The sequence below is a fragment of the Poecile atricapillus genome, chromosome 1 (genome assembly GCF_030490865.1).
Source record: "Poecile atricapillus isolate bPoeAtr1 chromosome 1, bPoeAtr1.hap1, whole genome shotgun sequence".
Lineage (NCBI taxonomy): Eukaryota > Metazoa > Chordata > Aves > Passeriformes > Paridae > Poecile > Poecile atricapillus.
In genome coordinates, this window is record NC_081249.1 from 36,081,649 (window position 1) to 36,225,827 (window position 144,179).

At 38.8% G+C, this 144,179-nt stretch overlaps 2 protein-coding genes across 2 annotated transcripts; both read left to right on the forward strand.

The window, feature by feature from the left end:
• The first annotated feature begins 9,283 nt into the window (after window positions 1-9,283).
• ARGLU1 (arginine and glutamate rich 1) lies at window positions 9,284-18,646 on the forward strand. The gene is made up of 4 exons (XM_058840714.1): window positions 9,284-9,894; window positions 13,875-14,100; window positions 16,449-16,532; window positions 17,788-18,646. Exons 1-4 carry the CDS (start codon window positions 9,539-9,541, stop codon window positions 17,950-17,952), a joined length of 831 nt encoding a protein of 276 aa, XP_058696697.1. The 5' UTR covers window positions 9,284-9,538; the 3' UTR covers window positions 17,953-18,646.
• Window positions 18,647-25,754: 7,108 nt separating this feature from the next.
• EFNB2 (ephrin B2) lies at window positions 25,755-71,426 on the forward strand. Its single transcript, XM_058862291.1, has 5 exons — window positions 25,755-26,914; window positions 48,220-48,503; window positions 64,992-65,084; window positions 65,840-65,953; window positions 67,553-71,426. The coding sequence occupies exons 1-5, from the start codon at window positions 26,787-26,789 to the stop codon at window positions 67,933-67,935; spliced, it is 1,002 nt and encodes a 333-aa protein (XP_058718274.1). The 5' UTR covers window positions 25,755-26,786; the 3' UTR covers window positions 67,936-71,426.
• The last annotated feature ends 72,753 nt before the right edge of the window (window positions 71,427-144,179 follow it).

Sequence of the window (144,179 nt, forward strand, 5' to 3'; positions counted from 1 at the left end):
GGTATAACAACAGGTAGTGGTGGTTGCAAGCAAGATGCATTTGGCCTGTTGCTTTTAACTGGTGTTGTTTCTGTTGCTAGCTTTGTAGAACACTGTGATCAAATAATTATTGTTTCCTTGGCTGCCAACTATTTTTCTTTTATTAGTAATACCGACCTTTGTTTATTCTTCTTCCTCCCATGGGAAATTTCAACACATCTCCAGAAGGGATGTCGTATGACTCTCATTTATAATGGGATCCCTCCCTTTCTTCCCAGGCAAGGCTCTCTCTTTTCCTTTTTTTTTTTTCCCCTCTATATTTGTAGAGAGGAACACCAAGTCAAATCTCTGCTGTGTTCACATTCATGTGATCCGAACAAGATGAACAGATCAGCAGTTCTCACACATTTGCCTAGGAGATGTACAGCTGAAGAGAATTCATCTCAGACACCATTCCATTTGAACTGTTTAACATTCATTCTGACAGTATTAACAACAGATCATAGAGAAAAGAAGGGTACATAAATGTATATAGTATATATACATTTTTGTGGTTTTTTTTCTTCCCTTAACACAGTATTTTCAGGGATTTTTCTTCCTTCATTTCTTGGCTCTTATGCTCTTAATTTCCTACTTGTTCTCCCACCACACTATTTCCTTTCTCACCAATGCATGCCTTTTATTATTTGTCCACAATATTGCTCATTCACAGCCTGTATCTTGGTGGGATTTTGTCTGCTTTAGTCACCCCTCCAACCCCCACCACACACCTGATCATCCTCTATGTGGTCGATTTTGCCTTCTTATCATGTACTACCCTTTGTCCTAGAAAATCCTTTTCTTTCACTAGGTCATCATGTACCTCTGTCATTCTCATTTGTAGCCCCCAGCTCCACTACTGGCAGCTCCTGCTGATGACAGATGTCTCACAATCAGCTGCAAGCCTGCTCTTGGCTCCAAGCCTGAGGGAAGCTCCAGACTTTTGTTCACATTTTCTCTTTGCAGCAGCACTTTTATACAGATGCAGCAAAGTCACCTTTTCCTGAAGTATAGCTTCTTAGAGAATTCCAGGTCTCTCTGCACCACCAAGACTGAGTACCTGTAGAAACAGCCTGAGAAGAATTGCAGACAATGCTATCCAGCAGGGTGAGTAAGCATGGATGGCATTTTGCCCTGGAAGTCCTGTTTTGAGCAGTCAGAGCATGTCAGTGCATTATTTCATTGCCTAATATACACAGCAGGAGCTCCAGAATTGAGTGTGCAGATGAACCTTCATCATACCAACCCTAGGCTGCATACATCCTCCCCCACCATCTAGTGCAATACTTTCATCTCTTCCCATGACTCCTGTGCCATTCAACCTCAGTATTATCTTCCACTACTAATTTCTTCTACTTAGCTTTGGCAAGCCATAAAGAATACATAATTGTCCAACATGGAGCTAAATGAAGAGAGTCTAGGATGTGCTAAGTCATCAAGCAACTAGCAGGAAAGTCTATACATTCAGATTAACTAGATATTCCAATGCTATACACATTTAGATTGGCCTGGTGCCTATCTGTCAGGTGCTGGCAGCCAAATACCACAGTCTTGTAGCCTGCAAAAGAAGTATCTTAAGGGGCTATGTCTGTACAGATCCAATATATAAAGTAATTGTGTCAACTTTTGGCCTTTTTGGCCCTATGTGCTCCAGAGCACAGAAACCAACACCAAAGGACTTGCTAACTCAGCTCTACGTGATGTTACCGCATTGGCAAGTAGCGCTTTGCAATAAAAAGGTCTGTGAACTAAGACAGTGGCTGCTGAAAACTTGTTGCCCATGTGACCTCCTTTTGGCAAAAGCTTTACTTTACACTAGCTCTAGACCAGTCCTGCAGACTGCAGCCCCAATAGCAGAGAGAGTTCTAGAACACATCATCAGCTATCACAGAAACACAGAACAGTCCAGGCTGAGAGGGACCTTTGGAGGTCAGCTTGTCTAATCTGCCCTGTTCAAGCAGGGCCACCTAGAGGAGGCTGCCTAGGACCCTGCCCAGAATATCTCCAAGTATGAATATCTAAAACCTTCTGGGACAACCTGTGCTGGGTCACCCTCACAGTAAAAGAAGTGTTTATGTTCAAACAGAATGTACCATATCCCACTTTTTATTTTAGACTTAGCCTTATCCAAAAATAACCCAGTTCACCCAGTTTGAGACCACTCCAAATGAAATCAAATTGGTATTGGAGAGATTTGCTTCAACAGCAGAACCAAGATTTTTTTCTAGTTAAAATGTTGTAGATTTGTTCACTGTGTCATCCATACAACCATGTTCTGCCACTCTTATTCACAATCAGCAGTACCTGCCTTTAAAAAGTGGTGTTTAACATAGTATTTCTTCAAATGTTTTAACGTTGTATGGGCAACTTTTTCTTCTTCCCTTAGCTGCTTCTCCATCTCCAAAAACAGGACACAAAGCGAAATACAGAGAACTGTCCAAATGCAAATATGCCAACACACTACACATTGCAATAATTTAAACAATAGAAGCATATGTTTCATGCATTCAAAAGTTGGTAATAATGCAGGTAAGACATAAAGAAGAAATGTGTTTTCTATTCCACATTTACTTTGTTTCCCACATTACCGAGATTATATCCTGAGACTTCTTAAAGCCACAATTAGCATCTGTGATAGAAATGTGAAAACAACTTTTCCAAACCGGTACATCAACACAAAACCCTGTCAAGAAGCCCCATAGACAATGATATTAAGTATACCTCTGGAATAGCACATTTAGGCAGTAGATACTCCACGTATTTAGAAGCTGGTTTTGTTCTAACAGTGTCATCTTAGACCCAAATTAACCAAACCCATTTGTGAAATCAGTGCCCAGCTGGGCTGAAAGCGATTAAAGAGACTGTGCAGACACACTACCGAGTGTGTAGCTGTGTGCAGTGTGGCAGGACACTATGTAAGCAGTGGGTTGGATGCTACACATGCTGAAGGCATCCACTGTTCAGAGCTCTGTGAATCGTCAAGACAGCCCTGTTCCAGTACTGCTGAGGCCACGGTTATGGTTACAGCTCTGTGGCAGGTCATCAGCGGGGACGAGTCAGGCAGATCTCTCATGAAAATACTGTTCAGTTTGACCTGCAGAATTGCTATAATTGCAGTTTAAAAATTATCAAATAATCTGCAGAGAACTACTAGTGATATAATTTAGGAATAAAACATAAGGAACAATACTAGAAGAAAATAACACATGCCACAGTATTTTTGATCTTCCAAAAAGAGTGAAGAGACACTCAAATGAAAACTCCCAGAAGAATAGACTTCAAAATGTCTATTTCCTCCTTAGTATTTTATTACTCCTCAGATCATTAAAAACGATGTCTACAAGTACAGGTTCTCAGCTTTTGTCATTCTAGTGAGTTTCTCTCAAAAAGTTTCAAAAGTAAAATTTCTCTTAAAATGAAAATGTACAATAAAATTGCATCATGCCTCAAAACTTAATTCCTTTAATCTAACAAGTCAGGGAAATTAATTAACAAATCAACTTGCAAAACAAGGCACTACTTTTGTGAATACAGGAGGCAGAAACTGGCACTCAGAAGACTTCCTGCTAAACTGGCTTGCTCCCGTCTTATATTTTTTAAGTAAGCATAACTGCAATTTCTGCCCACTCTAATATGAACAGGTTTTAAAGTTCATTGTTTTGCATGGTGATTAGAAGGAAAAAAAAAAAAAAAACCAAAAACAGAAAAAGGTTTCATCAGACATTTTTTTGATAAAATTTTAACAGAATAACAGTAAACATTAAATAATGCTTCAGGGTCAATTCCCATTAATTGTGGTAGCACTGATTTAATTGTGAAGTGTAGGTAAGATAAGGCACTTCCCATACCTGCAACTCTATTTTTATCATAAACAAGTTGCTTCTTGACTACTTAAAAAAAAAGTAATCACTCAGTCATTTTCATACAAAATAAAAAGTCGTACTATGAGAGATATTATTGTGTTTAAATAAATAAGCAGGGGAAAAAAACCCAAAAAACAGGAAAAATCATGGTTACAGATAAAATATGCAAAACATACTGGATATAAAACTTCCACAGCCAGTATTTAATCCAAATACTTTTTTTCAGAATTAAACATGATTTACGAACTCATCAAATACACATGCTAACTAGGAGTCACCAAGCCAAGAGGAAGTGCTATACAAGGAGGCGTGGCTGTCGCCCCTCTTAAAGCCAAGGCGTCTGAGTCAGCACCATGAAGGTGGCATCTTCTTCTATTCAGGAGCCAAAAACTGGGAGTCCTCTCCTGAGGGCGGTGCCTACAGTAGCCTTTGAAGAACAGAACACGGCTCGCTCCTTTTGAAAGGCAGCTGCCGTGGGAGGGGAAATGTTATACAACACCCAAGCAGTTACAGCACCTGCCAAGTTTTGTGATCCAGCTCTCAGGGTTAGCCCTGTCTCTTTTCTCATGATTATGTAACAAAATTAAAAACTTGTCCGTTGAATAGACTTAAATCCAGACCAACTTTCTCTGCCCCTTCCAGAGTACCACTGACATTAGTTACAATGTGTTGCCTCCTGCCACTGAACATTGATTTTCTATTTTGTGAAATCTGTGAGGACACAGAGGGGAACTTTGTCCCTAACTCCCTTCTCACCTTCCTCCAGCCTAGACATTTGGCCTCGTGATTAACATATGGTCATGGGAAGGAAGAGACATTGATATGAATGAGGACACACCTGAATCCCATTTTCCAGCTTGTCCAACTAGTCTAACCACTATGTTAACCACTGAATCATCAGCAACCTGGTTTTGAATAATAGTATTTGTTGCTACTCTGGTTTGTTTTGTTCATGGTTTTGGGGGTTCTTTTAAAGGCATTATCCCAGTATTCACATTGGATCAGTCCCTCATGAGGCTTAGATGACACCTCAACTCACTGCTGATTGGCTTAAATCCCTAGTCACACATACCAACACTATAATTGCTATGAAACCTTTCAGATAAGTAAGAGCATACCAACAGAGTTAAAGTAGCTCTGTGATTATGCAGCTTCTCTGGAAGGTTGGTTGAACATTTTTTACTGCCAAACTTTGATGGACCAAGACATAGGTCCACATATAAATAATTACATGTGATCTTAAATGTGCATACTTCACGTGGTATCAATGATATTGAAAAAAATACTGAGAAAAAGGTGCATTACTATGAATCACTATGGTTTGCAGATTAGTGCCTCAAGTTGTGATCACAACTTATATTCATCACTTCTAATAGCATTCAAGAGCTTTTGTTTAGGACCTAAATATACTACGCACTGCAAACAAAGCATACAAATGAACATTCCTTTCCCTTCTTCCATGTAGACAGAAGTACAAAAAATAATAAAATGTTCTCTGACACTGATAATTATTGTCTTTTTTTCTAAATTCCCACATTGATCATAGCTTGGCCATTTTATTTCTTTTCTAAAATTAAATCCATACGGAAAAGAAACCAGATATTGTTTTAAATTAATTTGAATCTCATATATATACACACACTAGTCCTGATTACTCAAGCTGTGCCTTTTTGCATATTCAAATTACCAAACACTTTCAACAGCATTCTGGATTGCTTATTTCCAAGGACATGATTATCATCTGAGCATATGGAAAAGAGGAAAATAGTTATTTTACCTAATAACTATACTTATGCATACAATCTACTCAACTTTCCTGTATAGGTACAATGTGAAAACTCTCTCCCATTTACTTAATTTCTTATTTTACAGCATTTCCTCTACATTCTTTCAATTAAAGTGCTTTCCCTTTTTTAACAGTCCTTTGAAGCAGAGCTTTAGTGACATATTCTCTCAAGTTTTAGAAAGGCTATTTCTCTTTCTGACAACTGTTCCATGCTCCTGCCATGCCTTCCTCACAGCTGTTCTGCCAGTCTCCAGTTCTGCCAGGGTGTTTCATCTTCCTACCTCTGCAGCTTAGCAGCTCAGAACTCCACAGAGCTGCTCAAAGAGAAACAAAGCACCTGACAGAAAATGCATAAGCACAACAAGCAACTCCAGCATTACATATAAAAAAAATCATTAAAAATTTACTAAGTGATACAACTACTACTCCTGTACAGCTTCTGTGATCTCTGTGACATGATTCCCAGTGCTGACACATAGAATAAAAAATGAAAATTAAAACCCCCCCACCTGTATTCATAGTTTCTGACCTTGTAATAAACTCTGGCTAAAACAGCTACTTTGAAAGAACCAATACACGTTTAAATCACTTTTTTTTTTCTCCTTAGCTCTTCTGTGCTACTTCTGCCCTCTTACTATTGTGAGGCAGACAATACCAGATGACAGCAAATTACATACCAAACACCTTATCCTATTATGCTCTTGCTTTCTTTCTCTGCTTGCCCTCCAGAGTTCTTCTATTTTAGACTTATTGCAAAGATCTCACATCCAGCTGTGCCACACTAGTACAACCCAAAATAATCCACCTTTAATCCCCGAGATCCCTCTTGACCCAGCTAATGACAGAAGTGGTGGTGCAAGTGAGAGCAGGTAGAATCTGGAGATTATAAGAATACAGTATCTCTGTGGAGCTACCCCTAAATGCCTATGGGTTGAGAGATTCCATGTGATGACAATAACTAAGGTAAAGAAGGGTGAGGTGCTTTAATTATACCACCATTTGGCTGTCAAATAAGGTATTTTCCAACTACAAGGTATCCATTTTAAGAAGCAAATTATGCATTTTAATATACTGAGATATATTAACATGGAAAAAAAATCCAAAAACAAGAGTGCATGAAAATTCAGTATGGTTTGCAAACTGGGAATAAAACATGTACTTACACATGGGATTAAAACTCAAAAACTCTAATATTATTTAATCCACAAAAAATCTGCACTACTTTGATCAAATATTGAAAATTTTGAAAGGAAACTGACAAGGAAAATTACCATCTTTTTAAACTAATTGAAAACAAGAAATTAAATTATGTAATTAAAGTTTTTATATTAAGTATTTACTACAAAGTTTCTTTTGGTATGGTAATAATTGTAATCATATCAGTGTGAAAAAAAAAACAACTTAAATATTACTATTTTACTACTATTAAGCTAGGAAATATAAGGTGATAGAAATAAATAAATAAATAACAAAAAAAAAAAACCCAAGCAACCAAACAGCTACCAAACTTTAAAGTAAAAAGAAATCATAGAAAGAAATGTTCTACTAATTTTTCATCTATTAGGAATATTAGGAACATATTTTTTAAGAAGACAAAGACCTTTTTCCAGAAGTACTAGAATTTAGTCCTCATAAATAACAAAGTAAATCGACTAATGACCTTAAGCTATTACAGGTATTAAAAAACTTGTGTTCATATTAATTTGGAAACTCAAAAAAAAATGAGACAGAACAATTCAATAATGGATTGGAGAAAAATATTACATTCATCTATATAATTCTTTAATTCTACACAATCTATCATAATCAATTGTTCTCATAAAATATTGCATATTACACTTTATAGCTCTGATGAGTGAATATTACTAAACAGGTATAAAATAACGATAAATACAGGCCCATGTTATTGTGACTTACCAAGGAGAAAACTCGGTTTATAATAAATATTTGAAAATCTCATTTATAGTTATAAGTGACTGTAAAATAATTAATTCTGTCCCTTTCTCCCTTCTACATTTCAGGTCAAGTTTGGTACATCCAATATGATATGTAGTACTAAAAAAATTATGATCCATTTTTTAATCCAGAACCTGATGCACTGTGTGAATTTAAAAGCTCCAGTACACACTTGCAGACAAGTTGCTGCAGGAAAGGTGCCAGCTAGAAACTCACCTCCCCGGTCAGGGGCTAAAAGGTCTGATTATCAACTTCCTTAGTTACCTGTTGCATAAGCTTCCCCAAGGCTAGGGACAAACAAGAGTGCCCTGGGCCTTTGGCACTGGAATTCCTGCCGTGCAGGTTTCACCGTGTCCATTACTCTGCTGTTACTTGACCTGTAAGAAAGATGCTTCAATTTTATTTATTTTTGGTACTAAATAGATTGAATTTCAAAATAAGAAAGTCTTCCATCAAGAAAAAAAAGGCAAGTCAATCAAATGAATTAATAGAAAAGACATTTTAGGAGACTGGATTTTGCCCAGTGGCTAAAGGAATGCTTTGCAAGCTTAGTAAAAGTCCTTAAAAAAATGCGGACCTATTAAAAAAAAAAAACAAAAAAACACACACACACACAAGTTGTGAAAGATATCAAGGAGCTAAAATTGCAGGTCAAAGTAAAGAATGAGGTTAACTATCTATAGATTGCACCGGTTTACTGAAAGAAAGAATAATGCCAGTTCCAAATTTTGTTATAGCAGAAACAGCTAACAATTACATGGCAGAACTGGGATAAAAACATCCAACACAGATGCCTGCAGAACCTCTGAGTTCATACTCTCTGCCTGACGTGGATACCACTGAGTTCATACGCTCCTATGCCTACATACCTGTAGCTAACAATGGACAATAACATCTACAGGTAAATACATTTAAATACGACCGAGACAGCACTTCCCTGTGCTGGAGACAAACTTCCAGGAAACAGACCCCTAGGACCCTGGGCATCGGCCAGACCGACACAGCTGGATTGACATCCCCACAGCTGGGTCGACGCAGAAACCAGGACTCATGACCTCTTTTTCTTCTTTCTTTAATTCATCTTTCCCCCTTTAATTCCTCTCTTCCCTTTCGCCTTGCCCCTTTATCCAACACCCACTGCCGTGTGCTTATACAGTAGGTCAGGGACTAACATACTAATCTCTTTACCAAGTGTGTAATTCACTGATAAACTTTCTGGTTGGTTGCGACCCCTCTGAATTTTGTCGTTCCTTTCAAACAATGAGCATTTACGAATCTCAAATGATTCTCTTCCCTTTAAGGGTGGGTCATCACAGTGGTGCAACAGAGGATTAAAAAACCCATTTTCACCATTTAGCGGGGGCTCTAAGTGTTTTTCGCAACTTCCGTGATCTCCAGTGACAATTCTATCTCTTCCCCGCATCAAAACAAAAAGAAAACAATCAATGTTTGAGAGAACTTTCAATTAAAAGAAACACAGCAAATCTCTCTGAGGCGACCCCTCAGCGGGCGCGCTCGCCGCCACCGCGATTGAGGGCCCAGCTCGGCGCGGCGCTCGCCATTGGCTGACGAACACAGCCGAGTGCTCTCGTGCTCCTCCGGCGCGGCGCCGGAGGCGGCGGGGAGGGGAGAGAACGGCTCGCGCACGGCGCGCGCACGGCGCGGTGCATTGTGGGACGGGAGAGGAGAGTCACTGCTCAGCCAGGGCCGCCATCTTGGCTGCGTCCGGACTCGGTCCTGCTCCCGGGGCCTGTTCCTTCTCCTCGCAGCGCAAAGCGGAGGAAAGAGAGAAGACGAAGGGCCAGCCCGGGCGGTGCTGATGCGTGCAGAGCCTCCTCGCACCTCTCCCGGGCGCCGCTAGCAGAGGGGGCGGGGGTGGTCGAGCGGTCGCCGGCGCGGCCTCTCCTCTGTCGGGATGGGTCGGTCCCGCAGCCGGAGCTCGTCCCGCTCCAAGCACACCAAGAGCTCCAAGCACAACAAGAAGAACCGGAGCCGATCGCGGTCCCGCTCCCGAGAAAAGGAGCGGGCAAGGAAGCGCTCTAAGTCCCGGGAAAGCAAGCGGAACCGGCGCCGGGAGTCCCGCTCCCGTTCGCGCTCTAACACGGCCCCCTCCTCCCGGCGCGACAGGGACCGGGACCGCGACCGCGCCTCCTCCCCCCCCGACCGTATCGACATTTTCGGGCGCACGGTGAGCAAGCGCAGCAGCTTGGACGAGAAACAGAAGCGGGAGGAGGAGGAGAAAAAAGCGGAGTTCGAGCGGCAGCGGAAAATGTGAGCCCCGGGCCTGCGTTGGGGGACGAGGGGGTTGGTGAGGGATGGAGGAGGAAGGGAGGTGCTCGGTGCCTTGGTGCCTGTCTCTCCGCGCCTTCTTCCTGTGGGCCAGGACCGCCTGCGGCTGGGTGCGGGCATTGGGGCCCTCGCTGAGGCCTGACCATTGCCTGTTTTCCCGCCATCCGCCCCTTTCTCAAAGCCCGGCTCCCTCAGGTGCGTTAGGAGCCGCCCACTCGGGGTGCGAGCCCCCCGCACGCCTCCTCCCTCTCGGCCGCCTCTGCCCGCTTCCCATCCGCTGTCGCAGGTCTCTCCCTCCTGCGCTGCTCCTAAACTTCCCTGTGCGGCGGAGGCCTCGGCGCCCCTGAGGCTTTGTGCTGCACTGCCACACGCCCGCCCCTCCCCTCCGTGGCGTGGAGCTTGTTACGCGTCGAGCGGAGGCATCTGGAGTTGCTCGAGTGAGGGTTTCAAGAAACACTATGCAGCTGTTATATTAACACTGTGGGATTACTTTCTTGCCAAATGGGACGGTGAGATCCGGTGACTTGTTTCATTTGAAACCTTGCCCTTTTTTCAGTTTTATGTTATGGGGAGTGCGGTTATTTATTAAGTCTGCAGATATAAATACTAGTTTAATAAATGATGGGGGTGCATTAATATGTTTAGCAACGTACAAAGTTATGAAACAGACCTTTATGTAGCAGAGAGAAGAATGGTTTGAACAGTTGTAATCAGATGATTCTTTTTCTTTGAGTACTACCCTTGCTCATTGGACCACCTAATCCAGAAATAATGCACTTGTTTGTAGGTATGAAGCTAAGTGGTGCTGTTAACTCTCAAGCTGTAGCTTTACTTTAGCCGTAAGGGTCTCAGGAAATACTAGTTGTCATTGTTGGGCTTGGTGACCCAAAGCTGTCACTTTCATTTTTGTTTGAAGATAATCACATTTGCTCATTTCAGAGTTTTGACAGTAAAAAACTTACACAAACCTGCAAAAATTGACATATTTTGACATACCGATCCTAGTTTTGTGATTTAGAATTTTATTCAGTACCTAAATTAAAAAAAATATTCTCTGCATATCTACAATAAAAAACTGGAATGTGCTTAACAATTTGAGAATAGAATGAATAGTTTATTCATGTACTTAGGAGCTGATTTAGTTCAAATGTAAGTAAATTTTCTACGTAAGTTAGCTTTGAAATTTTAAAAAGCTCATGAAGCCTGTATAGAAGGAATATGATATTCCAGCAATACTTGCTACAGAACAGTAGACATTTGAGAAAGAATCAATATTAGAAAAGATTGGGTATGGAATTATGATACTTCTGCAATACACTTTAAAAATAAAAAGCAATGAAACTTAGAGTAGAAAATTATGGTATTTTAGTAAGTAGTCTGTAAATTGTGTTGTATATATTAGTATGGATTCATGTTAGATAAGGAAAGAAGTACTTCCTTTCTGACGGAATGAATTAGTGGACAGCTCATGGATTGGAACTGTCTTGGTTCTTCTCATGTCTTGTTCAAATCTCAATACACAGCCTAACTTCAGCCCTTTCCTATAGCGCTCATTTTCTTGCCTTGCAAGTTTGACTTTTTTCCCTCAAAAATATGGTAAAGTGTAAGTGGTGTCTTTGCTGCAGATTTCATACAACAAGTCTTTAAGAAGTAAATGGACCATACAAAAAATAGCTTTTTACATTAGTGACTTATCTGTTGCTTTGGAATCATAATTCAGTAGGCAAGGATGACAAAATTATAAAACTCATGTGATTAAAAAAAAAAAAATAGTTGCTATACTACAGAATGAATCATTGAGATCTATATCTGTGTTTATAATTTTATTTTTCTTAATAAGGTCTAAGCCATTGTAATATCATTGCCTATAAGTCTAAAAATACATTTGATTGGTTTAATTAAATTTGGAGTTTGTTGGAGTGAGAAGGATGAAACACATGCAGACACTGCTTAATTTGAGTGTGTCATCAATTGCTGAGGATATTTGAAAATCTATTTCAGAGATGAGTGTCATGGTATTTTTGTAACTATGCACTATCTTTATTCAATTAGCTAACTTTTTTTCTAGATTTCCTGATGTTAAATGTAAAGCTAAGATAATTTAATAAAATATAAGAATATGAAGTTAATGACAGTTTATTTCTCTAGAACTCAAGCCTCTTACGTGTACTAAGCAGTATTGGCTCAGGATGGTGAGAGTACTCACTGATGAGTAAGAGGGAAGGGAATCCTTTTTAAAAAAAATGATAATTAGTATATAAAGGATGCTTAAACATTTGTCCTCAAAGGGTCATAGCGTGGCGGAGATATACACACAGAGTGTGGTTGATGCATTTTCCTGGGAGTGGTCTAAATTTTTTGTTTGCCTGATGCTTCTTTGGGACTTTTTTTTCTGGAAAGAATCACTTCAAGATATTTTGTGTCCATTTTGGAAAAATGAATGCTGGTCTAATGTGCTCCCAGATAAATTTGCTACCTCATTGAGGATTGTAAGACTAAAATTGGTCTTCTCTGGCCAAATGATTGAGTTGAGGATTCCAAAACTATTTACTGAAGGTGATCCACTTAGTTCAGTACACTTTTGAAAAGATGACATATGGGGAAACTGGGAGCCTTTCACCTTTGTATTTCCTATATTTAATTAGATCAGTCAACCATACTTCATCATCTCCTATTGCATATTTGCAAGTTGTGCCTTGGGTCATCTAAAAGTTCGTAAATTATGTAACTTTTTTTTTTTTAATTAATTGTTTTTCAAATAAGATATATTAGGAAAGATTTTCCAAATGAGATTAGGAAAATGCAAACATTCTGAAAATGACAGGGTATTAAGATATTACAACAGTAGTTGTTCTTCTAAATCCTGGATTTGTATTGCTGACAGGCCAGAAGAAAAGTTTCATAAGATTGTTCTGTACTTCATGGAATATTTGAAACAGAAGTTCAATATCAAGTTTAAAACCAAGAGTTTTCTCCCCAGAGCCCATAATAATTCCAGATAAATAGTACTACATGAAATACAGAGTATCATGGGTGTTCATCCTTGGTTATCTAATTGCCATGTTGTACTTGTGATTACTACCTGGATTTTTTTCTTTATGTAGCAGTTAACCTGCAAATTTACCTAGTATTTTGTATCTCTTTTAATGAAAAATTAAAACAGTGATTAGGCTAAGTGATAATACTACTGCTCAACTAAAATAAAGACAAGACATTTGAAAAATATTTCCAAAATTCAGAACATGGAAAGCTGCAGTTTGCAAGGATTTATTTAGTGCTTGGTATTGATATAATTTATTTTGGATCATTATGGTAGAAACAGAGTCCTGCAAGAAAAAAAGAGCTGAAGTTACTGAAATTTATTGAAATCTGTTAAGGTAAATGACTGGATAACTAGATTACAGGTATAACACCTGGAATTCTAGGTAAAATACTGAAATCACAAATTTTATTGCTTCTGTCTTTTATTTTAAGATACCGGGGATAGTTTGGTGCCTCTAAGGTGGTGGTTTTAAGGCAAGATTTTACAGGATCTTATTGCCATACGTGGCTTAAAATTGAGACCATATATAAACTTCTGAAGAGTGAATGATAGTCAGAGTTGGGTGGGGTTTGGATTATTTTGGAGGAGGGGGGCATGTTGTTGTGATTGTTGGTTTGGGTTGTTTTTTTTTCTCTTTTTTCCCTCCTAATTGTGATCAAGAAGTAGTTGATGATAACTCTTCAATTTAATCTGTTATATAGAAAGATGCTAGATATGGAATGGTCTGAACGGATTCCTTGTGATAGGAACACTGATTGCCTGAATATTCACTTTCTTTAAATGTAGGGCAAAATATTCTTTAAATATATAATCTATGTGTAAAAGTTATTCAGTAGCATAGCTGATAATGCATGTTGAAGGATTTTGTCTCAGTGCAAACATAAATTAAAAATGTAATCCTCATGTTTGCTTTTTGCAGTCGTCAACAAGAAATTGAAGAGAAACTCATAGAAGAAGAAACTGCTCGAAGGGTGGAAGAACTTGTAGCTAAACGTGTAGAAGAAGAGTTGGAGAAAAGAAAGGATGAGATTGAGCGAGAGGTTCTCCGCAGGGTGGAGGAGGCTAAACGCATCATGGAAAAACAGTTGCTCGAAGAACTCGAGCGACAGCGACAAGCTGAACTTGCAGCACAAAAAGCCAGAGAGGTAACGCTCGGTCGTTTGGAAAGTAGAGACAGTCCATGGCAAAACTTTCAGTGTCGGTTTGTGCCTCCTGTTCGGTTCAGAAAGAGATGGAATACAGAAAATCTAATTCCCTTCTCATGTAAACTTGCATTGCTGCGAAACTTAATTTCTAGCCTATTCAGAGGAGCTCACTGATATTTAAACAGTTACTCTCCTAAAACCTGAACAAGGATACTTGATTCTTAATGGAACTGACCTACATATTTCAGAATTGTTTGAAACTTTTGCCATGGCTGCAGGATTTATCAGCAGTCCTTTCATTTTGGGGAAGGGTATTAAAAAGTATGTAATTATGTATCCTTCATTTGTTTCATTATGTTTACCTAGACTGTAAGAGGCTTTTGCCTTCAGCCAGGCAAAAAGCAGGGTCCAGCAGTGAGCTGCAGTACCTGTCTTTAACAAATAGGTTTCTTATTCTTCATTTAAAATGAACATTTTCCTTGAGCATTCATTGGACTAATTCTGGGACTTCGAGCATAAGCCCATCCACGTCTTCACGAAGGATCTCTGTCCAAATCATTATATCCATTTTTAATAACTACTAACAACTCCTTTTTTTCTCCCTAGAAGTTATAAAAGAGCAGGTTGCCCTTGTCTGAAGTCAAGCTGAACGTGTGACTTGGGTTTTTGGGGCCTTTTTTTGTTGTTTTGTTTTGTTTTTTAATCAGCAGCTGGAGCAGAAGCTGAAAATGTCTTTCTGTGAGACAGTAATTTGCTACTAAAGGCTTTGATGCCTGCCTGCACCAATCATTCCAGGATCCAGAAATTTCAAGACAAACTTAAAACTGTAGAGGAAATTTGTGCTAAATAGTCATAAGTGTCAAATGCTTTTTTCACTCTGGACGTCATACACAGTTTATTTTAAATTAATATTTTGATTGGCTTACGAAAGGAGAGACAGTAGCAATGCAGCTTTCCCCTTCATACTAGATGTGACTTGTCAGTCACATAGTATCAAATTAAATGGAAACAAATGGAATGCTGAGTTATGATAAATATTAAAAAGAATAAATAAATAATACTTTTTTTTGCAAATTCAGACTTTAATATCAAAGAGTTTAAGTTGAATTTACATGTTCATAGTCAGCAAATTCTTCATATTTAGAGGTTTTCATTTGATCAGATGGATGACTTGTTTTTTTTAAAAAAAAGTATTTTTGGTATCGTCGTCATGTGGAGAAGTCCCACCAGTTCCTTGTAATGCAGAATGAACCTCCATGCCTGGAGTGAAGTGTGCTAGCTAGTAGCTGGTTACTAGTCATAGTAAGAAGTTTTCATATGCTTGCTTTGTTCGTATTAACTTTTTTTTCTTACACAGACACAAACCTGTGGCTAACTTTAAATCCTCCAAATATAAAAATAATTTGGATATATATATTATGTGAACTGAAACACTTCAAAATTTTTCACGCAGTCTTCATATTTGAGTTGCATAACAGAGTTCCATAAAATTCACCAAGAAAACAACAATTACAAGGCTTTATTTCCTGATCTTGCCTTCCCTGGACTCCTGAATTCCAAGTTCATACTGCAGACAGTTTCAGCTGTCTTAAAATTGTCAAAATACTGAATGTTAAGTCCATTCTCCCCATGAAAGAAGCCCATAGCTCCATGAAGTATGGATTACCATTTGTATTTTTCACTAACAGTAAATGTATTTTTCTTATTAATTGTTTGCCTTAGGAATGATTTACATATTTTTGTTCCTTCTTACCATAAACATCTGCATTCCTCAGCTCAGCCTTCCTTGTATGTTGTTTCTTTATAAATGGTTGAGCTGCTGATGCAGGTATTGCCAAGCTAACAGTACAAATCATTTTAAAGAGGAAGCTGGCGCGTATGGCAGCCGAGGAGCACACTCTGCAGGACACTGGACAAGACAGTAAATATTCAACTTTTAATGCTGATTAAAGGAGTATAGGTAAAGAATACGTAGGTATACTTAATTGGTGAGACAAACTATTCACTTTATTTATATTTTCTATATTACTTTTTAATTTGGTAAATACTATCCAGTTTTTGTAGTTGTCCTTGTTGATTTGTGTGATATTAAAATTCTAGTAATAAATTGTCAGGATTCTATGATTAGGGAGGGTTTAGTTGGTTGCTGTTTGGACTGGGCGGGATGATGTAAATTGAGCGCTAGAAACCAGTTTTAGTGGCTGCACAGTTTACCGTTGTGAGGCAAAATAGGTGGCTGTAAAGCTGCCACTTTAAGTCAGTTCACAAAAGAATTCTGAGAAAGATTAGTGAACATGCGGAAATGAATATTTTACTTTACTAACATCTTGCCCTGTCCTCCCCTTTAGGAAGAAGAGCGTGCAAAGCGTGAGGAACTAGAGCGAATACTAGAAGAGAATAATCGAAAAATTGCAGAAGCACAAGCTAAACTGGTATGTGAAGGTGTAGTTAACTGTTCTGTAGGGAAATACAGATGTCTCTGCCAAATTTGTAACACAATTAAAATAAACAAATCGACCCTTTCTAGAGTTTAACTTGCATATTGCTGATTCCATCAGTAACATTGCTTTCCTTCCCCTGACCATAAAAGATCAGATCCTTAGCAGTAACACTAGGCTGGTAAAATAGTTTGGATGCAGTTGATTTAGAGGGGCGATGGCTGCCTTCAGAATTTAAAATGTACGTTTTGACTATATCTCATGGGAAGGGTTGAAATAAGTTTGAAAACATGTTCAGCTTTGTGTGACTAATTCTGTTTTGTTGAGTGGGACAAGTGCAAACTAGATTTGAGTCTAGTATAGTGTTGATGTAGAAGTGCTGAAAGGGACTTTCAGCATAAGATGTGTAAGCTAGGAAAGTAACTTATGTTGATCTTCAAGCCCTTTTAAATCAGGTGCTTGCCACATGAAAACATTCAATATGATTTAGCTGATTCTAATCAATTGATGATAAGAAAAACTCAGCTGCTTCTAAATCCTGATTGAACTCTGTCAGTTTCAATTACCCAAGTAATTACACCTCTTTATATAAAAATGAGGCTGCTTAAATATTTTTGCTTGAACTACATCTGCTTTAGATTTCTTTCTGTTTTACCCTTTTCTCAACCTCTTATGGTGGAAACAGGACAAAGGGAAAATTTAAGGTATTGACTGATCTAACGAACTAAATAATCACCTTTAGAGTACCACTGGGAGAGCTGTAAGAACTGTAGGTCAATGTAAGGATTGACTAGTTGCAAATCAGGTGAAGATGGTTTTGGATTAGGACAGGTTTTTAGATGGGTTTTGGAGCAGGGAGACCTTGGCCTGAAGGTATGTGGCTTCATTATATGTGTGTGTTACTTCAGCTTACATGTGACAAGTGTTGGAATAATTTCTGTATTTATCTGATGTCTTCTTTAATTAAAATGTAATGTGTTGTTTGAAAAGCAATGCTGAAGAACACAGCATGTAAGCACTCCAGATTTCAATACATTAGCTGTAGAAAGTGCTCAGTGTTTCTTCTAAACTCAATTCAAATAACCATTTTATAAGTAGTTTCACTGAAACCAACTGTGGCACCTAGCTCTGGTGGAACTGCTTACATACTTATGCAGGATTCAACCTGTTTGCAAGTTAATATGGACTTGTAAATTGCTTTTATGACTACAAAATATGCTGGCCTAAATTTTACCATTTTCCTATATAGGCTGAAGAACAATTGAAAATTGTTGAAGAACAAAGAAAGATTCATGAGGAGAGGATGAAACTAGAACAAGAGAGACAGCGTCAGCAAAAGGAAGAGCAAAAAATTATTCTGGGCAAAGGAAAGTCTAGGCCAAAACTGTCCTTCTCCCTAAAAAGCCAGGATTAAATTTCAACTCTGAACTCTTAAAAGAAACAAACAAAAAACAACAAAAAAAGGAAAACAAACAAAAACTTTGTATGGTAGCTTCATGTTGAAGTGTTTTTTGGTTTTTTTTTTTTCTTTCTCTCAAATTTTTTTTGTCTTTTTTGAAGTTGGAAAGTTAGCTTGTTCTAATAGGGGCTGTGCTCTGCAATTCTTATTTTTTTTAAACTTCCATTAAGTTAAACCCTTATCAGATCATCATTGCCTTTTAGAGGGTAATCTGTTTTCATCAATTTTGTTTCTGTATTGGTGGTCTGAAGCAACTCATGTCACTTTATGAACTGTGGATGATCTGATAAGGTTTTACTGACTTACTCATCAGAGTTTAACTCTGATAATTGACAGAACTTTATACTGGGTATTGCTGACTTTTAATGTTTTTATTTTAAAGTCAGTAAATACATGAGTAAATTGCCATAGTATTACTGGACCTCTGTGGTTTATTGTTAAATCAGTGTCCTATGATACTGTCCCGTTGTTGCGCTTGATGTTCCTGATACAGGTAAGGAAATAGTTTGTCATTTCTGCTATGAATACATAGAGAGAGTTCAGTATTGTCTCTGTTAGATTTGTTTTTATTACATTGACAGCATTCAACCAGCGTTCCCCATTGTGTAAATAAACCAATTTGCTGAATAAAGTGAAAGTCTTAAATTCATATGTTTAAGTAAATTTTTTTAGTACACTTCTATCAACAGCTATAATATGACGATTCACATTATTAAATTCAAGACTATAGTGATATTTTTTTAAATTTTGCTTTAAACTATTGTGGCTTCTACTTAAAATGCAAAATCACACACAGTAAAAAATCCCTGCAGTTGTGAATGTTATTGATGGCTGCTGCTGTTTTTATGAATGTTGGTTTTTATTCTGACAGAGACTTATTTCAGCTGTAGTATCATGTTTAAACGGCTGTTTGGCTTACTGCACCCAGACCAGTACTTCTGATACCTAAACCACTTCAGTTCACCTCATAATATAATATATTGTATAAGTTAAAGTCATTACCATATAGTGAATCTGATGGATCCTGAAGGATTTAAAAATAGAAGTTTTTTTCTCCCCAAAGGACTGGACTGGCTAGTATATTTGAACTGAAAAACAGAAAGTGATATTCTGTCTAAACATATTGTTTTAGCCAGAAAGCAACTGTTATACAGACCTTGAATATTATCCATTTATATATACAGGTTTTATTTTGAAAAATGAAACTACAGATTGAAAACTATATATAAAGTCCCCCTTTTTGTATGTAATTCCTCTACCAAAATCTAGATTACTGTAGCTTGTCCAGTTCTAAAACTTTCTTTTTCCTGTCAGTGTGCAACATCTGTAGTAACCATAAAATGAAAGTTACCAGTACTTGCCTGAGCATTTGAATGTCACTGGACAAAGTTGGAAATAATTCTTGATATTCCCAAAGGGTCTGTTTCTGTAGACTGAGCAAATTAAATGTTGGAGCAAGTTGAATGTGCCACTGAAAGCAGTATTCAACGAGCTTGGAATGAACCCGGGGCTTGGGGGCAGACTGATGTGTATTGCTTTGTCCAGTATGTCAAGAAAATGTGAAGATGGTAAAATACCTACTCTATTACTGTACTTAAATTTGTCTATATATTGTATGACAAAAGAAGGTTGAAAGTTGCTTAATGCATACAAACAAGCTGAAGCCAAATAAATCATGTACATGACCTGTTGGCAGGAGCAGGCTGTATTTAAAGATCAACTGATACCTGTATTTCTAAAACAGAAAACATCCCCTGTTCCCTTATGAGAAACAAGCTATTAAAAGTCAATACTCAAAACAGACCTATGCAGTTTTGTTTCCTCTTCTAAAAGCAAGAAGCTAAGTAATCATACATGCAGCTGTGGTATCAAGCATTTTGTTCTGCATCACATAATTTGCTGCTGAATAGCAGCATTTTTTCTCTGCATTTAACATTATGTAGGCCTAGATGTTACCAGGTTATTTTCAGTCCCACCTCTAGGACTATCTTGTGGACAAAAGGCCTATTCCTAATGAGATTGCCCCTTCTGCCATTCCACATTTCTCTATCTGTTTCTCTTTCCCCTGCCCTCAAAACAAAAAAAGGAAAAGCAGATAGATCTTTGCTTTGGTTTGGTTTGATTCCTCTCTTGGGATAGATGCCCAGTTGGTGGAATCTGCTGTCTCTTTGCTGTCCTAAGGCATTCACTATGTCTTAGATCTTTGTAGATCTGGTGTGGCTGAATGTTACATTTGCATTGCTGTAGGATTTTCTTTTTAAATTACTGTAGGACTGCAGAGATACTGTTGATTTCTAGGAAAATAAAGATGCTTATAGTTTGGAAAGGGAGCAAATTGAGCAAGTTGGCATTTGATGGTTAGAACTTGGGATAGTCTTGTTTTCCCATACCCATTTAACGCAAAGTATGCAGGAACACATAGTGTTTAAACCATGAGCCGCCTGCATGTGTCTGCATAGAGAAAATTCTGTTGGTTATTGTGTTCAGTGTTTAATTTTTATTTCATTACAATTTGAAGTTTGAACTTCAAGTTTTGGTTAGACAAGATTTGGGTTGTTCTGGGGTTTTGTGGGTCATTGACCACCCCAGGGAGGCAGGTAGGCATTTTGTTGCCACCTACTTTGAGCAGTATTGATTTCCCTTGTATGTTAACAGAAGAGACCTTTGTTTTCCCAAACTTGTTCATAAATGTTCTAGATAATTATTTTAATATGAAACAGTGCATCTGTCTGGAAAAGGTAGGAGCATGGAAGGCTTTAGAACAGCAAGCTAAACATGTGCTCTTACTTCGGTGATTTGCTAAACTGCCCTTTGAACTTTGCATCTTCATTTATCATCGTTTTTCCAAGCCCAAGTCAAAAGCTGACTCCCAAGAAATGTATTGGAGGGATGGCATCCTTGCAGCTTAGCAAAGCAGAGACAATTATGTTAAATGTCTAAACTGCAAGCAACTGCATGCATATGTATAATCTCACTAAAGTACCAACAGTTCATCCATTCCTATCTTGTCTTGAAAAGGATTTACCTTTGATACCTCCTTTTCTCTTAAACTATGTGCCACTTCATAGACCTCACCCTATCGTCTTTCCTGACCTGAACCTGCTATCCCCCCCTTTGCAATGCTGTTAACATGCTCTCAGGATTGAGTTTCTGCGTTTTTTGTGTGTACTCCAAATATGGAGATGTTGGTTATTACTCACTTTTAACTGTATGCAGTATTTCATTAAACATTCAGAGAATTTGGGGTCTTAGCTCTGTCATTGCAAGGTCTCAACTTTGTGCAAGTGCAGGCAAAATTCAAGTCATTAAACACCTTCCAGGTTGCGTTTCAGAGGGGATTTATTTCAGAAGGAAGCTGTGGAGCTGCCTGTGTGCCTAAGGCTCATTCCAAGGCAGGAGGATATGGTTGAACTGCCCAGGTTGGTATGGTTTCAGAATGACAGGCCAGTCTAGCAGGAGCTGAACCATAACTTTCATGCACCTCTCTTTGTTCCATTCTCATACTGGTACTGCCACGTGTGCATTTCAGGGTCATCCCCTCTTTCCATCCCACAATTTTGGTGCTGAACCACCATTTTGTTGCTGAAGAGTGCTTGACATTTCTGTACTGAACAACTTCATGCTTACAATCAACTTCCATGGACTGACACTTGGGATCAAGGGTAATGCTAGCTCAGCATCAGCTCTGCTCGAAAGGACATAGATCCCCTTTGATAATAACAAGCCAGTTGTGTAGAAGACGCTTGATCCCAGGTCATTTTCCCTACCCCTCATATCACAGACCACAGAATAAGGTAAATATTTTTGTTTTCAAAGAACGGTACAGTGAATCAGCGTAACTCAGGTCAAACAGAGTTAAAATGCATGATTTGGATGTATGAATACCTTCTCTGATTTTTATTACAAGGCTGCTTGAATTCTATGGCCATATCTGGGAGAAACCAAGCTCATTTTCTAAGAAGCTATGGTTGACCAAAACTACAGTTATAAAACAGACCTGGAGAAGGCAAATTAACATCTAGACATGTATTTACTCTATCTACCATAAATGCAGAAAATGCACTGTTGCAGTGTGAATGATGTATTAAGAGCTGTTTCAAATATCTGGCACCCTTGGCCTTTTGTACAAACGATAAGCAATGCATTTAAGTCAATAGCCATCAGTTGTGATCATTTCTCTTTATTGAATTAGCAGTAATTGTATCCATTGAGTTATATCTTTATGACTTTCAAAACTAGTACAGTTTCACATAATAATGAATGATGATGAGCTTTTCCACTTTAAAAATTTTCTGTTTAGGTTGATGTTTAAAGAGAATCAGGGATTGTGGGCCCAATCCTGATTCCATTCAGATTAGCTGCCCTTCGTTATAGATTTTGTAGCACCACAGCCCGCATTTATATAATTATTGCCAACATCACTGTTGGAAAGAAGGTGAAAGAGGTTATTCAGCGATAAACAGGACTTGATTTCATTTATTTATTTATTCATTTATTAAGCCGGTGTGAAGTACAGGAAATAAAGGTTTTAGCGGTACAAACAGCCAAGTCCCAGTTTTTCAGTGAAGGCAGGGTATAGGCAAATCTCACCTGCTCACTGGCAGCGCTCATCCACCCATTTGTCCGTCCATTTGTGTGTCCATCCCTGTCCGGCGAGCCGGGCCGCCAGGGCGCTGGGGGACCGCGGCGCCGCTCCCAAGGCCGCGGCAGGATTTCCCCCAGAAGCCTGTTCCCTGTGTGTTCGTCTGTCGGGGAACCGCGTTCCTTGCGAAACCCGAAATGTCTGCCGGCACCTCCTCCTGAAATACCCCCCATGGAAGCGGCGGCCGAAGCCGATTTATAACTTCTGAACATTCGTCGGCCTTTTTTGCTTTGAAACCCCCACCCGCAGACTCTCGCGTTTCTCCCGTGTCCGAAGCGCTTCTCGGAGGTGAGACGGAAAGCAGGCAGATGCAGCGGGCGCAGGGGTCGGGACCGGGGAAGGATTGCGGTCGCAGCGCGGCTGCCCAGGGGCTCGGCGCCGCCGCAGCCCCTCCGAGCGCCGCCCGCCCCCGCCCGGCCCCGGCCCCCGCCTCCTGGTCCGGCCCGGCCCGGCCCCGCTCTGAGCCGTAAGTAACTCTGCGGCCATGGAAGGGCCCTGCGGCCCGACCCAACCGCAGGGAACGCTTTCTCGGCTAAAAAAGGTGACCTGAGCAGAGTAGCCACCGAGCCCGCGTTTCTTTGACTATCTTAATCTGTGTTGATTAGGTTATCTCAGAAACAAGCGCCCAGTTTTGTCTTGTTTTTTACTGAAAAATCATTTTATTAAGGTGGATTTTTATACACATACAGTGAGCATCGGTAGGATGCTGGACAGTAGAGTAAAACAGCTGTATTTGCGTAAAAATGATTAGGCACTGGACAATAGGAGCCCTATGATATATTTAGCTACAGGAGGATATTTTCAGACAATACCAGGGCTCTTCATTTCCTCTGGTTTACTTAAAGCAAGGATACGAAGAGTTAGAGGTCACAGTTTACTCACCGCTTTTACAAAAACACCGCTTGTAACCTTTTGCTTCTAAACAAACAGAAACAGCAGCATCACAAAATTGAGGTAGACCTATTTTACACGTCTCTGTTGCTGGAAGCATTTATCAGGCTCCGTGTTTACATTGCCTCACGACCGGCTACACACCACACATTTGTTTAAAAGTTTAATAATTAAGTACTTTCCTCCCCTCACTGGTGAAGTTCTCCTTTGATGCCCCTCGGTGTGCATAGATACCTAAGCTCCCACTTGAGTGCTAAGTTTCCGTCCCGGGAATCAGATCCTTTTCCTCCAAATTGCGTCGCCGGATCTGCAATTCCTTCCTCACTGCAAATTAAATTTAATTAAGCAGTTTACTTAAAACGTATTCGATGTTTTGTGTGAAAAGCAAACTGATTTCCTTGTTTTCTTGAGTGGTAGATTTCATTAGAGAACTACAGAACACAATTAACTCAAAATCTATGGGGCTTCGAAGACGCTTCCAATTTCTTTCCTCTCTTTTGCGAGCGGGAGGAGCAGGCTCTGCCAGGCTGAAACGCCCGTTTAGTTGAAAAGGGGTCGAAAGAGAACACTGGATTCCCAAACTGATTCGGGAAATACATCACTGTGCCAGTTGTTTTCCTTATAAGAGCTTCTTGGCGTCCGTCTAAAAGCTGGACAAGTATCACCACAAAGCCGATTTTTAAGCGAATACACATATTTCTTCAGGAATAAAATTATGCGAAATTGGCTCTTTATTAGAGTTTTTGGTAGGATGTTCTTTGCATGCCTCGACTAAAAGGTAGTGAAATGGCAGAAAGGAGCGCGGGAATTTCCTGGGATTTAACTTTTAATCCGTTCTGCAGATACTATTTTGGCAAGAAATCCCTACTGAAAGAAATTCGGTAACCCCCTTACTTCACAGAAGCGACTATGCCATTTACACTACCCGTGTTTAGCCTCGGTACAGCTCTTGTCGCGGACCCCTCCCGTGTGCCGCCTCCGCAGCCCGCTACCACCTCCCGGGGCAGCGCTACCGCCGCCCCGTTTGGCTGCTGCCGGCGACTCTTGCGGTGGAAGCGTGCGGGCGGCGGAGCGGGCAGGACGCGGGGGAGCGGCGGAGGGGGACAGCCGAGGGGGACCGCTCCCCCTGCGGAGGGCAGCTGCTGGCCGCTAGTGGGAGCTGTGGCCCCGTGGAAGTGCCGCGGGAGCCGCGGAGTGTCGGGCTCCGAGCGAGGCGTCGGGAGCACCCGCGACCCCCTGGCGCCCTCCGCAACCCCGGGGGACTTGCGAAGCCGCGGGGAAAGCATCTCCACCGCTGCCCGCAGGTAGCTCCCTCTGAATTAATGATAGAATGAAATAAAAGGACCAGGTGCCGTGCCGTTGGGATACCCGGCGTCTGAAAACGAACTGTGTCCGAACCCCCTCCCCAAGAAAATCTAGAGGGGAAGAGTCTCTGAGCAGTGGCCAGAGAAAGGCGAGGGAATCCGCAGCCGGCCCCGGAGCCCCGCATTGCCCGCCGTCCTGCATCCCTCTGAGGGGCGCCGCATGTCCGACTCTATATAGTGACGGCCCGTGGCTAATTGTCGCGCAACCAGATAAACTTTGAAAACTCACAGAACCCGTGGGAAGGGCCAGTGGGAACCTAGCGCGGAAGCACCCCCAGGCCTGCTTCCTGGCAAGGAACCCGCAGAAAGTTGTGCACGGAGCCCCGCGCCAGTGGGAACACGGCCCGGCCCCTTCCCGCGGCCCGGCGCGGAGGTGGCCGCCGCCGCGCAGCGCCTGCAGCCGGGCTCCCCCGGAGGAGCGGCTGCAGCGGCGGGCAGAGCGCGGGGAGCGCCGGCTCTACCTCTGCTCCCCGCTCTTTGAACGGCAGTGTACTCGGGACACAGTTTTAGCAACAGCGTGTTTTTAATGCTTATTTAATTTCACTTCCACCCCCCCGCCCCCGATTTAGCTCCATCTGGGTCCGCCGTGCCTCCCGCACAGCCCCGGTGTGACTCAGAGCGAGTGGACTCCGCGCACGCCGGGCAGCAGCCGCCCGCGGCGCGGCGGGGCCGGGGGGTGTTACCTGCCGGGCCGCTCGCTGGGCTCGGCGCGGCCCCGCCCGCCGCTCGGCGGTAAGTGACAGGCGCGGCGCCCAACCAGCGCGGCGGCCCGCCGGCGGCCCTATGAGCGGCGGCGGCGGGGCAGCGGGGCCGCGCTTATATGGCTACGGCAGCGCGCTGCCGCCGGCCGCGTTCCTGCGCCGGGGACTCGCAGCGGCGGCATAGGGGGGTTGGAAGCGCCGTGGTGGGAACGACAGTGGCTGGCGCCGCTCCTCTTCCCTCGCTCCTTCTCCTCCGCGGTGGGTTGCGCGTCGGCGCAAGTCCCGCGCCCGGCGTTCCTCCGTCTCAGTCGGCCGCCGCGGCGCGCACTGCAGATCGCGCAACGGGAGAGGGACGATTTGACGCTGCGACCCCCCCGCCCCCCCGTTTTGGTTTATTTGCTTTTTTTATTTTTGTAATCATTGTTGTCCGCCCCTGTTTCTTGCCTTGCTCCGCTCCGTGGTCTTTGCCGGCGACAAGGACAGCAGTGCCCCTCGGGGAAGCCAGAGCCCTGCGGATGCGCCTCCCCGGGACTCGGGGAGCTGACTCGGAGTGGATTTATTGACTCGCGGTTGCTTCCGAGCTGCCCGAAACAGCCCGGGCTGGTGCCCGTGCGGATTGCAAACTGCGGGGAGCAGTGAGAGACATACAGGAGGAGCCGCCCGCCGAAGCTGTGTCGTTTTCCCCCCGACCCTTTTATTTCTCCCGCCACCCTTTATTTTACCTTTTTTAAAATTTATTTTCTGTTTTACTTCTTTTCACGCGGGCCTTAGACACTGTGAACGCGTATGGCGCTCTGGATCCAAATGGGAGTTGGCAGTTTGAGTGGCATCTTCCAAGGCAGCCGGGAGACCCCCACTAAGAGGAAGGACTGAGGCGTTTGCATATTTTTGCTATTGCTGTTACTTCGGAGGTAGCTTGGATCTGACCTCACAGGAGATATTCCTACATGCGAGTGGCATACATGACTCAGTAGATCTGCTTGCAGCTCTCGCCAAGTGCACCGTCGACTCTTACTGTGTGATTTTTAAATTTTTTTTTTTAATTTGTTTTTGTCATTCTTTTTTTCCCTATCAATCATCCCGGCTGTTTGGATACCGGGCACCCACCCTACTGTTGCTGCTCAGGTGCGTGGGAAGGCGCACGGCGGAGTTGGTGAGGCTCCGGGGAGGGACTCGGTGCCGCCTGCGACCATGGCAGCGCGGAGGCGAGATGCCTCCGCCTGGAAGTACTGCTGGGGAGCCGTGATGGTTTTATGCAGAACTGCACTGGCGCGGTCCATCGTTTTAGACCCCATATATTGGAATTCCTCTAACCCCAAGTAAGTTTCCTTCCCGCTGCCGCCCGCCGTCTCTCCGGGGACCGGCGCTGTCCTCCGTGCGCGGGGGAGGGACGGGACGGAGCCGCAGGTCGGCCGCGGCCGCCGGGGGACACGGGGACGGGGCGCAGTGCGCTAGCGGTGAGCGGCGGGAGCTCCGGCCGCGGCTGGCAGCGGGATCCGGCCCTTCCCGGGGCGGGGGTTCCGTGTTACGGCGGAGCTGCCCCGTCGCCCCTTGGCCCTGGCGGGAAGATCTCGGGAGGGAGGAGGGAGGGGAGGCCGGGCCGGGGCGGCGTACCGGGAGCTGGCTGGGGAGTGGTGCGGCGGTAGCAGGATAAAACCTGCGGGCAAAGGTTCGGGCTCGCCCGGGCTGGAGCAGCGGAGGAGCCGGGCTGTGCTGAGTTGCCAGGAAAGGGTGATACTCTCCAACTTCTCCGTCTGCAGATGCAAACTCATCCCATTGATTCCAGCGAAGTTACATCTGCTTATAACAGGGCTAAATTTGGTTGTGGAGTTGATGGTATCAAGGCACATGTCAGTGAGTAATGAACTAAGCATTACCCATCACACAACCATTTAGTGTCATTCTTCATTAACAAATCCAAGCAAAAATGTACATGCGTTCCTAGGACCTCACTTTTAAAATTCACTCTTAAGAGAGATGCGTTATCTTTAAAAAAAAAACAAAAACCAGCAACCTCTTTACTTAAACGTACAAAATTATTGCTGTTAGAAAGAGGAACTTTTTGAAAAGTGCACTGTCCTAGAGAAAAGTCTGAGGCAGTGATGTAAGGGTACTTAACGCTTCTCTTTTGTCTCCTTGGATTTTTTGACATACAAAATGGAAGTTGGCTTTGTTCACTTGTAAGAGCCTCTGAACTTTTGTGATTAGAATCACTAGTTTGGAGAACAAAAAATTAAGAAACAGGAAGTAGACTGTAATGAGTTAAAGAAATTTTAAAGCAGAAATAGGTTAAGTTTTTTTATATGCATGCTGGAACTAAAGTTATATATATTTAAAATTAAATCATATGCAATGTGTTAATTAAATTTAGCGCTTCCCATTAACTCCCGTAAGTACATGTCTTGTTTTCCCGGGGGAAATGTAGAGGAAATGTTAGGTGGTGATGAGACAAGTATGAATGGAGTATTTCCTGGATCAGGGATTAATCCTGCGCAGGTGGTAGGATCTCTAGGAGTTTGGTAAAGATTTCAAAGTTAGAATTAGGAGTAGCAGCTCAAGTTTACCAAGCAGCCTTTCCTTAAAGTCATCATCTACTGTTGCTTTCATTAAAAGAAAAAATCACTATAGATTTCTGCCTGTATTATTTTTTAATCCTTGCTCTGTTTATCTTTACCGAGAAGTTTCCTGATATTAACGAAAAAGAACTAAAAAAAACAATCCTGCAGAATCGCAGAGGACTGCTCAATTCAGAGTCTTTATTTGTAATATTGATTGACAAATGCTTATTTTGTATATGCACCAGGTGGGAAGCCTGTTAAAATTTACCCCCAGTCACTGGCTCAGCAATTCCATGATGCTGCATATCTAAAGCCTTTCTTTGGCTTAAGAAAGGCACGGCAACACATCAGAGGGTGAAGCGGCCTGGCCGGTTGTAAAGCGGGCTTTATAAGGCTGTTTAGAGTCTCGAAAGGCAAAGGCTGGGAGCCGGGGTTGCATTGCAGGAGTGGGCCTGCTGTGCTGGTGGAAAACAGCCTTGAGTCGGCCTAGGAGGAAGGGGAATGCTTTTGCATCCCAGCCCTCGCTGGGTTTATGCCTACAGAGGTCACTATTCCAAAGCAGAAGAGCCGGCTGCTCGGGGCTCTCCTCTGCCAGCCCCAACCTGCTTTCGCTTTTTTTTTTTTTTTTTTTTAACTTACCTTGATCGCTTTTATTAGCCATCAGTGAAACGAAAGCATCCGAGCAGCTGAATTCAGCCCATCTCACAGAGCCTGGGGATATGCTTCCTTTGTCAAACACGATTTGTGTTTCCATTTAGTTAATTCTAAACTGTTTGATTACAAAAAAGGTTTGAATGTTGTTAATGGTAGATCTAATGATAATATCTAATTGCTTTTTCAACTTAAATGCACACTTAAAAATAGGTTGTGTTGCTGATGTAATTGAATTTTCTTGAGTGATTCATTGAGGCTTAATCACCACAGTGAAGAAGTACACTATGAAAATTAGTCTTTTCAATTGCTGGGGCTAGTGATTTATAGGCCTCTTGGAGGCCTGGAGTTTGAGGAGGCTTGCAAATGCATTCCTGATACTGCTGCTGGTGAGGCTCTACTTCTCGGAGCAGCATTTCTCACTAATTCTTCTCACACTTGTTTGCCTGAAGGATCCTGAATAATTTCTACTTAGATAAGATTGTCTTCACTCTGGATTCAAGCTGAATGTTAGCTTGGGAAGTAAAGCTGTTGAATAGATCTTGGCATGGTATAATAATAAAGCTCCTTTCTAGGTTTGAAATAATAACTATCTTTGCTGCTCGTTAATTTATTCGGGGAAGCTGTGCATTTAACTCTATTGAAAGTCTCAAGACATAAATCTGCTGAACAGGTAGGCAATTAAAATGGGAGAAGTTGTTAGGTTAATATAAAGTATGAAATAATAAATTTTAGGTTAAGGTGAATGTATAAACTAAATTGGTTTTGCACTGAAGTCTAGGGGTTATAATTTCTAGCAGGTGGCTGGGATGGAGAGCATGCGGTAGCTATTTGAACACAGAGCACCCCTCCCTGTTCCCCCCTTACTTTTTTAGAGATCTGCTTTATTGCCTTGACCAAATCATGAGATCGAAGTGACCTCCATAAAATAATTATACCTGCGACTTTATTGCTTGGGAGGTTAAACGTTGTTGTAGATGGTCTTGGTAGACTTTATAGACTTACCATCTGAAGAACTTCAGATTACCTGATCTTGAAAACACAGAGGAAAAAATACTCTAGATTTAACTCCTGTTGACACCTTTTAAATGGGAAACTTTCTGCCTGTGTTGTTTCTGCCAATACAAACAATGTATGCAGATAGCATGGATTACCTCAGTTTCACCTCACAAGGGCCCAGCACTGCCTTTGACACCCAGGACCACACGTAATGTTATGGGGGAGCTTTTTAATGAAGCAGTAGAGAAATTTCATTCAAAAAAGCATTGCTTACATCTAAATGTCGCTATTTCCCTGTGTGCTATAGGCTGGAGAGCAAGGCGGTTCTCCTTAGTGACATGTGCAAGGTTATCTTCATAAGTGGTGCCTTTGACACTGATTAAGTTAGATTATATAGCTGTTTTTCTCTCCCTCTGATAACCAGTTATATATGGGATAGTTCACAGCCTGCCTCTGAATGAATGCTAACATGTCAGAAACTGATAAAATAAACTACAATTGATGACACTGTTAAATGTTCTATTCAGTAGCATATAGACTAGTCTGCTTCTCATTGTATCTGAAATTCTTATTTTTGTAGGTAAACAAATGCACATTCACTACCGATTGAATAGCCCCTTGAACTATGCTCTGCAGTTTGCATTTGGGTTAATCTTGTCAGTTTTAATACAGAGGGGAAAAAAAGGAGAAAGCACCAGGGGTGGAATTGTTAGTGCTTTCACATCCACATTCCTCACATTTTGTCAGGATGATAAACTGTAGGTAATGGACAGCCCTTGTTTCGCAGGACAGGCAAGCCAGCCAGAGCACAAAGAGCTTGCTAAAACGCTATCTTACAACATGTTTGGGAGGCTCTCAGCTAGACAAGAATTTATTTGGGAGTCCTGTGCTGTGGGACTACACTTTCTAACCTAAGCAATTACAGCTTCAAGCTGAAGAAACAGGAGTGGAAGGTTAAGATGGTTTAAACACACGCTCCTAAATTGTACCCAAAACATAGCTGTTGACACTTGGCGTGTTAATAGATGGAGCGAGTGGTGGCTTCCAGTCAGTCCATTTGATAGTTCATTTGTAGCCAAGTCTCCAAAGCACAAGTGAATTAGCAAAATGAATTCAGAATAAACTGGAGGCCGATTTCTTGAGCTGGTTACTTTCCCCAGCCTTTTATATGTAGAATATAACTGCTATATTATTTATAGTAATTATCTTAAAGCATGTTATCTGTAAGCTGTGCTACGTTATTTCACTTTGTTTAATGAAGTAATTGCCTTTAGAAAGGCAGTGACTAAAAGTCATGCTAAAATCACTTAAGTTCTCCCTCTTCCCACACATGAGAATGCCTTCCTCTCCATTTTTTTTCTTCCCTTTTTTTTTTTCCTCTTCCCTGTTTTATTGTAAGGAGATCACATTGCTTGAGGTGTGATACTCTGGATCCTCTCAAATTCGGCCAAGGTTCCTGGCATGGGAAATCGGGAGCAGAGGAGCTGAGGTGACTGTTCCGACACGCTGGCAAGGACAGGCCTTTCAGCCCTGCGCAGCAGCCACAGGCAGGCCTCCTTTGGGGACCTTTTTTTCCTCTATGATCTGGTCTTCATGCATCCTGCAAACCTGCACGACTTGAAACTGCTTGTTGCAAATGAGAAGAAAGTGTTCTTCTGAGGAAAAAAAATAGTGATTAAAATGTTATTCATGTGTGCCTAATGTCTGTCTGCCTTGGCTGCTGACATAAAGAAACCTGTTTTTCTGGTCATTTATCATACATCTACATGGATTTGCTTATGAGCTCATTCTTTGTGAGGCGTTGTGGAAACTTACATAGGAATGTTAAACTGCTTGAAATATTTTGATTAAAATACTAAGTGCCACAGTATGTAGACTTTTAACTAGCACAGTGTTGTCTTGAAGGAGGGGAAGTTTTTTTGGGGGGTGGGGAAGGGAGCAGCAAGGGAGAAGAGTTTGTGGGGGAGTTGCATGAAAAAGCAGAGGAAGGGAGGATGGCAAATGGACAGTGTTAGAAGAGCTTGTAAAAAACTCCTGTGGCTTCATTGTCTTCTTAAAGCCAGAGAACACAAAGACAAATGCAGTTCAGCCTTTCTCCCATGATGGAAAATGTAAACCGTTGACACAGCTCCCATGTTTAACTTGTTTAATTCTCATTTTAAATTCAGTACTATACCAGCCGTGTGAACTCTGAAGATTTCTTTAGTAATCCATTTTGTAGTTCCGAATCAAAAACAAAGTGAAAAGGTCTGACACAATTTGCTTTTATTTTTAGGCAAATCAACCCTGGTCATAGTTAATAAGGGGATTACAACCCAGACTAGGTCTTTACAGATGTAATGTAAATCAAGGGCAGAGTATAAAGAAACTGATCCCTTTTGATTGAAGTATGGTAAAAAGGCATAGAGAAACTAGCAGCAGTAATCTGATTGTATGGCAATAAAACCACCATTTTCTGTCTTTCAGATAAAAATAATGTGGTAAATCCATGCAGTTCATAAGATGTAAAGGCAGATAAAGGGTGATGCCATGGCAACATATAGATTAGCTTGATGTTAGAAATGACACGTCTCTGAAAGGGGTGTTATAAACGAAGGGCCTTGCTCCGGGCTGTAAGGTATTATGTGAGAACCGCACAAAACTTGGGGGCCGGGATTAGGAACTATGAAAGGCCTACTTGTGGCTTGGGGTGGTTGGAGCCGTGAAGAAAAGCTGCTCAGTTCTTGCTCATTGGTGGTGTATAATATGGTAAAGATAGATTTCATTTACTGCTTTTTGCCGAGATGGGGGCCGATTAAAACTCGAGATGGCTGCAATTGTGAGGTGTGGAAGATTCTCCTTTTTAACTCCTGCCCTAGCAGCAGCCTTTCTGAAGAATTGGCTGCACTTGGGATTTGTTGCCTTAATCTATTTGGGCTTCGGGCAGGAGCATGCTGGCAAGGCACAGAGAACAGAGGGGAGAGAGGTAGTACTGGAGTTATCTGGAAGGAAAACAGAGAGCTTTTGATTTCAGCTGTGTTTTAGTTTGTGGTCTCCATCTCACACTCCATGGGAGCAGCAAAGATAAACATGCTGCATTGTCTGTGCCTAGACCAGGTGATACTTCAGCATCTCTTGTGTTTCCCATCCTTCAAAAATATAAAAGAAAAAAAAAAAACCAATTAAAAAAACCAAAACCCGAACAACCACAAACAAACCAGCATCTTCTCCTATTTACCAGTCAAGCTGCAGATAACCTAATGTCTCTGGCTCAGTCTCTAGGTGGTGTTTATTTCCGAAAGGCTGGCTGAAATCTAGAAATGAATGAGATAAGCATCTGCCTCCCCCCATTCCCCTCCTCCCCGGCCAATTTACCATCACTGGGATGAGTTTGATGTCAGCCCCTTGAGTTTAGCCGGCAGACAATAGAGCTATTGCTTCATCATTTATTTTAAGTGATCTGCAGCTGTAGAGGTAGTAAAATACCTCTCCTAGTACAGCTACTTGGATGTGTTTTTTCTTGCTTTTTCTCTTAAATAGCCTTTAAATAGTTAATACTCGTTTTTCTACCCAACTGACAACCCTGAACGCCCACAACTTAAAGTCAGCATTACATTGCAAATCAGAGGTACGATTCAAATGAGAAATATCTACTTTATTGCTTGTTCATTTGTCTGCGAAGGGGGGAGAAGAAAGTACTCTGCATTTGTTAATCGCAGTCTAGACACAAGAGGAAAAAACACCGAAGCCTACAATAACAGTTGTGTCTTTCTTGACTGGGAATGAGCCTGGGATGAGCTCGGCAAAATGGAATTCATGCTGTTTGTTTGGCAGTGCCTCGGACACTTTTAAAGTGCATTGGTTTTTGGTTTTTTTTTTTTTCGTTTGATTATTCCAGGTTTTTTTAATATAAAGATGTTAATTACATGCCTGAATTTATCATTCTTACCCTCTCCCATAGTATGCAGGAAATCTTCACAAATCTGACTGAAAAGGGAACTCCAGACCCCAAACTGTCAAGCTGTTGATGCTGATGTGATTTAACAAATGAAAAATAAACAAGTGCATATGGGAGCTGGACGGATTGGCAGAATATACAGGACCTGAAGTGCTCAGACGGGTTTCCTGTCTTGAAACTTAACCTTCACAAATCTATACCAAAAGATCCAATTCATTTGCTGAAATTCTCCAAAGCACAGGGGCAACCTCATCTAATTTACAGGCCGGTCACATTCAAGCACCTTGCATTCTGCATTTGACAATGATTGCTAATGGGCCATTCAACTAAAGTATTTGCTTGTTAACAGGGAACAGAGCATGATAAATGTCCAGCAAGCTTGCAGCCTCCTTCAGCTTTTCAAATGCAGACTGGTGCATATTTATGGCAGGCAAATGACAAAGGGAGAAGCTGAATTACTCTGGCCTTATGCTTTCTGTTCGAACAAGGGTTAAAGTAATTAAAGAAATAATGCAAAAACTGATGTCCTTTGTTTGCCCACCATTATCCAACGTTTAGCTTTCGAACCTGCCTGTCATGTCACATTTCAGAAATGTCCCAGATAAGGCTGGACAGGTTTGGCAGGGCACAGGGAGAAAGGGGGAATCATCTATGGAGAGCATCCTGGACAGTGGACCCCAGCTCTCCCTGCATCCAGAGTCTTTCCCCTCATGGTTCCCCTGACTTTAAGGAGTTTTCACTGATAGAAACTCGTAGGTGTACTTAAAACAGAGATTTTGCAGTTTTCAATCCCGATTCCTAAACGGGGGGAAAAAAAATCCAGGACTGAAGAGTGGACACGCTTTGAGAAAATATGTACATTGAGCTCACTATGTTTTTGGAAGCCATGAAAACAAAATGGCAGAACAAAAAACAGTTTTGCATTGCTCCTCCACTTCCAGATAGGTCTTAAGACCCCAAAAGATAAAACATGCAGACAGAAATTTCCTAAACTTCAAGTGTCTTCAGTGTCATTGTGAATTTTCTGTTTATTATTATTAGTTGGGGTTTTTTGTTGTTACCATATTTTTCCTTGTAAATTCAGGTTTAATCTTAGCCTATCTAGCTCTTGTTCAACTTCATGAAAATACCTCCAGTGATTTCAGTGGGTACTGCCAGTCCTGCAAGCCTGAAAGGACTTCACATTATAATTATTTTTCATTATAGGCAAAATTTAAATTTTCTTGTTATGAAAAGAAAATCTATCGTTTTACTCTAGGAAAGAGAACATATAGATTATTCTGTTGGCTGTGGTGCAGAGAACTTTCCTTTGATGTGATTATATACATTGTCAAAGACAGCAAATAAGGGCAGGACCTCTATCTTTTTTGGCAATCCTGGCCAGCCAACACCCAGTGTTTATTGAGGTATCAGCATGATAATTATAATGCAGCTGATTTAAACTTTGATGTAATAGTCTATGCTTTCTTCTGGTTTTAAACATAAGTTCCAAGCCAAAAAAGATAAAGGTTGGTAGAGGATTGTGTTGCTAGGTGAATCATTCCTTATGTATGACATATATGTAACTATAAGATGGGTTTCCTACCTGTAGTGTTCTTTTAAAATGTTTCATGGGTGGTGGCTAAAATAGGATTTACAAAACTTTATTTGGTAGGATCAGAGCTTAAAGTCAAGTTTTACATGTGTCAACAGAAAGCAAGAAATTATTTGGCTTGTTTTACACAGCAGGATAGGTTAGATGGTGAAATTATGTTAGGCTGAAAAATTTGTGATGCTGCAAATTGCTTCTCACTGTTTTCTTTGCTTTTGTTTGAATAGGACATTTATTTATATACCCAAACCAGAGTGAACAGCAGTGGGGAAGGTGAACATTTCACTGTAAAGACAAATGCATTTTAAAGCTAATAAGAGTGATTTGAAACTTTATTACCATTATTATTATTATTATTGTTAATTAAAGCCCAGTCTCACTTGAATGCTGTTTTATTTTGGATTGGGAGTTCTGCCAGACTCCAGCCTGTCAGAGCTAAGAAGACTCAAATCAAGTCCAGGCCTATTTCTGCAGCAAACGGGAATCCTGGCTCCTTGCCTGCGGATTCATTCAGGAAGACCCATCTGGCTTTTGATGTTCTGCAAGTTTGAAGCAGTTTGTTTAAGGAACCTATGCAGCCAGCACTGGTGGGAGCACACATAACTGCGCTTCTTCTGACTCCTCGTCAGTGGTGCATCGTTTCACAGTTTCATTTTTGCTTGGTGCTTACCATCTGCTTACCTACTGCCTCAGCAGCAGTTGGTTTCTATACCTGACTGGATGAAAGTGTAAATTTGGAGTTGGGAACATCTTGACTCCTTTTAAGGATTTGCAGTCCCACAGCATTCTCTGTCCACACTTCAGTTGCTTTCTTCATGTTTAATTAATTTCAGTTTTGTTCAGAAACAGTCTAGCTTAATCACTGCACAACACTTTACCTTCTTTTTTACCACTTTTTTAATCACTTGCCAACACTTTACCTGGGTTTTTGGTGGGTTTCTGTTTCCAGGGTATTTCTGAGCTATATAGATGAGCTGAATAGGGAAGGTCACATTGGCGGACAGATTACTTCAATGCCTGAAAAAAGTATTTAAAAGGTGGTTTTTGGTGTTAATCATTCTTTGTATCACAGAGTTTTCAGGCACTGTTTGAAGAAAACCAAAAGCCAGATCTTAGATTTATAGTGTATTGTAGTCTTCCGTTCTGTGGATCAGTGTGTGACACTAAGGCAAGCGGGACTGCACTGTGCTCCTACAGCCTGACTTGGGAAACTGTCCTTATTCAGAGAAGCTCATGTTGAGCATGTGCTGAATGCTGAACATTTTTGCTGAAGCAGGACAAATTAAGCATGAGCTGTCTTGAAACAAGGCCAGTGTGAAGAGGTTTTTTGGGGTTGGACAAATACAGATCTCTCCAGAGCTTCGTTGCCTTTTTTTAAAACAGAAAATGATGTCAGAAGCTACATCCCTGTCTGCTTTTGGATAGGGATGTATAGCCTGCCAGTAGTTAGTGTGTCACTTGTGCCACCTGGGAGCTCGAGCGAGTCTATCAGCTGTGCCTCTGGAGTCTGGTTGCACAGGTAGCTCTGCTTCAACTGAGTTTCCTGTGCTTTTTTTTTAGCTCACTGTTTGGTGTAATGCCAGCAGCACATTTCCACTACAACTGATCACTGATCACGCAAGAGCCCAGGTTTCCTCCTGCAAGAGAGGGCCTGGTTTGTGAGGTGTGCCACTGGCTGCCTCCCTGCAGTAGAGGCTGAACCAAATGTCAGTGTCTCAGGAGTGCAGGGCAATGGGTTAAAACTGAGTGGCTGGATCTCTGGTTATCCCTGGCTTTCTGCTGAACCCCTCCAGTGGACTCCTCCATCTGGGGCAGGGATGTCAGTTGTGTCAAGTGCACATTTTGGATGTTTACAGAATTTTTTTAACTACTGTAGTGTCAGTTTAGCTTCATTTCAGAGGCTCAGACATTGTAGTGGGTCAAAATCTGTCTCTTCTTAGGTCAAATATTATTACTGCCTTGAAGTAATGGCTGTGGCCACCTGGTTTTGTTCTTCTCCACATCAGTCAAACCTTGGAAAAGTTGGTACTTCGTGACATGAACATAGGATCTTTGTGCTTGCAAGTGGCTGAATCTTTGGTTTAATGTAAGAAGCAAGTGTAGACTGATTATAGCTCTCCCATTTGGATTTTTGCTCTAGGTAATTTTCTCCTTGGCATAAAAATGATTTTCCAGAATAGGTTTGTTTGTTTATATAATTCTGTTACTGATTTGGCATAACTTTTCCTGAAAGTTGTGAGTTAACAATTTGTTCTACTTCCAGTGTTTACTTATTCAGGCAAATGGTATGCAATAATACATTTTCTAACAACTGCAAAGTAGATGAAATTTTGTCTTTGCATTGGAGATGCAATCACCGATTATTAATGTCTCATCAACTAACAAGACAGTCCCCGCCCTCTTTTATAGACTTTGCTTGGAGCATGTCTTGAAACAAGACTGTACAGGTGTGAGCAAACTGTAGTTAAGAGAAGGAAGACTGCAAATTGGTTGGCATCCTTATATTGTGGCTGACATAAGACATTTGTTTTTCTAACAGGAATGGTAGAGAATAGCGCAGCGATAGAACAATCTGGTTTGCACTTTTCAAAAAGTAGTTCTTTGGCAAATGCCAGCTGCTCTCTGTTAGCTTTCTAAAAGCAAAGGCTTTAGTGACTTGTGTAAGAAACACACATGGTTTGGTTTGACTTTCTGTTCCATGCTAACTACTGCTCTGCATCTTTTCAATAAAGTGCCATCTCTCGGGTTTGGCACACCCTGCCTCTGTGAGCACAAGTCAAGTAGAGCAATGGTTTTGTGTTATGCTGAATTCATGGCACAGATTTTTTTTATTTTACTTTCTTTTTTATTTTTTTCCCAAAATTCAAACCATATAAATACCTGATTATCTTTGCCATGAGAGCAAAGAACTACTTTAATATTCCCAGTAGCATATTTTGAACAACAATTCTTTAATTAAAACAACATTGGTCTCTTCCTGTATTTCATGGCTAGCAAATGAGAGAAAACACCAGTGTTAATATCAAAGGGAGTCAGTTTTCATTACAGTAATGGTTCAATTGTGCAATGCTGTAGGCACTGAAATTTAATATTATTGTGACTTGTATTGTAATTGTAGGATGACAGAGGAAAATGGATTAAGTTTAAATATAAGTGTACACAGCACCACATGGACTTTGTCAAATGGAAGCTGAGGGTTGGTACAGGATGGGTCCCCCTCTGGCTCTGTCATAATGAATTAGTATTTTGTAAATAATTGGCCACTAGACTATAGATTTATTACCTTGTGCAGATCTATGTGAACACACACAGACATACATCGATTCTGCACTGACTGTAATTGTAGTGTGGAGTTGCAGAACAGGTTTATGCCTGTAGGCTTGCAGGGTATTTGAATGTCTAGGCTTCTTGTCTTCACCTTTCATGAAAATATTCTTGCCTGCCAGTTTGTGAAGTTTTGTTCTGAAGGATACACCCATCCTTTTAGGTCAGGCATTGCTAACATATGCATGGCCTCAGACTGGAAAGCCCTTTGTCATCCTGATGAATAAACTGAATTCAAGTTGCAGATGAGCTTTGCTTTAGAAAATTGTGCTAGGGACAACTAGTGTTAATGAGCAATATCCCCCTCTTTCCCTGTTGCCCATAAACATTCAGATTGCAATGGAAGACAGCAATTTAAACCATCCATTGCTGATCTTTTCCGTAGAAGATTAAGGACAATGAAAGCTAGATGTTTCATTTGTTTGCAGTGTGTAGGCAAGTGGAAGATGTCCCTAAAGCACTGCCTGATAGTGTATTAGTGACTAAACACGATGCCCTGTCATTTTACCCCATATCTTCACACTGTTCCTCAGATGTATGTTCACACTGAAACATGTTCTAATGTTAAAGTGCAAAAGGGGGCAGTAAAGTGCTATCCAAAAAAAATGTTTATTTTTATGGGTACTTTTTGTGGCAAAAGTTGCATTTCTCAATAGGCTTATAATCGCCCGTATTAAAGTAATGATCATAAGAATATCTTCTGTTTGAAAGGCTTAAAAATGTTGTCAAAGTGTATCATTAAGTGTTGTGGAAGTAATGTTTGTCCTGTGTATTTCTATGTACTTCTGTCCTTGAATAGAACCCTGAAACATGCTACATATTTGGAAGGAATCAAAGGCAGGAAACTTTCCTCAGATATATTTAGGAAGTAGCTATATGAAGCACTTCTGAAAGAATTCCAACTTTGCTTATCATCTCTGATTCTCATGTTGTGCATTACTTAGCACCACGTTTCTGGAAAAAGCAAAATGAAAAGAATGCTGAGGCTAGGGGTTTCTGCTTGAAGTACTAAAGTGTGTAGTGGTGGCATGGGTCAAGAGTTGGGCTCTCATCCAGACCCGCATGCATCATTTGTCAAGAGGTAACTAGAAAGAGCAACTAATTACAATGCACCTACTGAGTGTTTTTTCCTTCAGGAATTTCTCAGAGTAAGCTATTTATACAGACTGGCTGCTACTTTCCACTGCAGCCACTTGCAGGTTTTAAACTCTACACAGAAAGCACATTTCTGCTGAAATTAAATTAAGTAAAAAGGAGAATGTGCCCTGTGTGTTTCCATGCTTGTGCATGAGAGCAAGTGAGCAATGATTCCATTTGCTGAAGCTGACTAAGTCCAGCACTGTTGTGAGGTTCATATTTCTGTAAATGCTGATGAAATGTTAATATAATACACTTTAAAATAGAACATTGGTCATACTCATCCTTTTTTTTTTTTTTTTTTTTTTCTCCTTACTTAAAAGACTGTCGTGAAGCACATTAGTGGTTCTTTTGTGGTAACAGGAATTGATTTAGTAAATGGATCAGAATTCTCTAGTGCTTTAAGTACTTTAAGCAGAGCAGTAATGGCTTTCTGAATATAATACAAAAAGTTAATTGCTATTAATAGTACCTTATGTGGAGGTCATGTATGAAAACGGAGTATAAAATCTATATATTTTTGAAAAAAATCCTTAGATTTAGTAAAAGATTGGATCTTATGTATTTTCAACATTTCAGGCCTTACCCTTGTGGTAAATGTTCTGAGCCAGGTTTCACGTTCTTGTGCAAAAACCCCATTGCTTAGGAAATGACAGAAAAGTATTTGCTCTCAGAAGTTTTTTAAGGCAGGGAAAAACATGACTGACTTTTGCATGGGGAAAAACAACCATTCATTTTTGCACTCTGGATTTAATGGGGGTGGAGGGGTAAAACACAAGTTGGTTTGAAGGTATTAGTTACATAAGTGGGTTTTTTGCTTTTTTCTGCGAGTGAGAGCCAAAGCAACAAGGGAAAGGGCAACTTTCCAGCAAAACTGAACGAACTCTCGCAGGCAGAGATGACATCCCCTTGAAACAGATACGCGGCCCAAGCAGCAAAACCCTTATGGCAGCTGCACACCAGGCGGCTGAAGGCAGGATGCTGCCTTGGCTGCTCACGGTGGGCTGGGAAAAGAGCTCTCGGTGCCCATGGTTTGTGGTCACTCCAGGATGCTATGATCCCAACCTGAGACGATGTGATTCCCTGGAGAGGGACTGCAAAGTGACCTTCCTCTGTGGAACCCAGGATTGGGGTAGCCTTGAAGGGGAGACTGCGGCATTCTGGCGTACTTTGTGTGAAGAACGAGATCACATCTGTAACCTTGTACATCACAGCTTTTAAGATTTTCTCTTAAAAGAAACAGATTTTCTCTTTGAGTGTCTCCAATAAGACATGCTTGGTGTGTGCTGAGTTGCAGGTGACCTTCTGCAAACGTGAAGGGTGGAAGGAGTATGGTTTTGCCAAATATCACATCTTGGCTGTAGGGTTTGTGCTCTCTCAAGTGCAAGGGACCTTTAGACTTGTGATGATTCTAAGCTGAGTGGAATGAAAAAGTGTCTGTATTTCTGCAACAACACTAGTCGTAAGAGTTATTTGTTGAAGGAAGCTCATGACAGACCTTTCGAGGAGACCAGCTAGGGCATTTTCTGATGTGTTTGGAGACAAATAATGTCTGTGGGTGTCTCTGTACAGTAGAAGCTCTGTGCTTTTAGAACTGTGATGTGATGGTAGAATTTGACTGTCAAATCCAGCAGGTCCATGCAAAATAATATTTCCTTTAGGGAGAAGCATATGCACTCTAAGCCTTGGTTTACACATACTAGAAATCTTTTGATGCGTTTTAAATGCTTTCCTCTAGCTAAAGGTAGTGCAGTGAATGGATGAATGAAATGGCTAAAATTTCATCCGTATTCCTAATTCCCTGTCCACTAAAAATGTTGAGAAAATGTAATAATGCTACAGAATTATTCTTGTGTATGTTATTAAGTTTTCAGTTGCAAACATAGTGCATTGTTTTGCCCTACTGAAGTCAGTGGAAATCTTGAAACCAATGTCAGTAAGAACAGATCCAGGAAAAGGCACCAAGAACAGTTCCATTTGCATGGCTATTTGCAGCACATGAAATGGTGGCATCACTGACATTGTTGTGTCCAGCGTTGTGATTAGAACAACATCAAACTTTTACCATCCCCTTTTTCAGTGCAGTACAAATGTTTGCTCCAGGCAGTCTGACAGAAGATAGGCTCCTTCAGAGTTGAGGAAGAGTGAGGAGAATGAGGTACCCCAAATTCTAGGATGGAGATCAGCTATGGTTTCAGGGGACTGCTTCAAAGCACTTATGAACTTACTGCAGGTTTATTTCAGGGGAGCCTGAACATAGTTTTTTCCCTTACAGTAGAAGTGAGAAATACAGGACTTGCTGCTTTACCAAGTTGTGTTATAATAATTTATAATTTGACTTTGTATACTGTCATACTTGCCATTAAAGATCTTAAGGGATGAGCATGAATATATTTGTTTATTTATTTGTTTGAATTCCATTTAGTTTCTAGCCTGCAAGTCCCATTAATGCTAGTAACCATTCCTTACATAAATTGTTTCATTTATTGTGTGGAAAAATGTTACATATAAATAAAGGTTAGCAGATTAAACTTCTTAAATTTTATTTAAATTCGAAAACATCCCTGTTTAGCATGTTGTGTAAAACTTTCCTGTATTATTAAAATGATTTAATAAGACTGCACTGGTAAAGAAAAGTATCTCCCAAAACTCATTTAAAAGAATTTTAATAGTATGAAATGCTATACTTTTTTTTTCCTCTCTAAGTTTCTTTTGCTAGTCTATGTATAAAGCCAGTCTGTCATCTTGCTGTGTCACACTATGGTATTTTTTCTTGCAAAGATTTTATGTAAGTGTAGTGCCTTTTTTCCTCATAAGATTATGTACCCATTTAGAGACAGACTCCACATTAATCTTTTTTTGATGAAGCTTGTTTTTCTGTCTGTCTACAGCAGTTACTGATCCTGTTCTCATTGAAATGGTGTTCACTTAATCTATTTAAACTGGAGTGAGATGAGTCCTGTAAAATCACTGCTTCTGCACAAAAAGCACTTTTTTGTATACTGGGTGTATACCTTATATACACATGGCATATTTTTGTACATGGTATTGAATATGACAAAAATGAATGTGAAAGTTTTGTGTAGAGCTTTTGCAGAGAGCTCTGGTATGTGTTTTTGGATTTTATGCAGTGCGGTGTTTTTGGGAATCAGGAAACTGATTTTCTGCTACTTCGCTGAAATCACTAGCCTTTTCCTGAAACTTATATTTGCTTTGCATCAAGCTGGTAGGACGTTTGCCTTGCTTAAGTATTTCTCCCGTGGACAAAGTGATACTTGAAATATGAATGTTGTTATTTTCTCAAAATTCAGATGATTAATACATATGTTATTTAATAACCATTCTTTTTAGACAGGACTTGTACATGGAATGTAGTTCTGTATCCTGCTTCAGTTTGCAGTTTTACAAGTAACGGACTAACATACTGTGTTACTAGCATTCATAATATTTCCTTAATAAAACTTTTCAATTAATAACTTTATAGTCAGGCTCCTAGTTAAAACTTCATAAAGTTAAGTGGGTAGGATTCCCCAACAGTAGGTTTCAGGCTGCATTTTAAGAAGCGTCTTGATTGTTCACATTTTTAGGATTATTTTTGTGACATTACTTTAAAGCTAACTGCCTACACCAATTAGTTTGGGTAAGTTATTAAAGCACAGAAAGTTGGCACTGCCTCCCCAGCTAAATATATGAGCCTTGCATCAAGTACTAACATGCTTTCTAAAACAATATTTATTTTATAATTACTAGAATATAGTTAAAGCTAAGTGTGCATATATATATATATTCGTAGTATGTGTACATATATGCATACGTATAGTTTTGCAAGTTGGAAAATCCCTGACAAAACACTTGATTACATCACTCTATACTAATTAACAAAATCTCTAAGAATTTTTTCTGTTGCTAATTTTACAATTTCAGGAATTTCTGTGTACTAAGAAATGGCAGAATATTCTCAGTGAATGAGAGTGTGGGCAGGTTAAGTTCTGCTTTTTTTTTTTTGAAAATTTGCTATTATGAGCTTAGGCAGGTTTGAGTGGTTGTCATTAAGCAAAAGTCCTTTGTCATTTAATATGGTTGAATGTGCTAAGTTTCTTTAAACAATAAGTAGGTTCTTAAGAAATTCATTGGAAGTGAATATACATTTTATGTTTTTATAAAATTTCACAATCAAATTTAACTTCTTGAGGACTTTGACAAGTAAGGTTGCATTAGTGCCAGGAACTGCTGCTGAGGCTTAAAGTAAGTGTGGTAGATAAAATCACTGAAGTGTCGATGTGACTCTGTTCCTAGTTTCTGTTTGTATGTCATGTGACTTTTTGGTCAAGTACAGTAATTATTTTTAAAAGGTTTGGGAACTCTGCAAATTGTTGTTATTTGATGAGCTGCATGACTAGTTGGACATGTGGGAGGGATTCACATCCTTTGGCTTTTGCACAGATGTCAAATGTCGCCCACAATACACCAGTTTTGGGCTGACAGTAAAAATGCCATCTGTATCGAAAAGTGCCAGACAGAAAGTGCATGAATTTCATCGTACAGCTTATATGGTACTTAATATACTTTTCTGTGCTTTCTCACAGCAGGCACCAGGATTATTTATTGTGAGCAGGATTTTTCAAATGCTTTAAGAGACTCTCTGTATCTGACTGCTGACAGAAATGAGTTGGGAATCTTGCTAAGCTTTTCTCTTAAGTTTCTCTTGGGGTACAGGGGCCTGTGTTGGTATTTAAGTTTTGCAGTAAATCATACTTAGAGCTGAAATGCAGAAAGCTAGAAGGCTTTTTATAGAAAGCAGTCACTATCCTGACTACTTTGAGAGCATGTCACTGTCCCAAGCCACCAGTGGATTGGTAACAGCCTCTACAGGATCAGTCAGTGGATTCTGGAAACACCTTGCTTCGTCTTTATTATATCTCTTTTGATGGGGAAAAAGGTTTTTAATTAGTTGAAGGCTCATTTTGATCAGATTTTTAAAGCCATTTTATTAACTTAATTATTATAGCCACCATCCTGCAAACATTTCATCAATCTTGATGCTCCTTTGGAATACTTAAGACAACATCAACACTTGCAGAAATGAAGACTCAGGATCAATCCTGAAGTTTTTCTAACCTCCACCAAGGCTCGTTTTTTGTTTGTTTGTTTTTTCAAGTAGAAGATCTTCAAAAGTAGGATCATAAAACAGTAGTCTTAATCCTCCTGACATTTCATAAATAGCTTCAGAAAATGCTTAGTACCCAGCAAATGATTTATTTAAAGTCTTTATAGAAAGTACAGTAGCAAAAGTATTACACATATGCAGGGATAATAATCATGCCTACTACTAATCAGCCACTGTAAGTTTTGTGGTTGAACTGAAATGCATGAGGTGAAACTTTTTTATTATCTCCATCCGTATTTGGGCTTTGTTGTTGTAAGAAAATAAGGAAAGTAAATTGGAAAAATATCTCTCCTAGCAAAGGTCATGATCAAAACTGCAAAGTGTGGAAAAAATTTCAATACAATCAAGTTTTCAGATTAATCCTTGCATTTTAAGCCTTTTTTCTTCCCTAATCCCATCAGCGTTAGATCCTACAAGTTCACACACACACACAAGTGGAAGGAGATTTACTGAGTTTAGTTCTAAAACTGTACAGGCTTCAGAGTCATAGCAAGAATATTCCCTGCCATAAAGTCTAACAAGTGCATTGGTTTAAAGCTCTTGTAAAATATAGTTTTAAGTGTCTGTCAGGGACAGTTCTGTCATTTTATGGGACAATTCCTGGCTGAAACTAAGGCTCACAAGTGTGCCTTCTCTCCTGCAGTTGTTTCTGAGGATTGCCTGGCATACCATCTCTCAACCCATCCTGTTTATGCTCAGTTTGCATGGAGAACATGTACTGTGGCTGTTTCATGTATATACGCAAAGTCTAAAATTAGAATCAGTGTATTTTGTTTCTCAGGGCAGCTTTTAGGTTATATTATTGATAATGATGGACAGGAACATTTATCTAACCTTACAAATTTCCTATTTGTTATATATGGGAATCTAAATTGATTAATTTACAAGCAAAGATTTAGTCATTTGAATTGTCATGCTTCATATTACACAGTCCTGTTATGTGAAGAAGAATTGCTGGCAAGAAGAAGTATTTGCAGCAGTGGGATCATACAGTGACCAGACTTTGTCCTGGCATGCAGATGGGGGAATATGAGTGATTGTCATCTTCCTAATACAGCAGTGCTGCACAAGAGCAAAGTTAAAATGGGGCTGTGGTCAGACAAGGCAGTAAAGTCAGTCACAGGTGACGCAGGTTGGTTTGGAAACTCTGTCCCTTTGCTTTTGCCTGGTCAGAGTTGATCTCCAAGGAGAGCCAAAATCAGAATACGTGCTGCTCCCTTGGGAATATTTGCTGGATGGGATCCTACTCCCCGCCTTTTCTTCATACCATTGCAGAACTGGCCTCTCCCTCAGTCATAGGATCATGGAATCATTTAGGTTAGAACAGACCTGTAAGATCAAGTCCAGCACTGCTGTGTTCAGCTCTAAACCACATCCCTAGGTGCCATATCTACACACACATCTGGTTGTCCTTCACCAGGCTGGTAACTCTGCAGATGCATTGCCCCCTTTCCATTTCAGCTTTCAGGAGGTGGTAGTCACTGTATTCCTTTGGCATGTCTGAAAACTGGAGGAGGAGGTGCAGCTTTGACCCATCTCCACTTCAATCTCAGTTTGAACAGCCGTGGCCAAGCCCAGTTTCTGCAGTCTGGAAATTACGCTGCACAGCACAAAAGAGCGCAGTGATTTATACATCAACAGTCGCTTTTCTTGCCATAACATTTCATTGTTCTAGTTCCCTAAATCTGTAATTACGTGTCTTTGTCCTTCTACGTGCTGCTTCATAACAAATATAATTCTTACACTGGCTTTGTGAGTGAAAATAATCCTGCTCAATTAGCACAGATCATAAACTTGAATTGTGTGGAGCAAGCAGTTGTAAATGATGGATTTGAAATTTGGGGCGTTGCAACATCCTTTAATTTAGTGGGTTCTCCCCCACCAGTACAAAGGAGCTGGTGGCTCCTTTTGCCAAGCCAGAGGCTGGAGGTCATCGACGCCTACAGCTTTGTTCTGCATGGGCCTTGATACTCTAATTTAAAGTTTCCAGGAAGGCTGCCTGTAAATAAGCTAGATTTACTACGTGTGCTGTGTAAGTATTAGCACTTGGAGAAGGGTGTTCATTAGGCAGGAATTGTTTCACTTGGTTTTTCAGGCTGATTCTCCATTAAAGAAGATCTTTGGAAAATGCTGGCAGGCAGGAAAAAGGGGAAAGAAAGTCAGTCTTTTAGGTCTGTGCATTGAGTACATTGGTTGTGTTTCTGGCTGTTGTTCTAAAACATGCACTTCTTGGCCTTAATTGAAATAAATATGTCTTAATGGAGAGAGAAACAAACAAAGCTGCTGTGGCTTTTGTCCCTGTGAGAGCATGACTCTTCATTTTGTGGATTAATCAATACTATAATTATTTGTATTTTTCTTCCATGAAGAAGTGATCATGTTTGCCTGTTAATTAATATGAGTGGGAAAGACAAAATACTATGTCTCACTGCAAATACTAAAGCTCACTGCCAGTTTAAGAGGTCTTCCCAAAAGCATGTTTTCCCAAAAGAAAAAAAGCATGCATGTATTTAACTACTAGCACAAAGAAAAAAGAGCTAAAATAATGACGGTAATGGTGGAATTTGTGAAGAGAAATCATTCTAGTGGAATGATCGCACTGTTTTGAATTTAAGTGTTTTTCTCAGATGCATGTGTGGTCCATGGATCAGGTAGATCTCTGTCCATTGCAGGTCTGTAGGCATGGTCCTGGTTGAGTGAGTGACCGATGTTCCTTTGTGTTACACCAGTAATATCAATCAGCATGTTTATATATTGTTAAAAGTCTTAAGTTTTTCCTGTCCCACATGGCTATTCAAGGGGGTTGAAAAATTGTTTCTGTCATTCTCCCATGTCCAAAATTAGCAAAATATGTGCAAGAATAGTAGAAATATTGGCAAAACAAGAGAAACAGAATCATAGTTCACCAGGTATTGTATTAGCTGCTCTGCATGGCTAAATGCAGTGCAAGAAAAAGCAGTGCCTGCCAGAGAGAGATATAAAATCTGCTAGAGTGCCCAAAACTGGGATAAGGACTAAAAGACTCAATCCGTCTATAATTTCCAAGATCTAAATAAACAACTTGTTGATAGTGAATCAAGCCCAAACTATTAAGATTTGGTTTGCTCAGTGTGACATTTTGGTTTTGGAAACTGTGTTAATTCCTGTCTGTTCACTGCAGTTGATACTTTTCTGCATGAGATTTTATTAAGTGTCTCAAATTTTACCTTTTCTTCTCTTCCCCCATCTCCCCTATATTTTTTTTTTTCCCTTTGTTTTAGATTCCTTCCCGGACAAGGATTGGTACTATATCCACAGATAGGAGACAAACTGGATATTATATGCCCAAAGGTGGACTCTAAAACTATTGGCCAGTATGAATATTATAAGGTCTACATGGTTGACAAAGACCAAGCAGATAGCTGTGCTATTAAAAAGGACAATACACCTCTACTTAATTGTGCCAAGCCAGATCAAGATGTTAAGTTTACCATCAAGTTTCAAGAGTTCAGTCCTAATCTCTGGGGCCTGGAATTTCAGAAGAACAAAGATTATTACGTCATATGTAAGTTCAAGCTTTCAGTTGTTCATTCTTTTAGTTTAGATATAATTGTTCGTTATTTTGCATGCTGTCTTGTACATTATAAGCAAACTAAGAGGAATATGAATGGGTTTGTATATTTTTATCTGAAAATGATTTCTTGCTGGCATATTTTCAATATTGTTCCTGACTTCCAAAGGGTCTCTGTCTCTTTTTTCCTTGGTTTGTGTAAACTACATTTGATTATACTTCTATGCCTGTAAAAGGCTTTTTTTTTTTTCTTTTTTTTTTTTTTTGTGCACATATTTGTGTCCTGTATTTGCGTTAGAAGTTGTGTGCAGCTAAACTGTGACGTGTTTCCTGCTCACCTGTTCATCAGCCCTGCTGATGTGCCGTGCTGTTGGCCTTGGCCTTGGGTTCTCTTTTTCCAGAAGCAGGAGTACAGTGACCCAGCTGTTCTCAGATGAAGCATCCTGTGTGACATGCCTAGCCATTGCTCCAGGTGGTTGGGGACTCTCACAGGAAGCATCTTTTGGCCACTTTGGTGCCAATTCTGTCAGTGTAGTTTCCTCACAAGGGTTACTGGTAAGGGCCTGTAGTTGGACATGCCTTTCTATATCCATACAGTAACTAGGAGAGTTCTTGGGTAAAACCTAGACTAGTCTGGTCTTAAATTTTATCCTTTTTCATGGTCCTGGCTTGCAAAACAAGTGGCACAGGCCTCTGTGCAGCAGTACAAATTTTGTATGATTTTCTGATCAGGGATTTATGGCCAAAAGCAAGTCTTGAGGTAGCCACTGTGTTCAGTGACTCAAATTACTTATGATGTGTAAAGTTAATGATGTGAATCAGGAGTTAGCATAAGCAGAGACCTCAGCAGTATAACAACAATTTACATTAGTTTAGGTTTTGTCATTGTAATATTATGCCCTGTGGACCTCATTTTGCCCCATGGGCACTTCAGAAGTCTTGAGCAAGTATCCGCAGTTATTAGGTGGTGGAACAAATTCTGCAAATACCTGGCTTTTCTGCAGTTACACGGAAGTTAGATACCTGTGTGTTTTATTTCACAGAATCATAGAAAAATTTGGGTTGGAAGAGAGCTTTAAAGTTCTTCTATTCCAAGACCCGTTCAGTGTGCTGGGACATCTTTAACTAGATCAAGTTGCTCAGAGCTTTGTTCCCAGGTACAGAGCATCTACCACCGAACATCTACCACCCCTCTAGGCATCAGGTTCCAGTGTTCCACTCACTGTAAAACATTCATTCACTATACCTGGTCTAAATCTGTCCTCTTTTAGTTTAAGACCATTAACCCGTGGTCACAACAGGTCCTGCTAAAAGATTAGTCCCTGAACATGTTTCTGCCACCTCTTGAAAACTGGAGGATTTGATAACTGTTTCATGTAATGTCTGCCAGTGTAATTATTTCTTAATTTCTGATTTAAAAATATTGGCAGTTTTAAAAGTGCTCTGATCAAGTACTTTTGAAATGGAAATGGAAATTAATTCAATATAAATTAATGCTCACTTCCCAGTTATATCCGTAATTGTACATGGTAATGTATAAAACGAAGTTGTATGTCACAGAAGCTTAAGTAAGAATTCACTGCATTAATATTAATTACTAATTTTAGAAATTACTAAGTAAGAGTTACAGGAGATACAAACAACCATTTTTTTGGTTTTAAATATTGCTTAATACAGGCACTTGCTCTGTTTAACTGGGGAGTATATAAAAATATGATCCCACTTAAACAATATTAACTCTGACAAACTTTCCACTGAAATCCAGTGAGATATTTACCAGGGTGAAAGCAGCAAAATTACACGTTGAGAGATAGTTATGTGTAACTCCAGTGAAAATGTGTAGCATAAAAATGACCATGCTCAAATATTTGGTTTAAATGAGGAAATGTGCTCATTATTTAGTGCTGCTTTTAAAAACATCCACAGAAGACCAACTGTAGTGGAACAAATGGCACTCTTACAATTATTACCTGAAAATTATGGGCACAAATGGAGCTTTCTGATGCACTGTCAGTTCTGTCATATCTATGTCATGGATTTACCCAGAGAATTATTAAGTACGTCTCATTTTCATTAGTTTTGTATAATTATTTCATTATAGCAATAAGACATAATAGACATTGCATTTCCTGGAAGATTACAGCATAACTTGGTTGAAAGAACTTACTCAGCCTTCAGTCTAATTCCTCAAAAATCACACTGGCCTAGCAGTAATACTGGAGTGCCTCAGGGTATTACTTTTCCTACTCATTGTGGCATAAACAAATGGCTAACCTATCACTCCGTTCCTAGCGTACTGACTGAGCTTCAGCAAGGGTACCCATGTACATTTTAATAGGCTGGACAAAAAAGCACCCCACCCTTGAAAACCCATCCATCCTGAAGCTAAAACCCTCACTTTCCTGTCATTCAAGGAGAAAACAATAAACTCAGTGATGTTGGTCTCAGAAGCGCTAAGAGGCGTAGAAAAGTAGGCCAGTGCTCAGCTAGGACACCATTTTAGGGAGTACTGGGGCTAGACAGGGTTTTAATAGTTTGTATTCAAAAGCTCATGACACAGCCTTGTCAGTGCAAGTTCTGGTAGCTGGGACATTTGCTGTCATTTTTGTAAGCAATAAAATACCTCTTAGTCATGTATGCAAATCAGGCTTTAAATTGTTTGCATACATTCCTATTCACAGACCTGTAATTTTTTCTTTTCCTTCCGTCCATCCATCTGTCCGTCTGTTTTGCCTTGCTTGCTTTGTTGGGTTTTTTGAGGGGTGGAAAAGCTGTGAAATGAAGGCAATGATGCATTTAATGTGCCAGCTTTTGATTTTGAGGTATTTTAGGATCTTGCATTCCCTCAACTAAGTGGCATCAAACAAACCTAATGCAAGAGCTCACTGAGCTCAGCATCTTTGCAGTGCTTGCTGTGGCTGTGCCTACAGCCTAATCTCACGCTGTTTATGCTGGCAGGCTTTTGTCAGCCCTTTAAATGTTTTGTGCATTGTCATATACCTTTATCATCTTGCCATTATTTGAAAACAGAGTTTGTTTTTCTAAGGTAATAGTATGTGGTTTGTGGAACTGTATTAAACAGTAAAATCTCTATTTATATTAGGGGGTTAGTCATTTTGGGATGAGGAATTGCAACACAGGATGAAGCAGCTTCCTGAGCCCTTTAGAGACATGTGATTGCACAGGAATTCTTTAAGCTGTAATTTTTATATCATCCAGATGTATTCATGATAGGTATAGCAGAAGGAGATCTTTTCTATTAAGTGATTCTCTAAGCCTAAGCATATAAAGTCTTCTCATTTCACAATTCCCAATTCTTTAAAAAGTAGAAGTGTGGGTAAGTTTCTCATATCTGTTTTCATGTTTAGTGGCACTTCAGTAAATAAAAAAAAAAAAAAAGCTAATCCATTTCTTGGCAAGTTATTCCTCAGTATGACTATCGGTATCCAAAGAGTTAATTCTATGAACAGCAGTAATTGGAAAGACGATACTGAATGGTATTGTGAAAGTGAATAAATGATGTAACAGAATGTCCTTGCTTTTCTCTTCTTTGCTATCATCAATTTTTCGTTCCTGGGAAATGAATAGATTCATTTTCCTATAGTTAACCTGATTTCTTTTCAGCATAACTGGAGAAGGTCAAATGTACTTGGTATCTCAGAAGTATTAATGTTTGATTATCCTAAAATATGTGACCATTTTGCTAACATATCATAAGTCTGTATGGAAATCCTTAATCAAATGCATAAAGGAAGATACATCATGCCCAACAACATAAATATCTATGTGAAGGGCAAATTTGGGCAGAAGGGTGTGAAGATCTGCAACTCTGGTGTTTGCGTGAAAAGTCTTTTTATGTCTTTGCATGGTTAGGGAATAAAATATAATTTTCTGCTGTTGTGAGTTTCTCAGAGCAAGCAATGAGTATATTCTCAATACTGAGCAGACAGTCAGTGCTTGATCTGCAGGTACTTGGGTCATGGTGTCACTGCTTCAGTACCTCTCTCAGATGCGCATTCTTCTTGTTTGAGAGGGAGATGCATTAGCATAGTTCAAGTGCATTTCATATACGAAAGATGTTTACAGGAATCATCCTGAACCCTTCCCAGTAAACTTGGCCTTCAGTCAGAGGGCCTAGAGAGCCTGATGATGCTGGGTTTGTGCTGAGGGAGCTCCGGGGGAAGCCTGAGGGAAGCTATGCCAGAGGGAAGTGAGCAGTGGCAGAGGGAAAGGAGTAGTGCTGCCTGCCTTCAAGCCACCATCAAGCTCCTTAGGTAGTTTGGACAAGCAAGCGCATATTTCACACCATCTCTTCTTTTGCATAAGAGAAGTTTATGGGCTGACGTCATCAACATTAAAAAATAAGTCACCTGCAATGAAATCTTCACCTGTTCCAAATTTGTAATAGAGTGACTTGGGACTTGGGGAAGGGGCTACAGAATGGTTCTCTGAAAGATTCCTCTATAAGGCTTGCTCTGCCTGGACCTCATTAGCTGAGCTTGCCGAGCTAATGATGCTCATTGGCTTTGACGTTGGCAAAATTGAATATGCAGCTTTCCTTAAATGTTTTTTTGTCAACTTTTTTCAAGTGACCCACTTACATAATTGGCTTCTGGCTTAAATTAAAAAAACATATATTTATATATATTTGATCCCTGGCTGATTTAAAGGTTTATACTGGCTAGTAGCACTATATTTTGGATAACTGCTTTAATAGTACTGTGGCTTTTAAAATCAAAACAGTCATTCTGAAACTTTAACATTAGCTGTGTTTGAAAAAAATCACAAGGCTTTTTATGTTTTCACTTTGTCATTCTGTTACAATTAAAGGGCAATAACTGTCTGAGGAAGAACATATTAAAGGACAATATAGATTGTGCCCTGAAATATGGCCCAGCTGGGAAGAATAAATCTCTTTGCATGGCCAAATAGATTTACATTAAAATGTTATTTTAGTATTCTGACCAGTTTAAGCGCTGGCTAATCTGTCTGGCTGGGCATTCTGAAAACGTTCCGAGGCAGATTTCAGCCTTCAGCCCCCTGTAACCTCTGAATCACCTAGTGAAAGCTGCCCAAAAGGAAGCAGTAAATAGGTTTTCCTTTGTTAATGCCAAACTAGCCAAAATGGGAGCAAATACTGTATCAGAAATTAAATTCCTTTAGTTTTGCAACAAAAACATTTTTCCTGCTTTCTGTTAAAGACTCTGTGGTCCAGAAATCTACTGGTTTGAGTTTTTTTTTTTTGTTTTTTTTTTTTTTGTTGTTGTTGTTGTTGTTGTTGTTGTTGTTTTTTTTTGTGGTGGTGGTGATGGTGTTAATGAAAGCCAGTGCAATAATAGTCACTCTGATTCCATTTGTGCACAGATCACTTTTTTTTTCTTTCCTTTCTCCTCCTCCTCCTTCCTCAGAAAATTAGATAAATAATTTCTCCTCAGTGTAAAATGATATCCAGAGGTCAATCTTTGACTTTGCTGAAGAGTCTTTTAAGGGATGTATCAGCAATACCACTTAGCTCTTGTTGAATGAAATATAAATACAGCTTATACAAATAATATTATTAGAGAGAAAAATCACTGTCTGTGCAGCTTCAGATTTCTAAGAGAGTCTAAGACCTGCAGGATTAATGGAGTCATGGTCCTTTGGGGTTTTGTCCCAGACCACACAGGTCTTGTAAGAGAATAAGGCTATTTTATATTGATGGACTTTTGTTCATATTCTGTGCCATTACCTAGGTAATACCAATCGTTTATCTCCTTTAAAGTAGACAGAGATAGTTCAGCAGGAAATCTGTTATTATGTCTCTATTCCTAAGGGAAGGAAATGAAAGATAGGAATGCTCAGTTTGTTAATTGATGGCATGTTGTGAAAAAAACACAATTATACTCCCCCACACCCCCTCAAGTATTCCAAATAGATACGGAATCACATGAAAATGAAGAATAATTGTTCAGACTGGAAGAAAAAATTATTCAGGAAAAACTCATTAATTGAACAGGTTTTAAAATTTCATAGGAAGCTGCTTAATAGTTTTAGTCACTGGATTTATATCTCACTTTCACAGTTCCTCAGAAAGAGTTTATAAGTATGGGATATATATGGAAAATAAATATGGGAAATATAATACATTCACAGATTGAATGTATTATATGTATGAAGAAGAAAGATACAGTATTCTCCCTTAGAAGTCTTTATGGATGCAGTATTTATAGTGCTTTGCAGAAAAAAGCTTAAACCCTGATCTTCACAAAATGTGTATCTTCTTAGATTTGCATAAACATCTTTAGCAGGACTACATATGGAAGAAGAACGCTCTGAGTATGTTATCCTTTATATTCAGGATATGAGTAACTGTTTAAGTCAAGGGGGTGTGTATTGGAAGGACGTGCCTTTCTATGAGGAAAGCATGAAGAAAGTATCTGTCTAAACTAAAACTTGAGAGTGCACTACCACACTGAAACACATTTAACTTCTATTTTGTACCTAAGTTCGGTGGTGATCATTTAGCTCATCAAGTGGGATGATTAATCTTTATACAGTTGCTTGTATCATAGGTGTTACATATTGCTGTATTTTAAGTCCTGAAATAAAAGATGAAGAGCTGCATAAGGATTTATAAAGACTTTAATGAAACACATTTTAAAGACCTGAAATTGTTTGCCTCATTAAAGTCTTTATGTAGCTGGAATGGAAGGAAATGTACTTTTGTCTGAGAACTGCATTAGCTAAGACAAAAGGCTGGAATGGTTGAAAACCAGGGTTAAATGTCAGTTTGGATTTTCTTTCCTGACTTCAGTCAATCCTGGAAACCTTGGATGAAGAATATGTCAGGATTTATTTCTGATAAATCAGACTACAAAACTAAGCCCTAATGGGCAGTCTTCCAGTTTCTTTTTTTTCAGTCCCAAGGAAACTATGCAAACATTTCTGGAAGTAAAAGCAGGATTAGGCTTAAGGTAGTCTTAGCTGTTCTTGGAGAGGAGTCCATATTAAGCTGATAAGGCTGGTTTTTAAAAGCATGTTCAGATCTTCTTTAGCATGATTTGTCTGTTTTCTGTTTGGTAGATGAAGACAGCAAAAATTACTAAACCACAGCAGCAGAGTAGTCCTTATGTGCTCACTGGGCTGCTGTGAGAGAAGCCGAGTTCTGAATCCAGATCCTGCCAGGACAACTTAAAATTATTTGTTTTTCAAGCACATGAATGTATTAGACCACAGCAGCCCAGCTGATTGTAGAATTCCAGAAGGGATTGGTTTGGATGGCACCTCTGGAGCTCATCTAGTCCCCTGCTCAAACCTTTGCTGAGCCTGAAGCAAGTTGCCCAGACCCATGTCCAGCTGAATTTTGAGTATCCCCAAGGATACAGCCCTGCCTCCTATGCAGGTGCTCCAGTTCCTTCATCATCTCCGTGAGCATTTACTGCACTCGTTCCTGTAAGTCCGTGTCTGTCTTGTGTTGAGGAGCCTGTGACTGCACCCAGCACTGCCAGTGTGGCCTCACCAGTTCAGGGTGGTGTGGAAGGATCACCTCCCCAGATCAGCTGCCACTGCTCTGACAGATCGAGTGCAAGAGCTGTTTGCCTCCTTTGCTGCCTCAGAGTCAGCTTGGTGTCCACCGGGACCATCAGGGCTTTTTTGCAGAGTTGCTTTCCATGTGTTTGGCCCCAGCCTGTGCTAGAAGTTGATTCCACATAGGCCATCCAGAGGCTGCCACAGCAGGTTCGGTAGCAGAATCAAGGCATTAACAAAACAATTTCCATTGCAACAGGGATAAAAAAAAACAAAACAACTAAATAATGTCATATTTTTAAAATCTCAGTGAATTTTTTAAAACTCTATGAACATAAGTATTAAAAGTATCAGTTCACCTGACTAGTTGTGACTTTTCAAAATTTCAAACACTGGCAGAATTAACATAACCCTCTGGAGTTTGTTAAAACAAACCAAGATGTGCCTACGTGATAATTTCTGAAGAAGCTAAACCTCTTAATTTCTTAATGGCTCGTATTTGAACAGGAGGTCCTGTAGAGCCGTGGAAATTCAGATCGCTTTATTTCTGCAATGTTCCCTCATTAAGGTTTACTTTGTGGGTATTTTACAGCTCTAATCACAAACATAAGCATACTGCAGTCAAAACAGTGCTTAACTTCTGATCATCTTTGCCAAGTGTACAGTCATCCAATAGTATCATAATTGATCTCAGCACTAAGGTGCCAAACTCTGTGCTGCTGAAGGATAGTTAGATGATGTAAATAGCTTTTTGTGTTTTGCAATAAAGCACACTTTTGTTGTGCTACATGTAAAAGCAGGAGATGAAGGTATTCTTTTATTGAAGCAAACATGTGGAAAATTGCTCTAGATTGTTATAGTACAGAGCATCTCCCCTGAAAGGAATGAGGTTCATCTACAGGGCAAAGTCTCACTGTGGCACTTTATTGGGGTTACTCCTAGACTCTGTGTGGTCAAAGCAAATAACATCATGTCCATCTAAACTGTTATAACCATGAGACTGGCACATTTTCTCATCTATAGTGTTATATTCTAAACTGTCACTAGGCATTAACTCAGTCACTGGTGAAGTCCTACCACCTAGAGATGAACTCTGCCTCAAAATGATGTTTTCCACTTCAGTGCTACTCGTATAGCAATTACTGGGTCATTAATATCATTGCATGCAATTAGTGACAGTAGAATGAGCAAGAGGTTTGTTATTTATTTAATATGAACTTTCACTATAACCCTTTCTTATCCTAGTGCCACAGACAAAAACCAGAGATTTTCAAGGCAGGTGAACATCCTTGTAGAGTGAAGTTGAATTTGTATTATACAGAAGGATGTTCGTCATTTTATGTTAAAGCTTCTGCTTTTGTTTCTAGCAAGCCCTCTTGTCATTAGCAACAATCAGTGTAACTTGAATGCTAGCTAATTCTATTAGTTCTGTTCAGCTGAACTGTTAAGCAAAGCTTGCTGTGGTAGAGGGAGACACTTCTCCCCATCCATGAGAGGCTTTTGCATGCTGGGAGAGAGGATAAATTTGTGTAAAATACCTGTTTGTGAATGGTGAAGTCAACTAACTAGTAATCTGTTTTAGATGCATACTTTTGGGTATACACTAAATACATCATAATTAGTGGGCTTACATCTGCCACAGTTACTTCAGCACTCACAAATATATAATTTGTTTATGTAAACTAGAAGCAACCATGTGTGCAGTGGATCATTATCTGACAACATTTCTCAGAGTACGTGAAATATAGAACTGAAATTCTTTTAGAAATGCTTAACTGTAATGAAAGACTGGTCGTTCACTGTGATACAGTATTGAGATGCTTTTCTGGTTTGTTTTTATATAATCTCAAAATCACTCCCAGGGAATTTTGTAAAGGGGCACTGCACTTGACAGCAGTGAAGCGAGTAGGATTTTGTTGTGGGTGGGTGGAACCTGTGACCTTCAGTAATGGATAATAATTCAGCAAATAGTTTTCTGTTCAGTACACTTCAGCTGTGGTATTCCTTAACCCAGTGAGAAAGTGGTGGTGTTTTTAAGATGATAGGCAGTGATAACCAGTCAGAATTCACAGCTTTTTTGATACTTTCCAGCTCTCTCTCTGTCTCTTTTTCCTTTCATGGAAGAACTTTGTTGACATAAACAACTCTTTTTTTTTTTTTTTTTCTTTTTTTTCTTTTTTTTTACAACATATATTTTTCTTACTTGGTGCCATGCCTCCCTGGCATTAATAAAATCATTCTGAATGTAGGAAACCTTACAACTCTCTCCCTGTCTTGTGCTGTTGGATGACATGAGATGTGGGAAGGACAGTCTGTAGATTTCCAGAGATGTCCCTGAAATCATACAGCTGGAATATTCCAAAGTATATTAAAGTACAAAACTGATTGGTTCTGTCTTGATTGTGTCTTCCACATTGCACCCTCAAAAAAAACCATTGAAACAGTAATAGAATCTGTCCCTCTCTTAACATATGAATACAAGTGGAGACTTTTATGGGGAATTATATAAATACACCCTTGTATCAAGAGTCCCATCTAAGTACTGCAAGTCAGGCTATTCACAGTTGGACAAGATACATTTTAGAGCAGCGGTTAGAAAAGTGAATTACAAAGTTTCACTGCAGAGACTTTGCTTCTTCCTGGCAAAAAGAGGCCAGTTCTTTATTTTACTTTATTTTGTTCTGGTTTTAGCTTGACTGGAGAGGGCATTGCTGCTTACTTGTTATAGAGAATACAATTTGTGCATCCTGTTTATATATAAATCCTGAGAAATGCAGCATAGGACTTAATTTAAAAAAGAAGAATGCAAAATGAGAAAGAAAAATAGAGAATTCTTGTCCTTTTCCTCTCATTGAAGTTCTGCCTCACATGTGCATAGAGGGGAAAAAAAGGTTGGCACCAGGGGCATTTATAAATACTCCGTGAGTTTTAATTTAAGGAAAAAATCTGAATTTGAAACAATGTGTGGAATAAGGTAGAATGAGAGGTTTTTTTAATGCTGTTTAGATGGAGAAACTGAAAATTCTGCTGCCACCTTGACTTTGCAAGTAGAGCAAATAAAAAAACAGACATTAGAAAAGAGCAAAACTATCGGTAAGCTGCCTTTATACATTTTTCTTATAGATTTGGTATCTTAAATTATATTGAGCAAATTCAGCAGGTTGTTTGTTTGGTTTTTTTTTTTAGGATCATTTCTTTGTCTCTAAAAGATAAGTAGAAAGTTTTGATTTTATTGTCTGTTGATTAAAAACACAGTCAACACATTGGACTCCATTCACCAGTCAACTCCATTCACCTATTCATAATGCATTTACATTTTAGTACTTGCAGTCCAGGTTTGGGACTGCTGACAGTTACATTTCAGAAGACAATTTAATTTTTCTTTAAAAAGGGAAGGTTTCAGTGTCAATCTTATTTTTTGGCACTACAAGAAAAGGGAAACCGTTAGTTGCTAGTATTTGAAATTAGCGTATTTCTCTTCTCTCTAAACATTCTTCAGCTAACCCAGCATAATGTGTGCCAAACTACCTGTTCTTTGGTGAAAAGCCTGAACAATTTTTTGTTGTTGTTGTTGTTTCAGATCTCCATGCAGATCTGGCATTGTTACTGGGGGGCAGAATTTAATTTCATTTAATTAAAACACTCTATTATCTTAGCTATCTTGTTCTTTCATCCACGGCTAGTTTAGAAACAACCTCCCTGTTGTGATCAGTGATTTGTGGTTTTGCAGTGTGTGATTTCTGGTGTTCTTAAACCACTCCCATAAATTATCTATATTTATGAAAAAAGAGAATTATTTATTCAGTGCTTTTCTAAGAGCATCATTAAAAGGACCAAAAGCAGATGAAAGCAGTCAGAACACAATGATGCCTGGCCAAAATAGTGTTCTATTACTTGATAAAATAAAAAACTCTCAAAAACATCACATGTACTTAGTAATCCTGAGAGTGAGTACATGTGAGATCGAGTGCAGCTTTGCTTTAAGAATAACTTCTTACTACTGTTGCATCTAAAGCTTATGTGAATTTTTGCTGCTGTTTTTTTCATTCTGTTTCTAAACACAGCAGGGGAGAAGTGGAAATGGGTAGTGTTATTTGATTTTATTTTATTCTGATTTTGAGAAATCTATTTTCTGATGCAGTATTCAAGCAGTATTTAATGAACAAAAACTATGAAAATCACTACTATTGGATAGTACTGATCTTCCCCTGAAAAACCTGTAATTCTCAATTTGCTATTAACAGATCCACGTCAGCAGGAATTAATTCTTCATGACCTCATCAATGATGTGTCTTCAGTATATTGCAAATTGATTTTTATTGTCCAGCACACTAAGGAGGGACAAAATCAATTTTGCCCTTGCCCATCAGTTGATATCACTCATTCATTCCTGTAATCTGTGGTTTAAGGTCCATTTAGTTTTCACAGGAAAATTAAATACGATGGTCATTGTTTCTCTCATCAGCTATGTAGTCCATTTCGTGTTGAAGCTGTAGAAAGATGTGTTTTAAAGTTGTGTTGGTTCAAAGCATATGCCATTTAATTTGCAAATAGGTAATGTTTTTCATAATCCTAAAACATGAAACTGGGGGTAATTAGTGCAGCAGAATTAAAAGGCTGAGATTTTTGTCTGTTAGTGTTTTAAGTAATTGTGATGGCATTTTTTCATTTGTAACGTGCTTTTAGGAGTGAAGGAAGTTGAATTTTTGTGACTGTGCCTTCATTTCTAATCTCTTTGTGAATGAAAAGCTATATACAGGCACAAATCCAGCAGCTTAATTCTCCGTCTGATTAGAGCAATGTTACCAAGCTGGTAGGCTGAAAACAGCCATGATCCATGCAGTGGCGTAGCCTCCTGGGAGGCAGAGTAATAACAATCAAATGAAGACATATTAAAATGTAATATTACTTCCTCTCCATGGGGACTGTATAAGAATCATAGCCAGGAACTGTTCTTGTCAGCTGACTCTGCTATGCTCACTGACTCCCTGCCTCTGCATTTATGACTAATGCACTTTGTACAATAAACAGCACTTGTGGAGTTTTAAAAGCAAATAAATGTAAAACATTATACATCAATTTACATGAGTTCCAGCCTTTTTTGTTTGTTTGTTTGTTTTGTTGGGAGTTTTGTTTGTTTCTATACAAATCATGTATTTCAAAGAGGGGGAGGCAAATCAGAATTAAGTTCTTCAGTGTGAATAATTTAATTTCTCCCTTGTGTATGGAGGAGGATATGTTAAAGTAGTGTGTTATGAACCTGCAAATGTGTACTAGCTTCTCTAAAGTAAGTATGTATCAGCAAGACTCTTAACCATAATTTCATAACAGATAGGTGTTTTCTGAATGTTGAAAAGCTAGACTTGCATTCCTCATAAAATGGCAGCTGCTGTTGTATTCAAGGAATGCAGACAGTGTCTGATAAACTAATGTAAAAACAGCCTATAAGTTATTACAATTTTGTTAGAAAGTCTTAAAATTAGTGGAGATTTTAGCACAGTCATATGTGTTTATGTGTGGACAAACTGTTGAATAATTTAATGTGGTTTTGACGGTCGTTAATAGTTCTGCAGCTGACACCAGTGGAGCAGGACAGGTCTCAGAAAATCAGAGGTATTTAACCATCAAAAGATTTAAAAATATTTTTCTACCTGTTTGGCAACATCTTACTTACTTCTAGGTTCCTATGTATTGCTTTGTTAATACAAAGTGTGAAGTGTGGGATCCTGAGAATAGTAATACTAATGAGAAACTTCATAATAATCATTAGTTATGTTTATTAATGTTTATACTTAAGTATTTAGTCTTCGTAGCAGTGGGCTTTGTATGGTAGCTCATCTAAGTAATTGACTTTAAAACACATCCATGTTTAGACTTAAATGTAAAAAACCCTGTTCTTTTATATATGTATATATATAAGAATAAATTGGATGGAAGGTTTAAAATCTGATTATATAAACACACTGGAGGATAACATTTCCAAAACTCCTATCAGGGCACTTCTTTTTTTCTTAAATATCTTTTCAGTGTGAGCACAGCTGCAGGTGCTGGGTCACTTTCCCCCAGAGGTGTGAGTGCAGTGGAGGAGCTAAAATGACAGTGGGTGTAATTTTCATTTGGAGATCAATACAGAAAGTCTGCAGCAAGTGTTTGAGGAATATTTTGTACTCTCTCCCTTGTTTGACTCCTGCACACTGCACTGTCAAGGGGCATTAGCAGTATGAAGCTGTGTTTTCTCTGCTGTCCCATATTACTTCTTTTTCTCAGTGCAGCTTTTCAAAGCTTAGAACGATGTGTTTAAAGCTATCCACTTTCTTCCTGGTACACCAGGGATACGCAAGGTTGTATTTCGATAGTCTTAATGAATTTTGAAAAATAATTTCCTCCAGTGGCCTTGGGTAATTGTCAGTTTAATTACAGGGAAGGCTGAGAAGGAAACTTTGCTTTGTCACTGAAATACTTCTCTTTGAAAATTCCTTATTCCTCAGGACGTAGCAGTCTGTACTCTGAGCTACAACGTAGGCTTTCCTCAAATCCCTTGAAGAACTGTGGAAAAAGTGAATACTTCTGCAAATTCATTCATCTGACATCAAAGCTATGAAAGCATTCTTTTAGCAAGCAAGCGAGGCAGATTGTGCTGGCGTAGGCACACAACCAGACTCATTGTACATCTGGGTCTTCCCATTTGGAGACTGTATTTGAAGTAATTTTTGCATTCTTTTTGCCATCTTACTTTCTTATTCTGTACTGAGGTCAGACTACATCCTCTGCATCCTATTGGGGCCTCCTGCTCTGCGGGTTAAGTGGATAGGCCTTTAAAGAATAAAAAAGGCATTGATGTTCAGAAGAAGCAGCATTCTATTCAATTAAAATCAAGTAGAAGGTGTTTAAGGAGATGTGATTCCCTTTGGCTCAATTAAAAAAAAAAGAATCAAATAACAAAACCACAAGACAAAGTCAGTGTTTATTATTTGTACGTTCAATCGGTGCTCAGCTTTGGTATTTCTATTTACTGCATTTTTTCTCTGTGTCCTTGTGCTGGTACATTGGCAAATAGATCATAAAAAACACTTTCAGCAAAGACACATTTGATTTATGTCCAGGATGGGTTCTTGGTATTGATTTTTTTTTTCCCCCTGGAAAAAAAAAAACAAAAGAAAACAAAACTATATGTCTCCATTATTTTCCGAACCTGGCAATGCAGTGGCACATTTCAGATCAGCTTTTATCTTAAATTACTCAACGTGCTCTTTTGTATTTTGAAAAGTCTTTTTTGCCATACGACTATTGTCATGTTTTTACAGGGGGGAGGGAACAAGAGGAGGAACTGGGAGGGACCACGTATGAGGAGAAGGGAATTTTAGGAAAAGAAAGCACAGTTTGGGAAGTTTGTATGGTGGCTGTAATTCGAGTTGGTCACAAAAGAGTCAGAAGTGGAACAAAAACAAGAAGCAGATCAAAGGCTAGGAAGCAGGGTTCAGCAGTATGGGGTTTATATCTTTACGGCTAGAGAGAAGATTAGAGCAAGAAAAATACTGCCATGGGGGTAGGAAGACATTGTGAAGGAAAAAGGAAATATACATAGACTGCATTTGAAAGCAAATCCCCAAGGAAGGTGAAAGAGAAGGAGCGAGAATTAAAAACAAAGACCTGAAGAGTGTAAAGCCCACAAGCTGAAAGGAGAGGGGCAGAGGGAGGCATGTGCTGCTTAAGCAGCTCACCACCGGCACGGCAAGCAGCGAGCTCCTGACATCCCATTTTCCATTTGTTTTCTCCAGTCGGTGGCCCAGTGCTGCTCCCCGTGCACCCTCTCAAAAGTCCATTTTGGGCCTCAGATAAACGGCTCCAAGAAATGACAGTGAAAGTTCCATCCCCAGGGCAGCCAGGGTAGGAAAACCCCCGGTGTGTTCGTTCCCTGCACAGTGAATCCAGAGTCCAGCGTTTGTGGTTGTGCCCTGCTCACGGTGGCCCGCGGCCGGCGCAGTGAGTGCCTGCAGTGCCTGCAGTGCCTGCAGTGCCTGCAGTGCCTGCAGTGCCTGCAGTGCCTGCAGTGCCTGCAGTGCCTGCAGTGCCTGCAGTGCCTGCAGTGCCTGCAGTGCCTGCTGCCCAGGAGCTCCAAGCGTTTTCCAGCAGCTGTTTTGCAACCAACAGCTGGCTGGGGCGGCAGCGGCGCACCCTTGCACCACCGTGGTGATTCAGCGGTGTGGATTCTCCAGGGGAGGGGTGCTTTGCATTCACATCGCACGGCAGTGTCAGCCTGCGCCCGGATCGCGTGGCTCCAGCTGGCACCTAGATAAGCAAGAACAGTGTCAACACAGGGGAAAGCACCCTGTTGTTTGTGTGAGCTAAAAGGTTTCCCTGGGAATAGAGCGCGTTCCCCTTTGCCACCCACCCCCGCAGAGGCTCCTCAATGCTGAGAAAAGTGAGATTGTACTCTAAAATATTAAATGGTTTTCCAATCAGTTCAGAATCTTAGCTTTCACCTGAGTCTTTTGTGTGCGTTCACTTCTTCCAGCAGGAGATTTGTAATAGGGGAAGCAGGTGTAACATGGTGATTATAAAGATATTGTTGGGAGGGGAAAAAAAAAGGGTGATTTTGCAGTGCTTTTCTCCTCTGAGCCTGCCAGAGCTTCCTTTTCAGCTGACTCTGTCACCTTTTTAGCAAGATGGTGTGTTTTTGTCCAAGTCAGTCAGTCAGTCAATTGTCCGTGGGAAAATAAAAGGCTACTGGGTAAATTTGAAACCTTGATAACACATTCCTTCATTTGTATATGTCGTACAGCTTACCAGTGTATTCATTCCTTTGGCTTTCAACATTTCACAACTTTCCATAGGTCAGCCTGAGCAACAAGAACAGGTCCTGGTAGATTGAAAGATCCCTGCTTTCAGACACTCATGTTCACATCACTTTGCCTGTTGATTTCCTGATTTTTATTTATTTTTATTTTTATTTATTTTTCTTTTATTTTTAATCAGCAACATCAAATGGGTCTTTGGAGGGCCTGGATAACCAGGAGGGAGGGGTGTGCCAGACAAAAACCATGAAGATCCTCATGAAAGTTGGACAAGGTAAAGACCATCTGCTGTTTCATGAAATGACTTTGATCGGTCTCAATGTCCTTTTTAGTTTTCAGGCTTCTATTAGCAATGTAGAGCAGAGAGCTAGTTGAGTCTAGTGTGGTCATTCCTCCCTTATAGTCTGAAAGCAAAGCCTATTTTCTCTTCCTCAGCTACTGACAGATTTCTGCAGAAGGAGGGTTAGTGTAACAAGATCTCTTCACTGGAGAGATCCCTAGAAGGAAAGGTCACCTGGGAGTAGTGTGTTTCAGTCATTTTTATTTTTATTTTAAAAACAAAAGCCACAACTCTGCTGCTCAGAATTATTTAAAATACATGAAAAGAGGGAAGCTAATATTTCTATAGTTTGCTTGTTATGAATTCTGATTACAGAGAGGTTTTTGTTCATTGTCTCTTTTCACATATAGATAACCTATTGTGCAGGAAGAAAGAATTATTCTTCTAAGTAGAAGTTGGTTTAGTAGTCAATCAGCTTCCTCAGTTAAACTGAAATGTCATCTGCAAATCTTTTCTTGCCAATTACAGGAGACCCTATAGTTTCTGCAGATGGCCTCACAATTTAAACTTGAAATAACTAATATAACCATTTTGCTTTAAAAGGAAAATTACGTTCTTAAATCTCCCAGTCCTTTGCATAAAGGTTCTTCTGTTAAGCCATTTGTGTCTCACGAGGTACCCAGAGCCAGCTTGTACAGCTCCATACTGTCAAGTGCCAAAGCTGCATGAGTCGTCTTTCTCTCCCCCAGCTCCCAACTCGGCAGGGCAGCCCCGGCACACGGATCCCACCAAGCGCCCCGAGCAGGAAGCTGGCACCAACGGGAAGAGTTCCACCACCAGCCCCTTTGTGAAGGACCACTCAGGTAGGTGTGGTATGACTTTGCCCTGGGACATCTTCTCCTCCTTTGTCCCCAAATGTGTTTTATTTTACCATTAACGTGTCAGGAAGTGTTTTCATCATGAGATTAAGCAAAAAGCCAGTTTTGATTGCTCTGGTGGATAGTGTGTGGGAGCTGCAAGTTTTGGCAACAGCTGCTCTCTCCCCTCTGCCACTCTGCTTAATTACTTCTTGTGACAGTGTCTCTCATTTACAGGAAGATTTTTGGATAGGACGTTTGCTAAGCAGCTTTACAGTGGTCAGTGCTGCCTTACATTTAGTACTCTGGCAGATGAACGAGTCTCTTTCTCTTCCCGCATAATACATTATCAAGTTGTTCTCGACAGCCATTTATAAAGTTTATTTCAAGGCATCTATAATTAATGTTATTATCTTTTAGCTGACCATATAAAGTCTGTAGACATGTATGGCTGGTCTTCTATTAAACGTAAAGTTTTGTGGTTTTTTGTTTGTTTTTTGTTTTTTTAAATAATTAGCTAAACAAAATAAATAGATGATTCCAAACAAATGTCTTCAGGATGCATTTCACTCACAGGGTGAACAAGAGAAAACCTGACTTTTAAGACTCAAGCTGTCCAGAGGAGTATTCAGTAGTTAGTAATGCTACAAAGCAAACCTTTGATGACGGGTGATTTGGGTTTCCCAAAAAAGGCCACAAGTTTTCCTTGCCAGCTCTGCCTTTAGTTACTGGCCTGATGAATCTTTGCTATAATGAGTGTCTTCAGCTGACCCCTGCAGAGGCTTTGGTAGGAAGAGTTAACAATTATGTGAATGTAGTATCTGTACCATTTTTGCATTGTGAGTGAGCATTAAGAGAGGCAAATAGGTTCAAACTTAGAAGTGAAACGTGGTCAAGCAAGCATTCATGTAATTTTTGTGACAAATGATATGATGGTGTGATGGGCAACAAATACTCAACAGGCTGGTCAGCACATGAGCTTCCCCTGACTACCAAATGCGTGGCATTGTTTTCTTTTAAGTAAACGTAAGTTAATACTAACAGCCATGCCATAGCTGTTCTGCCTGTCTCCCATGCTGCCTCAAGCTCCTTAGTTTCATTTCCAAGCAAGAGGAGTCCATGTAAAGAGGCACTAAGGATGGTTTAACTTAAATCAATATGCAAAAGATAAAATAGCAGAGGGAACAGTGTGGCACTGAACAGTACCAGTTGTTCTGAGAATTGTCATTTCCCTGTGTTATTTTCCCTTCCAGTCTGATCCCACCCCTCTCTTGTGCCTGGGGCTGGCCGGCATCTGTTAAAAGATGCCTTATGCATCAAAGGCTGCCTTGTCAGTGACAGTTCTCACCGCTGATGGATGATGATGTATGAAACAGGGTGGTTTGGGAGCAACACAAAAGTGAGACCAACAGGCTCAAAGTCTTGTTTTATATTGATTGCTGACTTCGGCTGTTTGCATTTAGCTATCTAACAGGGTAATTGGTTTGTCAAAGTTTAGCTGTCAGTTAATTCTTCCAGTCTTGCTTACTCTACACATTTTTAAGCAACGTAAATGGGTCACAGGATGGCAATAACTTTTGTCTATTGTATTTCCGTTCTTTCCAGGATCTAGCACAGATGGCAGTAAGGCTGGGCATTCCAGTATACTGGGTTCAGAGGTGGCCTTATTTGCAGGGATTGCATCAGGGTGCATCATTTTCATCGTCATCATCATCACTTTGGTGGTTCTTTTGTTGAAGTACCGGAGAAGACACAGGAAGCATTCCCCGCAGCACACGACAACTCTATCACTTAGTACATTAGCCACCCCAAAACGCAGTGGCAACAACAATGGTTCTGAGCCCAGTGACATTATCATTCCTCTAAGGACTGCAGACAGTGTCTTTTGCCCCCACTATGAAAAAGTCAGCGGCGACTATGGACATCCGGTGTACATAGTTCAAGAGATGCCTCCTCAGAGTCCAGCAAACATTTATTACAAGGTCTGAGAAACACACAACCAGCTCTGTGGTACAGTTGAGTCGTAGAGGAAACTCACTGGTCAAATGCTTTCTGTTGGGGTTTGTGATGACGCCTTGTGCGCTAGCATTGACTTAAGCACAGGGGGGAGAAGGCGACAGCTCTTTCTCCAGGAACCGACGCGAGCTGGACAGCTTACCTAGTCTGTAGAATTCCTATCTCGGTGAATAAATATTCACTAAAAGCTGGAAGACTTTTATGTAGAAGATGCCCATTCTGATTGCTGTACTCTTGTTACATTCATCATCCTCAAAGCCATGTGCTGTGGGCGTTCAGGCATGTACAAAAGCCAAGGGAAGATGGAGCAATCCGTGGATGTTAATAGCTCTAGGCATCCTGGGAAGGTGCTCTAGGATATATCAAGCTTGAAATGCAATCTTCTGACTTTTGTGTCTCTCTCAGTGTGTACTGGATTTGTCACACAGACCTTGGTGTCCAAGTAAGACTTGTTAAAGTTCTCTTGCTTTTAGTCCGTCACTGTTCCATTTGTTTCTGTTATCCAGGGCTCTGCCATCCTTCACATAAGATTTCCTTTCACTCCACCTCCTGAATCACTAATGGAACATTAATGTTTGGAGATCCGCACTCCATCCATCTGCTACAGCAGCCTCACTCGAATGGGTAATGCATTTATAAAAATTGTGTTTGATAGTACGGAGCCTTCCAGCCAAAAAGTTAGGCTGTCAACAAAGTCAAGAGCAGGACTGGGTGGTGGAGGGAAAGGCTGATTGAAGTTGCAATTGAATATTGCTGCCTCAAAAGTAGAAGCTGGGAAGGAAAAAAAAAATGCATTTAGGTAGCACAGCACTTTGGTATGCTAAGTTTTAAGAGGCAAGTAGGAGACACAATAACATGCGCAGTGGATTAAGGCTGCATTTGAAGGAATTCATGGTTATCAAATACCAGCGTGCAGAAAAAAATAGTACCTTCAATACAGTAGAACAAAGGGGTATTGTTAGTAAGTGAACAAGCCTGGAGAATACAAGACAATAGCAGGCCGCTGAGGATATATTAGGGCAGGGCTGTTGTGGTACTGGCAATAAAATACACAGCTTTGAAGCTGTAGCAAAAACATAGTCTGCTTTGGATGACTTTCAAGCAGACTCAGCTGCTATACTATCACATTATACTAAACACAGGGAAAGCATTTAAGAAAACAACAGAGCCAAGTGACCAAGATGATTATAAGCCAATGGGTCTAATGAGCTATAATTCTATCACTGATAAAGTTGTGGGGGAGAAAAAACAACAACAAAACAACAAACCACAAAACCTTGCTCATCTCTAAAAGTAAGGCAGAATTTCTTTGTGACTGACCCTTTTGGCACTTTGGCTTATTGTAGTGCTGTCCCTGCACAGTGAGTGTAGGTACTGACTGACACAGCAGTTCATTGGTGCTCTGTTGCAAAGTTAAAGCACATATGGCAAACCTCTGGCAGTCTGTAGGAGTAAAATAAATTATGACACTGAGATGGAGAAGGAAACTATGTCTTATTTATAATAGGTGTATAGAACACAAGGGATATAAAGTGAGAGTTTTTCTTTTGTTCATTCTTTCTTACTTTTGGTTTGGTTTTTTTTACTAATATATATTTTGAGATTGCACAGAATCTACACCAGAAGATGTGAAATTCATTTGCGGCAATTACATAGTCTTAACTTGTCATCATTTTACATATGTGTGTGTGTGTCTATGTATATACACACATATATAAGTCTATATATGCATACGTATCTATATATATGTATGCATATGTGCACTTTTTTTTTTTTTAAATAAAATACTTCTGGAAAAAAAAATCAGCTATCCAAAACCACCAGTGGGAGCATAGTTAAAAAAAAAAAAATAAGAAAAAATCCAAAGCTTCTTGTAAGAGAAAAGTAGAAAATAGAAGGTCCAAAATATCAGGAATTCAGTGTTACTACATGACATATTTAACAGCAACAAGATACGTGCCGGCATTTATTTTCTGTGTTGTGTTTTCCCTTGCCTTACAGGCTGATGTGTTCTGTAGATTTTGTTGAGGTTTATAGAGGGGGATTTCAAGTTGAAGTTTTCTCTTTAGCATGGCTATTCCCCTAAAGCTCCCACCCTAGGGAGGAAATAAAAAAAACTCTACTTTTATATGTGCTATGCAAATAGACATTTCTAACATAGTCATGTTACTATGGTAACACTTCGCTTTCTGATTTGGAAAGAAAATGTAGCAACAGCATTTTAGGGTTCTCAGACCTCCAGTGAGCACCTGCAAAAAAAAAAAAAAAAAAAGAAAAAAAAAAGGAAAGAAAAAAAAAAAGGAAAGAAAAATATCTGTCGTAGAAATTATCACTCTCTTTGTTTTCTGAACCTGAAAATAATGTTGGGATGTTGGTCCAAAAGGGAGAAACAAAAAACAAAAAAAATTCCAACCCATGGTTCTGTGGAAGGTTACCATGGTGACTAACTACAGTACATATGTAATTCTTTTCAACAACCCTTCTTTTCTATGAATCCATCCATACAAGGTTCTCTTGTAAGTCATTAAGATTTTATTTTGGGGGAGGGGGAGGAAGGGAAAAGATGGGCTTACTGATCCTTATTTTTATTAAATCATATCTATGCTTCATCAGTTGGCTACATTCTAGTTACATACTAAACTGTGAAAAAAAAAATCAGACTAATTGCTCAAGAGCAACCTGCAACCAATTGAAAAAATAATGTACTGTGCGTCTGTTTTGTGTCTGGTGCAGAATTATGACAATCTACCAACTGTTCCTTTCTTTGACGTTGGTCCAGCTTTGAAAAGTTACTGTAAATGCCTTGCTTGTATGATCATCCCTAGTCACCCGAATTGGAATTTGCACCATCATGTCTAAGTGAAGATGCTGTAAATAGGTTCAGATTTACTGTATATGGATTTGGGGTGTTACAGTAGCCTTATTCACATTTTTAAATAATTAAAAAACCCACATGAAAACAAGATAAAAAAGGCTTTTCTTAACCAGATTGTGTATATAGAGCAATGTTGGTTTTTTATAAAGTCTGAGCAAGATGTTTTGTATAAAATTTGAATTTTGCAATGTATTTAGCTACAGCTTGTTTAAAGGCAGTGTCATTCCCCTTTGCACTGTATTGAGGAAAAAATTATATAAAAGGTTGCCAAATTGCCGCATATTTGTGCTGAAATTGTGTACCATGAATATTTATTTAAGAATTTCTTTGTCCAGTTTGTAAGTAACACAGTATTATGCTTGAGTTATAAATAATTTCTTCTTTCTCTTTTTTTTTTTTTTTTTAATTTTATTTGTTTGTTTTGTTTATTTGTTTGTTTCATTCTGTATTAAAACTAGCCGGTCATAAGTTTGAAATCTGCTTTAGTTCCACATTGCAATTAGTTCCCAGAAAATGAAAATTATGAAAATCACATTCCACGTCTGTTTCAAACTGAATTTGTTCTTAAAAAAATAAAATATTTTTTTCCTATGGAAACCTTGCCTTCTAAGTATTTTTTTCTTTAGTTTTACAGTTTTTTTCTTTTTTGAAAGAAATAAGAGAAAATAGAGAAAAAAGAAAAAAATTAAGAAAGTCACCACACTTGCCTGCCTGCCACCTCCCTCCCATCTCTCCCTTCCTTCTCTCCCCCGTCTCCAACCTGATTGCTAGCGGTTTATAGGAAATCTCCTTAGAGTACACTGACTTCTGTTAACCTACTTCTTTCAAATTCTCCCGTAGTTTTTAGAAAACACCTGGGCATCTTATGCCCTTGGCATTCAGTGAACTGCAGTCAGATGCAGGTGCCAGGTTTCTTGGATGATCTTGGAGTTGTGAGAGTGTAACCACACAAATAATTCCCAGACATTATGGGGTGGATGTACTCTGTGGGCAGAATCAGAGGAAAAAAATAAAATGAAAATACCTCAAGCCTTCTGCACTGCACTGTTTCTCCTGAGGAGGGGAAGCGGTGAGCCTGGGGTGACAGGGCCGAGCAAGAAGGGACAGGAGATGGAAGATGCTGGGAGGATGACGAAGGATTGGAAGTGCTGCAAAGTCAAGATATCTCTTCATGGTTCTTCTGCAGCCTGGGGGAGATGGGGGCCAATGTGCAGGTAGCACGAGCCTTAATGTAAGATCTGTGGTTCTGCTGCCCTAATTTTCACAAGGGTAACAAATCCATTTAATAAATTGTACCTTAATATTCTGACAAAGCCCAGTCACCCTGAAAGTGAAGCACATAAATGGTATGATCATCCATGGCGTAACAGGTGGGAAGGTCTACAGAGGGCAAATATGCATTTGTCACTTTAGGAACAGATGCCAATTTGCCATAGAGATTTCACTGAAGAAAGGCAATTAGCTATTTGTAGTCATGCAATTCCCATTTGTCAAAGTATTTATTGTTTTCTGAATAATCAGAGAAAAATGACGGTATGGCGAAGACGGTGACGGTGTTGCAATGGCACAAGTACTCTGAAATGGGATGTACAGAAGCCCCTGGACTGGGAGATGGCTGAACTAGTATGACTTCTTGCAGATGGAGGTCATTTTAGAGATCCAGTTTACAGAATCTGTGCTGGAAGTTGACCTTAAAGGAAAGTTACAGTGACACTTAGGTTCACCTCCTGCCTCTGGTACAGATGAGTTTGGGAGCTTTGGTCCAGCAGAAAGCGTAAGAGTGAAACATGTGAGCATCCCCTAGCATATCAGTAAATCTTGGGCCTGATCCTCTTTTTACATCTGTAAGTTACTTCAAAGGAGATAGCCTTGTGTTCTCTGAGTACACAGATACTCGCCTGGATTATTTTTTCACTCCCTGCTTCATGGTTGCACACAGGCAATTCCATTGCTGATCTCGGTGGGTTATCGTGAGAGCTCCCACGTCGTCATCTGCTGTGAGGTGCTCAGATCTGGTCTGTGCTGAAAGCCTGTCTGGCACAGCCATCTGTTAGAGCTGTGGCTCTAGCTTAGTTAGGGCCAAGCCTATTGTTTTTATTTTAAACCTTGATAAAAACTGGAAGATGTTTATAAACAAATACTTCAATAGTGTCAAGTTTACACGGCATTTTCGTTACTGTGTCTATTTTTTCCCAGTATAATAAATATGTATTATTGTATGTATTTATAACTAGCATGTATACTGGCACCCATGGACACCTATTTTTGCCACTGTCTTAGCAATAAGGGAAAATTTGTGTTGGTATAATCTGTGTCTCCACTGGGAGGGAAAAATCGTTGCCAGTGTAATAACTACCTGTGTATTTATGCCTGGGGCCAAGGGTGCTTGGTTAACAGGAGTGCCTTGCACGCATACCTTCCCAAACCGAGCACAATCTCCACTGAGTTGCTGAGTAAAAGATGCCTTAGTCACTCAGCATAAAGTCATTGTCTTACAACCCATCTTTTATAACTTGCAGAGGAAAAAGAAAAAAAAGTCATTTTTTCCTACTGCTGACACCTCACTATTAATTATCAAACAAGCACAAAATCAGAATTTACTGCCTTTATTACAAAACTGGTTCTCTGGCAAGAGCTGGTCCTAGTCAATAGGCTCCACTAAGTGGAAAATAAAATTATAATTCACAGTAGTTATCCATCTAGAGTGGAATTAGGATCTGTTATATAAAATAGTGCCTCACAAAGTAAGCGTAACAGTGTTACTGCCTTGGTTTAAAACGCTGTACCTCTTGTTCAGCCTGTCTCTTTAGCTTTACTGTGATGCATTGATCAAATGCTCACTCAGTCAGCAGCACACTCGTTTTGATTCTATGGGCACCATAAATTTTCTTTTTGCAGAAAAGCCTAAAATTTTGTAGTGGTTAGCAAAATAAAGGACAATGAAAATTCAGTCTTTCTAACTGCCACTCTCCATCTTCACAGCCACAATACAAATTTTGGTGGGGAAAATGCCCAGGGTTTAAAAGCACCAAACAAACTCCTTATACAATTGGTATGTCATTACATGAAGCATCAGACCAGAAATCAAGTAATATTTGTTTTGGAAAAAGATGAATGTTGGAGCGTATACCACAGAGTATTAATGATTATGCTATTCATAATCCAAATGGTGCTGGATTCAGCTGACTGAGCTATCGTCTATGAAACAAAACAACACCCGTCTTTCACATGATTCATGCAAATACTTTGATGCGTAATTAAGGCATAATGCAATCCGTAGGAAGCCCTCTTGAGAAGGAGGGGCAAGAGCCTGCCCATACACAGTGAGGATGAGGAGGTGGAGCTGCTGGTGGCTGCTTCTGGAAGAAGGCCTATGGAACAGAGGGAGAAGGCAAGGAGGGAAAGTGTGTGAGAGGGCAGTGACTTTCTGAGGAGGAGGCTCAGGGAGATCTGCAAAGACAAAATCCAGGGAGAAATCAGAGCAAGGTGGCAGCTGTGGAGATAGAGAAACAGGGTCTTCACAGCTCTGGGAAAGGCTTTGGTTGACAGATGAAAGGCAAGTGTAGTGTTTGATAAGTACTGGTTGTTGTTTCAGGTAGGTGAGAAGATCAGGCCAGGTTGTTCTGGTAGACACTGAGAAGAGACTGAGATGGGGTGGAGAACCCAGGCCAGAGCTCAGTGCTTCCTGCAGCCTGGGATCCTATGAAAAAGACATCAAGGATCTCCAAGAATTGAATAACTGTAGGACTGTTCAATCTCTAAAAAGCAGAGAACTTTGTGCACAGCTGTCATAGCCCCAGGAACAGGGCCTGTGCTCTCATAAGTGCATGGAAAGACCTTCATGTGCTTGGACTGCTGCAGAAGTGCAGTTATTAATAATATGAGGAATTCATTGAGTGGGGGAGGATAGCTGCTTCTAGATCAGACCTTCAGTGGATATAAATTAGCATAGTTCAGTTTCATATCTGATCCTACTTATCACCATTCAGAATTGCACACGCATAAGCAATACTCACACAGATTTTATTATAGCCCTCAGCTATGAGAAAATGCTTTATAAGAGTGTTGGTCTGAATATTATGAAGATTGTACTCAAAAACATACCAACAGTGACTTGCTTTTATAAAAGACTTCTATCAATGCCATAAAAATTGTATTTTGTATTTTATTGAACGTTGTCAGCAATTTGCTGTATCTGTTCATTAAAAGTAGGTTGGATTACTAGCAAATGTGTAATAAAATTGTTCACGTTTTAATGAGTCTTTTTTGCCTCTCTTTAATATTTGAACTCATTCCTTCCTACTCCTGCATTCAATTCTATTCCTTATGCATAACAGGCAGGTCAGCTATGCAATGTTATTACATTATCTGTTCATGCCCACATGCTATGTTTCTAGTCTTTCTAAATCTCTTAATTTGTTCAACATACCTAATTTCGACTGTCTTTGAACTCAGCTGTTGGAAGTGTATGATCACATGAATAATTTAGTAATTATTCTGAATCAATAGCACTTCAGTTTTCATTGCCATGAGAAATGTGGGAGGATGTGAGGCCAGGAGGCCAAAGAGCCCTTTGTTTGTCATGCTTAAAGACCTCGAGATTTGGGGAAATCCAGATGATGTTGAAAGAGTTAAAAATCATGCATGTGCTGCCTTTGCTTCACACTTTCCCTTCATTATGTGTTATGTTTTCATACATAACCAACAAAGCATATCTGAATTTTCCAGGCCTCAAAACAGTGTCCAAGCGGTAGAGGTTCGTATGGCTGGGTCTCTAGGTCTTTTCTTGAATTCCCACTGTTGAGTAAATGCTGGCTGCTTTCCTTCAGCCTGTTTATTGCACACCCAGATGCCATGCCCTGATCAGCTGCTCATCACACCAGCCCTGCCCATCACACCAGCCTTCACTGGGGCTTCATATATTCCCAAATTTCTGGACAAAGCTTTTGTTACTCACCCTGAAAGATTCTTTTCAAATACTGCCCTAGGCTTTCCTCCCTTTATATGCCTGTCTCTGGATTTCAGCTGGTGACCACATTTCCTGAAGAAAATAAGGTTCTGATGGAACACAGGAACCGTCCCTGTAGCAAGAGTGTGTTTTCTTATAAGCCCCTTATTTTTCAATCAGCTTTAGTTTGAATTTTTATATGACTTTATCTCTTTCTTTTGTATTTATTCAGTTGCATCTGAAAGAAAATAGCATGCAGTAAAATTCCTAAATACAAATTAAATATAGCTCGCTTCAATCCACTTGGTTTTACATTTCCATTCATCAATACATTAAGCTAAAAATATTTCAGATTGCTTTGTCTTACTTCTTGTAATTTAAGAAAAATTATCGAATATGTTACAATTTCTCAGAAAAATGTAAGCAGTGCACTTTGGACAGCATCATTTGAGCAGAATTAAGAAGCAGTTACTGATGTGCAGCACAAAACTGAGTGGGCATATTTGAAAAAAGACAGAATGACTTTTGGCAAAAAACAGTATTTGGTTTTGGTTTGTTTCCTTAAGCCACCTAAAAGCTGGAGAGGAGAAAGTGCTGTTGGTTTTACTGTCAGTGCACCAGTCTGGCAGCAGCCAACTTCTTTAGGTAGCTTTGTCCTTTCAATCTCTTTTGACGAGCAGTGATAAAACTGAATTCTGGATGCTCCGGCCGCCAAAAGGTGTAACCTATGTGATTACACACAATACAAGGGATTTACACTAAGACATTGTTCCTGCAGAAGAGACATAAATCCCTTTCGCCAGCTCCCTTCCACTCCGTTCTAGTGCTGCATTTCAAAACAGCAGACGTTTTTGCTTTAGATTTTTTACTCAGCCTAAATATTTCAAAGATAGCATCAGAACTATATTTATCAAGTTATACAACACTTTTGTCTCCCTGTGTAGATGGCTGCTTGCAATGTTTCCACAGCATCCTCTTTACACAAGACACCATTAATAGACTGGTGCCTACAAACATCCAGATGAGACTTGGGAGACTCATTTTTGAGTTTTTTGGGAGATGTCTTACCCCTGCATTTTAGCTGTGTCACACTACTGGGGGATTGAAAAGCCAACACACTTTTCTCCAGAAAGGCCCCATCACTGCTGATGAAGGTTAGACGGGCTGGTTTTATTTTCTCTTTCAGTCTCCATCAGGGAGGGATTACTGCGGGCTGTTCAGGCTTCTGCCGGGATGAGGAGAGGAGGTGGCCGAGTCTCGCTGCCCAGCACTTCCATAGCTCCTTCTCAAAGGGAAGAAAAGAGCTGCTGCTCCGTGCTGCCCAAGGCAGGAGTTCCACGCACCGAGGGAGCGAAGCTGCGAGTGATGAGGCTCAGTCGCTCAGCTTTGTGTGCTCGGCCCCGAGAGAAACCGCTTGGAATTCAAAAGATTTCTTGGAAGTGGGCTGAGCCTGCAAGGGAGGCACGTGGGGGCTGATCCCGGGCTCTTGGCATGCCTCAGCTCATCTGCTGCACCGCTCTGCCAGACGTGCTTTGCAAGGAACAATCAGGAGGATCCGCCTTAATTAAACCCTTGGAAGCTTCACGGGTGGTGAGAATCAGGGATGCAGGGATAAGCAGCTGTGACTGTCACAGCAGTATCTTCTGCAGACCCGGAGGTCGGCACCCGCGTCTCTGGAGAGGCTGTTTCTGGGTCGCAGACGGAGATCTGTGAAGGTTTACACTTCCTACTTACTATTTGACAGCTCCACTTAACATTACTGCCGGCTCCTGGAACAGCGGCTGACCCAAACATGATTTCTTAAGCATGAAGTTTCTCGTTGATGCAGCTGACTGATTTCAGTGCCCTGAAGAATTTGGCCCCTGATTACCAGCCAACTGACAGACATGAATCAGGTGGCAATTACATCCCTATAAAATGTAAGACCCATTCAGTAACATTTCCAAGTCCCTTAGAAATACTGGCTCTTGGAAATATCCTATCCATTGCCAGCTATTCTGAGATAAACATAATTATTAAGTGTACTAAGTTCTTTTTCTTTAGGGGAAGTGAAAAACCAGAACTCTGAGCGTTCTTGATGGGTGTTGAAATTCTGGGTTTTTTTTAAATGTCTCTGACTTCCAGGCCTGTGTGGCTTTCTGTGGAGGTGAGTTTTACAGTTCAGTCACACATCATATGAGAGAGTGTTTTCTTTGATCAATTTTTAGCTTTCCACTTTTGAATCTCTCTATTCCTTTCTTCTGAGACAGGAAAATCAACTCCTAAGTTCTATCACTTGTTAGCATATTTCTACCTTAAAGAAAAGTTAAAACTCATTCATCTCATTCTCTTTCTTGTGGTACCCATGTTTCCCTGTCTATTTCCATTTAGTGAATTTTCCATGCTCCGAACACTTTTTTTTTTTTTTTTTTTCTAAGGGAGAGTACTTTGAACTCTCCCTGAGTTCTTCTTTGTCCCTTAAAAAGAAAGAGAGAGGGAATATATCATTTACTAGTCAAAATTGCATGGCTCTTTCTTATTGTATAACCTTAGAAAAGCTGAGGAGGTACTGCATGAGAAACAGTTTGAATGCCATCCTGGCCAGTTATTGTGTCCACAGCATTTTAGGAAACCAAATGTAAAACATTCTGGATGGTGATAAAGCACTTTAAGCTTGCATTAATAGTAGTAGGATTTGAAACTGCTCAGCACCTCTTAGCTATCCTATCCAGGAAGAGAGGATTATATTTTTGGCTGCAGTTGCAAAGCTTAAGAGGTTTCTTTATAGCAAAATCAGTATATTTCCTTTACAATACATTAACAGGAAATTTTTCTCTGAATACTTTGTTGTTGTATCTTCCAACCATGCATAAAGCTCCATTCTCAAATAGGCCCCTTAATCCATATTTTTTTCCTCACAAACCATACGAATCACCCATGTAGTAACAATTTGCCTCATTTCTCAATCCATCTTTTTTAGACAGACCACACCCTGAGCTAAGTCTGGGTCTTTTCCCACGTACTAAAAGTCCCTGCTAGCAACCAGACTGTCACCATCTCCATGACCTCTGAAAACACGCAGTTCAGGTCATTCACCAGGGGTGTAGGAGTCCTGGGTTGAAATACACTGCTAGCATGATTCACAACAGGGGCATGGCTACATGATTTCAGGTTACTCAGTTAGCCTTGTCAGGTATTTTCTGTTGGAATTTTATCCCTTTTGGTAGATGAAACAGCTATTGTTCAGAAAAACCTCTAAAATTTGTGAACCAGCAGTCTAGGGAGTGAACACTGCTCACCAGCCATGTGCAGAGGCTTTATCCCTTTGTTGTTCGGTGAGAGAGGTGGATCAAGGTTATCCCTAAACCTGATGTTTAGGGAGCTCCCCTTTAATATAGATGGCATAGCTCATGTCTCAGAAGATACCGTTTGCACAGCTTAAATCTTGTTTGAGGTCTCTGGCCCTCACACTGTCCCAGTTTGCCATGTTCTGAAGTGGGAGATTGGGGTCTTACTAGCAATGCACCCTCCTCTGAGCTTTTGTCTTGGGCTGAGATCCCAAACACTTCCCCACTGGTGGACAGAGGATTCCTTCAGGAGTTTTCTTTTTTCAGAAATCAAGGCGCCCTCTGGGGCCAATGTCAGGGAGAGGTGTCAGCAGCACCAATCAGACAGATTTAGATGAGAAAATGCACAGCAAAGAGCCTGACTGCTTCTGAAGATCCAAAAAAGATGAATCTGTCAATTTTAGCTCTAAATGGGAAGCTGAACTTTAAGTCATGGCTTAACCAAAGGGCAGCATATGGCAACACTACAGCTGTCTGAAATCCACATGCACTTCACACTGGCACTCTGACAAACGCTATTGTGTTACAAATACTGGATGACACAGTAAATCTGGGGCTGCATTCAGCTCTGCCCTACGCAGGCATAATTCCCACTGACTTCGTACACGTCTATACCAAAAAATGTATGGAAGAGCGTAGGACTGAAACAAATACACAGTGCTTGTAAGGAATCCTTCTGGCAGACTGAGCAACATTTGATACGGTTAGACCCCTGTAGCAGGAAGCGTGAATGCTATAATATGGAACTGGAGGAAAAATTAGGGAATCCATGAGGTCTAGAAGATGCCTGGTGATTTTAAAGACAAAACTTGAATTTCTGCACTCAAGCAACAGGCATGCTGGCTGGTCATTATAAGGGGAACAGGGCTGCTCCTGCTGAGATCCATTTACTGTCTTTCATACTCTGCTTTTTGTCTCTCTGCCAGTTTCTACAAGGAAAGAAAGAATTCAGAGGGTTGGCGTTTTTCTTTTTTTTTTTTTTTTTTGTGGAGTGAAAGCCTACAGGAGGCCTAAAAAGAGCACTACACAAATATATCAGAGAAGAGATCATGTTGCAGGGAAGCTGTGGCTGCCAATGATGAGATATTCAGTTTCTTAGCCACTTTAGGTCAGAAACCAGGTGTTACGTTGTTGATCCCATGGCTGCTTGCCATCCCCTGCCTCCTCCTGTAACAAACAGTCTCAGCTGAACAGCTTTCACGGCTCCAGATGTTTAAAAATACACTTTTAGAGTACTTGAACAAGAAAGTACTCTTTGCAAAGTACTGATTTCTATGTTCAGTGGCAGAGCCGGTGCTAACTCCTCTACACTGATTTTTAGATGGCATTTTAAAAGCTTCAACAAGTCTGGACACATATTTCCTTTGCTTAAAACCTGCCTAACTCTTTCAGCACTGTGGTTTTGGATCCCCCTGATGTTCATATAACTACAAAGGGCTTAAAATCCAAACAGTGGGAAAAAAAAATGGGAAACCAATGGCCTTCTTTTTTTTTTCAGAAAGAGTAAAAGCAGAAAAGAAAAGGAACGATGCTGTAAACATTGAAACACCTACGAAATCAACTTGTGCACGTTCTACTAAGAGCCAGAACAAGCTGGCTTATACCAGTCAGGCAGCAGGGACAATTTTTGCAAAGGGTACAATAACTACAGAACATACCATCCCACTGGAGCATTTGGGGCACCTTATAACAGTCACAGCTCCAAATTCATTGAGCCAAATGACATTACAAATCACTAAAAGACAGCAAGAGTTAAAAATCATTTAAGATTTAGGTAAAAATCTATCCTCATGTTAAAGACAAGTACTTTATGCTAAAAGAGGCAGAGCTGGTGCTGGCATCAAAGACAAGGATGTCAGCAGGAAGTGCCAAGGAAACAGCTGAGGCCTTGCACTTCAAAAAGCTTAACTCTGGGTGAGGGATGTTCCCACCAACAGTCAAGATTCACAGATGACATTTTCAGATGTCTTTGGTTTTTTGCATCCAGGCAGTTCACATGATGGATCCTGTGCCATATGTCTTTTCCATGGGCTTCAGTTTCTTAGGTGTCTACAACTACTTTCAGTTCTCCACTATAAGGTGGAGAAGAAAGCCTCTCTGGTTTGTCTTGTTATTTTAGAATCAGTTCAGTGAGATTTGGACGGATTCCTATTTCTCTTCTATTAGCAGAGACCATTTTTAGCTGCTAAATGCAGCGTTAACCAGGTTCTCTGACAAGGACATGGCTGACCCATCAGATCTTTGACAAATAATTGATTTAATCTAGAAATGTCTATTTATAAACTAATGCAAAAAATATTAAAGATGAGTAAACTAATTAATAAGCAGTGTATTCCTGCTGTCAACATGAATAAAATTACTACTGGGTCAACAGAGAATTCAGCATTGCTCCATATGCTTCTTTTAGTGGTGTTCAAATAGCACAGGTGTAAACTTTGGGTGACCTTATTTATTTCATGTTTAAATGGGTCATTAAAGGAAACTGCCACATATTAAAGTAAATGGGTTTTTTTTTTTAATTCTTTCCTTCTACTATGAAGAGGAATAACAAGCTCCTTATTTTGTTGATACATCTAGATTTCTTATCAAACTTATCCTGCTTTTGGAAAACCTCTGTATCCTCAGAAATGAGGCTGAATATCCCCTAAAATGAGGCTGAATTTTCCATAAAATTAGAGGCACAATCTTAAACATTTATAATCTGAGGGGAAGAGACACTGACTTTATGTCTTTAATGCTCTTCATTCATTTATTTGCTAAGGTGGGGCAGGAAACCTCAGTCTGAAGGGGTGGGGGGAGGGCAAGCAGCCTCCAGCAGTGCTGAGTTAGATCTCTGTGCCCCAGATGCAGAAAGACTTGGGGGCATTGCAATGCTCAAACCTAAATTTTAGGTGTCTGACTTCTGTTGTGGAATCTGAGACCCAAATGGTGCATGAATTCTCCATTGGATGTCTGAGGAGAAGAGTTAGGTGAATCACAACCTACCCAGCTAAATTCATCTATTATGTACAGGCTCTGAAGCCAGTAGTGTTAAATTAAAAATTACATGGAGAACACTTGGCCTGTGGTTTACTTGAAAGAAAAACAAACAAACAAAACAAACAAAACAACAGAAAACCAAAACAAGTAGAAGTGTGTATTTCTTTAAATTTTCTGCTGACAGACGAGAGATAATTAGCCTACAGCTGCAGACTGGGGAGAACAGCTCTTTTTTTCTGCCTAGAAGCAGCAGGTGAAAACCCTGAGAGAGAAGCTGGGTGCCACTGACTTAATTTAGTTGCTTAAATTGAAGGCAGCATACAACAACAGAAAGAAACAGGGAGGTGGGAAATCTTCAAGACCAGGATTTCTAAAGATTGGCAGTTAATAAACAGAAGCAGGAGTATGGCTAGAAAGAAGAAAGGATTAAAAATATGTGCTTATGACACCCCTGTAGTATCATAGATGCCTTTGAGATGTATTGGCTAGGCACCAGCCCACACTCAAAGTAGTGTACTCTGATGAGAAATGTGGTATGGCAATGGAGAATTGTAAACAATAGAAGATGGAGGAGCATTACAAAAAAACATCATGAACCTGTATACTGCCAGACACATATCTTTTGCAAAAAAACCTTTCCCAGTTGTCTGATGTGCTCCCACACATCGTTCTGCTCCTTACCAAGGCCTGCTCTTTTGCAGGCACTCCTTGTGACCTCCAGATACTCATTTCTGTTGTGAGCCAACACAATCATGCGTTGCTCACAACGTTTTGTGTATTGTGAGTGCCTTTATTTTAGAAATGTATTAACATGAAGATTGTTTCACTTTTTTGAAGGGGAAATTACTTAACCGTTTCAATAGGCAACAGTTTAGTAATAATAAAAGGCAATAATAAAAATGACAACAAATTAACATAATTATCTGCCCACATAAATTCTTACGATGCCTGTTCTATTGGGCATTTGTTTGAAGAGGTTTTTTTTATCTGCATGAGATGATAAAATACAGATAGATGGTAAAATAGAGTATAGAGATAAAATCGCTCCATTTTTTTTTTTTCCAGGAAAGCTCTTCAAAGTAGCCTGATCATTGTATGCTGACATTTTAATAACATCAATGGGAGGACTTATGGAGTAAGCCTAAGTGTGGCAAAGTAAAGTACAAGATTAAAATGTATTAAAATGAAAGGGTAGAAGTTGTCTTTCCAACACTTTCATTTGAAGGTGAGAAAGAGCAGTGTCAAAGAATACTGTGCTGCTTTGTGAATCAGGAGATAAGGAACACAGCCTACTGACAATCACCAGTCTCTCCTTCTTCCCATGTGCTGTGTACACACACGATCAGGTCTAACACAGTGAGAGAAATCTTTGTTTTGGGATCTTAGTCAGTCAAACATGGCTACAGTCAAACATGACTACAGTCATTGATATAAACCCAGGTATGACTCCACAAAAGAAATATAGCTCTAGCCATAGTTAATAGATTAGGTATGGTGTGACACGAATACTTGGAGTAATTGTCCAGAAACAATAAAGTCACATTTGAACAGCCTTTACCCACGATTAATATTCTGGCTATGAGAGGGCTCTCTAAGTAAGGCACAGATACAGGTGGAAAAAAACCCACAAGTACCCAGTGGCCTAAGTTGTCTCTCTGTGGCCACTCTCTGCTCCACCTGAGCAAACAACCAGAGGAGCAGGTAACCAGGAGCAGGTGCAGAGATAGTACCATGAAGGTCAGATCAGGAAACAAACCTTTATTACTCCTGTTTGTTTTGTTTATTATTTCCCCATTTTAAAATTTCTCATTGTGTCAAGTTATGGAGGATTTGTTTTTTGAGATGCCGTAACGAAGTATGCACAGCATCCATTGCAATGTGTTACAGAATGTTGTGGGTTTTCTTTAAAGCCTACTCTAGCAGCCGTTGTATTTGATATACCATCACATCAGCAAATTTATATGCTTTTGATTAAACTTTTTTGGTTTAGAATGGCACCTCTTACTAACACATAAGAGCAGAGCCAAGTAGAATAGCAAACAGAAGGAGGAAGAATGCTGGAGGAAAAAAACCTGCAGTTCTTGGATAGCTGCTTACAGATTTTGTATAAAAACCTGTGAAGATCTCTTGTCACTGAGCAAAAAAAAAAAATGTTTTAGAGGTTATAGGAAGTGTTAACAACTGCATACTAGGCATTGTTTTCCCCTCATTAAGGAAAATAAATAATGAAAGTACCAAGGCTTTTCAAAGATTCTACCAAGAGGCAAGTGCCAGCTTTTTATTTATTTACATTTATAAATTAGTGATATATTGGACGCAAAATCATTTGGAGGGTTGCGTATTTATCCAGTGTGAATAAATCTCAAGGCCTGTGTTAAATTTATGACAGCACAGTGAAACTCAGCCATGCCCACACACCTGCATGAAGTGGGTGTTTTTGTTCCTTGGGTTATATGGATTATCTCCACAGTAAACTATGCATTAATAAAGAGCAGAGCAGGCACTTACCATATTCCCTTTTGGAATTAAGAAATAAAAGGCAACTTACATACTTGGCTGCCTTTGAGGGGGCTTCTAGAAAAAAACGTTCAGAAGGCAAATGAGAGGAGTATAATAACTAACAAAATAAGGAAAAACACTGTGCCATTTCAAGTGTAAATGTCTTTTGGAAATACCATCCCAAAATGCTACTGGGTAGCTAAGTCTGTGCAAAGTGCCTTTTGCTGGTCATTTGAAAAAATAAACAACACAATCACCAAACCTAAAAATCCTCCTTTGAAGAGACGTCAAATATAAACTAACTTTCTGTTAATCTTAGACCTGACATTTGTATTTGTAGGGAATTAGAAAGGCCATGACAACGAGTTTGATTTTTCCACCCATTCCAGCCTCAGGAAAGGAAACAGAATCCAGAAAACCAGTCCCGCCTGACACCTATCTCATCATCAGTTTTCACAGTGCAGTGTGGTTGCAAAAAACAGTTTCATCAGGAGATCAGGAGTTTGAAGAGCTGCTATTGCAGAGGGCAGGTATGGCAGAAGCAAGATTGGGGTGGATTTCACAAATGGGGGCAAAAATGTACAGATCCAGGAAGAAAAATGCAGAAGGGAATGCTGGTAGGCAGGGAGCAATGCTCTGCAGAAATCCACAGCATCTTCACCAGTTCCCTATTCCCTGTACAGGCAGCTTGAAATCAGCATGGCTGATCACAGAGTGTGGTATAAAGATATTAAAAACTAGTCTCAATGAGAAATATCCTGCAGATTTTAACCACTATGATCCAGGGTGCTGGAAAAATGGAAAGTAGTACTGTTCTCTTGGCTGTTTTTGATTTTTTGTTTATTTTGTAGTAGTATATACCTGATATAGAACAGATCAACTTTCTTGTTATTCTATCAAATTTTTTAATGCACTTTCCATTTTTTTATTTTTTTTTTTAACCAAAAATATCACAGTAGTCTATATTAGTGCCCCCTTGTTTCAAGGAAACGTATTTATGTTGCCACAAGAATAATCACGTGATTCAAAAGTGCTTTGTGGCTGTAGGTTTACATTGCATCTTGCAGGAGGATTGTGGCTGCTGGGGTTTTTTTGTGCAACTTCTCTCAATTTTCTTAAGGCAAAAAAACCCCTCTGTGAATAGGCATGGAATCACTATCTTCCTCTTGTCTCTTCATTTTTTAGGTGTGCTCACAATATAAAATACTGTGTAATTTTAGAAGGATATAAATGAAAGAATTAATAGAAAAACAATTAACTTCATCTATGTCTCATTTTAAACTTAATGCATAGCCAAAAATTAGGCAGTGGAATGCATTTTTTTTTCCCTCTTTAGATTTGTATTTGAACATTTGTTTAAAAAAATCAAATTCAAACTAATCAAGTCTGCACCTTTGTGCATATACCTTTTCCCTGAGGCAGAATTATTAGAGAGATTGTTGTACTACTGATTTGTGGAGGGGGGGGGAGGGAAGCAAGCAACTTTTTTCATTTTATTTTTTTGCAGATTGGTCAGGATAAATACGTGTTTGAGTGCTCAGTCTCATCTCATTTAGCTCAATGAGCTTTCATGCCAATTTACTCATGGGCCAACTTTGCTTGCAAAGTGCTAATTGAGAGAAGGCACCATTGCTCAGGGCTATCTGCTTTCTGGCTAGGACAGCTGATTTTACTGACAACATTATCAGGCAATGTTTCCAACCCAGATGATGAAAATGGGAAGATTTGAACTGGGTCATCATTTTGATACAATTAAAATGAAAATGTTTGTTGCACTGCCAGGGTTTAAATAATCTGCTAGTGGACACTGGAAGTTTTAGCATGGAGCATATCTGTGTCAATTCAGGTAATCGCAGGTCAGTTTAAACACCACAATTTCAATGTTTGTATCTCTTTGTAGTAGAGCTCATTTAGGCACTCATTTAGGCTTCATTGACACTAGGCTCTTGTGCAAGAATTTAGGCAGAAGAGGTTCCTGGAGTACTTCATAACTGTGAAGGCCTTGGTCAGCTTTTAAAAGAACAGTTTACAAAAGCTCCTCCGAGTGAAAGCCTGAAGGTATCCTAACCCCGCACAGTGAGGGTGCCAGTCAGTCATTGGGGTGGGTCACAAAGGTTACTGGAGATAAAGGAATTTTGCAAACCCTGCATAGACACTGCATGATTCAACACACCAAGAGAGCAACGTGCTCACTCCACTGAGCAATTTAATGTCCTGGAGTAATGAAATGATAAGTCTGTTTCACACAATAGGCCTGTCAAAAAACCCCAATAATAATGATAATGGGATTCCTGTAGAAGAAGTCTGGAAAGTTTTACTTGGAAGACAAAAATTTTTTTAGGATGCAAAATTGTAATTAGCTCAAATAAGCTCTCATAGCGCATGGTGAAATAAAGATAATCACTAACATTGAGAAATTCAGCCATTTTCATCCATTACACGAGGCTGACATAGTTAACTCCTGTTGTCTCTGTGAAACATTGTGGATTGCTGAAGAGGAAAACACAGCTTGGTCCAGTAAGTGTGTACTTAATTTTACCCTAACTTATGCTTCATTCATTTATTTGGTTTAGCCTCCAATTAGATGGAAATTAGAACCCTCCAATTAGACCTTATCTTTCACTCGCAGGTGTACTGAGCCTCTCCTAAAAGTAATGTGTAAACATGCATGTGCCACACTATGTGCTTTCATGTCCACACTCCTGTAATCTTCAGATGCTTCTGTTGAATTAATACTTATTAAATTAATACTTGGAAAAAAAAAAATAAGATGGTTCATATGTAACAGCTGCTGTTTTTCAAAATAATAGCCATTTGTTAAAAGGACGCAGAATATTTAAAACTAGTAAACCCAAGTAGCCTATTATATATTCTTTTTATTATGCATTCACACTCTACGTGAAGGTCTGTGTACCTACACTTTGACAGGTTGCAACATTTTTTTCTCTAGTTACAGTTCATTTTTACAAGCTTTGCTCAGGTAGAACAGGATGAAGGATGACTCTGCTTCTGTCTAATGAGCACTGCTACAATTATGCCCTCAAAATATTGCTTTAAATTTAAGTAGTAAGATGGAGCCTCTGCAAATGTGAATAAAGGCATTTTATTATTACTACTGATAGCATTTAAGCTTTAGATAGCTAATTATCTCAGATTTTTTTCTTGCATCACACACCAAGTTTTGCTTTGTTTAACCACAAATTTAGGGTAAGCTTGTCACTAGCACAGCAAATACATTAATAATAGCTATTTCATTTTCAGCAGTAACTGGGCTGTATTATATTCAGTAATATCCCCTACAGAATGACTTGGAATCAAGCCATTTCTAGAATACAGCTTTCAAACTTTTTTCAGAAATCATGCATAATGGGGGAATGAAATATGGTTGCAATGCAGGAGTAATATTTGGACAGTTATATTGCAATTGTATGCTGTATTTCCTGAAGTGAAATCCATACTTGAGTACTTGCAAATGTGAATGTAAGTTCCAAACTTAGCTGATTTTCTACCAAGAATCCTTGTCTGCTTTCTATTGTACTTGGTTCTAGTCTTATGTCAGAATATTTGATGTCATTGTAAAACAAAAGGAAGGTAATTCACAAGCACATATATTATCTTGTTAAGCTGAATTGCATTTCCCACTGGAAGATGAAGTTTTAAAGAAAATGCTCAATATTTCTGAGTTTCATAAAGGATTTTGCTAGCGATGTTACATCTATCCTGTATGGATAAGGACAGACTTAAGACACTTTAAGGATAAAGAGTCTTTATCACCTGACTTAGCAAAAGAATTTGTCAATTACTTGATTGTTTTTCTCTCTATATAAAACCCTTAACCTTTTACTTTGAAATACTCATTTCTAAGTGCAGTGCCAGGCTGTGGAAGGCTTGATAACAACTCATAGGCCCAGATAAATATGATAATTCATTTAACCTTCATTTCAAATCCACTTATTTGTTACAGGCATCAATCACATCTGAAAGCTTGAAGATGAATGTACAAGCTGCACTTGGACGTGTACCTTGTGTGGTCAGGAGCATTAAGACATGAAGCACAGATGTAGTGCAAGCTGAATTTGGCAGCACAGACAAGGTGTGAAATAGCAGCCTTGCAGCTCAAATACCAGGTCAATGAAACATTCTGAAGCTAGTTCAAGGTATCTGCTACTAGATTTTTGCTGTTTGCATTAAATATTTGTTGTTTTGATAGTTATTAGTGTTTAGCTCATACAACTCAATGCTTTTAGTTTTCTTTAGCTGTAGACTTGGGAGGTTTTGTTCTCTATATCACAGAGATTCCATGTCAAACTGTAGTTTTCTAATCCTATTAGAGCTGCATCTGTTATGATATTAATTGGTGGAAAATAGTATTTAATAGTTATCCTATTATACAGTCTTTTCTTTTATCACTGGTTTGTTTCATATCTCTAGAGCTCAGATTTTCTTCTGGCTTTAGTTCAGTATGTTTGAAAAATTGGAGCCCCAACAAAGGCATGAATGGAAGCACAATATCCTCACTCCTTCCTCTTGGCTAACACAAAGAAAGTGTAGTATATCTCTCCTTTGTTTCTAGGTAAGGATTTAGAATGGCTTTTAAAATATCTCAGATTACTTTTGTCACATTGTTTATCCAATATGACCAATCATAGCAGGCTCCCTTCCAATCCTCTTGTTTAACTTATCAGCTTGTTAGTCCTGTGGAATCTTTCTCATACATTTTTTCCCTTCACACAACACTCACCACAGGTGAAATTCATTCCTGGGTCTGTAGCCAATTCAGGAATCACACAATAAGTTATTGCTTAAATTTATAGCAATATTATGAGGGCATAAATTAAATTTTAAGGACCTGGTATGGTCCTCTGAACAGGTGTGAGTTTTAACCATTAAGATAGTGTTCTTTTCAGCTGGAAAACTTGCAACTTTGCTGGAACTTTCAAACCATTTAAACTTTCAGTCTCCTTGACTATAAATGCAGTTTGCAGTGAGTGAAGCCCATGGTAATATGATGCTTAAGCCTCATTTGTATGGAAGGCAAACAATGGCTGTTACAGAGTTTCAGAATGGAGTGGAGGACCAAATTATCCAGTAGCTTCAGAATGAGAAATTCAATGAAAATATTTTAAAATTTCAGAAAAATTAACTGACACCTGCATGCTTGGTATTATTTACAGCTGAATTAACTGGGAGAAGCAGCTGCAAAGAAAGTGATTCTAATAATGATGAGGAAAAGAATTAACTAATTTCAGCGCTTGACTCATTTCTGTAGATCAATAACTGTAGGTGTGGCTTAAGGAAGATCAAGAAAATACTTTTTTTTTTTTACTCTAGAGAGAAAGGAAAAAAAGAAAAACTTACATAAGTCTAACAGGTTTTTTTTTCCTACTTTCAACCAACAAACAACTTTTCTGCTGGAAAACTAAGCATTCTCATAGCACATTTTGTTCTATAACTCAGTCAAAAATTCAAGAAGTTTAATTAATGAACAATATGATAAACCTGCTTTAATTTTAAATACAGAACCATGGTTTCTGATACATTTAATTACAGCCCTCTGAATAATATAAAGTTGGGATCTGTGCTGGAGACCTTAAGCTGGATACAGAACTTTTCTTGTGGACTTGCAATGCAAAGCATAGCACATTTAAAATACCATATTGTGTTTTATTTTTGGAAGTTCACTGAGAGGGTTTATAAAAAAAAAAGAAAAAAACCCTCAGTGCAGCTTTCACGTTTCATGTTTTGAGTAAATTTGCATTTTGCAAATACAAATTGAGTGTATCTTCTCATCAGGCTTCATGTGAAAAGGATTTCCCCTAGAACAGTCACTACCTGGCTGTGGCTTTTTTGGACCAGGCCCTCTTCCAGGATGTGTCTTTTACTTATTCCTCTTGAGTACCTCTCCTTTCACTTTTGGTGACACAAATCTGCCATCAAGGTGTGCCACCTGTCCTGGTATGTAGACTGGCATTGTTTGCCACACAGTGGAGTGTCTACTTGGTTTACCCAGTCTTGTCCTTTGCTGAGGTTGTGCAGTTCTACCCACCAACAGAAGCATAACACCTGAGGGGTAAATTTGGCACTGAGGATGACTGCTGACAGAGGTGGTCTCTATGAAATGCTTCCCAGCAGAAATGTGCCTGTGAAACAAAGGCAGCTATTAGCTAAACACAACTTTCTTCTACTACTACTGCTACTACTACTACTACTATGACTACTACTATTATCCCCCAAATAAAATATAAATAAAATTCAGAAATGAGCAGCAAGTACTGCTGACTGAGACATGAAGAGATGAACTTTAATTGAAGGGAAAAAATCACAACGTTTTTGCTTCAATATTTTTTCTTCTTTGAAAAGTCACTCTCTTTCTCAATGTTCCCTTCTATAATCTCATTTTTCCTCTAGTGAAAAATATTTTAGCCTGCATTACATTCTTTGGTCCGTTCTGTTCTTACTTATTTTTGCTTGTTGTTTTAAAACTTCTGATTCACTATTTATGATATCCAATAGTTGATATATTAGACCCTGTTACTGCATTCACTGTTCTTGCCATGCTTCCTTTCTCTCTTAATATCTGTCTTCACAATTACTCAATCATTATCTTTGTTACTATCCTGTTTCTCTTGTGCCTTATCTCTGTTTCACTCATCTTTTCCATCCCTGCAGCTGGTCTCCCTCTCCTGTCACCTCTTTGGAGTCTAAAGCTAGGCATGTGTCATCAAAGAAATATTTCATATTCATTGATTTTTCCCTAAGTGCATCTGGTTTTCTCTTTAGTTCTACTACTTGATATTTCAGTACCACAAATGATAACATTTTTAAATGTTCAGTTTTGGTTCACCATTTCATTCCTTCACAGGGAAAAAAAAAAAGTTTTATTGCATACCTGAAAAACTGACACCACTTGAAAAATCCCCAGTAGGTTATACAAATGTTCATGATGATTTACTGTGTCCACATTAAAAGCTGACTTCAAGAAGAGGTTGTACACTATGTTTACGGAAACTGGCAATTTTTTATTCTGTGACTATCTCCTCCAAAGTTAGAGCAATTTGCTCTATTGAGGAAAAGAAATTAACTCGGACTACTTCCACTGCAGTGGTAATGATGTCTGAGCTAACTATGTTAAGATAGTCGAGATAGCTCTGTGCTTCAGGGAACTCACTTCTGAGCAGCCATATCCTAGGAATAGTGAGATAATTAGGAAGCAGTTTCAGATAACTGATGGCAGAGCTTCACATTTTAAAGGTGTTGCTATATATATGCTAAAAAAATGAGATTTTTGAATTAGTGGTTTCACCTGCCTCAACTCCATTCTGTAAAAATCAAGCCATTTAAAACCAGGATGGTTACGTGAAGTTGGGGCAACCAAAGTCATACAACACTGTTAAACAGAGTGGTACTATGAATATTCTAAAGGACATGTTTGGAATCACATTACCTCCTGTTTAACAGTGGCTTTTCTGACTTCCTTCGTTCTGAGAATGACAAAAACATTTCTGTCTTGGATGTATGCAAAAAATTGCTTGCATGGCCAAACCTTAGTAGTACCTCCATTTTCAACTTCTGGTTGTGAGATTCTCCTCTATAGGAAGCTTTAAATTTATTTTTTTTTCCATCTCAGAAAGCCTAATGGGGTGTCCAAGAAATCCCTAAAGAAATAAATCTAGACCTTCAGAACCTCTTCATTTTGTCTCTTCCAGACCTCTATTGAATATCTGAAACAATGATCGGTGAATGCTTAAAGTAAATGATTAGTATATCAGTCTCTACCATATTAATCAATGACTTCTCTTTAAATGCTGTTTCACTGCTATTAAACAACCCGTTTCTGGTGAACAAAACAGGATTTTGATAAACAGCATATGGAGCTGACTGTAAACCAGATTTGCTTTTTACTTTTTTCATAAGAAATCAAGCTGACTTTGCCAATATTAGGCAAAGTCAGTTGTCTCCATAAGATCTTTCTGGAATAAACAATAAGATACCTTTATGAATTTTTCCCCCTTTTTTTTTTTTCCCTCATAGCAGTATTTTTCTCCTTAAACACCACATTTATGGTTGTATTTTAGCCTCAATTTAAAATAAACAAAAATAATTTTAAAAAGCTATGAGGAAGATCTACCCAGATTGTTTTGAGAGATTTTTGTGTGTATCCCTCATGTATTTGAGGGTTTTTGTGCATATCTTGCCATTAAACAAGCAGCAGGGAATAAATAAATTATATTGTGTTTTTTCCACCTGAAACCAGCACAGAGTGGACTAAAGGGTACACTGTGTGTGTATATACTGTGAAAAGAAGTGCTTCCTTATTCCTGTTTCAGGGTGCTATACCTAAAGTAAGACCTTAGAAATGCAGAACAAAGAAACCTGGAAGAACAGAAATCCAGTTACCTCGAGTGGGAGCAGTGACTGTCCTCTTCTGCCCCACATGGTCATGAAAACCTCTTGAAGAGGGGTAGAATTCTTGTGGATATAAAGGACCAAGAAAGAGAAAACAAAAGCATAACAGTTTACCTCTTCCCCGACATAGTCTTTATTATTGTTTTCATCTCCTTCTCCTTTTTATGAGAGGGAGGTACTGTACAATTCATTAGATTTTAATGTGAAACATTTGTGCACATATTAAATCTTCTGATTGTTACTTGCCCAACATTATTGAGCAATGATTTGAATGATGGTTATCTGCATATTCTATACCCTAAAATTATAATAAAATCTCTGAATATTGTATTTTGCTGTCATTCTCCCCTGTATCTGAGTAAATATATACTGAAATGAGGTAGAGTTCAAAAACATTACACTGGACTATGATTAAACCAAGATGTAAGGACATCTGTCAGAAACAACTTCATGGCTAATATTTTCACAGTAAAATTTCTCTTTATATATAGAGTGAGAAAATGATTCTCATATATGATTTCCCCTTGTCTCAACTACAGGCTTTTCCTGAGGAAAGGCAGTTGGCTCAGATTTTGACCCTTTGCCCCCTTTCGTTGTTTTCTTTGGCTACTTGTATAGCAAAAATTATTATTTTTTAAATTAGAGCCAATTATGTTCCTGGCTGCACATGTCTGACAGACCATCAAAATTTAATTGCCACAAAAATTGCTTTCAAAAAATCAAAGTTACCTTCATAGAGTCTGCAAGATAAAGACTTACTCTGATTCTGCAAGCCTATTTGATAACAGGTCACAAAATGGGGAAAATCCAAGGAAACTAAAGGTAATAATTACTTATTATTGGTGGACCAACACCAGCATTCTTGTAAATCCTCCCTCAAAGATTAATACAAGAATGTCAGCTCTAAATATTTTACAGTTTAATAGAAATCTGATTTATTTATGATTTGTTCTTCCCAGAACCAATGCTTACATACAAAACTGAGCTATATATAAACCTATGAAAATATAGAGGACGTAAAAAAAGATTAGTATCTTTTTGTGCTAGAGAAGTATGCAATATGGAATATTTTTGTTATGCCACTTTATTGACAAGTGTTTTATACATTTGACAATGTCTTTGAATGAATAGCATTTTAGATAACTCAGTGTAAAGGTTTCTTCCTCTAATCAACATTGTCTGAATTAGAATAGTTCATGGGGACTGGCTAAAAAAAATTATCAACATGAAATTATTTAGACATAAGAATATTTTCAGCTTTTCTGCTGATAAAATTATAGAGCCCAGAAAACAGATAAAACAACCAAATAATATAAGTATTCTCCTCCTACCTCACATATGTGAAGAATTAAAAGCCCATGATTAAAAAGATGTTAAAAAATACGTACAGAAGTATCATTTTAACACAAAGCTGGCAAGAGTCAACTTGTCATTTTAGAGATAAATTGTGTTTGTTGTTATTTCACTCTTGCAAAACAAATATTAGTGCTTGATTGCAATGGAATTCTGACACCTGTGAAGCCCATTTTGTTTTTTAGCTAAAGTAGGTCATAGCTTCAACCTTAAACTTTGCAGGTGGGGATTATGTTCTTTATAGCTATAACCTGCCTTGACTCAACCAGTCTTTGATGTATTGGATGGACATTAATAGAAAGAAGGAGAAATACCATTCAAAACAAGAGGAAACGATGTTACTGCCTTACATGAACCTGTTCAGGTCTGGATCCAGTGTCCTCTGAGCTTAATGACAAAGTTCCTCCTGATGCCAGTGGAGCAGGAAACATAAGGGGAATAGACATAACAATTAGTTTTGCTTACTTTTCACACAGAATAGGACTCATAATGGGGAAGGGGACCTCTGTGAAAATAGAGAAATTTGTATAGACAAAATATCATCTGTAATGTAAACTATAGCCCCTGAAAATAGTTAAACCCTCATGGAACATTTTGTGATTAATTTTATTTAAGGTAAAGAAAATAAAGCTTATGAATTACTGATTGCAGACTATATGAATCAGTAGCAAGAAGCAATAGATCAGACTCTGACCTGCATTGGGAAGGAGCAGAGGTGGGCTGTACTACGTAATTTAGGTGTTCCCACTGCCTCTGAATCTGCAGTATGAGAGTCCGTGTGACCTCCTGCACGAGTGCATGTCTGCCTGTATGTGTGTATGCATCCAGGGATATGAGGAATCAAAATAGATGAGTAATTCCCATCCAGCTGGAAGGAAAACCTGAAGTATGGGGAGATAATTGAAATAAATGGCAGATGGCTTGAGCTTGTAACACGTAAATTCCAGTTTTACGTGCTATGTAGGGAAGTTAAGATTGTCTCTGATAATTTCAGTTTAGAAACAAGAAAGCTAAATGCTTCTTTGAACTGGAAGTCCATACTAAAAATGATCAAGTGAAGTGTTTGTATCTATATTTTAGTTAGAGGTGTTCTTCTCTTTGAATAAAACCAAGACACATGAACAAGGAGGGTGCTGACACGCATGCTAATAGGTCCCTCCTGTTTGGGTGATCAGGGGCCCCTCTTTATGGGGTGTACCATGGGGGGTGACAGTCCTGTGGTCAGGGGTTGATAGCCATCAATTAATTAGTGATTTCTAATTAGTAATTATAAATTAGTGATCACTCTTCCAATCACACCTGCCCCACAGGCCAGAACAGCCCTTATCAACTGCTGGGAACATCAACACTTTCTTCAGTGGACTTCCTTTGCAAATGGGATGCAGGACACACTCACTGGCTTTTCTGCAGCAGAAGGGGATGCTTAAAAATTACTATTAAACACTCCTTCCTCTATATAAGCCTGAAAGAAACCCTGATTTTCCAACACAATTTCAGTTTAATACATTTTTTCACCTGACTAAATTGTGTCCAGACCCTATAGAAATGTGGCATCAAAATGAAGGAAAGTGCTTGCTAAGGGTGATTCTACTTTAACACTGAAACTGACCTCACTAAAAAAGTATTGTTGTAATTACAGCTAACGGATGTGGAAAATACATTTTTGTTTGTTGTTTTTGTTCTGGTTGGTTTTTTCATATTTTGTTTTGTTGTTGTTGTTTAGTTTTCTGTAAGCAGATCTCGCAGAAGATTTTCCTACATTATCAACTAGTGGACATAATTGTATAATTCACTAGGGAACCAAAGCTATGAATATCTTACCTTTCTTTAAAAAATACCCAAAACCAAACATACATACATACATATACAAAAATCTTGCATGTATATATACATATATATATTTAATTGTATGCCTTGGAGTGTGCAGCCAGATTTCACAAGCACTTTAAATCTTGCATCAGCATTAGAATTTCAGCCATAAAATCAAATTATTTTGCTGACCTCTTTCAATTAGCTTACAAAGATAATCTCTATTTCCAATAAAACTTCCATGGCAGACAAGTATAGGAAAGACAGAGCTTGTTGAGAAGTATTGATTTCTTTTTAAATAAAGTACTGTGTTTTTTAGCTTTTAGTTGAAACCCAAAGTAATATATTGTTTTGTTTATAGAAGTCATAAATATGAATGTTAGTCTACAAAAAGCAAAACTTCTAAAGTTCATGATCAATTTTCATGTGTTTAGTGAAAAAGTGAGCAATTTTACAGATCTTTTTTTTTTTGTGGGTAACATAACAGCCTTAAGAAAAGAAGAAAATAGCCATTCATTTGAATGTCTTTCATTTGAAAGACATTCAAAACTAATTTTTTTGTTTCTCAATGTTCTTCTATATGAATATTTAAAGAGCATCTATCAATTCATACCATTTTATCTGATAACAAGACCACTGTTGTTTGAATTTGCAATTTGTATGATCGTCTCTTTGAACTTTATCAGTAAGCCATCTTTAAAGATGCAGATGCTAGCAAGGTTAATATATTTGACCAACATACTTTTACAATCTCCTATAGAGGAAGAATGTCTGCAGCATATTATGTGTAGTAGAGCATCACAGGCGATTAATACACAGGCAGAAATTTCAGAGAAAGGCACTCCTCATGACTAGCTGTACTAACAAAAGAGAATCAAATTACAGGAGCCATCAAACCTTGTGCTAGGGGAAATAGGTAGATCACCATCTGTGCTTCGGCAGGAATTTAGCTTTATCATACAGAATTCTAGGGCTGTATACAGTGTAAGGAGTTTACAGCTTCTTCTGAAATATCCAGCTTTGACTATTGTAAAACATAGGAAAAAACTGTTTGAAATTGATTAGTGTAAGAACTTCTGATCCTTCAAAAAAAAAATTCCTGCCTTGTGCTGTGTAGCTACTGAGCCTATTATAATATGTATAGCACAATCCATCCATTCAGTGAGATGTACTTAAGCTTACTGCAAAGTTATATTAATTAACAAACGTTGTGAGGGCTGAGAGGCAAGAACTTTTTTCCTAGTGAATAGGACTTTTGTTCTCAGATTTTGTTTTGTTGTGTTCTTGATAAAAGTCTTTTTAAAACTGCTGATAATTCAGATTCAGTTATATAGATTCAGATTATATTTTATAACTTTAAAAAATATATCTACGGTTAAAAGTTATAACATGCTATTATGCTTTTGTTCTGAACCATATCGTGGTCAAAAATACTTTTTCTTTGTCAAAAAGTGTAATTTAGTGTTTCCAGCTTGCCTGTTGTATATGCGAGCATTCATGTAAATTACATGCTGGCTAGATGGGTGTACACTATGCCAAGGACAAATCAGCAAAATGGCAAGGCAAAATGAAACTCTGTATACAATATCCTGAATAATTCCATCTCATTCATACAACACTGGTTACAGTTCTATCTTCTTAATTTCATTGAGGAATAACTGTATGGGATTAGATCAAGTGTACCTGATTGCCTTTGAGATACAGATGAGAGGAAAAAAGAGAATAAAATCATTAGCAAAGATGCACATGATTTCACATGATTGTCTTAAGCGCCAAACATTTCACCAGAACACTAAAGCGTCCTGTGAGACCAGTTTGCCTTCTATTGTTCTTTCCATTCATTCCAGTGTACTCCGTTCATTTAGGATTGACCCAATATGATTCCTATGCAGTATATCAATCCTTTAATAAATCTGATTTAGGAAGTTATTTGCAATTTTGCATCTCATAGAAGTATGACATCGGATTTCACGGTCTTATCCTATTTTACGACATGTTCCTGGGTTGCTGTAGCAACGCTGTTGCTATGGATTACACAATGGGAGTCAGTAGGGTCAGCAAAGATCAGAGCCCCGCCATTCTTCATTCAAAGGCAATTGTCCCTGAAAAATGTGACTTACTTCAATATTTAAGGCCTGTGTAGTGATATTAAACCAGAATGATACTTCTGTTAAAAACCCATAATTAACCTTGTCTTCAACTCTAGGTCACACATTAATAGCAATTTCATAAAGTGGACATTCCTCTGTCTTTCATTCTTGAAAGCTGAGACAGGTTTTAAATAATATGTCTCTTGGAAAAATACGTGGGTAATCGTTGCAATTTATTTTATGTCATTATCTAAGCCCTTGAGACCTCACATTCCCAGCTCCTCTCCCTGAGGTAATTGCATACATCTTGGGAATGTGTGAAATGGTGTTAATATTCAGTGCACCATGCCTCTTCAGAGGATCTGCAGCCTACAATGGCACACTGTCTAGATGTTTCTCTGCATAAACTATTTTTGGGCAAGCGTAATACGAAGCAGTTCTTTACAAAATGGAGTCCTGGGATATTTAATGATTCCCTGGATCCCAACAAAGTTCTTAGCAATTTCTGTTGTAAAGGTATCCTCTGCAATTTGGTGGTGCAACTGACACCAACTGATACATTCCATCAATATTTTTTTCTTTCATCAAAGAAGAATCAGCACTACCATTTCTATTTGTAAATTACTCTGTCTAATGCCTGTTTAATAATATTTATGTCCTCTCTGAATATTCTGGGAGAAATAATTGCATATGGAGGGACTTTTTCAGATTCAAAGCTTTAGGATGCAATAACTGAACTCTACACTCTTTGTGTCTTGTACTGTCATTACCTTGGACAAACTGCATGCAAAACAGTACCATCACTCAAGGGCAAGGCAATGAAGAGACAAGTTCCAGGTGCTAAAAACCATTATAATTGACTTTATTTCCTGTGAAAAATAGTATGTGACCTAATTTCTTACTTGCTTCACAGTATCAGTTGTAACTACATAAGATACAACAGCTTCTTGAAAAAGGCAGAACAAATTTTGTCTTCACAGTATTTTTCTTTGTTGTTTCTTGATTAGAGTTTTGATAAAGAATATACTCCCATATCTTAAACACACACCAGTTAATAACATTTATTTCTAAAATAGTTATTTATATTACAAACTCTTAAAGTTAGCCTTGAACAACCCAGCAGAACCTCAAGGTATGCACATTTAGCAGAGAAAGCAGCTGATGTATACCACAGATGAATTTTTTTAAAAAGCATAATTTACTTTTTTAATAGTCAAATACATTGTCTGCACAAGAGAAGCAGTATTTTTCACACATTTATTTGATCAAGTTGAAGCTTTGCCTGTTTTCCCCAAACCCCACCTAACTCAGTTATTAAAAACTAACCCATTCTCTTATTCTCCTTAGATCCTGGGCAACTAACTGAATGTTGGTGACTTGCTGCAGAAGTCCCTCAAAAAAGCTCAGAGCATTCAGATTTCATCTCACCCATCAGCTGTGCAGAAATGAGGAGTCTGGTTTAGGTTTGTTATCTAAAATTTCTGTAGAGTAGTGGAGTGAGGTATGCCATTCATTCTGTTCCAGCAAGGTGTTTAGGATGGATAGATGTTGGAGGGGAACTCACAGCCCTATTGCCCACCTATTCTCAAAAGTGCTGGGTAAATTGCTGAGGAAGTAAATTTTATTCAGCATATGTTCCTTCTGTAATCCAGTCTCCATAGGCTGAAATCCAGCTGTAGGTTTCTGGTTTTGATCGGTGTTCTCCTTTTTCCCTCACATTTACCTTACCTGATTATTTTGGGTATCTTAAATGTTGACCTGTGAGTGCTCCTATTACAGAGATACCTTTTTCTTAAGGCTGAAAAGACAAGGCTTGCTCTCCTCTTAAAAGGGAAGGATTGTATGTTTGTATATTGATTTGTCTGCAAATCTCAATCAGAGGTGTGGCTTCTGTAAGGTCTGGAGGGCTATTCAAACAATATTTGCCTATCACAAATTAAAGAAAGCATAGCACTCTGTTGATATTAGTTATGGAGATGAAACATGAAAAATAATTTGTTTTTTTGGCTACCATTTTTCCTCCAATTCAAAAGGGGTATCAGTGATGTGACATGCTCAGTTCAGAAATCATATGAAGAATGTGACTGATGCTGAAAAATGAACACTTGTTTGGTTATTAGAAACATTGACTTCTAAACAGCCAATTACTTTCTTGGGTAATTCATACTCAGAAACTCAAATGTAATTTTGAAAAATGTAAATTATTCCAACATCACACAGTAAAATGAAAGTTGTTATATCTGAGGGACTTGTTAATGTCATAACATCACACAAACTATTGCACATGGGAAAACAAATTGTTACATATTTTCTTTGGCTCTGAACTTGGATCCAAACTTCAGTCATACGTCAACTCATCTTTTCCAATTAGCAACACTGTTTGGAATGACTTTCCTTTTTTTTATGCAATCATTTTTAATGAATCCTCTGATCAAATGCACCTCGTTATCTTTCATGAAGAACTGAGACAGGCAAGCTGATTATTTAAAACAGTTAAAACTGCTTTACATGCATTTAGCTTTGATGGGGTAAAAAAATGTGAAGGAAAATAGGAATATTTACTTTGTCAAAATCTTAAAGACCTTTACTTCTATGTTCAAATCTCTTGGACCATAGGTAGCAGAATATAAATAATAGTTTTTATCTTCAGTTTGTAGAAGGCGGTACACTTAAATATAATACTTTTTATTGCAATCTATTTTCCCATAATAAAACAGGAAACTATTCAGAAATTTAGAGAGAAAATCAGAAGCCAAAGGCAAAGTGTATCACTATTTGATACACTAGTGTTATCATGGCTAAATTCTCTATTTCTTTTTCAGCGAACACTTCTTTTTCTTTGATCTGGTTGTCTTGGTTTTGTAGCAGTCAGCTAGGGTAATTACTGATCTTTCTATCTGGTGAACATCACCTGTAACTCCAAATTAAAATACACCATTGTAATTAGATTTTAAATACATTTCTGCTAAAAGGGTGAAATGACCAGTTCTTACTAGCTAAATCATCATAGTGCTGTTATAATCAGTTTAACCTTTCCTGCACCTTTGTGGTTTCTGTAGAAGAATATTTTACAAGCAGACCAATTCACTTCAAAATAAGTAGGCATAGCAGAATTTAGCTGTATGAAAAGTGTGTTATAAATAGGATCTAATTTCTCTTCTTTCTCTCCCCCTTTCCCCTCCTCTTCCCATTTTCCCATCTCTTTTGTAATTATCTGAATTTAATTAGAAATAATATAAAATTGAGTCACAGCTTTCCTTTCACCACACAGGTCACTTAATATTGTCCTCCTTTTTTGTGTGTCAGGGGAAGCTGAATGGTATTTCCTGAATGACATTTCAATAGAAACCTACAAATACAGTTTAACAAAGAGATCAAGGGATACTGTAAGGATGAGGCAGAATCTTTTCCTTTTTTGAAGGTTTGAAGAGTCCCACTAGTCACACACCTACATACTTAGGCACAGTCTTTTCCTCACTGTCTGTGCCTTGCTCTTCCATCCTTCCGTCACCTCTGTACCGAGGGGGGTTCACAGCCCACGCAGGCACCAGGAAGGTATGCTGCTTATTCCCCCTGTAAACAAAGCGTGGGGCTCGTCCTCTGCCAGCTCACTGTTGAGTGAGATAAGCAGACCTCCTATTGCTGAATTATGATCTTTCTTTCAGGCATATGCCCCCAGGATCTATAGCAATCCTTCTAACAGCTTGAAAAATGGAAGCGTTTTCAAAGACAAGCTTGCTGGTACTGAGACTGACAGACTATGAAACCTTGTTGTTATTCACACTCTGAGAAAAGACCATTCGTTGGCTTTCAGCTCGTCTTTTCATCCAATTGTTTCCATAGCAGTTATTTAAGTGGTGATAACATTTTTTTAATTGCAGGTTTAATTACAGGAAAAGTCAATTATCTCATAGGTACAGCATTTTACATAACGAAGGAGCCAATTTTAAAATATCAACAACAGTAACTCAGTTATGGTTCTCAAATATTTAGTTCTTGAAATTTAGTAGTGTTATTTTTTTTCAAATTATCTTTGATGTGGACATTAGAAATGGTTTATTGTATTTAAGATGTTCAGGAGTTGATGATAAAAGTAGCAGCAGCAACTTTGCAGAAAAAAATATTTAAATGACTTCTTAATATATTTACTGATTTCTGCTTCTGGATCAAATCTTCCACTGATGTAAACCAAGCCAGCTCCTATGAGGGCTGTGAAGTCACCTTTATTTCAAAGCTGCATTTGGCCAATTTGGTCAGGCATATTTCTCAGGTTGAGTAAAATTTGTGAACAATAGGTGGGAGTAATGAAATATTTGTTAAAACAAAAGTCACATTGACCTCCTCACATAAGAAATACAGTGCTTGAGTGAAGTTTTTCTTAAATATATGTTGAGCCTAAATTGTATGCAATATTGGACCATAAGTATATTTAGTTGCAGCTTTTGATGTTGGTCTCACAGGGAAAATCCCAGTCATTTTTCAAAATTTTTTCCAGATCACTGCTACAATAGCTGTCTGTTTTTCAATACAGTAAATATTTATAAGGAAAACTGCCTGTTCAAAATAATATAGCAGCTGTCTGCTCCAACATCCCCCTAGTGATTCCCTCCATTACTGTACTGCTGTTGCAGTCAATCATCCTGGTCTCTTGAAACAGCAAAGTCCTCAAAGTCTCTCATTCACACAGCCAGATATGGAGAAACCTGTTAACAGAGGATTCACTCCTGAGAGAAAAGAAGGAAAGAATGATCTCCAAAGAAGTTTAATGCTAAAGGAACAGAGAAATGCCTTTAAAAGCATTTTCAGCACAAGTGCTGCGCGAGGCACTGCTGGTGGGAATGCAGGACAGATTGAGCAAATGTGTTCCAGGTGCATCTACCCAAACAGGAGAATGAAGGGGACTCGTTCTCCTGTAAAAACCCAAAAATTCAACAACAGTCTTGGATTTGGTGGTGGCAATCCCTGATAATATATTGTGTGATGGGTCTGATGTTCTGCTGTGACTGCTGCCACTGCCCAGGGCTGATGCAGTGGGTGCCCTTCTCGTTCCTACCATAGCCTGTCATAAACCATGTGCAAAGCTGGGAAAGCCTACACAGAGGACACTGGCCATAGAACATGCCTATGCAGTGATCTCGGTATTTTTGGCTCAGATACCACACCTTTTGCCAGTTCAGCCTCTGGAACAGCCTAAGGCACCACAGAGCAGACTGGAGCCAGCATGCTCAGGCATGACTGGGCATGCTCATGAAAGCCTCTTCCAGCCTGAGTGTAAAGCGGTTGAATATAGATTTTTTTTTGTGAGATCGCTAGTGGAAGGTTGTAGCTTGCCTTTGCATCCCCTCAGGGGGAAACTCGCAGTGCCCTTTCAAAACGAGATGTACAGTGGTGCTTTCTCAGAGTAGGCAAGGTGTAGTTTTTTGTTAAATTAGGGTTCAGAGGTTCAGATTTTATATCAGTCTTTCAGTGCAAGAATTTCCTTCTTTCAAAATGAGCTGTAAGTGCTGTGCTTAACCTAAGGTACTAGAGAAAGGACCCACAGAGTATCTCCCAGTGCTCCCAATTTCTGAGTACTGCTGTTCAGAAGAAGACTGGGTGCATTTCATGGTTTATCACCTGGAATGCAGGTGATGTACTTCACTGCCTATTTAGCTACCTGTTTAACACTAGGCTGTCTTAATAGCCCTTAGGCTTATTATATGGTTTTCCTAGGCAACTCCAAAAAGGAAAGTGAAATGGAGTCTGAAAGGTCTCCTTTATAAAGACTGAAATCATATATGTTTCATTTTTTCACACAGTTCTTTTTACAGGGCAGATACGCTCCTTCCAGCCATGATTAAGCAACACATATAATAACTGTTACTTGTTTTCTTTCTCTCTCTCAGGAATTAATGTAGTCAATGATGTGGGACAAGAATTGTACCTATTATGTGTAATTTTTTGCTGTACAGTGAAAGCTGCAATGTTGGTCACTCTTGATTAAAAAAATTTAAACCACTGATATTTTACCACTGCTTTCCTTTAACTGGCAGTGACCATGAAGATAATGTAGGGCTCTTATCTTAAGCTATGTGGTATTCAGAGAAGTAAGTAAGGTGTAATTATGCCACTGATGTATTGCATGAATCTTAGGTTGATTTTGATACCTGAACAGAGATAACAGTAGTCACATACATTACAGCAGCCACAGAAATGAGACTTCAGAAGATTACTTTTCCAGTTGTCATTTGGTTAACATGTTTAATGGGGCTGCCATTGTTTGAATTTCTAGGTAAGAAAGATGTCATTTTGCCCACTCAAGATTCAGAGCACAATGGATATCTTCTTCTGAAGTTTTTTTAAATTTTCTTCGTTAAATTAGTTTAGAGCTTCTAATAGTCTCTAAGTTATTTCTGTGAAGAAATGAGCCTAAGGAAGAGCTAAAGGAATAGTTCTTTAGCTTATTTATACCCTATGGATTTGGACAAAATGCTTAAAATGCCCTAAAGAATAACATTCTTCCTTCAGAGCATATCTGAAACTCTGCAGCAATATTTTGCTGCCCTGATAGTTCTGCCATAGATGGTGGGAAAACATGGGTAATATAGAAAAATAGAAAGACTATAATTGCAACTGTAACTAAAAATAACTATTTTTTTTTCTAAATGCCATCTCTGAAAACAATTACTATCTATATAATTGTGTCTGTATGTGTGGTGATCCATTACCTGTGGAAATCCACATAAGATTTTGACTCAAACTAATATTCTAATAAATTCTTCACTAAGAAGTATGCATGGTACATAGTATTGTCTTTCCTTGGACTTAAGAAGTCAAGTGTAAAGAATTTTACAAATCTTTCAAAAGCTTCCCCTGATCCATTGAACTTAAAATAGATTAGTCTCAAGGGAAAGGCAACTTTCCAGACACTGCAATTATAGTGAATGATAGCAAGCCAGAGACATCTGTTTAATGGAAACCTACAGACCAGTACAGCTAACTACATAATTCACTTTTCTTCCTCCTTGCAACAGGGATTCTGTCACGTGCTGCTGATCTACTCAATACCGACATCTCTGCCCGGGCCAAAAGAAAAAAAAAATAAAGAAAAAAAAGTAATAAAAGATATATTTGACATGCAGTGGGAAAATGAAAAATTACAGGTGATTGAAATTAGTTCTTCACTCACCAGAGAGACTTGCAACAGAACATTAGGAAGAGACATTTTACTCTGCTTCTGTAGGTACTCACCCAGATATTAATAAAACTGCTATGCAGTGCCTCGAGGACTCAACATCATAACTTTCACCAGGCAACTTGCTGTAGAGAATAATTATATACAAAGCATGTATGCCTCTCTACAGCCTTTTAAGCAGTGGGATTAGCTCTTCTAAGCACGAGAAGGCTCCAAATAGAAGCAATTTCAGGGGATAAACCTAATGTTAAGAATTCCAAACCCCACCTATGCAATGACTAAGGCTCTGCGGCCACACTGTGTTGTGCTGTATTCCTTTGGTTGTCAGAAAAAAAACATGGTTTAGGTCCTACATCTAAAGCAGCATGACTGCTACTTGGAAGAGCTGTTAAAATAGGCCAGAAAACACTTATGGGGTAGGAAGCACCAGTGTAAATTCAGTGAGCCATAGCCTGTGTTAGGGAAATGTCCCCATGCAGGAGCCCCTCTGGCAGTCACACTCAACCACCTGAGCTGGTACCTAGGCCCTTTCACCCACTACACACCCCACACTCGCTCAGTCACACCAGGTTTCCTCACTGGCTCGACCCCAGGCTTCCCTGGGGTATAGTTTGGTCACAGTTGGAACATGTAATTCAGATTGCTGAAGCATGAAGAGAAAGACATCACAGCTGTACATGGCTTAACACTGGGTTTTAGAATGGGCATAGAAAATGGCTTCCCTGAACTGTTTCAAATGTGGCTCATTTTTTGGGCTTTCTGTGTAGTATTATTCTACTGTCATGGTTTTTCCTTTCTTTACCTTCCTGTAGGGAGGGTGCAGAATTTAGCATGACCTGAGGATGGAACAGTAGCAACTGATGGATAACTCTCAAAAAACCCTCATTCTTAGGTTCACTTCATTTATTAGAGGAGTGTATCCTGAAAAGATCTGAAGCAACTGTAAATTTGTAAAGTAACTTATAGAAGAAAGAGGATTCCGGGTAATTTTTTTCAGCTATATATCACAAGAAAAACTGTATAACCAAGAAGCTTCCGATTGGAAAACTCTTGAGCAAGCTTATGATGTAGAACTACTGTTTCTGGAATATAAATTCTCACCTATAGCAGCTGCTAGTACATAAATATTGTTATGTCAGTGGCTGCTCATAAACCCTCATCGTGATTTAGCCTACTCTCGCCTTTATAGAGTAGCCCTTTCCCACTGAATCCTTTTTAAAAATAACGAGATAAGCAATTTGCTGGGAAGTATTAGGATCTCTCCATATTAATATACAGTCCAGAGTACTTCGATCCACAAAAAAAAAAATAGGGAAAAGAACGTGCCAGCATGCCAGTTGTGTGTTGACTTCTCCAGAGACCCATCTCATTTCATGGCCATTTCATGCATAAACTAAAATCATCAGCCATATCAAGGCTCCTCAAGGTGCCCACCTTTCTTTACTCTTTTTCTGGACTATTACTTTTCAAAAGAAGACACTAATCTAAACTCAGGCAGCAAATAAAGGGAATCAGAAGTAATGTTCCTGGGCTTGTCTGCTGATTTTCAGGACTTGTGATTCTACTGTTTTTGAGCTTAATGTGCTGCCTTAATTTTTATGAATTTGAGCAAGACGTTTGTAGTCAGGAAGGAATATAGTCATCATTAATCCTGTGCAGCCCTTAAAAAGTCATGTTGGGATGATTTGGTTGCCCAGAGTCAACGCTGGAGTTTTGGTGTTAACAGGGGAATGTGCTATAGACCCTGTGGTGCCCCCTCAAATCCACCAACGATTTTAGATCTTCAGAAACAGAGCTATTTAACCAGTGTTTAAATTTAGATATTTGTTTGTGTAAGAGGCTGATGTTTGAATTCCTACTGACTTTTTTCTCTTCCTTAAAATAATTTAAAATAGAATCTTTAAATTATCCAATACCACTGTGCCCCTTGAAGTATGCATTTAATGACAGATTTGTAATACCACATAACAATATATTTTATAACTTATATCTAACACATTTTCTTTTCATCAGAGCATCTAAATATGTTTTCTAAATTTTTTGAACCTATTTTCTTCCCTGACCTTTAACTTATCAATCTTTGATCCAAAACAGTTTCTCACACCTGTGTGGCTTCATCAGAATCTTTCTGGATGAGGCTCTTTAATCATTGTATTGAATTAATGCAATTGCATGCCTGATGCATTAGAAATATCACCTCTGTTCTCCATATTTGCAGCTCCTTTTGAGCCCTTTGTAGCCTTTTTTCCCCCCTATTGTGGAGGCAGGATTTCCAGACTCCACAGGCTTATCTGTTAGTGTTACTAAACAGAACAGTACATACAGAGATGTTTGCAGTAGAAAGAAGGAAGAGAAAGAATAAATAACACGCTAGCAAATAAAATAAGTGTTGCTTTATTTTCTTAACTAAATGGAGTCACTATATGTATAATTGAAATGGGTTATGTATTCAAGAAAGAACTTTCACTGTTTCAATACCGTACTCTCAAGGTTTGAGATCCAAGTGCTTAGTTATACATTTAAATTGCATAAAGCAATTGTTCCTTGCAATAATGAACCACTGGGATCCTTGCATTTCAAAGGGAAAAGGCTCCAAGGGAGTTGAAGGTAACTCAGTAAGAAATATTCACAAGAATAAAATTTAATATAAAGCTACAAAGAAATAACTTCCTCTTGTAAGCAAAGTGGATTCTGATAAGGGACAGGTCTGTGTTTTCCAGTGTTCCTTCTGGCTGCAGGATGTGGTACTACTTTTCAGGAAATTCTCAGCAGAGTTGGATCAATACAACCTTAATGGTATCAGTGAAATAACAATCACAATAACAATTTTTGTTATCTTCATATTTACTGCTTAAACTATTCAATTTTGACCTCAGTTTTTGACGGTTGCTATTCCCAAAGAGAATTTCACAATCCGTGATTGCTTTAACCTATTTTAAATCCAAATGCATTAAATCCTGGCAGATATCTCTATAGGAAAAAAAAATTCAACCCTGTCACTCGTAGAGCATTACTGACAAATGGATTGGCAAGGTCTAATTAGAAATGCAACACTGATACAAACCAGATGCAGAATGATATGGGCACTCTATCAATAGGGGTTTAGCTGATGTCCTGTTGTAAAGCTGATTGCCTGCTGATTCACAAACTTCATCAGAAGTACTCATTTCTTCTCAGAGTATAAAAAATTTCTTTATTCTAAATTTAGTTCTGTATAGTTAGGTAAAAGTCAGATTAAAGCTATTGTTCTTGTAATATGTGGTTGTGGTTTAGTATATGTATTTTCAGTTAATGATATCAGTAATAAACTTAACAGTTCAGCTTTGGCTTTTTTCTGTAGGTTTTGGTAAGCATGACCTTTTAGTGTTATAAGGGGATTTAATTAGGAGCATTCAACAAGTAATTTTTAAGTATATGATATTTACAATTGGAGGCTTTCAATTAGAAGCTGTTCCTTTATTTTATTTTTTTTTCCAGCTTTTTGGCGTAAGATGTGAGAGGGAGGATTTAGGAAACCACAGAAATATGTGAGGAAGATGAAAGGACACATGTCTGGTGAACAGTGAAGAGCATTGTGATCAGGATATTGAGAGGATGTAAATGGAGCATGAGGGAACTGAGATCAGTGGAGGATGTAGGAGTAGAAATGTAGGAGCAAATGGGAGACATCCACAGGGTCAGAGAAACAGAAGGTGTGAGTGTGTGCAGTGATTAGGGAGATGAAGAACTGAGGTAACAGGAAGGAAAAAAGAAATGAAAAAAATGTTAATTTTCCTCACATATTCTTACCATATCCTGTAAAGGCTAAACTCCCACACTCAGAAAGCACCTTTTGCATGGTTACCATCCTCAGTACATCCTCTGGTTGGGTCAGGCTTGTATAAAGTATGCTGAGGTTTAACCTTTCTCCAGCAGACTTTATGATTAGCCCAGTTTAAGCTGGTGTTCATTAAAACAAATCATAAGAAGAAACTGCTGCCAATAAGGAGTTAATGTTGAAAGTATGCTTCAGTGGAGTCCAGCCAACAAAATACCCTTTTCCACACGAAAAAATCATCACCTTTTGAAAACCCAAATGTTAAGGAGTCTGGTAATGAATGGTTCAAGAGATGCAGCCAGTTCACAACTGAAATTTAATCCTTCCTTACTCACTGCTACCCTACTCAGCATATGCCCACCCATCCCAACTTAAACGGTCCCAGAGTAAAGCTTGCAAAAAATGTATGCAAAGGTCAGAATAGCAAATTGCTATAAAAGGTCCACTGTGGGAATCAAGTATGACAGGTGATCAGTGTTAAGGAAACAAAGAATGTACTGTAAAGGCATTGCTCTTTCTCCCTGCCCCGAATGGCCTTGAAATGCTCTAGCTCAATAAGAAAATCTAATAATGTTCTGCGTTATTAATAAAGACACCATTTTTATATTGCAATAGATTTCATTAGGACACTAGATTTGGCTTTCCCTATGTTAGTACAGGCTGCATATCAAATTGTTTCATATTTTTTGCCCATCTTGCAATGAAAAAGCAATATTCATTCCAATATAATAAGGGCAGGAGGATGACTAAATTATCTTTTCATGCTACACATGTAGGTAAAAGGACCCTTTCCAAATCTGTTCTCTTTTTAGGGAGGATCTTACAGATCTCCTAAGACTGAACATGTTTTATGTTGTTCTCCTCTGGACAGAAATCAGACAAATCAGAACAGACCTTTTTTTTTTTTATTATTTTTTTTATTTTTTTAAGTAAAAAGCAAATGCCTCTGGCCAGCAGTAATTGCATTTGCAGCTCTGAAGTTGCCTCTGGGTCTGTCATGCATCTAACTAAATATCCTTTTTCTCAGTGAATCACAGGGTTTCTTTGTTTTCAGCTAGTTATAAATGTCTTGTGCAATGCCTGTCCGGCAAAGCTATGAAAAATACTTCATACTTCGTGAATAAAGATGGCAAATTTAAAGCTCATACAGCCAGGTGCAGACTGCCCACTTTATGCACCTCATTTAGGAAATGCAATCCATTTTTCTATTAATTGTTGCCAGGTGACTCTCTGTTTAGTCTGTACAGTCAATGGAGAGAAGGAGACACCTCATTTACACATCTTGACTTGCTCTTAACAGTGGACTCTACTCAAAACAGCTGGTTTTGGAGGCCATACTTAGATTTTGGGTTCTTTTCCTGGTGTCATGAATCTCAATATTACAGAAAGCCCTTCCTATTTTGGTCCCAGTTCTAACTTTAAATACACAAAGAGACAGGATCTTCTAGTGGTCCTGGCTGAGGCTTCCTGGGAGTTTTTCCTACTTTTGTAGTAGAGGTTGCTTTTTCCAAGAGTGCAGAGGGGACCACACAACAGCTGTCTGGCCTCAGCAAAAATCAAGTGATCTCATTGTGCTTGCAATGCTCTGCTGGGATGCTTCAAAAATGAGTGATAGCTGCCCCAAGTTTTGGTTTTGTGGGCCTCTAAATTCCAAAAAGGAGAGGCAGAAATGATTCCACACTTCTGAAAGAAGAATGTTTCCTTAAATGTGTGACTCATGCTCATGGCTGTGGTCATCCCTTTCAAACAAAGCAAAGGAGTAAAGCCACCTCATAGAGCTGAAAAACAACAGTAAACTGCCTTTTAAAAACAAATTAATTTACAAACAATAAATATTTTGAAAACTCTGAGGGTCTGGCCTTCTCAAAATTTTCAGTCTTTTAGGTAGATAAAACCATTCCCTAAAAGCTATCCACACAGTGTCAGCCTGTAGCATGTCATCATCTTTTATGTGAAGAGTGATTTACAGTAATTGCATACAGTTGTCAGGAGAAAGAAAATTTAAGACTGTTGATATGAATTTAACCCATTTTCTCATTTGATAAAAAAGTCATCTCTGTTGAGTAGAATTCAGTCTTCAACACAAACAAACAGTTTTCATTTTGTGTAAAAAATATACTTAACAATATAGCACTGCAGTTCTTAGAATTCAAGATAGAGCATTTGTCAACTGCTTGATATAAATGACAGATGTTTATATGTAATAGAGCAGTGGAACAAATTTTGTTAAGAAGGGTATGAACCAGATGTTCACAATATTGGCTTTTTAAGAGGAAAATGTCTTTTTACATTGTCTATGACTCATGAGCCAAAAGAAAATGTGTTTATCATAGGAACTCACACTTGAGACTTTATCCTTTCAGCAGCAATATAAAAATGATAAAGCATTGGACATTAGAACGTATCTAAACAGCTCCTACATTTTATACATACTTGTAGGACCATAGTATGAAATATTTCACACTTTTTTTAATCTGCATTAATCAGATTTAAATATAAGCATAAAGGGTCTAAAAGCACTACTGCCTATAACATCTGCTCAATTATTTTTAATCAATCATAATAAAATCTGAAAGACTTTGAGGAGTAACTATGATACAGTCCTTTGTTTTTGCTTCAGCTTTATTATTCTGTACAAAGAAATCAAAGCATTTTAAATTGTCTGTCTTCCTCTAAGTAATACCTGCTCACTATGCTGAGAAAGGGTTAAAAGACTTAATTTTCCTTAGTCCTTGTGGTACTTCTGGCAAAGTTTTCCTCCTCTGTTAATCGAAATGTGAATAGTAATCCAGAAACTGCAGATTTTGTCCCAATTAACACTCAGAGTAGCTTGAAAAACAACAACCAAGACCACTTTAATTTCGACTTGCAGAATGTTGGATTTAATCCCCTGTTTTAGAGATTGAATTGGGGCCATAGAATAGGGAGAGGGTCCCTTGTTAAAATAGATTAATTCTTTGAAAGTATGCAAGAGGTGGATGGAATGGAAGAGAGTCCCCTTTGATAAACATTCAGCATTCAGTTCCTCATTAGTCTGCTAAGGTTATGCATTTTGAGAGTCAAATGAATGTTGTTGGGCTAGAGAGACTTATTAACAGATGTCCATGACAACCTCGAGACAGCATATTAGTCCAAGACCAGCAGTGTATCTAAAAACTTTCAGAAAATTGGCCATATTTTGCATTCTTTTCACAAAATTCTTTATATCTTTTCTTACCTCAGTATACACTGTGTTGCTTATGATCACATTCCACACCAAAAATTGGATTTGAAAACCTCTGAGACTACTTCTTTTTGTCAAAAATGGTTATATGAAAGCTGAATTTGTCTTCCAACCTGCTTTACATAAATGGAGAACATTTTTCTTAGGGCAGTTTCACAGGTGCTTAAAGGAATCTTAATTGCAAATAGTGGCAAGATAAATTCATACTTTCTGATTCTTGTGTCCAAGGTTTAATATGATAGATGGAAAAAAAAAAAAAAAAAAGAAAGAGAGAGGAATGTCCTGTTAATTGCAACATTATCTTTTTTATATATAACTAAGTATATCCTTCCTAGGACATATGATTATTTTAGTAATTTGATGCTACCCTCTAATGCTTAAAAAAAAATCAATGATGTAGATGCCAAGACAGAGTGCAGGCTCCTTAGAAGGCTCTTTCCAATCTGCAGGAAACAAAAATGAATTATCAGTGATGGTGATAGCCCATGTGATGAAAACTAATAAAAGAACAAGTTATAGCTCAACACTGTTCATTCAAATATTTAAGGTCCTTATGAAAGTGTAGGAAATGGGAAGAAATATGATTTTCGTAGCTCACTTTCACTGCATGAGGCATTGGCACTGCACTTCACTGGAGTGCAAAAATGCCAGCAAAGCTATAAGTCAGGTATTTGTAGTTTATTTTATTAGTACTACGCTGAACCGCAAAATAGATACAACAGTTTTATGGCTTACATCTGGTTGAATAATAAAACATATGGCTCTGGAGTAAGCATGTGCAGCTGTAATTTACTGTAAATATCCAACTCAAGATAGCTATTGAGATAAAAAACTTATGGCATGCACTCAGGGTTTATCCCACTATCCATCACTACTTGAATATTTATGATACTCCGACATTTGTGGTTTATATGTTAATTAACTACGTTTTAGGAGTTTTCTTTAGGGAATTTTCTTCTATGTACAACAGCTATGAGTTCACAAGCAGTGGACATTTTTTTCTCCCAGTATACCGGTTTAGTAATCCTTCATTACAGAGTGATCATAATAATAGAATTTCTATTGATATTGTAGGACATTTTCCAGTGTAGACTAAAATGTGACATATTTCCACTGCTTTATTTTAAAAATCCTTCCCTAATTGTACTTTCTATGAACATAGACAAAGATTTTCTTCTCTTGTTTTTATTCTTTTGGGTAGTTCTGATAAAAACAAGAGATTAAATTAATCAGGCTTTCCTGCTTTTTAGGAAAATGCAACTGAAAGTGGAATTTTCTTAGTTTTTATTTTTTTAAATTTTGCATTCCCAAATCAAGAATACTGAATGTTTTTGGAACCTTGTATACAGTAGTCTGGCACTGGACTGGTAGGCAGTTTTTTTGTCAAAATTTGGATTTCTTTAATCATTTGATTGATTAGATGAGTTGTTTCTGAATTATTCCATCAGCTTGAGCTCTAGCCAGACTGCAGTTCTGAATTTGGCATCTTAGCTTCAGAATTTATTTCTGTGACTTTTGACAGGGACCTATGTCACAACCTGGGTTAGAGAGGACTTTATTCCTGGTTTGAATCTGGATGTGGACAAAAGGGATTACACACCAGTGATACTACAACCACTGCATTTGTATCGCTGTACAATGTGGCATCAAATTTTGAAATTTATACTAATATTGATCAGCATTGATGCTAAAAGCTAGTCTGAACCCCAGTCAGTGCTGAACCCAGAAGGCAGCTTTGCTATTCCACTATCCCCTCCCAAACGCCTCTGGCAGACCTTTGCTGTGCACCTAACCTCCTTTCCAGTTGCTGAAAGGTCTTAATGGATTCCTCTTAGCATCTGGTATCTCCTGCAGGCATGTATCATACCTTTGGATAAAGGAATGCCATAGACACATAGATGGACCTCTTTTCTTCCTCTTTCCTCTATAGGAAATAGTTTTCCTCATTTTCAATGCCCTTCCAGAAGAGATGCTGGGGCATTGAATATTGACCTGAGTTTGACAGTTTCCACCTTTGCAGACACAGTAGTGAGTGGTGAGATTATCTTCAGGTTTCCTTAGTGCAAAAGATTTTTGTTTTGGAATACAGTTGTGCTAATGGAAACTGAGCTCACTGATCCATTAGTCAGTGTCAGAAGGAATATCTGTGACTGAGGTAGTTAAAATAATTGCAAGAGAAGTCTGGAAGAAGTGAAAGACGAAACCCTGTATTTATTCAAAGAAGATTCCTGTAGTCAACACGAAACAGGGAGGCAACTGTCATCTCTTAGTTTGTCTGGAAAAAGGCTCATGGGTATGTGACTTCTCCTGCAGAGAAAAAAAAAAAAAAAAAAGAAAAAGAGAAATCAGAGGTCTCTATGAGACCCAGAGATACTGTGTCTGTTGTTGTAGCTTATTTTCCTTTCCTTTCTCTTTCCTCCTGCTTGTTCCAAGACCTTACTCCAATCAAAACTCCGTACTTGGGGATAATTAATTATATAGTGCTGTCTTTTGGAGCTGGCTCTGAAACCAGCTGCAGTTTAGAGAGAAAGCAAAATGCAATATGGATCCTTTAGGTCAGGTGAAGGGTAATAAGCAATACATACTTCCATAGGAATTCCATATGTGTAAACAAGGACTTACTGTTTTGTAGGACATTTAATATAACTTTCTATGAAATCTAATCAGTTAGTGTCAATGCTATTTCATGCATCAGTTCTTCTCTTCTGTTACTCTAAGGGATTTGCAACACCCTGAGTTTTAGATGGACTGTGAGCTCACGTGTGGCTCCAGTGAGCTGCAAGTTGTGTAAGAAATGTTTGGTTTAATTTTAGAATCTCCTATGGAGTGATGTATTATTCTGGGTTAGCCATGGGGTTGAAGCTGTTGCTACCCAGGATTTTTTTGTCGTTTCTGCGTGTCTAAGTCTAAGATGCAAATATTTTTTCTCTTTCAAAAGAGATAGGTTTTAATTCAATGAGGTGTCTGGCCAGAGAAGTGCCAGGAGCAATTCAGAGTGGATGCCGTTGAATTACTACTGCAAATTTTCTTCAACAGCTGGGGGGAGCAGGAGAGCCGGTTTCTCTACCTGGCCCCATATTAGAATTCTCACCCCAATCATTTGCTATAAAGGAAAATAGGGAAATCAAGAGGATAAAAATTAATCAAACAAAGAAGAAAGACTTAACCCCTCCGAAACATTGAAAGGCTTATCTTAAAGCAATTTCACAAGAAAATAAGATCAAAACTAAATCAAATTGCATGCAACCTACGATCTCAGAAAATCAAACATTACACAAGAGACTACACAAAGGACTATGCCCTATCATTAACTCTTGGTACTCAGCTACATTCTCAGTCAGTAATTATGACAGTCATGAACAAAAAATAGATTGATCATTGCAGAATCTCTTGGAGGACAAAGGAGAAAAATACCACCACATAAACCCAAAACAAAACAAAACAATAAGAAAATTCTTTATCAATAAAATTTCTGCCAAGCTACAGAAACAAATGAAATGCAAATTTAACAAATTAACTATGTGATTAACACACAGTGGGATCACTTCAGGCATTTTGCTGTGCTTCTTGCCAGAATGTAATCCTACTGAGAGTTATTGCTGCATCAATATTTCTACAGTGGTATCATAAAAAGAATTCAATGACATTATAGAAACTGAAGTCCCCTACTTTCAAAGCTGTACTTTGAAACAAATTTGTGTTTTAAACATTAAGACACTTTAATACTACTTGTTATATACCTTAAAGGACAGAAGAAAAAAAAAAAAACAAAAACAACCCAGCAGTCTTCTGGAGCCAATTGTGGGCTTGAATTTGACATCACTTTCATTCTGTTCCTTTTGAAAGCTGTCTTTGAGCCCGTGTTAGGCTCAGCCTCTTTAGAATGATAAAAGCCTCCCATCAGTATTGACTGGTCTGTAGGCCTGTAGGTTTAAGCTAAAGCTTAAATGGAATGTATATAACCGAGTGTACACAGAATTCAGAATAAAACCAAAAAATCCCTTTCTGATGTATGCAGTTGAGGCCAGTGTTGAATATTCCAGCTCTCATGGAGATCTGCGGGAGGAAGGGGAGTAATCTCTGTGCATCTAGTATTTTAGGAAGCAGAAGTTCAACTCCCTCCTCTGTGAAAGCAGATCTTTAAAAAGGGTTCAACACCAAACTATATTCTAATCAATGTCACCAATGCCATTTAATCATGTGCAGGCCTAATAGTTAAAACAGTATTTGAAAATAATTTTAAAACTAAAAAATGAACAGTGGATTTTATTAATAATAGGCTCTTACACTATTTTTTTTTTTCTTTCTTATTTCAATCAGATGTAGGTTTGTGTCCTAAAAGGTTTTGCATGCAGATGTAAGGAAAACGTAGTGCTTACTCAAACCAGTGGGGGATGATGGCTTAGACGTTTTTGTGGCTGGTGTCAGGATTGTGAAACATCTTTAGTGCCACTTCACAGGATACTTCATTTCTTTTTTCAGACTTTCCCTATATAACGTCCAATTATCAGATTTTATGTGAGTGAAGCGATTTTCACTCTGAATGCATATTAAAGAGAACACATGTTTTCATTTTATGGACCTGTAACACTGAATCTTTACTGAAAGAGAATAAAATACTTATGAAAGGTTGTTACAGAGAGTGCACAGAAAAAGCAGTCTGAGTCTTATTTGCCAATTCCTTTGAGCAGTTACATTCCTCCTCCCATGTATCAATACACATGAATTTTCCCTTATCATAGTTGCTCTAAAAATTGCTGCTACACTGGTAATCGGTAGAATCAATAGAACCTTAACACAGATGGAAAGAGGAGTAAAGACCACACTCTCAGCCACAGAGAAATGCTGAGGAATATGGTGGGTTGAGAGGGAGTTCTTATACATAAATCTGAGAAGGGCTGCTTCTAACACAGACATAATTCAGCACAAAGCCACGGCTCCCATGCACTGTACTAGCTGGTGCTGGCCATTTTGGCTTCTTCTGCAGTAGTGAATTAAACATGTCCAGGACTGTTCTCTGGCCAACTGACAGGGAATTGCTAATGCCAGTGCTGTTAAACTCTTCTTTCTCTCCCGCTAGGAACTGTCTCTGGCCAAGGCTAACTCCTGAGCCATGCCCAGGCACGGGCCAAAAACGTGTCACTGGGTGCTCTGATGCTGGTACTCACTTAACAGCATTAATAGTTCATTTTCAGTGCCTAGATATGTCTCTTGGGGCCATTGATTTTATCAGCTGGAACATAACCTAAACACTGAACACAAGAACTGGGTGCTGTCTTGATGTTTAACCTTGAGTTTATTAGGTGAAAATCTCCTATGTTTGTTTCTTATCTATGAAATGAACAAAAGCATTTCTGTACTTCACAGGCTACCAGGAGAATAAACATAGTAAAAGACTAGGAATGATATGATAGTGAGGCCTCTGATTTTTGTAATCAGAATAACTACATCCCTTCCTGTCCCATGCTGTTTGTTCCATTCCAGAAGCTGAAAGGAATGAAGCAGATTAAAGTAGGATAACGAGTTGCCAGCTCAGAGAATTCCTTTGCCATCTGGGGAAACGTGTCAATTTTTCAGTTCTGCATTCTCTACCTGATTGTGGTTACTGTTTTGGACCAACATGTGTAATACAAAAAAACAAACCCTGCATTTCCCCCATACTGAAAAGTCAACATATTATTAATCGTATAATTCCTTTAATATGATTTGTAAAGGAAAATTCTCTTCCTTTTAATAATCAGCCAGCCCAAATTCCAGCCTGGAATGTGCTCTTGTAGCCAAGGCATAAGTATAAAACCAGTGAAAAAGAGGGAAGAGATTTACAATGGAAATTCTGACAATCACTTTGCAATATTAAGGCTTGGAGAGACCTGATTTAATCAAGGTGGTGTGAATATTTAAAGTGGTCTCTTTCTTGATTTTCAGTTCAGCTGATGAAATCATAATTTCCAGTGAAATAATTTTTTTCTTAGGGATGCATGAGGGAGAAAGAAAGTGAAAGATCCTAATTTTCTATTCACTAGGTAGAAATAGATTATAGCTTCTTTAACCCTCTTGATTCCAGGGCTGGCAGATGGAGCTGGAATTGCTTTCATTTTAGAAGTGATTTTTTTGAGCGATAGTGCAGCGCAGATGCAAGGCTAGTTTGAGGTGACAGTAACTCATGTAGTGTAGCAACAGCATGGTTTCTGATGTGGGAATTATTTGCTAAACTTTCTTTGAATTTGCTAGCCACTACTGTGCTGTAAATAACACAAAGTAATTAGGGCTTCTGAAGAAAGACAATTGTTCATTGGGGAGGCTGACTGACACCACTTTGGGCTTTATTTCCATCAGTAGTGGAGTGGCACTACTGATTTCAGGTGCTGATTCTTGCCATGATGAATGAAGATATGATACCAAGGATAACATATCCAAAAGAATCCATAATGACAGGTGTAGCTTTTGTCATGGTATAACTCCAGCTGGCAGCTCAGCTCAGCTGCTAACTCACTGCCCCTGGTGGGATAGGGAAGAGAATTGAGAGAGTAAAAGGGAGAAGACTCATGGATGGAGAGAAAGACTGTTTAATAGGGAAAGTTGTGCATGGACACAAAGCAAACCAAGAAATCAATTCACTGTTTCCCATGGGCAAGCAGGTGTTCAGCCATCTCCAGGAAAGTTGGGCTCTGCATACATAGCGGTAACTTGACAAACACCGTCGATATCTCCCCTTCTTCCTTCCTCCCCCAGCTTTACGTGCTGAGCATGACAGGGTATGAAATATTCCTCTGTTCACCTGGGGTCAGCTGTCCCAGCTCTGACCCCTCTCAGCTCCTTGTGCATTCTCAGCCTGCTCATGGGTGAGGAGTGTGAAAGGCAGGAAAGGCCTTGACACTGTGCAAGTGCTGCTCAGCAATAGCAAAAGGCATCTACATATAATCAACACTGGTATCTGTACAACTCTAAAACACAGCCCCATACCAGTTACTCCAAAGAAAATTAATTCTACCTCAGCCAAAACCAGCACACCTTTTCAAACACTGAGTTATATCTTCATGCAGGAGAGCTTAAGAAGGTCCATAAACTTCCAGAATGCTGTGTCGTTTAGTTTACCAAGGATTTGTTTCAGCGCTGCAAAATAGTTGGCTTATTTTGAGAACCACTCTAGAGAGATATATGACTGACAAATCTATGTGAAGGTCACATGCCTTGCATCATTGTGAATTACATATTATGTCCCATGAAGAAACTGGAGAAAAATGTATGACTGGAAAGAAGGGTTATAAAGTATAAATAAAGAGTTAGTGTTATCCAATGCATGAACACCATCAATAGTATAGAATATAAACATAATCATAATTATTATGTCAAAAGATCAGAATGCTAGGAGTATAAAATAAAGGGAATGCTACTTTACCTGTCTTGGTAGCTAAATTATTTTCTCAGTACTACTCAATTTTAGTGTGTGTTGCATTCTTCTTTTTTCTGGTTTCTTGGTCAGTTAACATAATTATGGTAAGACTCACCAATGCCTGACTTCCAAATTCATCTAAGCTCCAATATGAATTATGTTATAATATTTAGCCAAGTGACTTTTTAGCTGGTTTTCCCCAATTCATTCCCAGTTTCTTCTCTGGCTAGTGTCTATTATTTAGATAATAATATAAAGTTCCAAGAAATAACATGTAATCTCTACTGGATGGAAAAATAATTACTTTTTGACTATGGCCTAATTGTGCTGTTCAGTTCTGCCCAGCTTTATTTGATCTGATGTGACCTTCTCATTCTGTGACCATAGAAACAACTTGAAACATGTGAGGCACAGCACTTAAGGATGTAGTTCTCTAATTCCCTTTGCTGTTTTCTTGCTATTATTTCTTGTTATTATTTTATTTCCCTAGATTTTCCTCCTGTTCAGGTCTTCTAGTTTTTTACCAGGGTTTGAAGTTCTCTTCCATCTTTCCTCATGCTTTTCCTTGCTTGGTGGTTGTTGACTCTTTAATTGACATAAACAGAGTTCTTCCAAACATCTATGGTCAATGAACATTACCTTTTCTTTGGTGCCCAAACTGTTATACTAAACACTTCTGTCTGCTTTGTTATCTGCAAATAATACTTGTTATCCAAGTAAAATATAGTAACTTGTCTGTCCTGGACTTGGCTCAGCTTCATGGTTTAATTAAGAATTTGGATTTAAGATGAAATTTAGTAGTGCCATAAACTGAAAAATGTGCAAACTCTTTGGAGGACAGTAGTAGCTTTCAAGATGGTCATGATAAACTGTGAAAAGCAATTTGCAAACTAAAGCCAATACAAAATAAACATAAATAGCTATCCCTAGGAAGAGGAAAAAAGTGAAATAGAAATATGAAAAAGGCATTAAACAGCTGGTGATTAATATACAAAAAAGAAGGCAGAAGGCTACCGTGGATAATATACATTGTACCTTAATAAGTCTTAATAACATTTGTGTCAATATTATGCAGTCAGGAGAAATTCCATGGATTCTGGTGTTCATGCCCGACACTGGCAAACCCACATTAGGGTGGGACCCACATGCACAAAAACTTCTACCTAGCAGGACTCCTGGCTCCATAAATAGACACAGTGTCTGTGCCACACTGCTCCTTGAAGAATGGTGATGGTGGGACGCTGCGATATCCTACAGCAAGCATTCATCAAATACAAAATCTTCCAGCATCCATTGTGCAACTACAGCAAAAGAAAAAAGGAATCCTGTTCAGGAATATACTGATTGAAGTATTGTGCCCATGAAAGGGCAGGTAATTATTTACTTCCCATTGGTATTTAAGTTTCATCAGCCCAAGTTTCATCTTCCTTTGCAGCTGTCACACTTCAAGAAAAGCTATCAAAAATCCATAAAACAGTATCAATAAAAAAAAGAGGTTAGATAGCTGTTCTGTGATGATGGGAATGGAGTTTGCTTAGCCTTAAATAGGAAAGACTAAAGAGAGATATGATTACATTATTTTCTAATATGTAAAAGATGTTACAAAATGGTGGTGACTAGTAGTTTAAAATCACCCACGGATGGAAAGATGTGAAACATATTCCTATACAATTTCTGAGGAAACAGAATGGCTATAAGAACCAAAAGAGTCTAGAATAGGTTTTCCAGAAACACTGTGGACTCTAGTATGTATACATGCACCCATTGTCTAGGTTTTGCCCTGCTACTGTAGGATGTACTAACAAAGTCTTTTCCAGCTCAATAAATGAAAAAAGAGACACCATGAGACAATACCAAGATATTGTATTACTTGGCACTAGGATTGCATTATTTGTCTTCCAAGAAAGAAGACAATATGCTGTCACATGGAGCAGTGGTTTTATGGATGTTTCTGATCACAGCATTATGGAAAAGCAGTGATGGAAAGGACCTCAAAGTACCATTTGCTCCAGCCCTTTAAACTAGAGAAGATTCAAATACCCCTGCTGCTTCAGAAGTGATGCAGAGCAGTGTGTTATTTACAATTCTAGATTGATTCATTCTTAATCTTGAATTTGAACATTATTATAAATCCCTTTTTCTGGTGTTTTGTTCTTCAGTCAGAGACCCCTTTATTTAACTTTGAGAGCAAGTTACACCTCTGGGGAAGGTACATTACTATAGCAAAAATTAGCCTTGGGCCTGTACTTCTGATTTTTTTCTAAATTTTATTAAAAATATATCAAAGTATGTAACTTCGGTGTGTTTTTTTAATAACTCCCTCAATAAAATACCTATTATTTTTTCTTTTAATTTATGAAATATTTTGTCTAAATATTTTTCTAGTAGAAAAAAAATTAATAAGGAGTTTCTACTAAATAGACAATAAAATCTCAGAATTTTTTTATTAAAATTGTTATTTTTTTCTACTTCTTTTTTCTAATTTGTTTCTGCAATAACTTATACTGTTGTAAATAATTTGTAATGATATTTAAAGTTAGTGACTAGACTGTATCACCATAATGACTGAAAATCTTGAAAATAACATCTTTTAAACCTATCAGAAAAGAAGGGTAATATTTCTTCCAGGATCTCCTAGTAGCTGAGTACTATGTACATTACTTTATGAGGCCTTCTGTGAGATAATAAAAGATTTGAATTTACATTAAGTTACTCTAAAGAAACTGCCATTTCATGCATGCTTCCCCTAAGTAAAAGGAATTGTTTTATTGCAATCATTATCAGTAACTTTCATTTATGAATGTTTAGAGGGACTGTTTTAAGACTATTCTTGCCCCAAAACTGATATTATAAATGCACACTGGATTGTTTTGTAATGAACTCTTTATGTAACCATGCTTTAAAACTAGTGGTTTATCTATAGAGAACATCTCTGAATTAAACTGTTGGAGCAATAGCACTGTTTTTGATGCTATTGAGAGTCCTTGGTGCTTTTTCCCATCAAAGTATAAAGTAGTGGAGGAAGTATAAATAATATAATAATAAAATATACATTTTCTGGAGAAGTGGTCTGTGTTTGTGTGTATCTTTGTGTGTAAGAGAGAGAAACAGAGAAAAACAGAGAAATGACAAGAAAGAGAAAGATAGGGAGAAGGTAAGAAAATGGAAACAAAACAAAGAAGAGAAAGATGGAAAAAAATAAAGAGATGAAGAAAAAGAAAGAAAAAGGAAGGAAAGGAAGAAGGAAAAATGAAGGAAAGAAAGAGAACGTAAGTAAAAAAGAAAAAAAATAAAAATAATAATAAACCCTTGTGTTTACTAAAGTTTTGCAGGTTTAGTTGTTCCAGCAGTGTTATTAGAACCCACACCAAGAGCTGTTTTGGGTCCCGGGGCAAATAGATTCTTCTCCCCCTCATTCCTCACCTGGAAAAGTGCTTGGGTGGTCCAGCCATGACACTCCTCTCTCCCCAGTGCCCTCCTCCCTTCCTGCTTGCACTGTAGCACAGAAAACTTATACATGGGGCAGCAGTGACTGCCAAGGAATGAGAAGCTGAGCCAAGCAGAGGAGAGGGCTGCAGCCAGAGCAGCAGAGGTGTCCTCCTGGCCCCAGACCCTGTGAGGGGGAGTTGCCCCCGTCCTCCAGTGCCACTCAGCTCCCCCTTTGCTTTGTCTGAGCTGGTCCACCAAGCAACTCCTTCTCTAAGTGGTGTCAGCATATCCTCACAGGTGTTTTCAGAGTTCACTGTGTGTTCTCACTGCCCTTACAGTGGGCCTGAGAATAAGGGCTTGGTTTAATTACCGTGACTCGATGGCAGGATGCTGTGTCCTCCTGTGCTGCAGTGCAGCATATCTGCTCAGTGTAGCCAGCACCACTGTGTGGGAGCCACCAGGGAGCCCAGGGAAGTCCCTGGAGAAATCACATCGCCTTTGTGTGTCCCCCCACTTTCTCCTTTTATAGGGGACTAAGTGGTGTGCCTCCTGGCTTATACAAATTTTCTGTCCCAGAGATTATGTTCTCAAACCCAAAATTAAATTTTTAAATATGCAGAAGTCTGTTAGACCGGAAAAGTTTTTATACGGTCACATTTTAGCATGCCACAAATAATGATTTATGCAACTGAAAAAAAGCCATTTAAAAACACTGATCACAATGATGCCACTAGCTCAGTCACACTGGAAAAGCTTGAGAATAATGCCTGTGAGGGAGAAGACTGAAAACATCCTCCTCTTTTTCCTAAAGAATGAAGGGCATATTGATTTAGTTTTTCTAAAATGAAACTGCCAAATTCTATATAGCATAAGCTTCTCCATACCAAGATGTTAATCTACATCTAATACATGTATAAGGTTAAATATGGTGTGAGAGGCAATAGAGGTTACTGCAGTTCTCTGGTTCACTGCTTTAAGGGAGAGAAACCTAGCACAAATCTAATTTTAAAAGGAAATTGCTGAAAGAATGGATGTAATAGAATGGATATAATAGAACAAGGTATTTAAAAATTCCATGCTTAGATGGATAATAAGCACTTCAAAATTATACCTGGCCACTGAGAAATGTGCACTTACTCCAGAGCAACTACTGCTTTTTAATAATTACTAGCCAGAACACTTAATATCTGACAATTTGATTTTTAGTATTAAGGTGACTTTGGTTTGAATATGTCTTATGCCAAATGATCTAACAGAATTTTTTAAAATAAAACTGTTTTTCCGACTTGAAAGAAGTCAAATACTAGACTTTTCCTGAGCTGTATTAGAATAATCAGCTTTTGAGGATGGTGAACGAAATACCTTAATACCCAAACAGTATGGCTGAAAAGCAAATATTGATACTCTCTGGGAAACAGGATACAAAATGAAAGACAAAATAGATTTCCATTGCACCGTGTCTCAAGCATTTACAAGCCTGACAGGGCTGATTTGCTGTTAAAAGCACAAATGGAAAATCATCACAAAAAGCACAAAAACCAGTTCTCTTGCTTTGCTGAGACAATCAGTATTCAACATTACATGAGAAGAAAAGATGTTAAAGGGTTAAAAGAAATCCGTGGTGCAGTGGGTCCAGGTTAAGAAGCAAGCTTGTGTCTGTTGACCTGAACTGGTACTTGAGGGTGACTCAGTTGGTGCTTGAGAGGTGACTAGATCAAACATGGTAGAATAAACCAAGATCTCAAAGAGACACAAAGACCAGTGGTCCCTCAGAGGTACTGCTGTTGGATTCAGCGGCAAAATTCCCACTGATAGAAGGATTGGCATTTGCAGGACAAGACAGTAACAAAAGGACTCTCCTTTTGCATAATTAGAACAGACATTTGCTATGTAGGAGAAGTTTGACTTGCTAGTAAAATTGTTGCAGAGGGATTTGAATTCACTAGCTGAAAAAAAATGATAAATGTATTAAGTTGTTTTGCATGCTGTGACAGATTAAGGGTAATCTTTCGAAAAGCTTCTACATCTTATTTCCAGGAGAATCACCGAGGTGTTTAAAGGGGCTTTGGATCAGTGCCTCAGTTAACTGGTGTCTGATTTTCCCTGTCAGTTGCTCCAGCAGAGAGTCGTATGGCAGCCTGCAAGCTGTCTTGCTGTTTCTTGAGGAGTCACTTTCTGACTCACATCACAGAAGCTCTGCATAATAGGGGAGGATTGTAGTCTGCATTTGAGGGGCAAAACTGTGGCATTTGTGCCGCTAGTCTATGCAAGTGGTATTGAATCAGTGTGGCCCTCAACAGATCCTCTCAGGCCACATGAGATAGCGGTGTTGGGAAGTACTGAAGTTGGAGCAGGTGCTCCTGCAGCATGACAGCCCTATTCCGTGAAATGCCGCAGCCACTGGGCTAACAGTGAAGTCATTACACTTCTCTTTCTCTGTTCTTTGTCGTTCTTATAGTTCCTCTCTTGTTCGCTTGTTCAGGCATCTTAGAGAAATGCAAAGATTTTCTACAAGGATAATTTATGCCATGAACAAAGCAGCTCATTGCAGTTAAAGCAGTTTCTCACAGGAAAACACACCAAAAAGACAGCTAGGAATCACTAAGCGTTAAGCTAAGCACTTGCATGCTCATCACCCTGATGAATGTGTCAACTAAAGAGTTGCTACTGTCTGGACCAGTGTTTGCCATTCCCCAAAGCACCAGAGAGCTGTCACTGTCTCCAGCGATATCAGTCATGATATGCTCAGTCTGGGACTCCTGTCTGGTACTACACCACACTAGTCCTATTCCTGTCTATATTTGTGTTTTCCCTCCTAAATCCTTGAGATATAGATGATACCACATAAGCAAGCTCAGCCTTGTCTGTAATTTTGGCCTTTCTTATCTCTGTACAGTCATTCTCACAGCTTTTTTTCTCAGCAGAACAAAGCAGGGAGCAGGGGGAAGCTTTCTGTGGGAGCAACAGAGAAACTAGAGCATAAACCCTACAGCAGAGAAAATAGAGGTGGTTACAATCAAATAATTACATTAAAAGATTCCTTATATTGTTTTTCCTTCTTCTACACTGTTTATGCATTGTCGTTCATTATTGGGATCTATCTTTTTAGGGTTAGCCCTTAATCTGACAGTTGTCCTCAGATGGCAAATTCTTGTTTCTGTTAATTCATAAAAGTATCGCAAAGGTGTGTTTTCCAAACGGAGTTGAAATGAGTAGACAGCAGCTTCCTTGCTCCATATTCTAAGCATTCTTTCCAATCTTACTCTTCCTTCAAACATTCTCCCAAGGTCATACCTACACTGTTTGCCTACAGCTTTCTGAGTGCTTGTACTCCTGTCTCTGAGCATAATTCAAACAGCACCACCATTCCTATCTAAAAAACCCTTTCTTGGTCTAAAGTTCACCCCAATTTACTAGAGGCCAGCTGATTTGTGGTAACTCACATGGGTAGTGTGATGTAATTCACATTAGCGCAGCTGCCAGTGAAAGAGAAGAAATCAACTCATGGCAGTGAAGAGTAGCTGACCTAAGTCATATTTGCATAAGGAGTTAAAAATACATAGCTGGACTGTTGCTGGGGATTTACCAACGTATGTAATTTTTAAAATCCAAACTAGTTTTTTAATGTGCTTATGCTTTTAGCTATTTATTAGCCTCTGTGTTGAATGGCACTATCCTTCCACAGCTTTCACGCATGAAGAGCAGCCATCTTCATCAACATTTTGCTCTATCTAAGCCTAACCCATCGGCCTCAGTTTTCAATACTAGTAGTACTTATGCAGATAGGAAGATTGAATCAAAGAGGTAATGGCTTATGTGATTTATACAATTTACTGTAGGCAGAATCAATAAAATCAGATCTGTATAAAACACATACTAATGCACTTGCTGTTATGTGTATTGTCAAATTTTACTGAAGACAGATTTTCTGAAGTAGTCTTTGCATTGAGGATGAAAATGCCGTATACAAGGCCTGCTAAAAAGAAGAGTACAAGAGTGCAAAAGAATTCATTATATTTGTTGAAAGGAAAGGAATAAACTGAAATAAGAAGCATACCACTGATGCTTCTCATGACAGGCAATCAGACGGAGAGGCTGAGTCCATCTGAAACTTGTAGGTGCCTCAGGAATTGAGCCAGTGCAATTCTCTACAGGTCAGCAGGGGATAATAAGAAAATCTGTCAAACTTGAGAGAAGAGTCAACTTTCTAGGCCACAAATCTGATCTGAGCAGAGTTGAGAGACAAAGAGTTCAAAAGGTTAATGCTACTATGCTTATTTAAGTGAACGTTAACACTGTTGTGAGAAAACAGATGGAGAAGAACTGGGGGAATTATTTGACTGGTTAGGTTTGTAAAACAGTGAACAGAACGACAGACATCTTAGGCATAGAAGCTTGCTACAGAGAAAGTGTAAGCTGAGGTCTTCTTTCTCTTTTGCTTCCAAGTAGTTTGGATTAATGGCCTTCCAATCATCACAATTATGTGCTCCTATTTAAGAAATCCGTTGGGAAACATCTGGGTTTTACATAACATTCACCATCATGTCTTTCATCAGATAAATTAACAGCTTTGTTTTGCAGTGGCTGTAGAAAGAGACAAAAACATTGTAGCACAATGGCACTTACCATTTTTCTGTCAAGATGGAGCCACTATTAGGGATGCTACTATCAGTGATGATCAATGTGAAGCAGACATATTTACTGGGAGTCTGTTCCAACACAATACAAGGGAACAAATAGCAAGGTGGGGCCATTTTCTGGATAGATTACAACCTATTGCTCATGACCTGCCTTTATTACATCCCTTTCTTTCCATCTGAAGAGAAGAGAAACCCAAATAACAGCGGGTTCTGTTGCTCTGATGACAGCTTGAGAAAAAGTAATAAGGAATTCCTACAGCTATAAAAACAGAGTGAGGAAAGGGTGCCAAGTTACCCTTGGAGCTGTCACTCTTTGCAAGGCTCTTTTCTTTTCACTTACTTTTGTATAATACTTTATGGCTAAACAGCTATTTTTATAGCCAGATGAGGACATAACTCACTCTTTCAGGAGTCTTGGAGAACTGAAGAAGAATTCCTGGTAAAACTTCAGATGGCAAGCCTTATTTCTCATCTGCTTAGATACTGTATATCTTGATATTTCAGGCATCTGAAATGATGGATTACCTCATGTTTATTGGATCTGTTCTTTGGGCTTGAGCTATGTCCAGTTTGAACAAACAATGAATCCCAAAAACTGCTTTTATGTTATTTTAAAAATAATTTTCAAAAATAAGGCAACAACCTGAATGCAGCTATATCAAAATATATGAATTGGTTCTGAAAACTACCATTTCGTATTCTTCATTCCCTTACATCCTATTTTAACTTTTTGTTTTCTTTTCCATAATGCAGAAAAAGCCAGAACTGGATGAATATTGAACAACAGTATTCATGAACATTCACAGGAATTTGAAATGGCTGTTTGATCTCTCCATATCAAGGCCCCTTGTTATCTGCTGCTCCTGCGGTTTCAGACAGAAAGTTTTTTGTTCCTGAGGAGGTTTGAGGAATGGCTGATTTGTGTGAATACCCGTATTTGCATGCGAACGAGGCTACTCCTTTACAAACAAGAGTGTTCATTATTCCTCTGTTTAAAAGGATACACTAACCCAATTAGTGAGCTGGAAGAATATCCCGTGATTTAGCTAACCAATAACATACACCCAACTAGGAGGCAGTGAACACTTAAACTGTGCAGCATCTGAACCCCCATGTTGGCATTTCCCAAACCTTTGAAAGTTGAACCCTCTCGTTAGGAAAATAGGAACAATTGCACTCTTCACCCCTCCCATGGTGTTATTAAAAGCATACCGAAGAGAACAGAGGCTCAGAGAAATCTGTATGGATCTGTGTGTTCAGATGCTTCCCCTCCTTCCAAAACAAGCTTTGAACAGTGTAGAAAGAAACTTAATGTTGATGCTCAAAACCAAGTAAGTTAACTCCTCTTGAAGCAGAGTGCCATCACACCTCTACAGCCTCAGGCTTTCAGCAGACTCAGGCAGGTATCAGTTACACACAAGTAACATTTACAGCACAGCCTATGAAAGAAACTCTGAAGGACTGAGACTGTTCACCTACAAAATTCCTCATGTTCTGATTGTAGTCAAATGTAGACCACCCTTAATGATGCTGACAAAGGTTAGAGTCTACTCACCTAACTTGTGCAAATGCTAATTTCAGACAGGAGGTACGAAAAAAAAAAAAAAAAAAGGCTCAGAGGAATCAGCGGGATCAAGAGGCATTTCACATTTTGGAGATCAGACTTAAAGCCTATTCACAAATGATTCTCAAATACAAAAAGGTTGTATTTGCCATCAGTATTACCGAGGATGAATAATCCATCCAGCTGTGCTAAGCAGCATCAGAAAAAAAATGAGTTCTTAAGTTATTTCTGGCTAAGTTATACTACATACAAGGAGGTTTAAATGATTTAGGTAAGATCTGGAAAAGTATCCAAACTTCTGAATTTATACTCAAGTTTCCACACCTCTGGGTTCAGGGTAAAAGGGAAAATTTACAGACCCTGGCACAAAATTAAAAAAAGCCTACCTAATAATCATCAGTACTCCCAACCCTTTCCACAGCTGTTATTTACCTCCACCTCCTCTTATTTTCCTTTTTTTTTTAACTCTGGTGGTTTCTTTTTTTCCCCTCCTCCAGACTAACCCCTAGGATATTTAATTAATTTTCTAAATTATCCTCTTTTTATCTCTGCTTCTTTAATAACTGTTACTTCTTTACCCCACACTGTTCACTTTATCTTATCATGTGGCTTCTTACATCTACTCTGCAGATGCATTTTCCGGGCTCTTTGCAGCTCTGCCCAAGCACCTTGTCTTTCATCACCCACCTCTTTGTTCCTCTTTATAGTGTTTCCTCTTCATACATTGTTGCTGCAGCTGAAACTATGACATTTCCACACTGTTCCCTGGGCCTAGGAGAATAGTGAATGTAAACCAGTTGCATTCCAGGAGATGATGTTGGCATGAGAATGTATATAGGCACTGTATATAAGCATTGGTAAAACAAGACCTCCATGTTAGCTATAGGAGTAAAACACATAGGTCTCATTCAAAATAGGGTTATACTCAGTCTCTGGAATTTGAACTTTTGATTTTTTGGCATTGTCTTTTATCTTTGACCTGTATTTGTTCTGGGTTTAAATCAGAGAAACTTGATGTATATCTTATTTAATGACAAAATGTATTATCTTAACACAGTGAAAATTTCAATCACTGTGCTAGAAAATTTTCCTGACTTTAGAAGCTACCTATCAAAATCTTCAGATGACTGAGGACTAGCTGTAAGGCAGACACTACATATCTGAGAAAGATAAAATGTATCTCTGAAGCTGTCTAATAGAGGAGAAAAAAACCCAGGAGGCTCCATATATCCTTATATATCCATATATATATCCATATATCTCAGGGTGTTGTATTGCTGGGATATGTGATATTGTCCCCCGAAGGCCATTCTGACTTGCTTTTTTCCCCAGCCCATGAAACGATGACTCAGTTATCCTGAAGCATCCTGGATTGCTTACAGTCACATGACATAACTTGGAAATGAAGTTTGAATATGTTTGAATATCCTTCTTAGGATGGAGAAGTATTGCTATTAGGAAGCAAATAATCTAATCTTATTTCCTCTTCCTTGTGTTCTCTTATCTTCTCCCTTTTTTCTTTTTTCAAACTAGACAGAGCTTATAAGCACAATATATTGGTTTTAAATTACTTACACTGTTTGCGTGTATTCCAAATTCCTTTTTTGTTTACCTAGTTTCAGGTTCTCTGCTGAAATAACATACTTGCATAATTTTCAGGTCAGTCTTGTCTTTAGCTCCATAAAATGCCTTTCAAATGGCTTTAGTTAATAAACTTTAATGATAAATAATGTAGTATATGAAGTACTTAGATATCTAACTTTTCATAGTGTCCCTGTGTTTTTCAATCTTTTTAAATGAAGTGAAGGGTTTAAGATTTATAAGCTAACCACAAAGAGTCATTCAGTTGTTAAAGAAAATAGTGCGCAAAACTCCTGTTCTCCTCTAGCTTCATTAATTCAATGTGCTTTCTCAAAAGCACACAAAAGATTCTTGTTGGATGATCCCATCCCTCTGAGTTGAAGTGGGATCAAGATGGGAGTGTTGGCCAATTTCTCTCCAGCCCTTTAAAGTCACCACACAGAAAGAAAAAGCTTGTTTTCCATCACTTCCTGAACTTTGAAGAAAGACTTAAAATCTCTCCTTCTCACCATTGGTTAGAATGAGGTTTCTTGAGGACTTTAGCCAGCCCAAACATTGTATTTAAGAACAAGTTGTTTATACTTCTGTCTCCTTCCTCTACAAGGTCTTCTGGAAGTTTTGGAAAAGTTAGCGTATCTTCTTTTGAAAGCATATTGGCAGACATTTGTACATGTCATTTATACCTGCCTTCTGTGAAGCCCCAGAACTGCAGGGTGAAAAAGCAGGATGGGGTTGCCATGCTAAGACTGTTCCCTTCTTTTCAGTAAATGTTTATATAAATTTCTGGGTAAGCTATTTCTTCTATTGAATGGAGAAGGCTGTATATTGTCACTATAAAACTCCTTTACCAACTAAAGAGGAGGATTCTGAGATGCCTTTCCCAGCTTCCAGCCTTTTTGTTTCTTGTCTGTGCTTCTGCCAGCTACAGCATGGATCTATGTCTGTCTCTTGCACATCCAATGTTCCAATATTTGAGGCTGAGAGCAATATTTCCTCCCTCAGAATCAGCACTCGCACAATAAAGTGGTGCTTGTAAAGCAAATGGAGGTTTTTGGATGAGGGTGAAGTGCATTCCCCTTCTAAAGAGAACAGAGATGCACAAGAAACAGAATCATAGCTGTAATGGATTAGGAAGTTCTACTATTTTGCTTTTAAAAAAATGGCCAAGATAGCAACCACAATTCCCCAAATACTAGCTTAATTGAAATCTCCAGGCCACTTTAAATCTAGCAACCATCAGCTTAAGGAGTTCAGTAATCCCCAACCACTAGCTCTGTTTTTGCAAACCTTGATGTTCCAGTTCCTTCACTGGAAATACACCGGAAGTTATTTGCTCCTGGCTGTCTGTTTTATAATCCTATAGAGATTGACAGATGTCCTGGTTTTGGATGGTACTGGTAATGTTGATAACACCAGGATGTTGCTCAGCTGTTGCTGCCTTTTCTGCCTCTCACTCCATCACCAATAAATAGGTTGTAGGTGCAGAAAGAGCTGGAAAGGGACAAAACAAGGACAGCTGACCCCAGTGGGTCACAGAGATATCCCATACCTTATGGCATCATGGTGAACAACAAAGCTAAGTGGGACTTGCTGAGAGCTGGTAGCTCAGTGCTTGGGTACTGGCTGGGCATTGATCAGGGTGTGGTGAGCAATTGGATTGTGCATCACTTCTTTTACTTCTTGAATCATTATTACTATTTCCCTTCTTTTTCTGTCCCATAAAACTGTCCTTATCTCAACCCACGAGTTTTACTTTTTTTCTGATTCTCTTCTCCATCCCACTGGGGTTAGTGAGTGAAGAGCTCTGTAGTGTTTAGCTGTCTCCTGGGTTAAACCACAACAGGTATATAAGAGCAAATCCTAGTATTTCTTTTGAAACAGCCCTTTTCACTTCATTTCAGTTCATTTACAGCAGAACTGGGCACTGCTCCTGACTGAAACCTTAGGGCATTTCCAAAACACCAGTAAGTAACTTAACAACAATGAACATTCTCTGAAAATTCAGAACTGAAGCATAATGCTAATTTCAGTAAAAGAAATGTTTTATTCCTATTGCACACAATGAAACAGTAGCTTTGCTGGTATTATATTAACAGCAAAACTACTGTTGATGTAAATGTGGCCAGGACTTGACCCATATTTCTAATACAGCATGTTTTCAAATCCTAGTTTAACTTAGGCAAAAATAATCTAGAAGTTAGAGCTGTCATTAGTAGGTGGGAGGTGACCCTAATATGTGTCAAAGCCTTACTGAGGTCCTTGGAAAGTTGGTATTGATGACTTGGTCCAGGTTGATTACATTTTGATCCATGTCCTTAACCCCAAATAAGTACCTTTTGCACAACTGTAACAACAAGAGCTTAAAGCAATTTACAGCAACAGCAAAAGACTCCACTGGGGAACAGCATGACATCTAACTGCTTTCTGCCTCCATTCCCACAGGGCCAACTTGAAATGCCTTGGGGGAAGGACAAGCTATTCCAGCTATGCCAGCTGTTCTCCATAGCATCATTATTCACTGGCACAACTAAGAGTAGCTCTGAAAATGCTCTAACTTGCACAAGGAATTGATGTGTATGGAGGAGCTTTCAAGAGCAGAAAAGTGGGGGATTGAGGGGGACTGGTGGAAAAATCGTCATTCTAAGGGTCATTGAGTGCTTCTCTGACACAACAGGAGTCTAGTCTTTAATGTAGCACTGAAAATTAGATGAAGAATTTTATTTCCACTCCCTTGTATCAATCATTCTTGTTTTCCTGTGCAACAGACATTTTTGTCATTAGGCTAAAAATAAAACCTTTTGAGAACTCAAGCAACTGGTCTGTCTAGTTCTTTTCATGCAATGTTTTTTTTGGTAGTAGCAATAACAGGATGTACTGACCATTTCTCAGTGTAATAATCTGGTCTAGTCACTGATATAAACAACTTGCCCTTTGACCTTATAATTTATTCACAGCAGGCCTAATCCAAGACATTTTAAGTAACAAAAATATTGATAAATAATTTGCAATTATAGACACTCTCCTGGGTCAAGTGTAATAATATCACAAATAGTGTCCTGTGGAGATAGGTGTCTTTCATAGACCTGACTAAGATAATATCGTTATCACTGTTGCCTTTCCAAATAAATTCCATTTAAAAGCTTGTACAGGGTTCAGCTTAGGAGGCTAAAGGGTTGTGCAAAAGGCATGTCCATGTCACTTTTTGGGGTAACTAAATCCTTCCTTGCAAATTGGTTCTGCTAGTAACTATGATGTATGCATACGAAGGAGAATTAAAAGAGTTTGTATGAGGTGCAGGGTCCACTGTCATTTTCCTCATTCCTCCCTTATTTCCTCTTTATTCACCGAACTCTCATCAAGCCTTTCATTGCCCTCCTCCCCTGCTGATTCAAGGAAGTGTTTTTGAATGGTGCTCTCTGAGTTAATTTTAGGGTTTAGGTCTGAATGGTCCGTGTTTCTGTTTCCATCCTGATCAGGAAATACAAAGCCACAGTTCGTATTCATGCTCAGGTTTGCAAAGAACCATTTCCTCAGCACTTATTTTAAAACTTGTTCTTCTGGGAGGAAAAAACCCTTCCAGTTTGAAATCAAGCCAAATTAGTTTCCCCTTCCTGAAGTATTTCTTGTGTTTCCATAGTAAAAAAAAAAATGCTGAAAGTCAGGAAAACATTAATCTATGTGCAGACCTATACAGGTGCTCATGTTTTTTTTTAAAAAATAATGAGATTGCAAGAAACGTTTCTGAATCTTATCTCATATACATTAGATTCACAAAGAAAATTTTAGTTCTTCTGAAGAACTTTTCCCTGAATTATAGGAATATATGTTTAAAGTGACTCATTCCTGTAATGAGTTATAACAGAGACTGTGACTGTAAAGAACTGCCGCTTTACTCAGCTACTCCAGCCATCCTGTGGGCTGAGTACTCACTGTATTTGTAAGGGTTGTGCCTTTTATATTATACACAGGGAGTTGCAGTTAGACTATTTAAAACAGAAACTGATGTCTGTGGGGAGACTGGGTATGAGACAATGTTTTATGCTGCACAAACCAAGGGCTTGTTAAAAATTTCTTTTTCTTCTGTGCTAATGCATTAACAAACTGTGGTGAAATAATCATCTTTATAAATAAACATTACAAATGGTCCCACAGAATATATAAGGAAAGACTGAAATTGCAGGTGGAGTAGGGGTTTGCCACTAGCCCAGTGCAGGTATGGGTTAAGAGGGATCTTGTCACAGCTGCAGCCCTCAGAGTCCATGTTTGGGTACATGAGTGAACATCTGTAAACTGGCTGGATATTGCTAGAGCATGCCCATCTGATGCCTGTAATTTTAACACATCAGGGGGAGAAAAATCCGGATACAAAATCAGTCTAGGGGGTGAAAGATGGTAGTTCTGATTCTTTGTGCTCACACCAGCTCCGTGACTGTTATTTTCTGGGATATGCTAACTTCAGTGGAGTTGCCTGAGCACAATGCTTGTGGAAAATCAGATCTGGTGCTCCCATGAGAGCTGGAATAGATGATTGACCTTCCATAGCTTACACCTCTTGAGGGAACAATTTACAGAATATGGGATATGAGAGATTTATTTGGAAACCATATGGAAACATTTATGTGTTGTTTTTGTGGGTCTGGGATTAATGTAACAAAATATGATATTCCATATTTGTTGGCAGGATGGTGTTGAAACAGAGGGTTCACCTTTCTATGCATTCATTCAAAAGTGTTTGGATTTTTTTCTTCCAATACCAGACTGTGTTGGGGACCAAACATTTACAATATAAATGGACTCTCACAAAGCTCAGTTGAAAAGGTTGATTTTCATAAAAAATTCCAAGCAACAAAGTAAAGATTGGCCTGGAATACAGCATATGAAATGGCTTAATTGTTTGGTCTGTGTTGTCATGCCCTACTAAAGTAATTTTGCTCAGGTTCCAGTTGTAACTGGTAATTTTGGTCAACAGTTGTCTTACATCAATGCAGCCTCTTTACCATATTGGAATCATTAGGCTGGTGTGACTTCTGTCATATTAGGTCTGATTTTCTGATCTTGTTGTGGCTGGTCAGCTTGAGGGGAGATTTAAGTAGAAGCTGCACTTCTGGAAGAATCCAAGGGAGAATCCAGTCTGTGGTCTCACCCCGAGCCTCTGGAAGTGCACAGTGAAAAGGTAACCCCCTTTACCATGAGAGTTTGCATCACACAGTTCTCTCTACTGGTTTCTATCTACTGGTCAGGTTTCTGAGTAAAGGCTCACAGTAGCTTTGCCTGTAGGTAAAAGCATTGTTAATTTTCCTTCTAGAGATTGCAGCTGAGTTCAATGCAGAGATTTAATAAAGAATGATGATCTGTGAGGCTGCTTCTTTTCTTTGAGCATCTGTAAAAGATGATTAATTGTTCCCCCAACAAATACTTTTAAAAATGTTTTCTCACCTTCCTTTTTCCACCTGTCTCCTCTGAGACTACATGTGAACTTAAAATTTGTCACAAAATGTAGGTGGTGGAAATGTCCTACCTGCTGCCACACAATTGCATTGTTTGGATGAAGAAAGTGGGAAAGAACTTAGATAGCAAAGTAAAATGAGTACCGACCCATACCATAAATTTTATCAGACATTCTCTGTCTCTATTCTTCCTTTATCTTAAATATTACAGAAATTAATATAATCAGATAATATTCTCAAATACTGTTAATGAGCACAGGAGATAGACAGAAGGGCCCGTCTGGGCAATGTTGCCAAAATTTCAGCTATACAGAGCCTAAAGGCCATAGGGGCCTAATTTTTCCTGGAACAGAAAGAAAAGTTAACGTGATATTTGCTGAGAGTAGTGTACATGTTGATACATGCCAACCAGAAACCCTTTGGTGATAATGATATGAGTCTTCTAGGGAAGACAGATTAGAAAGGGGCAGATTGTTTTTGTGGGGCCAGGTGGCCCCAGGCCAATGAGGACTGCACGGGTAGCATCCCCAGAGAACCTGTACCTTGCACTTCAGCTGTAAAGTACCTGCCTTCTGCTGGGACAATGAATTCAGAATAAAGAGAAGGATGCTAGAAGTAGGGGAAAAACTCTCAGGGGAGGGAAGAGAGCCTCAAGTAAAATGGAAAATGAGACTTATGACAGGATAGTGTTCCCTCAAACAGTCTGGGTTACTTGGGCATATCTGTGGTGAACAGCTGACATTCATGTCTGAGTCTTTTCTTCTAGGGGACTTCATGGAGCAAATCCAGGCCCTGTTGCTCTAGCCAAAAAAGTAATAGCAACTCCAAGATCCTAGAAAGCACGGAGCTGGTTGTGACTTGGCATAGTGACTCATAAGAGAGGAAGGTGCCAGTGCTCAGACAGTATGTCAGGCATGTCAGCTGGTGAAGGAATTTGTTGGCATTACACCCCAGCTGGTGCAGATACTTGGCCTTTTAAAATTTGATGGAGGTGCATAGTGCCTAATCTATGCTGCATCTCCAAAACTGTTTGGATCTGCCTTTTTTTCTGAAAATAGCAGCACTTGCCCTAAAAGTGGATAAAAAGTTCCTGTTTTATGAAAGTATTTCTAACACATTGCAAGGTAGGTACAACCCAAAGGATGCAATGCTTAGGAAATGAGAATTCTGAAGAAGCTACTACAACTAATATAATTCTCTGGGGGAGTATTCCAAATTTATGTCTTAAAATACACTCTTCCTGCTTACAAGCAATCTTTTCTACTGCTGCATTTCTTTTGCAGGAACACTGTCCTCCAGGTTTAATCCCTTAAGACTTTAATAAATTTTATTGGTGGTTGGATTTTTTTTTTTTGTTTGTTACTTTGTTTTTAATTCTTTCCTATTTTCCACAGCTTTTCAAGAGCACTGTCTTTGGTCTTACATTGCTTTTTATAGCAGAAACCAGCTGGCGTCTATTAATTGTTAACTGGTCAAAAATGAGCAGGACCTATTAATTGTTCAGGCCTTGCAAGCAAGCCCTAGACTCCCTACTACTAGAAGGAGCAAGCTGGCTTGTTGCAAGGTTGTTTCCATCCTTACCATGCTTTTGTCTGATTTCCAGTATATGCTGTAAATATGCTAGGCATATGTTTCTATTTCCCTTATGAGTCACGGAAGAGCACATGCACACTGAATGTGCTGCTATTGCTAATTGTTATGCAAGTGTACTATTTTCTTTATTAGGGTGAGATATATCTTATATTAGACTGTAACACACAGTCATTTCTTTACGTGCAGATGGCTGTGTCTAAGTATTCAAATCTTTTTACAAGCTGTTTTTGCTAGGTCCCTTTTTTTATATGGGACATACTTTAATTCTAAGGCAAAAAATACAATCTTTCAAATGTTACTTAAAAGAATCAATAATCCTTGTTTCTCCAATGATGCTGACTTTACAATCCTTCATTAAATAGATCAATGCCTTTCCATCACAATGTTATTCTTGCTTTACTGCGAAATTAATTGCAAGTCTATTTTTTCTGAAAATTGCATAAACTGGTAAAGAAAAATCAAACTCAGTTTTTATGTTTGTTTCATATTTGAGGGAAAGAACCTTATAGAATTTCTGTTAAGATCTGCAATAAATGTTAAATGCTTCTTCTCTAAGAGGAGCTGTAAGAAGTCGCACTCTTTTAGAGAAACTTGGTTTCTCTAAGCCACAGAAGGCTACAAAATTATTACTGAATGACTACAAAATCCAGTTATTTTAAGTCAATTGCAGCTCTCAGAGTCTGACTTCAACTGTGACTGCATGTTACAAATCATATGGTATGCACAATGGAAGAAGAAAAAAATTCAGTAAGAGTGAGACCAAAAAGACCTTAGAGAAATAAATTTCTATGAACAGGTTGGTGTTTACAGTGCTATCTAAATTAGCCTTCTAAGTGCTGCCCTTTACTGTAATGAAAAAGAATAAATAAAAACCCCTAAACAACCAACGTTCCCTCAGAAACTTCAGTATAAACTCTCCTTATTAGCCTGGCTGCCACTAACCTTTCCTCCCTGGATCTCTTTGGATGCAACCCACCAGAGCATGGCTCCTACAGCAATCATTACCAATGAGGAATTAAGCCATAATTAATCAGGTGAACTTCAACAGGGTTCTAGCACTTATGAACATAAAAGGTCAGTAAAATTGCTAATGCTTAATCCCACCACATTAGCAAGGAAAGGGGAATATTTTGATGGAAAGCACAAAAGTAGCCAATACAACCCTTACAAGAACAAAAATATTCACAGAGGGAAAATATCTGCTAAGTCATTACTTAACAATATGGCTGGAAATCTTTATTACAAAATGTCCTTTTTTATTAGATGTAGTCTGTGTTTTATTCTGTTTTGAATTAGTCTTAGCAAGTCTGGGTTTTCCCTAGCTTGTAAAATTGATAAAAGAAGCTTTATTTGTGAAAAGCAGCTGCTGGGATTAATTGTTGCATTTAACTAGTCAGATATTTAAGTTTTGGTATAACTAATCTACAGACACTTTTTTTATGTGGGAGGTTTCCTGATGTAAAGTGCCACTTTCACTTTTCTTAACAGACTCCTGATAAAGAAGGGTGATTCCTTACCCATGACATTTATAAAATATTAACCTTGCCCTCTTATTTCATATAAAATTTCACTTACATTTACTTAGTATTTAGTTTGTATACTTTATAACAATAAGTAGAAATAAGTAAAACTAATAAAGAATTTGTTATATGATTTGTAATCTCTAAATTATGCAAAAATTGATCAAACAAGTGAAATAAAAATATATAATTTTGAATATAGCTTTAGTTTTTTTGCTTAACTTAAAAATTATACTCAAAGAGAAGCAGAAAGAAGAAAGAGAATTTGAAGGCAAAGTGATTTCTCAGGTCAGATTTTCATTCTCTGTACAAAATGTAAATTGAGAAATGCAGGGGGTTATAGTGGCTTGAATTAAAGGAGTCTCTCTTCCTGCTGAGCTCTCTGTTTAAGGGACTTACTGGCTTCTTAGAAGTTGCTAAATGAGTTAAAAAAACGGTGAAAATCTTCCACCAACCTACCTTGATTATTTACAAAGATCAAGGAAGGATTTTGTTTGGTTGGTTTTTTGAGAGATGGATTGAAAGATTTTGAAAGGGGACAAGCCAGTCGCAGGGTTTGGAGTACTGAGATGATCCTTGATAGCTGATAGTTCAAGAAAATGCTTCATCAAACAGGGCTGGCAGATATCTCTTCTTTCCTTTGAACCTTCAGATTTAATAAGGAGTTTTTAAAATTGTTATTTGCAAGAAAATTTGTTTTTCATGTATCTGATTTATAGGTAGGGGATTTTCAGTATAGGGAAAATAAGAGTGACTGTGTCTTCAGTTGAACAAAAGACTAATATCAATGTCAAAAAGATCTGCCTTTCAGCAATTTTATTAACAAATCCATTGGGAAAAAAAAAAAGAAAATCTCTAGAATCTCTTAGAAAACTCTGCCAGTAGTAGATTTCATGTGTATGTGTGAAGCCAGCAGACTGGTCATAGGAATGTTGTAATTAGTGCTTGAATATTTTGAAAGATCTCATTAGTAGCAATCCAGGTGGAAATGGAGAAAAGAATGGTGTGTCCATGATTCACCAGCATGACAGATTGTGACTTTACAGAACATTCATATGCTTAGAATTTTTTTTACTCTTTTCTTGGATGAAGAAAATGACTGTATCCTGGGATATTTCACTGAAGGCCACTTTTGTCAAACAAAGAAACAGGAGAAGGCTGACCTCTCTCTTTGCTGACAGAAAGTTTTACATTTTCTAGGATTTTATATTTAAAACACTTTATATAACAGGCCAGGGACTAATGTTACAAAGTCACCAAGTGTACATGTGCAGTGCTTCAGTCAGCAGCAAGAGATGGACTTGAGTTTTTCTGGAGACCAAAACAGTCATCATGAGAGAACTGAAAATTGATCTTTCTCTCTCTCACTACCTTTGCTTGCTAGAAAATGGAGCAGGTTCTAGTAGCTGGAGGGAGGAATGCTCAAAGAAATTGCCACTAACTGGTAGAAACCACTGGAAAAATGGATTTATCTCTTATCTTAGAAACCCAACATACTTCAGTCATTTAGTCATTCACTTCTTCCATCACACTCTTATCTCTGTTTTATTATGCTTTATCTTTTTCACAAGCCATTCTGGGTCTAAGTCTGTAACATATTTACATTGGGCTAGTTTAACAAGGTAATACTTTTTCTGCAAATACCTGCACAGTACATCCTGGCCTTATGGTGTGACAATATTTATAAATAAAAAATAATAAAGAAAAATATTTTTCCTTAGGAGAACATGCTAAATAGATCCATAACTTTTAGGCTGCAGCCTTCTCATCTGCTTGTTAAACAAATGAATTTCATCTACAAGCAGAACCTGGGACGTGAATATCAAAACAGAATATGACCTTCATTGGGTTTGTGAGTATGACCTAAAGGAGAATATTTTATGTCTGCACTGAAAGCACATAAAAAAATATAGACTGGAATTGGTGCTACTGATCTGCTTCTGGTATGTGTTTCTTTGCAAGCCTACTACACTCTCCATGACTTTTGGGGATTTTCAGAACAGATGCATATTTTTTGCTTCAAGAAATGGGTGTGGGAGGACTGCAGTGAGCTGGGTTTGTTTCCATTATGCTTAGAGGCCTTTTCTCTGTCACTGAGGTTAAACTGAGAGGTCCAAGTTAAAGCACCCATCTGTTAAACTTTGCATGACACGGAATGTGTTACTCTAAACTTGTGAGAAAATAAAAAATAAATCCACTGATTCTGGAAGGGAAAGAAATCAAGAGTCATTAAAAAGCCAAAGTCAATGGGAATAACCAGCACTAGGACAGGGAAAAAAGCAGGGAGGTAGCTGGTGGCAGGATTATGTGAGTTACTGCAGTATAGGTAAGAAAGGTCTTGGACAGATCTGGGTGGAACAATTTTGAGGAAATAGAGGTACCTCTCACCAATTACAGTACAGAAACAAAATTCTTCAAGGACAGACTGGTTCTGAGGTACTGAGTGAAGGGAAGGCCTGCTTCAAAGGCTGAGAAAGTCCTTTTATTTTTCAAGCAGTGTGTATGAGCTATTTATTTTATAGATCTTTCAAGCCATTGCTCTTTGAATGAGTTGGAAAGGACTGACTGGTGAGATTGACTTTGCTGGCCCCTGGTGAACTCCTACCCTGGGATTCAGCTGTGAATCTCCCTCCACCATCTCAAAAGCATGCCTAATTTACACAATCTATCTCCTTCTGTACAACTTCCAGTGGAGTCAATGGGAGTTGTGTGCCTGAAGCCAAGGGCAGAATTTGGCTCAGAGAGAGTATAACAGCTCCAGTGCTTTGCCAAATGAAATACATTTAGAGTCTGGCATGCACAGTTGGATGCAGTAAGTAAAAAATCAGTTTTACTGGATACAAGGCTTCACTGACTAGTGTTACTTCCCTCTTATCATTGTTAAAAGATGTGCTTTATAGGAATAAAACTGTGCTAGTTCAAGGCAGAGACTCATCTTTACCTGCTGTTCATAAAGTGATGCTTTATGTATCTCCTAGGTTTCCAGTGCTGTGTGGCTAAGGACTTCCTGTGTCAGAAGCCACATTTTTTATTTAGTTCTGCATCAATTATAATAAAAGTTGTGCAAAGTTTAATTGATTTCTTTGTCACAGTTATTTGGAACTCAGTTCTGTTTTAATTCATTCCAAATTATTTTCCCAAATTCATCTGCAGTAGCAACACAGTTGGCTGATAAGATCTATACCTCATTTAAAACAGACATTCATTCAGCTTGTTGAGTCACAGCTAAGCAAGTATTTTACTGCTAAGTCCTAGTATCTCAGTTAACCATTGTCTGGAACATAAGTTCTAATGTGGGTTTTTCTTGTGAAGTTCTTCTCATAAAAAGCCATTCTGAACTGCATGCAAATGACTGTCTTGTAGAAGAAGCCTTTTAGTCTTCATTGACATTATATATAGGTAATTTCTATGGAATCATTTCTTTTCATAGTTACGAAGTTTAATTCAACCAAATTGCACATATGGTCAAGAACTCAGCTATTCTCAGACTTTTAGAGTCTACAGTAGTCTTCCATGGGAACCATTAGTTGCAGCTGTTTGTTCTTCCCTAAAAACACAGTAGCTTACTGCTATTTCCCTAAACAAATAAGAGTAGAAAAAAAATGCAGTGCTTTTTATTGTTAACTGTATATCCCTGAAGTGATCTGCATTTGTTTCTGTGTCATGTTTTTGAGGCTTTTTTTTCCTCTTCACTTATGCTTCTGCTTCTTTTCCTTTGTGGTTTTCATCTTTGCTTTTAAATTTACAGTTTTCTCCTTTGGTGAGAAAATCCAAGTGAGGAAATCTCTTCACTAGAAATTATTTTTATAGAAATCATTGATTCATTCAGCCTCCTTAGGGCAGCTACTCTGCCCAACATTAAGGAGTCTGGTCTCTCTGACATGGTAAAGCTCAAGACTTGTATCAGTTGCTTCTTTTAAAGCAAGAAGGCAGAAAACCTTGGGTATGGATTATGTGATGGTTTACAATACATCTGTGCAGTGCAGCATATAAAACCAGATTATTTTTCTTTAAAATTATGTCAGGGCTTTGTTCAATATTCTCAGGAAACACTTATTTTCTAGGTAGGTATTTCAAGAATGGAATAATCAGAAATTTCATAGATGCAGAAGAGATTGATATAAAAAATCAAGGTGAAAATGTTTTGGTTAAAACAATGAAAGATGCTTGGGATTCTTTTCCCCCTCAACATGTGGGTTCTAATAACTGCTGTTTGTTGATAATTACAGAACATACTGCATCTTCTAATAAACATGTCAAAGGAGAATCAAGTTAATTTGTTATATTCCCCTTTGGATATGGTTTCCATATACACAATATTTAGATTAAATCCCGTGACTACGTTTTTCCAGTTGATATCTTAGGGAGGCAGTTTCTTAGCAGTCTGAACAATGAGAGGGCAGGGGGGTGGCTGAATTATACTCATAAACTAAAATGCCACACTGTACATGTCTGTGAAGTTAGGTGCCTTGAATAGACCGAAGATGCCTAACCCGTATGCATTTCTTTGAGCAATTAAAACTTAGTACTTGATGCTGAAAACCTGCCTC

Coding starts and splice junctions, on each gene's coding strand:
- EFNB2 (XM_058862291.1), top strand. CDS start 26,787: ATGGCAGCGCGGAGGCGAGATGCCTCCGCCTGGAAGTACTGCTGGGGA. Junction 26,915..48,219: donor TGGAATTCCTCTAACCCCAA/GTAAGTTTCCTT, acceptor CCTTTGTTTTAG/ATTCCTTCCCGGACAAGGAT. Junction 65,085..65,839: donor CCTCATGAAAGTTGGACAAG/GTAAAGACCATC, acceptor TCTCTCCCCCAG/CTCCCAACTCGGCAGGGCAG.
- ARGLU1 (XM_058840714.1), top strand. CDS start 9,539: ATGGGTCGGTCCCGCAGCCGGAGCTCGTCCCGCTCCAAGCACACCAAG. Junction 9,895..13,874: donor TTCGAGCGGCAGCGGAAAAT/GTGAGCCCCGGG, acceptor TGCTTTTTGCAG/TCGTCAACAAGAAATTGAAG. Junction 16,533..17,787: donor CAGAAGCACAAGCTAAACTG/GTATGTGAAGGT, acceptor TTTCCTATATAG/GCTGAAGAACAATTGAAAAT.